The 144,179-nt window shown below is 35.9% G+C and overlaps 1 protein-coding gene across 1 annotated transcript; it reads right to left on the reverse strand.

Moving 5' to 3' along the window:
• Positions 1-8,796: 8,796 nt before the first annotated feature.
• LOC113111021 (succinate--CoA ligase [GDP-forming] subunit beta, mitochondrial-like) lies at positions 8,797-107,428 on the reverse strand. The gene is made up of 11 exons (XM_026275392.1): positions 107,281-107,428; positions 89,331-89,472; positions 71,195-71,294; positions 66,588-66,678; positions 63,548-63,700; positions 62,671-62,760; positions 57,671-57,767; positions 54,991-55,152; positions 52,896-53,038; positions 16,425-16,545; positions 8,797-9,539 (listed from the first exon to the last, which is right to left on the reverse strand). Exons 1-11 carry the CDS (start codon positions 107,362-107,364, stop codon positions 9,424-9,426), a joined length of 1,299 nt encoding a protein of 432 aa, XP_026131177.1. The 5' UTR covers positions 107,365-107,428; the 3' UTR covers positions 8,797-9,423.
• Between the last annotated feature and the right edge of the window lie 36,751 nt (positions 107,429-144,179).

Genomic DNA, 144,179 nt, shown 5'->3' on the forward strand with positions numbered 1-144,179 from the left:
CATTAAAAGTGAGAAACTCACAGAATGCAGTTTTAAATAGAAAAACAGACATGACCCTCGGAGATCAAGTCCAACTTGAAAGGACTTTTCCTCACCCGTTTTAAAAGAGAAGAAAGTGCCTTTTCATGATGGGTAGTTTGAACTGCATTAGCTTGCATAATTTAAGGTTAATGAGACAACAACCCAGCATGAATATAGAATCTCATCTCGTCTCTCATCTCTGCTATACTCAGTGACTGTGGGCGTTCATTAAAAAGGGATCGGGCAGAATGTTTTAATGATTTGTGAAACCATTAGAATTTCAGAGCGCTATTACATCACATTCGCATCCATTCCCCAGTGTTTGCCTCTCAAAGAGAAGCTGCAGACTCATTTAACATCCTCTCAAACGTTGGGGGAGATAATTTGCTCTAACCGGGCAAGTAACCCCCCTGAAAGCTAAATCATCACTGACTCAGGACCAGTTCTTTGCATTTATAAGATGAACCTCACAAAATAGGGAGAGAAGTCAAGACTTAAGTGACTGTACTATTCCAAGATGCCCTTAATGATTCAATTGGATTCAAAAAGCATTACTGTAATAGCAATTCACAGGATTGTCCAACAGATGTATGATGGGATGTCGCATTTTTGTACACCAAAACCCAGCTTTGTTGTCCTGAAGTCAACAGGTTTTTTTTTTTGAACGGCTTTTTGGTAAAATACCTGAAAAAAGATTTGATGTTGACACAAGCTCAAGAGATTTTCTCGCTTTATTCTACAACATAAAATACACAAACAATACTCCCTTGTGTTTTTTTTTTCTTTTTAAAGATTTTACTTCTCTTTCAAAAGCTAAGAAGTGGCTCAATGGGACTACAGAGGTAGTAGGGGACATTAAACATTACGCCAAAAATATAAACCCATCTACTCACCAGTCCGCTTTCACAGTTTTATTGTGTTCATAATCATGCTTTTGCAAACTATTCTAACTCAATATTTCAGGGAAAATGTTTTAAACTGAAAGGGCACTCATTATGCAAAATCCACTTTTACATGGTTTTTGAACATAAATGTGTGCTGGCAGTGTGTGAACACAACCATCCTACAAAGATAAAATCCTCCCACTCCTCCTCATTAAACCAAATAAGTCTCACTAGGCATGCCGTTTTGACGCTCTAAGCAATATGACATCACAGTGCTAAGGCCCCGCCCACGGCAATGCATTTTGTTGTTTTCTGCAATAATCCAAAAGCCCTTTTTTATTCTTCTTTTTAGAGGAACCAGGGTGAAACTAATTTCGGGCTTGGCTTACAAAAATAAGTCATCATTGCAGCGCTCCATAGAAATTGCTTGTTTCGGTGGGTGGTGCTACGTCAAAAGCTGCAATAAACATTCACAATCAAACAGTGTCTGTTCAAGCACTTCTTAAATGCAATGCTTAATAAAATAAAATACTAAAAAACGAATTTTTTTCTAAGAATGTATAATGATGTGACAAAATGTTTGCTAAAGGTGTAAGTGACCCTCTGCTTGTACATAAACTGTGATAATGTTTATTCAGCAAAACAGTGATATTGGCAGGGCAGTATAAATTTGTGGTATGCGCCGACAGATTCCTGAATTTTTCATATGTAAGAGCACATCATCAGCATAATGTGATATGGATCTGCTTACTCAGGACTGTCAGACAGGAAACTAACTGTGCTTGTCAACCAGACTGACCTTCTCTAAACAGCAACCAACACACTGTTGATTGATTATCCAGAATTAAGTAAAATAATTAAAATGACATTTTCTGTTGAAATGAAACCAATATAGAGATTTAGATTTTTTATGTTAGCAGAGCATTTAAAAGCGTTTAAAAGCGTTTAAAAGTTCATCAATTAAAAAAAAAGTTGTCACCTTCATGTTTGATCTTAATTAAAATGACAAGTTTTGTAAATATTTTGTACATACACTAAGCTTATTGTTGTAAGTAAGTATATCTCTTAAGCTTTTGTTGTGGAATTATAATGAATGTGTATCCAGTGGCTAGTGTGTGGATGTGTATCCTGCTTTACTCTTTATTAAATCTTATGAAAGAGGATGGCATGTGCAGAGATGACAGTCGTGTAATTCTTCCACTCGCATTAGAGCCTGTATGTGAGGAAGGGCTTTCCGCTCTCCTCTTAATGATATGGGCGTGCAGACGGGGCGTCATCCCGTGCTACAGGCAGCTGTAATTGGACAGGGGAGACGAAGTGTCCTAACCCTCCGCTGTTCCACCATCCAAACACGACAACTAATCACATCGCAATTTGCATTGAGAGCTTCGCAAATCAGCCTAAATAACGCCGCACCGGTCTGAGAGATGAGTTTTTAATCTCTGCGAGATGAGATACTGACCCAAGTGTTTTCTCCCCCCTTCGTTATTCTTCTTTCAGGTTTTCATTTGCGCTCTCTTCTCATTTTTGCAGTGGACTGCTGAATGAATGTGCAGAGGCAGAAGTCTCATCCCCCTCAGACAGTAAAAAAAAAAAAAAAAAAACAGGCCTCTTAAAAAAAAATTGAAAAAGAAGACGCGCTTGTCCCTGTGAATAAGTCTCCTCTAAAACACAATCAAAGTGATGACAGATATTTTAGCAGGAAGGAAATATTCTAGTGGAGCCTTTCAGATGATCAGACAGTTATTCATCTCTCATTGCCCCTGCTTGACCCATGTAATGGGGAATTTTAAAACTGGAAGTGTCTAAAATATCTAGTGGATGTAAGTAATGAGAAAATTTTGGGGAAACGGCTGCTGTGAGGTCTGGCTGGGGGCCATGAATCAGGCACCTGTTTGACACAGGTGTTGGATTACAGTGGGAAAGTTTTCAATGGGAAGTTTCTGTTAAGAGTTCTCGAGGCTCTCCATATACTTTATTATAAGAAAAGCACTCTATATGCAAGTTCAAGTCCAGATTCAGTGGTTATCTCAAAGCCCACTTTTGAATCTGCTTTCTTTCTTCTTTCTTTTTTATTACAAATTTGCTTAAGTGAAAAGTAGAACTTTTTTTCTTAACGTACATCAGCAAAGATCAATAAATGCTGTTCAAATATATTGCCCGTAGATAGTTCATGTTAGCATGCATCAACGAATTAAAAAAAAAAAAAACAGTGTCATCAATTTTTATTGCAGAAAGTTGCCTTAAAATACTGCAGCAATTAATTTTTGCAAAGCTAAGTTCTTTACATTTGTCTGTAGTTGTTTTCCTTTGTTCGAAAAGCATGCCTCCTCACAGGATAAAGCTGGAGTGATGTGACTATTGCCCAATGCATAGTCCCAGTGTGCACCAGGTGCTAGCAAGTGAGCGAGTAGCTTAAAACAACATTCATTCTATTAGTGTAAACCCTATAGACTAAACAAAACAAACAAATTCACAAATGCTCTCCTTTTTTTCACTGCACATACACACGTATCAAAGTGCAAAGCAACAGGGAGTTCTCATCACAGGTGAGGATGCCAGCCCTCATCACCTTCAGAATTTGTGGAGTGGTGCCGAGCTGTATATGTAGCCTTCATCAGCTCATTACAGACCTGCTTCATCAGACGGTCCAAACCACTGCTGACAGCCCACTCTTCCTCCGTTCGCACCCAACACACTCGCTACGCCATGCCACATGCTCAGAGTTATTTTATCCCAACAACATTTGACATGCACAAGCTTTATATATTCACCTTGAGCAGAAGGGCAGGGAGGAGGAGATTAAAGAAACTGGGGAAATAGAGAAAGTCACCTCTTTCCTTTGATTCCACCTACCCGAGTGTGTTTGTGACATCTGGGTTTATGCACATCCATGATTATAGAAATCAATTTGGAATTGTACAATCTGCAAAAAAAAAAAGAAGGTTGATTATATAAAAAACTGTATTACAATATATAGAAAATGTATTTAAATTTAAACAGTAGTTCCAGAGTAAGAAATTACTTGTGCAAATTATATATAATGTCCATAAAACATTATTAAACACATACAAGATAACACAAAGTGAAAATAGCATGGTATTTTTGGTTATGAACATTGTTCTAAGCTCAGGGCTGCTGAAAAGGTATGTTGGAAATCAAAATATCCTTCTGAAATTAATATGTATCAGTCCTCCTCACTGATAATATGTATCCCTCCTTATCTGCTAATGTACCTGCATTCACTCACATCGTTAACACATCCCTTCACACTGGTGTTTTTCCCTTAGCATTTAGACAGGCTCGTATAACCCCACTACTTAAGAAACCCACCCTTAACCAATCTCTTTTAGAGAACTACGGACAGACTACAGTTTCCCTTCTCCTTTTCATTGCAAAAACACTCACACAGAACAACATCCTCGACACCAACCAGTCTGGTTTCAGAAGTGGACATTCAACCGAGAGTGCCTTGCTCTCAGTTCATGATGCCCTATGACTGGCAAGAGCAGATTCCAAATCTTCAATACTTATCTTGCTGGATCTGTCCACTGGTTTTGACATGGTTAAACACCAGATCCTCCTGTCAACCCTATTGGCAAAGGGCATCTCAGGAACCAGTCCATTGGTTTGAGTCTAACCTCTCAGATAGGTCCTTCTAGGTATCTTGGAGAGGTGAGGTGTTCAAGTTGCAGCATCTAACTACTGGGGTGCCTCAGGGCTCAGTTCTTGGACCACTTATCTTCTCTGTCTACACGGTATCACTAGTTTCTGTCATTCAGAAACACTGCTATGCTGATGACACTCAACTCACCCTGTAATTCCACCCTGATGATCCAACAATAGCTGCTTGCATCTCAGCTTCATTTCTTACTGGATGAAATGCCATCACCTTCAACTCAACCTTGCCAAGACAGAACTGCTTGTGGTTTCATCAAACCCATCACAATTTTACCATCCAGTTAGGCACATCAACCATAACTTCCTCAAATACAGTCAGAAGCCTTGGAGTTATGATTGATGATCAACTGACTTTCTCAGACCACATTGCTAAAACTATCCGGTCCTGCAGATTTGCTTTATTCAATATCTAGAAGATCATGCCCTTTCTTTCAGAATATCATTCACAACTCCTTGTTTGAGCTCTTGTTCTGTCCAGGCTGGACTTTTGCAATGCTTTCTTGAGCCAAAAAGAATGCACATCACACTTCTGTTTATCAATTTGCACTGGCTACCAATAGCTGCTCGCATAAAATTCCAGGCATTAATGTTTGCCTACAACCCTTATCTATATGGGAAAACTTCATTACATCTTGGTGCGCTCTAGAAGCTTGCATTCTGCAACTGAACGTTGCTTTATTGTGCCATCCCAAAGAGGCACTTTCACAGACTTTTAAATTAAGTGTTCCCTTCTGGTGGAATGACCCACCCAACTCAATCTGAGCAGCTGAGTACTTTGCCATCTTCAAGAATCGGTTAATAACACATATCTTGTATCTTTTTGTTGACCCCCTAACTCTAGCACTAACAAAATGTTCTATTCTAACCCAAAACATTTAAATTTAACAAACAGTGAGCAGATTATAACAGACTTTAACAGTTCATTTAAGTTGGTTAAACCAATGAATTTTGTTCTGAATGCATGAGCAGCATGTCTGCTGTTTTTCCAGTGTGTTTTTGTGTTGTGTGTGTGTTCATGTCATCCTCGCACCTGCTTCAAACTCCACCAGGACACTACAACATCTCATTATCAGGCCGTTTTAAACTAAACGCTCCTGCTTTCACTTCTGTTTAAATTAGAGAGGCTTTTTCAGAGGTCACATGAAATGAGCTTTTAATTAGTGTCAGCCATCAGTTGATTTCCTCTTTATTGAAGCCGTCTCTCTGGATACCTCTTTGTAGTTAATTGGATCAGAGAAGCACTCACAAATACACATACAAATCACTGTCAAAAGTTTGAAGCAGAAGAAAGTTTCTCAAACAAAAAGAAACTAACAAATATTTGAAAAGACGGCACGCTTGACTGCCAGCAGTGTATTCAGTCAGCACCTTTGTTGCATCCTCTTTTAATTAATAAAGGCCCATTAAGCGCTCGTTAACAAAGGGGGATAATATACAGCCCCAGCTGGCGAGATGGAGTGAATAAAATGAGAGCATGAGAAAGGAGAGAAGACCAATTGGTAGTGTTACTATATAAATGAGGATACAGAAAATCACAATCATGAAACTGTAAGAGCAGGAGGAGCTGAAAAGACTGACTCTAACTCAGTAAGACACAGGCAGGAGATGTTAGTCAAGCCTTAAGGTCCTTCTCAGAAAGTCTAGCCTTGGGTAACCTGACTAAATCATCCATAATAAGTTGAATATTGCATCACAGTGAGCCTTTTTTTTCTTCTTTAGTTTGAATATGGCACCAGAATGTCTTTGTGTTGTGGCTTATATCACTAGGCTTGGGAGCATAGATGGGAAATTACTTTTAAAATCTGGGCGATGCCACACTAGGGCTTCTATTTTTAAATATAATAAACAATTAAATAATTATACAATTATAATAAACAATTATAATCATAATAACAATTTCATACAATCACTTTATAATGAATTTGATAAACAACATACTATAAATATACTATAGTCATCATATTAATTTCTTAATTATAAAACAATATAAATGATAAAATATAAAATGTCAATATTATTATTGATAAATTACATTAACTCATATTTTATATAATGAATAAACAGACTAATTAATAATGAATGAATAAAATATATTATGCATAGTTTCCAAAAACATACGCAGGTCAGACTTGTTCAAATGTCTATTCACTCCTATATTCACTAAAGTATAGGAGTTGGAAAGCGATTTAATCAATTATTTTTTCCAAGTTCTCTCCACTTAATATTCTACATAAAGTAAAGGAATCAAATGTCTCGGTTCTTTATCCTTCTTTTTCATCCTCCGCCTTAAAACTCAACTCCTTGTTAAGGAGACGAAGAGAGTAATTTAAATCGATCTTAAAGTGCGGCAATTACAGAATCCCAGGCTGCAATTCTATAAGAGGGAAATGGATTTCTCTTCCCATCTGTGCTATATGACCAAACCATGAGACCTGAATATAAAGCACTGACTAGATAACAAAATCAACCACCTGAGAGCGCTTTCAGCCAACATTTTCCCTTCAGCTTTGTTGTAAAACATCTCCATCGTTGTCTTTTATGGCTCGCCTCAATAATGCCGCACAGACTCCAGGAAACGAGCCTCTTTGTGAAGTTTTACAGTGACAGAAGGCAATCCTTTAAACGACAGTACCTCCTAAAGCTCAAGGACGGCCAGAGGTCAGGAAACTGGAAGACTTATTTCTCAGCCAAGTTTTCAGGAAACCTCCAGCTGACCTTGAGAACTACTGAACGGTATTAGACTCACACAGAAGAGCTCTAGATGTCCATTTTAGACTCCCACCATAGCGTACTGAACAGGCAGCACGTAATGAGTGAATAGCCCAAGCATCTGACAACCTAAATACAATAGCAATGCGCCATCTACAAGCACATTGCTGGTTTATGAACTAATAAACTTGTGACTGTTACCACTAAACGACACAATAAACAACCAATATTCCTGAACGGATGACTTGACCTTACTGTCCAGGGAGGAAATTGCGCTTTTCATTTTCACGCTAAACTCAAAAGACAGATTCCCAAAGTGGCAATTACTGATTTGACATCCGTTCCGAAGGAAAAAAAAGTGACTGTAATTCTTTCAAAAGTCCAAGTGAACAATTACAAGGGTGTATGAAAGAAGATAGCTTTTTAAAATGCAGTTTATGTAACAAGACCAGCATACAGACTAGCTTTCGAACCACTATATGACAGCTAGCTGACTCAGTCAGCATCATCTTAAGGGTTTTCAGCTCATCTATATTTATACAAGCAAGCGGCGCTAATTTCGGTCATTACATTTACTCTCTCCGACACACGCATTCGGTGACCTCTGAATTATACAATGACGCCACAAAAGCATATTCTAAAACGACTCCAACTCCACAGTCTAATCCATCAACACACTTGTATCTGACACGGTGAAGGAAGAGCTTGAAATAGGCAATTATTGAACCATCTCCTCGATTTACACCTATCCGCGTTTCACCTTCACATGTAACTTGGTGGATACGTGTGGCACGCCATGGCATCACTTGGTCAAAAATCAGCACTTAAATTTGGGATTCTTGTTGCAGATTCAGGCTGAAGAGTGAGAAGCGAGGTATACGTAAGGCAGAATGAAAAGTGCAAGAAGACAAGGAGAAAGTGAGACAGAGGGCTGTTGCTCGAGGCACTTGATCCGGTCCGGGTGTCCTCTCGGATCGCCTGACAGATAATCCATTAAATGTTGCAACCCGCTGACAGGGATGGATTTCAGAAAACGCCTGGGAACACACACACACTCACTCACACACAGTCTAATGCTGTAATTACTACTAGTCGCTTAAAAACACATTTTTCTTTTTATACTGTAATAATTATAATGATAAATTAAAAATAGAGCAAAAGACGAAATAAAGAGAAACAAAAATTAAGCTTTATTTTCAACATTGTTGACTCATTTTTAAACCCACCTTAACTTTGAAAATACAATCAAGATTACAAAAAGCTAATTACATTTATTGTGGACTTTTAAAACATCTTCATGACAGGCACAGTATATAAACTGTACCACTTTATGACAGATAAGCTGAATGCAATTGAATATACATTATGAACATGTAATAGGAAAACTCTTCCAATATTGAATTGACTGTTCAATAACACATTTTCATTAAGGCAGAAATATTGAAGACAAACCATGCTTAATCTCTAGTTTTAAATGTTATATCCATAAAAAAAAAAAAAAAAAAGTCTTGTCTCACTTTTACAAACAAAATAAAACTTGGACGGTGATATCATATGGAGATCAAGAAATCAATATCAGATTTGGGATGTATTTCACAGTTTAATCATATAAAAACGAAGCTATTCCACCATATGACACTCTCATATTTCATGGTTTACTTAAGGCGATTTACCATTGGGATTAATATGGAATGCAATTAACTATTTAAGGTTAATTTGAAAATATAAATTCATACTTATAATCAGTAAAGGAAACTTTTCCATAAAAAGACTTAAGAGTAAGGCAATGAAAATAACAGAGTTATTGATTAAGCTATAGAAATGACTGCTTTCAGATAATAAAAAGGTTAACTCCAGGCAAAGTCACGTTTCCCAAGACTGCCTCGCATTTGAGACCCTTTGAGAAGTTGGGGCTTGAGAAGAGGCTCTCAAATACAGTGTGTCCCTGGAAAAACTGGACAAGATGCCCAGTGACTCTAGCAGGCTGGTACTGTGTGTAGCTGTGGTTCAGCGGGCAGATGAGAAAGGCATGTGTGTGTGAATGAAGTGTGTAAGGCTCTGTTTGTTTCTGGCCACAGCTCTATTGGTTTGCGTATACTCTAATAATGGTGTGTATGCATATATGCATTTAATTCTTGCCAATGGCGGCAACAGCTTTCTTGGCGGCATCATCGAGGTCGGTGGCAGAGGTGATGGGCAGCCCGCTCTCAGACAGGATACGCTTTGCCTCCTGAACATTGGTTCCTGAACATCAACACATAAAACAATAGGAAAAAAACTTTGGTTAATGGGAGTTTATAAGCCTTCACTTTTATTCTGACACACATACCAGGGATGCATTATATACTCTTCTGGCTATTTTTTATTTTTTTTTGGCATGTGTTAATATTATAATGTCAACTGTTGGATATTTAACATTGGACTCTCACTTCCCATCGCAGGTTCACAAATAATAATTGTAGTAAACAAAAAAATGTTTTATGCATAATCATTTTTATCCGATTCAAAGACAAACTTATTAAAATTTTAAAAAATTATAATACCACACTTAAAGCTGCTTATATCCAGGCACAAACTATATTAAATAATATTAAACAATAAAAACTGTGTGTGTGTCTCTGTGTGTGTGTGTGATATTGTTTTTAGAAAAACTAAGTTTAGCTCTAAAATATCACCTACAACATAAATGTAAAATATAAATATGATTATATAAAAGAGAAATAAATAAAAAGAAATATTATAAATAATATAGCATAACAGAATAGCAAAATATAATTCCAAACCAATCATTAAAATAACTTTATTGTTTAGACCAGCAGATTGTAAAATAATACATAATATATATTTTTTTGTTTAGTTCCATAATAACATCCGTAAAAAAGAAAAAAGAAAAAAAATGTTTCATATAATGGAGTAAAAATGCAGAATATGATGCAGAAATAATGCAGGTTACACACAAAAGTATAACTAATATTATTTAACCCCTGATGTCACATGGACTATTTTACAGATGTCCTTGCTACGGTTCTGTGCGTTGATCGTGGTAACATCATTGCTGTCTATGGAGGGTCAGAGAGCTCTCAGATTCCATAAAAAATATCTTAATTTGTGTTCCGAAGATGAACAAAGGTCTTACAGGTTTGGTACGACATGAGTGCGAGTAATGACAGAATTTTCATTTTTGGGTGAACTACCCTGTTAAGCATAATTGAATAATGCTTATCAGTATCCATCCTACAACAAGGCCTAGAAAACAAATCTGGCTGGAGTATTAAAAAATAAAAAAAAAAAAAAAAAAAAAAAAAAATCACGTTCTCAAAATGCTGTGAGTGGCAGGGCAGAGTTTGGGGAGTGTGTCTCTGCTGGTTTGAAGGAGCAGTAGTGTTGAAAATGATTTGGGATCGCTCCATTGGCTAAAAAGGACAGGAAATGTTCCATTGGCTGAATGGCAATGAGGATGTTCGTTCCATTGGCTGAAAATGCGAGTGCTGCGCTCACAGGCCAGAGGGACTTGTTGGTGCCAGATGCAGGCGTCCCGACTGAGCACGCACTCCTTTGCTTGGGCTGCCCTTGCGGTAAAACAGTGACCCTGAATGTCACTGAACTCTGGCCCCCTGACAACAGGGCCAGGGCCCGGGGCCAATACAATAAAACAAATCAGAGAACTACTCCACAGGGGTCAAAGGAATGAAGACAGATTGAGAAGAAAAGGCAGGGTAGCAAGAAGTACAGGGAATGGAAGTTGTGAGATGTAAGTGAAGGAATAACAGATATGTGAGATGTGTGTGACTCTGTTGAGGAGAGGTGAGCAGCTGTGGATGACAGACGTGCTGATTTCACAGGTGAACCTGGATCTCTCACTCACAGAAAATGTGTCAAAAACAAGTCTATTAAAAAGATGGATTTCTTTTTTTTTTACTTACATTTTTTAAATGGTATTTTTAAACTACTGAAGGAATATGAGCAAAATATTTAATAATGATTTGCAAACTACAAAATTGTGCATGACATTTTCATTTGTTTTTACATAAAAAAAAATAAAAAATAAAATCCACTACATTTTCCCCAATTATATTCATTCTATTAAATTCTGCATTTGTACTTTTATATATATATATATATATATATATATATATATATATATATATATATATATATATATATTTTTTTTTTTTATTTTTTTATTTTTTTTTATTATGTCAGCTTGAACTGAATTGCACTCTATTTTATATTTTAATCATTCATATGTATTTTTTTGTTTTATTTAATAATCTATAACTTTTCATCATACATTTAAATTTGATTATCTAAAAACTTACTTAAATATAAACTTTTATTTAACAATTTGATAATTGATCTAATAATGTATTACTTCATTTTCATAAGCTAAATAAAAATGTTACTCTTATATTATTATTATCAAACTTATTTTGTTTTATTAAGTTACTCACACTAATTTAATCATTAACTATCATACGTATAAAAAAAGTTTTAATTTTACACATTTAAATTTACATTATACAGTCAACATAAAGAGTGTCTAGGAAATAAAAGAAAAGGGGAATGAGATGAGATCAGAACAGGACTCGAGTCAAACTTGAACTTGCATCACCTACATGAGCACCTCAGCACCATGGATCTACATGCAAGCTGCTAAGCCACGACTCCAAATCCTCTTCATTTTATACGCAGCAGAAAATAAAAGTGTTTACCTCAATGCATTATCCTGCATTTTGGTCTGCATATAAATTTGAACATTATCAGATTGGATCGGCAATCTTATATACATTTATGCAACATATTTATAACTAAAATATCTCTATGTTAACGTACAAGTATCTGTATACACGTGTGTGTGTGTGTTGTTGTTGTCCAGCAGTGTAATTATGATAATACTCGCGCTCTCAGGAGAGAGGATGTTCTAATCAATAGCAGTTTCACGAGGAATTCAATTACCAGCATCACTTAACTACTGATATTTCAGCGCTTTTGTCCGCTCGCACAATAACTCATTTCTAACACGTCTCCCACATTTGGCAGCACAAAACAATCAATTGTATAATTTCATTAGCAGAGGACGAGGGCGAGCAGGGCCGTGCGCTGGGAGTATAGAATATCCACTGTCCGCCGCTGCTTGACAGTGCCGAGTCGTCTGAGGGCAACGAGAGCAAACTTCAACGAAAGCCATGAAAAATACTCCTATATATACAGTACACACACTTAAAGAGATTTTTGGACTGCTCTGACAAGAGGCTTTCAGATGGCACTGTGCGAGTCAAATCTCTTCATGTGTTATGTAAGTGGTAATATCTCACACATATATTGATCTGAGCATCTAAGAGCTGACAGACACACAGGTCTGTACTCCCTCACTGCCACCAGGTGCTGCTAGAGACCAACTTAACACCAAAACCAAGCAGAATGATCCAGTATGTCTCTGAATGAAGCTTACTTTAGAGTATCTTATGTTTAGACATGCATATCTATTATGGAACTGACAGAATATGATTATGAATAAGTATGCACAGATAATAATAATTAGAAGCTTCGAAAGGAGTTCTATCAGAAAACTAATTGACTGGAGCATTCTCTTGGCACAACTGTATAAAAGTATGGGGTCAGGCAGATGAGCAGTGCAAATGTTTCCAACATTGATAATAGTAAGAGATGTTTCTTGAGCATCAAATTTCTGAAGGATCACATGACACTGAAGACTGGAGTAATGATGCTGAAAATTCAGCTTTGATATCACAGGAAATCAATTACATTTTAAAATGTATTCAAATTGCAGTTAAATTGTAATAATATTCCACAATATTACTGTTCTACTGTGTTTTAAACAAAGAAATTCAGCTTTCAAAATAAAAAAATATATAAAAACAACACACACATATCAACATATATACATATATATATATATATATATATATATATATATATATATATATATATATAATCTTACCAAAAACATTTGAACAGCAATCTACATAAATATCACTAAAATACACAATATTGTGAAGACTAAATGAATGCATCTACTCTGGCATGATTGGTATGAGGCCCTCTCTCTCTCTCTCTCTCTCTCTCTCTCTCTCTCTATATATATATATATTTATATAATTTCCTTTTTTTTCTCTCTCTAGTCATATACACCTCACAACTCAGTGTACATGATACTACTGCTGGTAACCAAAATAGTGTTTTGGAACATCTAGTACCCAAGTTATCTAGTACTCGCAGCTCCATTTAACACATTTTACCAAATTTAAATTTTTACTGAAATTTATATTTCTTTTTTAAACGAATATGACATTATTTTAGGATAGTGTTATACAGAAATCATTATTTTTCATACTTTTCCCTTGCAACAGGAATTTTATGATATTTTTGGTACAATATTTTGTTATATATCTTATCATGTCTGAATACAATTTCAATATATGTAATATATGACATACATATCCCGTACAGTAGATTTAAAAAAGATGACAAAAAGAATACCAGTATTAAAGTACATTCATTTTTTGAGTGAACAACTTGTTTGTACTTTTGGTCCCAATGATCCAGCATGTTGAAGAACAAAATCTTAATGGTCTTAGGTACCTGTACATGAAGGAGCTGATAGTGAAAAAGCTTGAAGAAGAGATTATAGGTCCATACACAAACACACACACACACACACTCATATGCATCTGAAGTCTTTCTTGGAAAGGTGGGGCATACGGAGAGGCTGGGGTAAGAAATGGGCCTGAATCAATAGGCAGCTAATACAACTAAACTCTAAGCTGGGAACCATCTTATAGCGATCTGTCAGACATGATAAGCCACAGACAGAGAGACAGAATAGACGATCGATCTGTAAGCAGCATGCTGCCTCTTACACCCATTACTGAGGGCTTTCAGGCCACTGTGTCTAATTCACTTTTCCAGAGAGGGCAGGCGAATCTGAGCCACTATTGCTTCAAGGCATTTTCATTTGGATGGAAAATGCTTTGTGAAAATTGTGTGTCAGTAATCACTTTTGCACTATGTATGATATAAAGGCTTTTAGCCATTTAATTTAAAGGGCTAGTTCAAAATAAAAATGACTGAATTATTTTTAATAAGTAAATTTAAATGCATTCCAATTTTTGGAATGCATTATTAAAGGTATAGTTCACCCAAAAATTACAATTCTGTTGTTAATTACTCAACCTCATGTCGTTCCAATCCAGTAAGGCATTCAACGTTCATCTCCAGAACACAAATTAAGAAATTTTGATGAAATCCGAGAGTTTTCTGACCCTGCATAGGCAGCAATGCAACTGACATGTACAAGACCCAGAAATTATTAAGGACATCTTTGAAATAGTCCATGTGACATCAGTGGTTCAACCTTAATTTTTGAAGCTACGAGAATATTTCTGTGTGAAAAGAAAAGAAAAATAACCTATTTATTCAGCAATTCTTCTTTTCCGTGACAGACTTCGACGCACATTCACGAGTACCATGACGCATGTATGTGGTGCTGCTGACACAGGAACCGGTGTTTTGATGTAGTAGAACCTGGATGCTCTTTGGCTTGTTTGCAAGATTTGTAGCTTCATAAAATTAAGATTGAACCACTAATGTCATAATGACTAACAATGTCCTTACTAGGACTGTCACTTTTAGTTCGAAAATCAATTGCACAATCGATCGGACCTACCAAAAAAAGTTTCGAAAATGAAAATAGGGAATCAATTTTAACCAAATATGTACACTATTCATTTTAAAAGAATTAAAAAATGAAAAATGTATATGTAACAAAAGTCACAAACAAGCAGAAAAAGAAAATAAACAATTCTGAAAGTGCAGTATGCGTTGCAAAAGGTAGACAGAAAATACCAGCAATTTTACGCAATTAAAAGAATTAAACAATTACAAAATATATATGTAACAAAACTCACAAACAAGCAGAAAAAGAAAATAAACAATTCCGAAAGTGCAGCATGCGTTGCGAAAGCTAGACAGAAAATACCAGCAATTATACGCACTGAAACCTGCACTGATGTTTTTCTTTTGTTATGGCAGCCGTCCCCTCTGCACATGTATTTTTAGCTGTTTGCTGTTTGTTATTCTGCACGAAACTTCATGCCAATAAATAAGAAATATTGCTGACTTGTGCGTTTCCAGCGCTCTCTTTACTTCTTTTTTTTAGACATGGAAAATTGATTTTTCAATCGATTCAATGAACACTTATGTCTTAAAAATCGGAAAAGATTTTTTCACAAAAGTGAAAGCCCTTGTCCTTACTACCTTTTTGGGGTTTGAATGTGGTAGTTGCATAGCTGTCTATGCATGGTAAGAAAGCTCTTGTATTTCATAAAAAAAAAAAAAACGGGGGTAAATTTTGGCAGAATTATTATATATACCATTTTTAGGTGACTATCCCTTAACCATTTTACCTGTATTCAATGACGTATGGCAGTATTTGGCTAATTGCCAACATTTTGTGTAAATATTATCAGAAAATTAAATATGATGTGCATTTAATACTTCAAAATATCTGCATGCTGCTCTTGTCCTATATAAAGGGTGTCCTCAGAAGGACAGGGTATGGCATGGACAAACGAGGGGCAGAAAACTAATGGAGTGGAGTATATGTCTCTCTCCGGGCAAAACGACTCAGCTGTTTTCTGCCAATTATCCTAATGGCCAGATGGGAGCAGGCTGAGGCCCAGTGTCACACGAGCGCATAGCGTTAGCATACACAGGTGAGAGGTCCAGCAATCAACGCCTGGCCCCTCTGCTGCTCTCACTGCCACCAACAAATGCTGCGGCGTGACACGCTTGCCAACCAACACCAACAATCTCTACACTTGACAGACAAAGGGTTGCTTACAGGTAAAGGTTTTACAGAACACGTTTTAAAAATTAGAAGTTAAAACTGGCATTTTTGCCTTTATTATGATTGGACAGAACAGCAAAGTGTGGGAGAGATGGGGGAAAGGTCCCGAAGACAGGATTCGAAACTCGGGACGCCCTTAGCGTAACAGCACTGCATGTTGGCGCTCTGCCCACAAGACTATAGGTGCCAACATTAAACTGGAACCTTTGATTCAGAAACTGCATATTTTGATAAAATTGAGATTAATTGGCCACACCCACCTTCGAGCCTAACCACCAGGGGAACCTTGAGCTCCAGTTCTCTGCAGGCCTTGGTGATTCCGTTAGCAATGATGGCACAGTTAACAATCCCCCCAAAGATGTTTACCAAGATGGCCTCGACCTGAATGCAGAAAAAAGAAGAAAAACTGGGTGAAAAAAGCTTTGTTATGACATTGCATCACATGCATCTTTAAGAAGATGAAAAGGCAAATAAGCAAAACCTTTAGGGTTCTCACACATTTCAACCAACATTTTTTCATTTATTTAATTTTATTATTATTAAAGTGGGTATACTTTAGTATAAGGAACAATTCTTACTATTAACTAGTTGTTTATTAGCATGCCTATTATTAAACATTGACTGTTAATCAGTTCTTATAAAGCATATATTCTGCATGACCATATTCTACATCTCAAATCCTCCTACCCAATACCTAAACTTAACAACTACCTTACTAATATTATTAGTTTATTGAGGAAAAAGTCTCAGTTAATGGTTTATTAATAGTGAGAATTGGACATTTAAATAAAGTCTGACCATTGAAATTAATCAATTTCAAAGCAGTTAAACATTTTAGAGTTGAGGATAAGAAGAAACGTTTATATTCATAATGGACGATCATGAAAATGTGTATTATTTATAACATTGTATAACAGTTCTAATATTTCCAGGCTTTCAACAACTGGAGAAAACCCTGAACATCACATGAAAAAAGACCAGTTGTTAAATAGACTATTAGCATTAGCATGCTAAAAACCCTCATGTGGCTAGAAAAGAGATTTGAGTTGCTTAAGTCCTGATATGAGCAGTTCACCTGAGAAGAAACTAGATATTTGAGCCTAGTGCAGTACAATGCTATGTGATGACCATAATTCCTCAACAACCCCCCCACCCCCAAATTACACTTCACATAATCCACCGATCATTTGCATAAATGTTTAGCAGCAATCAAAGGGGCATCAATATGTGTAAACATGCATACACACACAGAATTGTTAACAGCTCATGAATGTGTTACTCTTACAAGGTAAGAATTTAAATTACTCAATGTCAATTCATTTCTGTCAAATTAGCAAGTCAACAGATCAAATTAATTTGGCATGTTTACTCATAATCTATGCTAATCTGTGGCAGTGACTGCTGGCTGCATTCGGTGGTAATGATGTTTACACGGTTAGAGAGGAACTCAGAGGATCAGAGAGATATTGGCAGGTTCATCCACAAATGCTGTTACTCGCCTTACCGGCTAGAAACTAGAGCTCTAGAGTTCTGTGAATATGTGTAGTGTGAGCATGAGTTCAGACACTAGCGAGGTTTTCTAAACACTGGGATTCTGAGAACGCAATTATCTGTTACATGATTAAGAGATCACACATTACGTGTAGCTTGTACTTTTTAAATTGCATCTTCGTTGTGGCCCAGTGTCATTATTAAGTTTGTTTATAACAACAACAATAATATTTTACTGACTTTGTTTAATGCAGAATATAGACTGGTTAAAATGATTGCTTTTTATTTATAAATCATTATTATTAATTATTTAACATGAATACTTATTCTACACATTTAATTACTCAGTTAATAATGATTTGTTTTGTCAAAAAAAAAAAAAAAAACAGTTGGTATAATGGAATAACAACAACAATAACAATAATAATAAATATTTAGAATTATTGAATCCATAATTAATTAATGATTATCATTATTTACAAGTTACAATAGCAACCCATAATATCCAATAATTATACTAAAAATAATAATTATTATTATTATTATTATGGCTGTTATTGGTGATGGTAATATAAAATTATATTATTATTATTATTATTAAAAAAAAACACAAATTTGATAATGATACATAATAAAAAACAATTCGTTTTTTTATGCCTTCATAAAAAGCATTTTTAATAAATAAGTATAGCGAGTAGTTGATGCTCACTAGTTTTATAGCGTATTCTGGAAATGTTTAGGCAGTTGTAATGCAATGCAACCATCTTGACGGCCCTCACAATGGCTGACACCCTAGACAGTGCACTTACTGACTGAGATACACCCAGACACACATAGGGGGGAAAAAAATCCATACAAGATTTTTTTTTACATTTAAAAGGGGAAAAGAATCAAATATATATCCACAGTAGAGGTGAAAAGACTGAGACAGAAATAGATACAGGCCGAGGACCCATGCACAGACAGGCAAGACAATGCCTCCACCAACAGGTACACCCCCACCTGTCTGAGCTGCCAGATGGCACATCCACATCTTTACATCCTGAGATATCGCGGACAGCTAGTGTTTCATTGTCAACTTGTGATATAAATAAATCCACACCAAAACTGACAGACTAAAGGGTGCCCAATGCCAGAGTTTCCAGCCTGTGACCCTGAAACAGCACACGGCAGATGAGTGCGGGGTCTGTTAGTGGATCTGACAGACTGGATGGAGACAGAACAGGGAAACTGTCTGGAATGTCCAGCTGTTGATACTGGAACTGGCAGACATTTGCCATGACTGCAGAATGTCTACATCTGCTGTGTCTTCCCATCAACGGTAACGTCTGAGTTACTACAGTTTACACATTAATGTACAACTCCAGCAAGATACAGACAGGAAAAAGCATGATAAGTAGAGACACAGTCACAGCTCAGCAAAAAGGGAGTAAAACTTGACCCAGACCTTTCAATTCAGAGCTCTGCTCAAACTGAGAAGCCTATAGTCACAACCATACTGAAGCATGTCACACTGACAGGACTAAAACTAGCTCAGAATTCAAATCAAAAGGCTGGAAATGTCTGAGACCATTATATATATATATATATATATATATATATATATATATATATATATATATATATAATTCCATTGTATTATATTATTAATAAAAGGAAATATTTAAAATGAACTATTTATTAGATTAGATTTTTAATCCCAGAATTTCAAGGTGGCCTTAGAATTATGGGTCCCAATACACCTAAAATATCTGACTGAAATACAGGTGAATAATTAATAATAATTAAAAATCAAGGTAACAATACATTTTTAAATATAAAATAATATTGTGAAAAAAGTGATTACATTTGTGATTGAAATTATTAAAATTAATGTGAATAAAAACAGATTTTATGCATGATTTAAATAGTAATTAGGATATATACATATATATTATTTTTCCTATGGTTTTCTGGAAAAAGAAAAACATTGTGATGTCATTTCCTGTCACATTAAAGAATATATGGGGAAAAAAATATATATTTTATTGAAATACAGGAAATTAAAGCAGGATCTAAGGTGAACAATGTGTGTGTTTTGTGTGTGTGTGTGTTTTGTGTGTGTGTGATAGATAGATAGATAGATAGATAGATAGATAGATAGATAGATAGATAGAGAGATAGAGAGATAGATAGAGAGATAGATAGATAGATAGATAGATAGATAGATAGATAGATAGATAGATAGATAGATAGATAGATAGATAGATAGATAGATAGATAGATAGATAGATAGATAGATAGATAGATAGATAGATAGATAGATAAAAATATATGGAAAAATTCACATTTGGGTCTTATAAGAAATAATTTGTCACATTTTGGTCTTATAATTGTGGTATATTTTAAGAAAAATGTCAGGTGATTATAATGTTATACTATATATATATATATATATATATATATATATATATATGAAATGATAAAATATTTGATTCACCTGATTTGATTTGACCTGACTTGTGATGTAATTTCCTGCCACATTTTCTTTGCTGTTCCCAGCTGTGCTCCTCAGGTTTTCTTCCACTGACACTAGAGGGCAGCACAGATCCAGGAGCAACAGCACAAAGCCTCATTCTCCACACAACAGTGTCTTCACCAGCAGCACATTTTTCAAACCGGCCTTTATTGTGCACAGTCATATTTCTTCCAGTCATGCGTTTCCTATTGACATCTATGTATATTAATGATACAGTAGGCATGATTTATGCTTTCTCCTACATGAGTAAATGCTACTTCGTAAAAAACATAGTGCACTTCGCTCAAACTGCCAGTGGGATTTAAAATGAAAAAGAACAAATGCGATAGAAACTTTCAGAGGTGCAGGATCATGTTTTTCTATTTTTCACAAAACAAAACTCGTTCTGCTGTTGGAATGTGGGACTGCTCCTCCAGGCTTGAACATTCTGAAGCACATTTCTGGAATATTGCATTAATGGTGAAGTAGAGCATGTGCAACGGAGAGCAGGCTTTGCTTATGACAGTGACATGAAAAAGAGGGCTGAATACACTACAGGTAATAAGACAAAGTAGCAGTCAACAGATTGATCCTGAAAATAACTTTTTGTGTATATGTTAAACATGAAGCTGTCTTAGATATTATTTTGCTAATTACAGCGGTCCACTTGTCAACAAGTCAGCTCTTGCTTTTCATAGCTGCAGTAATCCAATTCATCTACTCTTTGTTGAGTGCAAGCTCAAGTTAGATCAACTTATAACTGATTAAAATAGTTAATGCTCTTCTGAATCATTCATACATGTCTGGTCAGTAAAAATAAGCGTACAGGACAGCAGCAAAAACGGTGCTTCACAGCAAAGAGATCTGTACTCCTTAAAGTTGTCAAAATAAATGAATTAATAAATTAATTTGGGAAGCCTGTTTCTGTCATGGAATAAATTTTTTTTTTTTTTGTGAGAAATATAAACTTTGAAGAAAGATGTCTTAATTGTGAGCTAAAAAACGTCGCAATTACCCGTTTTATTCTTTTAAGATGCCATGGCAGAAATGGGCTTTGATAATGATACAAATAAGAGTGCTCTTCCTCCAAAGCCATCTGCAACATAATTACTCTATTGGCTATATATACTGTATATATATATAGCATCATTACTCCAGCCTTCAGTGTCACATGTAACATCCAGTCTATCAAATGATCATTTAGAAATCATTCTAATATTCTGATTTATTATGAGTGTTGGAAACAGTTCTGCTGTCTAATATATTTGATGAATAAAAGGTTAAAAAGAACTTCATTTCTTCAAAATAGTTGTTTTTTCTAATAATATATATAATAATAATATATTTTCTTTACTATCACTTTTTATCAATTTAACACATCCCTGCTGAATAAAAGTATTGATTTTATTTTAAAAAAAGAAAGAAAGAAAATTGCTGACACCAAATTACTGACCAGTAGAGTATTTATATTTTAAAAACACAGCTTCTTTTTTTTTTACTTTTTATTCATCAAAGTATCCTAAAAAAGTATCACATGTTCTGAAAAAATATTAAGCAGCAGAACGGTTTCCAACTTTAATAATGAATCATCATATTAGAATGATTTCTAAAGGATCATGTGATAATGATCCTAAAAATTCAGCTTTGCATCACATAAATAAAATATAATTTAAAGTATAATCAATTTAAAAACAATTATTATATATATCACAATATTAAAAAAAAAGTCTGTATTTTTGATCAAATAAATGCAGGCTTGATGAGCAAAAGAAACTTCTTTCAAAAACATAAAAAATAGTAATGTTTCCAAACTTTTGGTCTGTACTGTGTATATATGTATATGTGTCTGTGTGTGTGTGTGTGTGTGTGTGTCTATACATTTTAAAGTCCTTCGATATGTTAAAGCCAAGCGTCCTGTAGAGGAAGTATGTCAATACAGGAAAGAAAACAACGAATGGGATCTTGAATGCAATTTTGCAACATTTTCTATATCTGCAAACAGTATCAAAGCCCTCTTAAACAAAGAAAAGCATCTCTCAGAGTTGCTGTTTGTCTGCATTAGCCGCCAGTGGGTCTAGCATCACATGCTCGTTCTAGATTCATGACTTCTAAGAAAGCTGTGAGTAACGACATCAATATTGTCCCTGTTGGTTTTCACTTTTAAGAAAGCAGCCTACTTTTGATTAGGCCTTTTCATCTTTATTTGCTTTGGAGTATCTTTTGTTTCAGGGAATGTTCTCTGCGACATGAGACGTCTCTGGTGTTGGTAGCGGGTTCGTGCCAATAACTCGTACGCTGTACCCACTGGTCAATCATTCGTTTTCTCTGTGATGTGATTTAAAGCCTTAGAACAAAAATCTCAAAAACAAGATGAAACAAAAGCTGTTTGATTTAAAAAAGGAGGCAAATCTCCATTAATGCAGTGCTCATTAGAAATACCGTTGTGCTGCTATCAGCGCCGGGACATGCCTGTGATGTGGTCGGGGAGCGCTGGCATTATCATCCTACCACACATTGGCAGCTGTGCTCCTAGAGAATGGGGGGTCTACTCCGTTGACCAGTGCTAATCAATCTGTGGAAGTGCATCTGTCTTTTGTTAATGCCTAAAAGAGTGAAAACCTTCGTCTCGCCGTACCCTATTAGCACCATTGTTCTGGTTTATCTGCGCAACGCAGGTTTCGTACACTAGCTTTCGGATTCTTTTGCACCTTAAGTCTCTTAGTGGATGTGGAATACCTTAATAAGCTAGAAGTCAAAGGTTAAAACCCAACATTTTCAAATGAAGAGGGGCGGCTGACAGCAGTCATCCGTCTGAAAGGAAGAGCGAAAGGGGGACTGTTTGTTTTGCACATTAGAAAGGTGAAATAATGGCATTTCTGTAGGTGTGAAGATGGATATCAGGCGAATTGCTTCCTTACAGTTTAAAATATTAACAGTCTGAGCATGAATACACGAGACACTTTTCAGGAAAAAAGGCACGTTATCAGAGCTGGGAAACACTTCTGATGGACAGAATGCTCCAATGTGCCATTTGAACAGACTGGGCTTCACATCTCATATCAGTCACCCAAACTTGGCATAGTCGTAGAGATATGAAAATAATATTCAAATATTTTGGCAGAGTGTAAGCTTAGTGACAGCAAAGCCAGTTCCGACGATAAGAAAGTTTAATATGCTTTCTCCTTTTTTGATATCTCCGTCTTTTGGCTCTCTTTATTTGGCACAATCTTATCAAATCTAGAGGCTATTTTTCCCCTTCTGCTAATCCATTTGCTAGTGGTTCTGCCATTCCTCTGGAGCAAAGAGAAAGAAAAAAAGGGACGGGGGGAGAGAAAGATGTGGTTTGGTCCCAGGCTGTTATTGGGGGCTCAGATTGGGCCTGGCACAGGGGATAAGAGAGAAATAATTATCCAGCTTGCTGAAGCATGACAGCTTCTCTCTTCACCCAGAGTGAAGGAGATGAAGCATTGTGTCAAAAAATCAGCTCGCAAAACACAGACACATCTTGACACCGCCATTCCGAGTATCACTTCGTGTTAGGAGACACTGGAGAACCATCGGTCGATTGACAGTTTTGACGGGATCTCTGTTCCGTCTTGTTGCTGGAGCTGAATGTATCAAATGCATCTTGGTCAACATGAGCTAAAGGGAACCTGATCTCATGATGAAAATGTACCTTTGAGGACTTTTTCGCAAGACGCGAAATACATACCATTTTAATTTCGTGAAATATTCGATATGAAATGTCCACTGAGTGGCGCTAAAATAGTGGTCGTTTTTCCCCCGGAACAGATGTACGTACATATGTTACGTTTTATGTGACGTTGGTTTTGAATGCGTCATTGCAGTTCTGACTTGAAACATTCGTTAAGTGGCAATATAACTCTAACGCTCTCTGATGTTTTAAAATAACGTACCACCTGCACTACACCTAAACCAACCTGATAGTATGAATAAAAATGAATGTGCAATAGCAATCACAACGTTTTAACTTGTTTTTTAATCCTTCATCTCTTTCATCGTGAGTCATGTTTTTCACAGGATTTGTACCCAAGGATTCCACATCCTAAGTCCAGAGCTACAGAGCAAGCTCATTACTCCCGGAAAGTGAAACATATGGAGCTGTAATCATGACTGTGTACAAAAAACTATTACAAGTGCTTGAAGTTTCTGTTGGAAACTGCAGTGACATGAACTTATTGGTACCTATTCCGCATCTAGTGGAAAAAGTTCCCACGGGTATGTTTTCGTCAGTAGATCAGGTAGGCTCCAGGATCTACCGATGCATAAAAAAGGGAGAAATGGTCCATCTTTCCCCAAAACTCAGATACATGATGGTACCACAGTGATCCTATTATTTTCACGATGCACTGGAAATTTTGAGTCCAAGTTAATCCTCAAGGTCCCTCAATCTATCTGGTTCTGAGAATCTCTCTTCTCCATAGAGACATCAATGGCTTGCTCTTGAAACTAAATTCATTATTTTACCCTCTCAAAACATGTGCATTTTCTACCGTAAGATCCAGGCAAATCAACAGCGACTATAGGTTCACATTGTGCTGACGCCTTTCATCTCTCTGTACCACGTGAAGTCGTGGTCAGACGTGTGTGCCTGCTCTCTCTATCTCCAGGAAAGAAAGGAAAGCAATCAAAGCAGAAATGGATTTGCAGCCAGACTACAGGCATTGACGGACGTGGGTGCGGTGTGTCCTAGTGAATTGAAACCTGGCGTCGGCCATATCCGCTTCAAGGTCTGTTTCTCTTGTGCCATAGTGGTAGGGTTGTGAACTATGACAGCTACCGTTTCAGGTTGAAGCATATCAGAGATGAGCTAGACCATCCTTTCAGACGACATGTCATTGAATTCTCTCTCAACACATAAGACTCAATACTGTCATCGGAGAAAAGGACAGACTGAGCTTCATGAGGATGAAAAGACTCACAAACACACTTGCATAAATAATGTCAGCAGCAAGTAAAAAGTTGAATTACGGAGATTTGAATCAAACTGTCCTTCAGCAGTGCATGTGTTCCTCAAACCAGTAAAATTCCAGCTTTTATACCTTTCTTAAGTTGCTAGGGGTGCACAATAAATATCGGCCGATAATGAAGGATTTGCACAGCTTGTCAGTTAACAACGACTCTGTGTAGTAACAGCTGCTCTATGTGAAATCACGCACGTGATGGAATTTACAGCTGATTAGTGAACCGGCTTTACTGATGAGATGCGCATTAATTATCGGCCGATATTAATTGTGTACCTCTAAAAGTTGCCTTCACCTGGTGATATGGTTTTCTGGTGTATATCCATTTTGTTTTTTGTTATATGTTCACCCAAAAGAAAGGCTTTTAATTAAAGAGATGAAAATATTGTCATCCTTTATCATGTTGTTGTTGGCATAATTTATTTGCAAACCTGTTTGACTTTATGTGAAACACAAAAAAATGATATTTTAAAGAATTTTTCATTTTTTTTTGTGAAAAAACAATTTTCATTTGAAGGACAGAAAAAGTTGAAAAATGAAAGCTAGGTTTGGAACAATATGAGTTTAATGCAAATAAAAATCTTTATCATTTTTGGGCAAAGAATTCTAATATAACTTGCCATTTTAGACTTTTTATTAATAGCGTAGTATTCGCACTGGGTAGCTCTGTCCATTTTTAAATCATTTTGGTTTCTGCTCCAAGTACCTGTATATTAAACACCAAATATTTTCTGCTACTTTTCGCTTGGACAGAAAGAAGACTGGAGAGAACCTGTCATGTCACACCTGGTTAGGACACCATGGCTTGTGCTGTCTGGCATGAAGGGGCTATAAAAGCACACTGCAATCTAAATGTTTGTGTGTGTGTGTATGTTTGCAAGTTGCTCTATGCTTTTAAGTCTCTTTATGTTTCTTCCTGCATTTTCTAATCAGACCTCCTAAAAAAAAATACAGATGCAGGAAGCCAAGTAAATGCCCATCACAGCTCAATTTAAAATCTGAACTTGGATGCAGGCTCATTTATGAGAGAAATCTGCAGGTCTCAAAGGTCTCGGAAGACAATGTGCTGCAGATATGAAAGAGGAAATGGAAAACTGATTCGAAAATTATACACTACTGCTCTGTTCCAAAATCCAGTGAGCTGCCTAGTGAGAAGGCATCTTGAGATATCAAGGGCATGACGAAGCAAAGGCTCTTAAGACACCTAATTTTGGTTCAGTTTTGAACCAAAACAAGAATCATTTGTGTGGGAGACAATCAAGTTCTGCAAAAAAAATTAATACAAAAATAAATCCTGATGGTGAATCTGTTAGCTGTTAGCTTAGCAAGGTGTTAAAAACAAAAACTACTGAATATTAGACATTTAAGTGATCCTGTTGCCCCAAGTTTTGAGAACCACTAATGTCCAAATCCCTGACTTATAAGGGTTCCATGAAAAAGCAGCTGCCTATGTAGTCACTAGGCAGCTCACTATAACTTGGCACAGAACATCTTTCATACAAAAGCTGTCCTGATATTCCATCAATGAAAAAATGAGTGGAAAAATTGTGACACATGCAGTGACACTGTAAAATATGCAGAAATGATAAAATGACGGGATAAAATATGAGCGCGAGCAAGCAAGCATGGTGAGAAAGCTGACACATGTCAGTCAAGACGGCAGATTTCATTTCCTCTCATGAAGCCTTTCGCTCATGCGTGCACACACACACACACACACACACGCAGAGCTGCTGTGTTGAGCGGCTGACATCAGCAGACAGCGGCAGGAATATTATTCATCCAGAAGAGAGATGTGTCGTCAGTGACAGACAGACATAAATATCCCATAACACCCTCAGAGGGGTTAATGTGTGTCGATCAGAGAGCACTGAGACAGGGAACAGAGATGTTTAACAGACAGCAAATATATCACACATGAACAAGAGCACAGGAACACATGCAACACTCACACAGCCATCACTACACGCTGAATACAGAAGTGCGGAGAAGCACCGTGGAGCGGAAATCCTGCTAAATATAGGAAGACGCTCGACAGAATCAACTGACACATTCACAAATGCATGAAGTACTTCTTGCCTTGGGATTTCGCTAAATTTGAAATGACTTGAATTTTACTTCATATCAAAACAGCTATGGTATCTGACTCGTTGTCATTTCTTTAATATAGGAACTTGTTGATGGTATTATACAAATGCTGTCTTAGTGTTTTGTGGATGAACACTAGAGTTTCATGGCACAAGTACACAAAACGGTTATTTCACCACATGGATATATTTCAAGAGAACACTAATAAATAAAGAATCACCCAAACACAACACGACTTTTCCTTTATGCCTGACATCACCTAGCCCAGTTATAACCAGAGATGGGAATTGTAAAAAATTTAACAGTTTTGGTTCCATAATTGTTTCACTGACAGATAATTTCGATGATAAATACATGTGTACAAAAAACACCTGAAAAAGCCTTCAGTCTTTTTAAAGGAGGCATAAATCCAATCCAATAAGTGGATTATTAATATATTAAACCACAATATAAAAAAAGAAAAAAAAGATATGTGAAACAAACCTCTTAGCCTCAACAAGGCAGCATTCATTTGATTAAAAAAAAAAAATACAGAAAAACTGATATAATGTGAAAAATTATTGCAATTTAAAATCACTGTTTTCAATATTAATGTATTTTAAAATATTATTTATATCTGTGATTTTTTAGATGAATTTTCAACCTTATTTAGTGTCATTTGATCCTTCAGAAATCATTCTATTATGCTGATTTATTGCTCAAGATACAATTATTATTATCAATGTTCAAGAAAATTGTGCTGTTGACTAATATTTTTGTGGAGGATTCTTTGATGAAAGGGAAAAAAAAAACATTGAAATAGATATATTTTGTCAAATAAAAGTCTTTACTGTCACAATTGAATATTGAAGTGAAAATGTCTAAGAATAAACCTTACTGACCCCAAACCCATAAAAATAAACCCAACTTAACTGGTGCCATTGGTTATAGCTAAAGTATTAAATAAAAAATAAAAAATGTAGCTACTACTCAATAATCAATGTCCTGCAACCAATGTAAACTCTATTATAGAATACCTGCTGGTTACATTCCTGGTACATAAAATGAAGTCACATTATGAAAATAAAGTGAATCACAAATGCAGTTGAAATGGACATACGTGCACCTAAGTGACATTTATCATCCACTACACCACTTGGAATCTGCACCAGCTCGTGATAAGGCAGAAGTGTCAGACAACCAAACTCAATGCAGACAGACTTAACTGAGTCCATACAACCCTCGCACACAATGCACACTGCCGGTTTACCTCCAGTCAGACTGTGTGCATATACAGTTTTTCACTTGACAGACCTGGGTAGAAAAATGTATAGTAGTGCATTTCTGCACAAGACGTTCCCAACATCTTCTTCAATTATGGAGTTCTGCCACAAGTAGACTTCGGCACTATGCTTTGCTGAGAGCCAGAATTCCTTTATTAAATTGAAGAAATGCATAATACACACAGAATGGCATACATAATCACCTCTGAGACTCGTTGCAACAAACCAACACTGCATATAAAAGACCGACCCTCCTACTTTGTCCGTGACGCTCCGTGGCCAATCAAAATTAATTTATTCTAATGTATTCACGCAGAAGGTCAATTATCCAAATGATTCAGATTCCGATTGCTCCGGACCTTAGAAGCCAATGAGGCATCTAAAGGGCAGCTGTGCGCTTTTTTTGCAAGGCAAATCGTCCTCTTTTAGTTACAGTTTAGAGACTTGTCTCAGCCTTTGTAAAAACGACACTTGCTAATGGCCACAGAACCCATCTTTAACAACAGCTGTTAAAGTGAGCCTATTAAACATCAGCTAGCAGTGGTAACGATTACCGGACAAGGACAGTGAAAGATGATACATTAAAAACATATTAAATTACTTTTTAAAGTTGCAAATAGTTTAAGATAATTTGTAGTTATTAATTCTACATAGTTCTTCTCATCTATAGTTATATATGGACCATATATTTTACAAGGTGCACAAAATAACCTTTCCCTCAGAAATTTTATATATACATTTATTTCTTAAATATATACAGTAAGTGCATGTGTGTGTGTGTGTGTATTTATATAAACATAATAAATATACACAGTACACACGTGTATTATGCAAACAAAATCTAATTTTGTATGCGATTAATCACGATTAATCGTTTGACAGCACTAGAATAAATTAATAACTATAAAAATTTGTCATCATAAACATTTTCGCCATTAAAAAGGTAAAACTAAAAATTAATTAATATTTATTAACATATTTGGCATTGTAACTGAAAACAGCTGTATGATGAGTCAACATCAGTTTCAAAGTTACTGATTGTAAATGCAAATCATTCATTCCTATATAGAGGTGCTTCTAGAAATGAATCTGAATATATATATTGCATAAATCTGTGTGTTTGTATCTGCCATATGCGTTTATAGCCACGATGATAAAGCAAAGAAAGAAAGTGTGCACAGAAACTGAATAATTCACTTTTCTGCCACTGTTTAGCATGCAAGGCAATTTAGCCAGGATGATATAACCCCAGAGCATTTTAATCCAAAGAGATGGAATACTATTTTGATATTGCGCTTTGGCCCTCAGCAGAGCCCAATCTAAAAATAGGGCCTTTTAAGACCGCTAATTTGTTATTCATCCATGTGAATCACTGTATCACTGCACTTATTGAAATGCAATGACTGGTTTCTGCTGCCTCTCCACCCAAACTAAATGAGTAATTTAAAATTGGATAGAATTTTCTCTCTTTCGTTCAGCATCCCCCCTTTCTTTTTTTTCCCTACCCCTTTCCTTATCACTCCCTTATTCTCAGGCTCCTCAAGGCCACCTACAGGGTCCATCAACATCAAACCTGTAAAATAATGGACACACTGACTGACTGCATGTGAACACTTTCAGTGCATCAAACTAAATCATGTCAACACACATTCTGACATTTTCCCACACCTCTAAATTCTGTGAAACCTTATAGATCCTCTAAACTTCATTTGAAGCCTCCAGTTGACTTACATTTTAAATGCATATTTATTTTGTTTATAAATGGATATTGCAATCAAAAATGATTGTGTAGATTCAAATTAATCACAAACTTATGTAATTCATACAGAAAAAATAAAGTGATTGGATGTTTTGGTGGTCTACCAATGAACACCACTGTGCAAAACATACCAGGTGAGACTAGGCGAGATAGGTATAAACGGAGGTCGGAGCCAGCTCCAAATGGGCGGGTAAGCTCCAAATGGGTGTGACTTCAGCTCCAAGTGGGCTGTACAAACCTCCAGAGCCTTTTGATTGGTTTATTTAATGTCATGGGGTTAATGCACGCTGCGAATCCCCCCCCCCCCCCCCCCACCAAAAAAAAAGAAGAAGAAGACGTCAACTTCCCAAGGCTTTTCAGCGTCAAGAAAGAGGAGTCTGAAGGGGTAAGTTTAGACTTGTACAACATATTACAAGTTGCGAAAAAGTGCAGTTGATGTTTTAGTCTTGACGTAGTTAAATCATGATTACAAGATCATTGCATTCAAGTTTGAAAATGGGAGGACGTTCATGTGCAATTTTTACCTTCAAAACTCATATTTACGATTATTCCGAGATCACGTTAAGACAGCATTGGCAGCACAGATAAATTACATCTTTATTGTGTCTGTTACCCTTTTGTGCTAAATATTTCTGCAATACATATTTTGGATTTACGCTGCAGATTATGGACACTGAAGACTATAAGCAGGTATTGTTACTAACGTTATGTAAAATATGCAGGCCTATGTATTATAACTGCACTGATATTTAAGTGATCAATAACTATTAATAGATTTAGTACAGTGTTCCATAAGAATGAGTCTTAGTTAAAACTCCTAACTGATAATGCTTGGCTTTAACAAAGCTGGTCATTGTTTCAAAACAATTTTAAAATGTTATCTATTTTTACGTGTAACGTTAATCCATATAATGTAATGCAATTGAAATATTTGGTTTAATTACCAAATTCATTTTTCAATTTAATAATCATAACAGAGTGGATATATGAGGATAACTGCAGTGTCCACTACCATGCATTACATATCAACAGGTGTAGAATTAATTTTGTCATTGTAGGAAACACAAACAAACAAAAACATTATGTGTAAACTTTGTGTTACAGAAAGTTCAAATCTGGGTGGCCAGAAGTTACATTTCAGTGACCTGGTTACCGTCTCTCTCTGCAAACCCAAAGGATCACTTTCCTGTAAACTTGTTTTTGTTCTTTCTATGCATTTTTGACTAATATGTGTGTGTATGTGGGTCTTTGTGTGGATAAATTATGTTCATACTTTAAAGGTGGACATTTGCAACAGTGCTTGTCCCTAAAATTGCTCCAGGGGTATGGTCAGAGACTGTCCTAAAGGACAAATGTTGGAATGTAAATGACATTACATTCTGTGGACGTCCCACATAAATGTGCATTGTACTTTAGTTAATGTTAACTTGTCAACAGTGAATTATTTTAGGATGTCATTGGACTGAATGTTTAGTGACTAATGACACTTCATTCCAGTAAAAATATAATCCATAGCATTGGAGTAAAAGCAGCAGCAAAGTGTTCCAATGCTGATAAAAATCAAGCAGGTTAAAACCTCAGGTTCCTTAAATATCTGTTCTACAGGACTGTTTGGGGTTGGACAGATTTTGTTATGGTTTTGAAGTCTGATGCTCACCAGCCCTTCATTTATTTCTTCAGAAATGCAGAAGAAACAGTCCTATTGTAAATTGTAATAATATTTTACAATAACTCTTTTCTATTTGAGGCAGCAGCGGATCTACCCCAATCATCATTAACGGGACCACAGTGGAGAGAGTGAGCAGCTTCAAATACCTTCAAATGTCCTGCAAAGAGTAGCTGAGCACATGTCCAGAACATCTCTCCCCTCTCTGCAAGACATCCAAACCAGGAGATGTAAATCTAAGGCTTAGATCCTTAAAGACCCCACCAACCCATCTGCTACAGTCAGGCAGACCCTTCTGCACTCTGATGGCAAAGACGGAGAGGCTCAGGAGGAGTTTCTTCCCTCATGTTATCAGACTACTAAACATGGACATTAAACACACTGAACTTTATAGACTGGTTGTTTAGGGCTACCCAATAACTCTCTGCACACTGCGCTTTTTTGACAACCTAACTATGAAGCTCATCCTCACTGCACATTGTTTACATCTCTGCACATCATCTGTTTAGCAGTTTCTGTGTATCATCTCTACAAATCATATGTGTAGAAGTTTAATACAGTGTATTGTGTATATTTCATTATTTGTATTTAATTATCTCCAAAAAAAAAAACTTTGTATTTTTTCCCTATTGTTTCATTATTTGTATTTAATTTTCTCTTATTTTATTTTTTTGCACAGTCTAAAAAGAGTATGCCAGACCTACATTTCACTGCTTTTTGCATGTCATATAACAAATAAAACTTGAATTTTTAATGGTTTGGAGTGTTACCTGTGATTGATTTGGTGATTAAAAGGATATTGGGAAATGAGTGTCTTAAATTGGACTTTGGTACCAATAATATTTTCCAAGTCTTGGAATGTTTTTTTTTATTATTATTATTATTATTATTATTATTATTATTATTAACTCTTGTATTACTATTTAGATTTTTTTTCTTTTTTTAAATTAAATGTTTATTTGTAAAATGTACTTCCACGTGTGGCCTTTTGTAATGTTGTTTTACCTAGAGCCAAGGGGATTGTAACAATCTAAACAATATAATTCTCCCTCAGATTTCAAACTTGCATTAAAGAAAAACATTCACATGCAGTAAACATTTTATTGCTCTAAATTACTAATTCATTTTCTTGATACTGATATAATTATACAATTAATATCATTTAATATACTTGAATGTTTGCAGTTGTCACAAAATTATATAACCTCTTGTTATTAAAATTTAAACTACAATGAAAAACAATAAATCAGTTTTTCATTAGTATCGCTAATTATGCCATCCTCATTCGCGCGCACCCCGGCAATGACGCAATATGAAATTTCCGCCTAAACCCCGCCCATTTGTAAAGTCCCGCCCACTAGCGGCAAAAGTTCCTCCCACTTGGAGCTCTCCGTGAAGTCCAGCCCACTTGCGGCAAAAGCTCCTCCCACTTGGAGGTCTCCGGGCTGCAGCGATACCTACTTGGACTAGGCCGGTCTTGTGCACACTTGTCACTATTTGTTCACTAAAAATTAATGTGTAAAGAGCACAAGACTGAGAGACAGTTGTGTGTTAAAATGGGTAAGAGTCTCTCCATGGCAGGATCAAATGCCCCTTGACAGACACTTAAGATCTGCAGACTTCAATCTGCATAGCTCAGAAGCCCATCAATTAGCCATTGCAGCTTTGCTCAGGTATTAAAGGGATCAAATCAGCTAGCTCTGGTTCCATGAGTCACTGAGGTTTAAACACCGAGCACAATCCCCTGTCAAACAGCCATTAAAGTCAAGCATGGAGGACACACTCTCCACTGGTGGGGTCCACTGCTCATGTAACTAAGGCTGGTTAATGAGACAGCAAGAATAAAAAAATAAACAGAAAAGAAGGACACAAAGATATAGTTTTAAGCAGAGACTGTAAAAGGAGGTAAAACCACAACTTTCCTTCTGCACAGCAGTACTGGTGTCTGTGAATAAGTTTTAGCCATTGAAGTTCTTTCATGGATGTTGGCTTTGTGAAGTTCTCTATAGATGGTTTTTGCAGAAACAGGTGAATGACTAACTCAAACCCTATAATAATGGGTGTTTTTTTATACAACCTCTGAGTAAACATTGAACATAATGCCTGTTTCACGCATACTCTTTTTGCACTGCACATGCAGTCTGTGTGCAGTTTGTAAAGTGGAGCAGAAGCAGCACAGGTTCATTGTGCTTTTGCATACACTAAAAAAAAAAAAAAAAAAACCTTTGTGGTGTTGGAAAATATGTTAAATTAACCATCATAAATTCTACTTTTAAAATAAAAAATCAAGGAGAACAACAATTTTCTAAGTGAAATGTACACATGTAATGCATGTAATTAATGAACTGTGTGAGAAGAGTAACTCTTATTAATATTTACATGTTTTATAGTCATTGCACATAAATCTAGAAATATTGAGAAAAGTTTAATCTAAAAGGACAGTGCGAATGCATGGTTGGACCCGCGCTGTATTCAGAGGGGCTTGACATGGAAGAGTTGCATGGCTGGATTTTCCTGTGTTTAAGGTAAGTTTGCCTTTCTGTTTTAGATTTCTGATTAGTAATACATCGGTCCGTGTGCATTTTGATAGTTTGATTCTTGTTAACCTTACTTAACTCATTATATATTATGTTCATACTGATCACATAACCTCATTAAAAGTTATCTTGCACGCATCATAGTGATATTTCAGCAAAAAAGGTTTTCAATAGTTAAGAGACTCACAAAGTGCATTTCAACTTTTGGATCTCACTGAATGCGACTGAAACACAGGCTGAGCAAACAGTTTTTGTCTTTCTTAATTCAAGTAAACAATAGCTGAACTTGTGTGATTGGGAATCGCTGCCCAGAAGCATTACCAAAAAGGCCCGAACTGCTTTAAAAAAGACCAGAATTCACGTTCACTCCCATCCAGTTTAAAAAAAAAAGATTTTCCTTGTCAGTATTACCCACACACCTACACACAAACAACAGGTAACCTTCCTATCATCCTTTGATGCAGGCCTTTGAAAGCCTTCCTAAAAGATGAGCTTCAGTGATTACGGGAGTGACAGTTTTCTAATTATTCTGTCAAACATCAATCCGGCCGGCTGATGCGGACATCCTAGCTGCTGATGGACAATGTAATCACTTCTGTACTTCCAAACACAGGAGCTGGAGCACAGACAGCTCCTGACAGAAGTGGCGAAAAATAGGAAATGTGAAAGCTTCAATCAACTGATTCAGTCTCCAAAAAAAGAGAAAATAACATAAAATGTAGCAGAATTCAAGGGGAAGATAAAAAAAAAAAAAGGAATTTCCATTCGCAACAAGTTAAGGATGTAAGAATGCATTGAACAAATGCAAGAAAGGTTTGATTAATTTATCAACCAAAATGTTGAATACCGAATACATGGATGTTACGACCCTCTTAAGAATCCCAGAGTGCTGATGTTGAGGGGTCTGCACTGGTTTAACACCAGTGGATGCGTGAGGTGCTGCTCGTTTCTAAAACTGTAGAGCCTTCTTAAACAGACGTAACAGATGCCATGGGGCACATTCAGTTTCTATTTTTCTTCATCAGACTGTAAAACTCCTACACCTCCAAACATAACAACTGCAGAACATTGCCACTTGCCTCTCTGAGGATTGGAAATCCCTGCTGTCAACAAAGTATTTGCAATTCTAGAGACAGAAGATATTTTCAGATTGCAATTTTTGCTGGCTGGTTACTGTGCAATAGTGCCAAACAAAGTTTTGAACGCTGTATTACTTAACTGCAAACCACCCTTGAGCTTTGTGAGAAAACCAAGAAGCAGGTACACTATTGGGTACTGGCCAAAACATTCATCATCTCCACAAAATGTGAATGCAGAACAACAACAACAACAACTAGAAATGTATGATATCATAACGGTGAATCCTCATAGCAGCTTGAATGTGTTCCCACTTTGATTTGAAAGAAGAAAAAATAAATAAATACTGCATGCACTTTCTGGTCTTATTGTGCAAAATACATCAGAGCACATTATTTATAAAATCCTAATCTTTCATCGAAATGTAATAACTTACCACTAAAATTACTTTCCATATTGCCTGCACACGCTGTGATATGGGAACAATGAAGTCTCAAACATCTCGCCAAAAGATAATGCATTAAATGCTGTTAATGTTATACAGTATGCGACGAAGGTTATACCAGTAATAGCAAATAATGTTAGATGCGAGAAAGCAGCATTATAATGAGATGTCAAATTGCTCTAGAGGGTAAACCTGAACTTTATGCTTACATATCCTTGTCGGAAAGCCTCAAAAGTCTAAGTTAGCCTCGTTTTAGGTGTAGTACACCATGGTTCCATTGTGGAAAGCCCAATTTTCACAATTCAAGTCTCACCCAGCTTCAGATCTCATTAAATATGCGGTTTCAGTCAAAAAATTTCACATTATTGTAATAACCTATTATGGAATGCCCACTTTTCACAATCCAATCAATTCTAAATTCTCAATACTCAATCAAGCCCCACTTTAATGCATTAATTAAATATTCCGTTTCAGTCAGAAAATAGAAGAAACATGGGTTTTAAATGCTTTCTCATGTTGATTTTGTTGATTTTTGTTGAACATAGGAGCTGCTGAACTACAACAATTGGGGTTAATGTCCAGCACATGGTTTTGTTTCATTGGAAATCATCTCTGTTGAGATGGAAACAGGCCAGTGTGGGAGTCTAGACAGACAGAGAGTGAGAGGTTGACCTGAGCTATGAGAGACTGTCTGCTTCAGCAGCCACGTAATGAAAGAAACATTTAATACGATTCTCAGCATCTTTCCATTACAAGGCAAAAGAGGTGTGCTGATCAGGCACAAGCTTGATATCAAACCAAGCCCCTGCAAGCCAAATTACGCTGACAGTAATCTCAGTGAACACCTCTCAGCATGCTTCATCATATCAGAGAGAGAGAGAGAGAGAGAGAGAGGGATAGCAGGAAGCTAAAAGTACTCAAACGCATATAAAACCCACACCAAATTCAATTAATAGGGTTGCAAAACTCAGTGCAGAGATTTACAGTGATGCAAAATATGATTTGACGCAAGGATTGAGGAGACTTGGGTGAGGGTGACAGGTCTGTCCGGTTGCATCAGTTTTATCATACATCATTAGCTTAATTATGGCACAGGCCCAGGCCCTCAGAGGAGTCACTTCAGGACCAGGGTCGCCACACGGCCCCATACTAATAATAAGTACAGAAACTGTAGCAAAAAGTATCAGCCTACAGGCAAATCAAGTTCTAGACTGAGATGATGATGCGAAGTGAAGGAGACTTGGAAGATTATAGTTTATTGATGTAAACAACTAAAAAAAAAAAAAAAAGAAAAAAAATGGCATGTCTCTAAGCAGATACTGGCAGAGAAATAAAGTGCTTAAACTGAACAGAAAGAGGATTGTGCACACGCTAGAGGCGTAAAGACACACAAAGCACAACTATTTTAACAAATGTCACCTTTTTGAATATCTGAATACAGGAATGGGCACAAAGTAATCCATGTGGAAAAAAGAAAGAAAAAAGAGTGCATCGGAAACAAGTTGGCATTTGTATTGTGATACATAATTTGTAACATATTTGCATGAGTAAAAAGCTATTTATTTATATATCCATATACGACTAATATTTTATATGCACCATAATTTTTCCTCTCTAAATTGTTTCTCAAGCAAAAGATGACAGTTAAACTAACCATGTAAGTTGTCAAACCAGTGAATCACAAATCGAAACAAATTAAAGTCTTATCTCTACAGATTTCAACATTAACAGGTTCTATGACATGCCCCATCTCCAAAACATGAACACAATTTGTGATGACCAGTGTAAAGCTTGAGTCATGAAGTAAAACATGTTGAAAACCACTGCAGTAGGCAATAGATTTTTATTATTATTATGCATAAGTGATACTAGATGATGTGTTGTGGGTTGTGATAGGATAGCTTGTATCTGAATAAATTAGGACTCTATGCTTTCCATTCTCAAATATTCTCTGCCTCTTTGGACTCACAAATAAAACAACTAGCTGACTATTAAATTACTGAGGCAAAATTTACATTCCACTGCAGTTCACTTTAACTTTAAGGCATATTGCACACTTTAGTGAGCCGTAACTGGCAATGGAAAGCTTTTTTGGCGGACATTCAGATATCAGGCATACTTGGGTTCATTTTAAACACACAGTAGTTGCTTGAGAATGCACACACAGCCTGTGACATGAGCTAACCCTTGTGGCTAGTGCACAGTGACGGGTCATTAGAGTAAATCTGAAGTTGTATCAGTAATGGAGGATTGAAGAACTTCAGTCAACTTTCTGCTTCACAAAGCACAACTGAAAGCAGCGTAATGCCTTGGCTGTAGAGCTGTCAGCAATGAGAGAGATCTTCTGAACTTATTCATCAATGTAACCCTCATGCTGTGGGCTTCGAGGTTACTGGCAACAAGGAATGCAAACATCTGGTTCATTGATTCTGAACAAGCAATAAACCGCAAGTGTTCATGCCCTAAGATGGTAGGAGTGGATGAGCGGTGAGGGCTGATTTTCAAGGATGGACTGGACATGCTAATGATGCAACTGGAGGGTGTTGGATGACATTGCCTTTATTAATTGATCTAAGACCATAATCAGTGGAAATGACTAAACAGAACAGATTCTGCTGAACACAGCAAACTGGATTCAGCATGAATATAGGGAAAATGCTCTATAAACCTGGTTTTCTGCACAAGAGTTTGCAAAATAAGCTTTTATAAAATAGAGTATTATTATAATATAGAGTATAACATTATGGTGTCAAATTATCATTAGTTTATAACTTGCTGACTTGGCAATGGTCTAGAAGACAATCATTTGACACCCTACACAAAAAGGTACGTTTTTTAGATACACCTGTATATACACACATATATAGAAGACAATCATTTTCACCCTTCACGAGGAGGGAAAGCAACAAACATTAATTGCCAAATAAGCTGGCTGTTCACAGAGTGCTGTATCCAAGCATGTTAACAGAAGTTGAATGGAAGGAAAAAGTGTGGAAGAAAAAAAGATGCATAACCAACCGAGAGAACCACAGCCTTATGAGGATTGTCAAGCAAAATCAATTCAAGAATTTGAGTGAATTTCATAAGGAATGGACTGAGGCTGGGGTCAAGGCATACAGACATGTCAAGGAATTTGGCTACAGTTGTCATATTCCTTGTGTTAAGGCACTCCTAGACCACAGACAACATCAGAGGTGTCTTACCTGGGCTAAGGAGAAGAAGAACTGGATTGTTTCCCAGTGGTCCAAAGTCCTCTTTTCAGATGAGAGCGAGTATTGTATTTCATTTGGAAGCCAAGGTCCTAGAGTCTGGAGGAAGGGTGGAGAAACTCATAGCCCAAGTTGCTTGAAGTCCATTGTTAAGTTTTGACAGTCTGTGATGATTTGGGGTGCAATGTCATCTGCTGGTGTTGGTCCATTTTGTTTTTTGGAAACCAAAGTCACTGCACCTTTTTACCAATAAATTTGGGAGCACTTCACACTTCCTTCTGCTGATCAGCTTTTTGAAGATTCTGATTTCATTTTACAGCAGGATCTGGTACTTGCCCACTCTACCAAAAGCACCAAAAGTTGATTAAATGACCATGGTGTTGGTGTGCTTGACTTTCCAGCAAACTCACCAGACCGGAACCACATAGAGAATCTATGGAGTATTGTCAAGAGGAAAATGAGAAACAAGAGACCAAAAAATGCAGATGAGCTGAAGGCAGTGCAACAAACTGATCACCTCCATACCAAACTGAACTGAGGCAGTAATTAAAGCGAACAGAGCCCCTACCAAGTATTGAGTAAAAGCACAGTAAATGAACATACTTTCCAGAAGGCCAACAATTCACTAAACATTTTTTTTATTGGTCTTATGAAGTAGTCTAATTTGTTGAAATATAAATGTGTTAAATGTGAGCCCAAATCATCACAAGTAAAGAAACTAAAGACTTAAACTACTTCAGTCTGTGTGCACTGAAATAATTTAATTCACAAGTTTCACAATTTGAGTTGAATTACTGAAATAAATGAACTTTTCCTTGACATTGTAACTTATTGAGATGCACCTGTACTTCAGTATATCTTTAGTTGGACTTTAGCACTACTTCCACACAAATACAGTGGATTAATTACAAAATTGATTTAGTATTAATTTAGTATACTAAAAGTACATTTCCAGGGTATTTTTATTAAGTAAATATGCTAAATAAGTAAAGATTTTTGTAGTATTATTAGTATGAAATAAATTTCAAAATACATTTTAGTATATTGCTTTTTCACTAGGGTAGTTACTGTTTCCAGTTAAAAAATGTCATAACAAAGTCTTTATAGTGCCAAACTCATTATGATTAGAGTAATGATATATAAAGAAAGAGACCAGAAGAGTCTCCAGCTGTCTACCTCCATACGTTGTGTTGCAGTGTTAGCCTTGCACTGAACTTAATCAACAGGGAGCTAAACCGACAGCAGTGAATTTACCAGGATTATAACTGGAAACTCTTTGATATGATGAGCTACTTCAGGAAAACTGCACATCATAACCTTGCTAATGTTCCATTTAACAACTGAGGTAATATTCACCAACTAAATAGTCATGCTCCAAATTGTCAACCGTAGGTGTTCATATAATGACGGAGGTGCAATGCTAGCTGGTGGAATAAAGATTGGACAAATTAGATCTCATCTTTACGCACCCCAGGATCCACACTCTGTCCATTATTATTGTTATGCTGGTAGGGAAGGATTGGACACAATCCACGCTAATGAGCAGAATGAAAAACCAATCAATGCACTCCTCAGTCTGAGAGTATATAATTCACTTACTAGTAGGAATCTTTAGCTACGTTCACATGCAGCCTAATAATCCGACTGACAGCTCCCTCAGAATGAAAACACCTCAATCAGAAAATAATTATTCTATCCCATTAAAAGCGATGGTGCAGATGTTAAATAATCCATTAACCAGAACAATAATTGTCAAGTAAACTACCTTCATAAGTGGATTCAAAAATATCCTGTGTGCACATGAAAATGACTTTTTCCCACCGAATTCTGCTCCAGACTATCACTCAAATATTGCAGGTTTATTAAGTTAATTTGGGAACATAATAAGAAAGCTTGCTTAGCATATTTTTAGATATGTTAGCAAGGCAAATACGCCAATTACGCACTGTGGTGCGATGCTGAGTTGTCTAGCGTCTTTATTCAGCAGACTTGGTGTTTTTTTTTTTTTTACAGGACTCACAATCTTCTTGCTGTTATGGTGACAATGAAAATACATGCTGCTTTTCGAATGCATGCATACAATCTACACAGAGTTCATGGAACATAAACATCAAAACCTGTTGATTTAGAATCTGCAGGCAGACTGCATTGTGAAATGTAAATAAATTACACAAGGTGATAATCAAAATTGACTTGGCTCAAAAGAATTGAGGGAATCTGAATGGCCATGACGCTTCTGACAATAGAAGGACATTGAATGTAATGCTAAATTTATATAAATGCATTGTTACCTAATTGCTAAAAGGTGTAAATATTAATGGCGATAATGTAATGCAGGCATCGCTGAAGGTCAGGTAACCCTCAGTAAGCGACACATTCATAAAGCTGAAGCTTCTTTATGAGGCATGAGACAGACCGGAGTTACTAATCGAGAGACATTTAAAGGGGGAGAAAATGTCACATAATTGAATTATGACACAGTGAATTGAGTTTTAACACAGTAAAATTCAATAAAAGGCCATAGAGGATTAGAGACGTGACCAAATAAATCTTTAAAAGTAAAATAATTAAAAACAAAACTATACATTTGTCACTTCCTGTCGACAAATGATTTATAAAATGATTTGTTTACACTGTCCTTTAAACTGTAACATTATGTTGCTTGGGAAACCAAAATTAGAAGTTTAATATCCAAATAAAAGCATTCAAGAATCGCTTTTCCAAGTGGAAAACTCTCAGCCTTCCCAGTTAAAGTCGTCTACGCCTGCCAGTGATATGCATAGCATATATGTGAATGACATGAGTACACTAAATTATAACAGAATTTCCATTTCTGCTGAACTACTTAATGTAAATATGGTTGTTACAATATCAGATTGATTATTAATGCAAGACAGGAATAGATAAGAAAATAGAAAAGCTGCAGAAGAAAAGTTTTTTTTACCAACAGCGCTTTGTAGTCAAAATATGACCATCCCTTCTGGAACATCTGGAGAGGAACTTTGTCCAGAAAATTGTAAACTTCAAGCTAACTACACAAGCATGGTTTTCAATTATTAATGTTATCATGTTTCTGAAAAAATAATAAAAAATTGGTCCACATTTTGCTGGTGGGAGCGAGAAGTGCTGGGCTTTGACACTCACTTCATTATGGACTTAACTTCCCTTGGTCCCTGTGAGCGGGAGCGGAAGATGAGAAAGGCTCAGAGATAGAAAGGGAAAGAGGATGAAAAAAAGAGAGAGCACTGCTGTATCTGGGACAACCGGTGACATGACAAAACGGTTCTCTACGCAATAACAGTAAAAGAACGACTCAATTAGTGTGGCTCCTATCTCGGCTCCTTTATCGATCTTCTCCAGATGAAGAACAGCAGACAAGAGAGTTTTCAATCAACCGCTACTTTCTGAAGAAGGACAGTGGCGAGGTTCATGCCGGGTGAAAATCCATGGCTGGAAATATAAATAAATATGCAAAGCGTACATTCCAAAGATTGGTAGGCGGGGTGTAGGTTCGTCTGTCCCAATTTGGCGCGACTGAAATGCCACTTCTTTCATGATTGTGTCGAATACGATTGCCGGGCCCAAGTCAAACATGAACGGATAGTGTCCCTGCGGATAGATCAATCGGACAACTCATCAGAGGCAGGGGGCACTCAGGACAATTCAATCCCTTTCAAAATGAATGTTCAAGAGAAAAAGGGAAAAAGCTGCGACGCCCCCAGCGGGAATGTTTTTGTGGATGGCACGCTGAGCTTAAATGCTACAGCAATCTTTTTAAACGAAGTGGAAAACAGCATGTAATGAACGTAACTGAATTTGTGCCCATTCTCACGACGTAATTTCAACGTCATTTAAGAAACCAGAGGACAGATGGTTTCTTGGTCTCAGCGGTAATACGGACATTTTCATGCATTTTTCAATTTGAAGACTACGCGTGCTTCCTGTAATTCATGTCGCCCTCTTGGTTAAGGAAGTAATGGAGGTGCACAATTTTAAGAGATGTGCGGATGAGAATTTATGTTTCCATTGTTACAGATGTATATTTGTGAGTGTGTATTGCTGTGGTATCACCATCTGTCCTCGGCACTGTGTGAGTGATTAGGTGTGTGTGTTTCTGGAGGAGCTCCAGGCGAGGACTCATCTGCTTCATCAGGCCTTCATCAGTCCTTTGACACCGACAAAGAACAGCGACAAGCACCCGAAAGCCCAACAAGGCCCCCTACAGCTGAGCACCCCGTCAACATCGCCTTGTGTGTGACGGACATGAGATAAAGGAAAATGTCTAACATCATTAGATGAACATCTTGTACCTCTCTTAGGTATTTGTAATTATATTTCATTCCATCTTATATTTGATTTACTATTAATAGTGGAATGACTCAGAACACAACGGTTTTTATTTCTGTTATGAAACACTCAGGAATGTGAGGAACTGCAGTGCATTCCTGATGCATACATGATGAAGAACACTATGAATATTACCTTCAGATTCACAAAAGTCTGCGGTTCAATGATGTACAGTAAGAGAAAACGAGGTAGAGAAATGTAAATGTTTAAATAGTTTCAAAACACTGGAATGGAATGATTTACACATTTATTAAGGAGAAAATATATATGCATGTGTGTGTATATATATATACACACACACACACACACACACACACACATATATATATATATATATATATATATATATATATATATATACACACACATATACATACATATATATTTAGCATGGATATATTACACTGATTAAAAGTGACCGTAAAGTAAAAATTTTTAAAATGCTTTTCTTTTGAACTTTGTATTAAAAGAATCCTGAAAAAGGGGGTTATTAATATTTTGTAATAATATGTTTTAGTCCTCATATTTTTATCAAAATGATGCCTTGGTAAGCATAAGAGACTTCTTTCAAAAACATTTTACAGAAAAACCTTAGGCTTATCAATCATTTAGATAAAATATCAAACTAAGCAATAACATTTTGTTAAAAATATTTATAACTAAGCCTAAACAATTTTGATTAATTAATTTATTTGCTTGAACTGTGAGCTATTGTGATATTTTCTGAAATAAATGAGAAGTAAATGCCACTTAGTTTGATGTTTTGTTATGTTATAGAATGAAATTCATATCTTTTTAGGAGTCGCATAAATTTGTAGATAAATGTCATTTAAAAAAAAAAAAAAAAAGTAGTTTCCCTGAAAGTACTTCAAGAAGAGATGAAATCATGGGAAAACCAGACTAGTTCAATTCCACAACAGTACATAATTTGGTGACACGTTCCATAAACATTACTAAGCACCCCAACAATGAAATAAATCATGTAACTGATATAAAATTATCAGTTGAGGAATTTATGTAAATGTAATTCGGCTGTGCTTCATCAATCCTGGTTCTCACATCTGGTTCATCATGCCTTTTGGTTACATTTTAAGTAATTTGCACACTTAAACAACTGAAACACAATACTAGGATGTTTCATCATTCATGAAACCCATCTTCGCCATAACTAAATCCTTTCTTACCATTTTTTTCCCCCTCACAACCTCTTTATCTTCTTCGCTATGCTCTCTCGGGTTCTGGCACACCATTATCAGACAGCAATTGATAAATGAAGTAAAGATAAAGGAAAGAGGAGCTAATTAATATTGAGAAGAGTTTCAGGTTGCTCATCGATACAGTGCTTTAAAACACCAACTTAGGAGAGAGAGAGAAAGAGAGAGAGACAGGGACAGATAACGATGAGCTCAGGCAATGCAGGCCTCCTTAGAGCCACGATTGTAATGATCGCAGGAATAATTTGGAGGAGATAGCAGGGAAATATCAGATCAACATTGCACAAGAGAGTGCGAAGTGAAATGTATGCGACCAGATCAGATTTAGCATTTGTATTGGACAGCAGTACACTTAGGAGTACAACAACAGACCTTATCTGGCCGAGATTTGTGTCGAAAGGGGAAAATAAAGAGGCCCAAAGGAAAAACTTCATACACTGCAATCAATACCGAAACCAAATTAGACAAGGATATAAAACGCTTAATGAATAAAATGTAACCTATGGTAAAGGACGGAGTGATAGTAAGGTTAACAAATGAAAATTTCACAGGGATGGTCGAGCAAGATAAAGCTAGTATCATTCATTATTTCAAAAGCTTATTACAGAGATAATTTGAGTTAGGGACAGATCCCACAAGTGTCTTTATAGATGAAAGTAGAGTTGAAACGCTACCAAAAGTGTTGCCAATTCCAGTCAAGTTTCAAAATTCTCCATACCAAAATTAATATAAGAAATACACTGTTTTAAAAACATAAACAAATATCTATAACATACAGTATATACTGCATATACAAGTGTACCTGTACTTTCTGATATTCAAACATCTATAAATCTATATAGAAACTCATCCTTGTCTCTGAAAACAGCTCAGTTATTGGTCGAATGGTCTTTTTTCATTGCATAAATGGACAGTACATCTTATTTGCCTTTAACAGCCCTGCCTGCCTATCAAACACTGTATTTATGCTCAATGTTATTACAAGCTCTCATGCATGGAGCGAGAGTGTGTGGACGCCTGTAAACTTGTCTGTGTGTGTGTTTCTGATGAGTATTAATTAACATTTCAGCAAAGGAATATGACAAGGAGATAATTATTAGACCACAATTTTTTGACTCCAGTGCAGATGATTCAAACTTGAGATCAACTCTTGATCCCTTTTTCACCCAATCATATTGTATCTCTTCTGGGAAGAGGCCAAAATAGCCAAACAACCACTTGTAAATTTCAATGAGCATCTTCTTGCACATGGTCCTATGCACACATCATTTAAGCTCGACCAACAAGTCTGCTGTACCGTTGAAGCGAGATCAAAGTAAAAGACTAGATTGAGGCACACAACAACCTTTCTGACTAACAAAAAAAACTAGATGGCATATTGTAAGCCAATTATCAAAAGCATCTGTTGAGTGCCTCTTCTACTGAGGTCTTGCATTAGTCAATGAAATTGAAGCTCTCATACTAATTGGACATATAGTCCTCAATGAGGTTTCTCAGAAAAAGATCACAGGCCCAGTTTAAAAAAGTAATATCAAAAGCTGACATTTATGCAGAAAACCCTCTTTTATTAGATACTGACTATACACCACAGATATCATACTGCATGGGGGTTATTTATTCATTCTTTGCTTAAATTCAGGCATTCAAAAAGAGATCAGTGCTCACTGGATGACGTGTTTGTACATGAACATGGACGTTTCAGTGGGGGTTGATGGTGATTTTTATCATATGTTCATAAATGAGATTAAAGAAGATTGTAGACTTTGCTTGATTGCTTCCTTTTCATTATATACTGATTCCACTTTCCTCCTACATTTGTCTCTGTGTTCTCGGATTAGAATTGAATAGAATAGAATAGATATAAGCTAACATTCAAAAGTTTGACCAGCACACTTTTCTTTCTTTTTTTTAAGGTATTAATAATTTTATTCAGTGAGGTTGGATTAAAATGGACAAATGTCTGAAGGCAAAGTCATTTATAATGTTACAAAAGTTTTATATTCCCAATAAATGCATATAAATGTTCTTTTGAACTTTCTATTCATCAAAGAATTCTGAGAAATTGGATCAAGGTTTCCACAGAAAATGTTAAGAAGCCAAAGGGTTTTCAAATGTTAATAATAAGAAACGTTTCTTGAGCAGCAAATCAGTATATCAGAATGATTTCTGAAGGATCATGTAACACTGAAGACTGGAGTAATGGCTGTAGAAAATTCAGTTTTGTCATTATAGAAATGATTAACATTTTAAAATATTTTAAATAGAATATATTTTTAAATGTATTAAGCAAAATGTACATGCTAGAAGGCTCAGTTCCTTTATATATATATATATATATATATATATATATATATATATATATATATATACACTAATATACAGTTGTTCCCTATGTTGTTCGCAATGCCCTTCAGACTGAACATATACACTTAATATGGTCAAATATCCTGTACTGTCCACTTCACAGGGCACTACTGGGCAATGAGAACATTTATAGCTCCCATTAAAAACCATCTGCAGACGAACAGTCTTTTTAAATGTGCTCCAACAAACTTTAAAGTGAACAGTATACATTCTGTCCCACTAAAAGAACCAAATTGAAGTACAAAATGGCTCAACCAACAACAGTTTGGAGTGGGACTACCTGTGGGAGTGTCTGAAACTATGTTTGGAACCATTCATTAGTTCTGTTTGTGGCACACAAATGATACAGGTTTGCTTTAAATTTAACATTACAAAGTGTTATTTATTGTGTCAGCAATAGAAGGTCATATTCCCATTTCTGGTTGTAATTGGCCAATGACTCGAATTATAGTTTATTTTCATCTCATCACTGGTTCAATATAGCAGAAGGTGGACACAACAGGAAGGTTGCGATCTCACCACGTTACTTTTTCACAATAAATCACTTTAATCTTCAGCCCTAAGACTCGGACCACTGCAGTGCAAATAGGCCCCAGAGATAAAACGACTAATTAAAGAGTCATGAGTCATTTTGCAGTTTGCATCCCCTCTAAAACTTCTGCTGTGAAATTTAATTAATGACCTGGACTAAAATATACAAACTCTTGACTACCTCCAAGAGATCTTACTGAAAATCTAATAGATGTTACCTCATACTGAAAAAAAAATAAATGCAGGATTTGCATTTCTGAGCACATTTTTCTATCCCGAATTTGCATAACAAGCTCTCAAACCCTTTTTTTGAGAAACACCTTACGTGAAGAACAGTTTCAAAACAAACAAGCATACTCCAGAGACCTCATGCACGCAAGGTAATACTGAAAGCAGCTTCTTTAATGCTCGCTTGCTAGCACATCAGAAAGAACAGCGCTTAGTTTTATTGGTTTTTGTAAAGCATCATCCATCATACTCATGGGTGGGAAAGAAAGTTTTGAGACAAGTGTTGGCAAAATCGAAAAACTCCCGACTGCTTAGGAGCTAACTTGTTTTGTGGGACTACCTAACCAGGTGGAATGATTACTAGCGAGTAATTACATAACAGAAAACATAACCTACGTGTTCCCGTTCAGGGATCAAAGTGATGCAGGACTGTGGACACCATGCGAATACAGCCCTTGTGGAAAGATTAGTTATAGTTTGCTTATGTATTCTTCAGTGTTCCTTGAGCTTCAGCAGCCCGAACATAAAATAAATGTGTCTCCTGCCAGCGAGACATCGTTCTATCAGTCAGCATTAATGGACTGAGTACAGGGGCCGAGAATCTGGTGAAGCAGGCCTCCGTCGAGCGCGGGCCGGGGCCAGACAGCCAGACGCAGGGGAAATGAGCTCCATTACGGAGGTGGCCATGTTGGGGCTGGGAGATTGGGCTGGCTCTTATTGCCTGTGTTTGGTACAAATGGGGAAATGTGATTCCCTCAGGCCTGAGACAGCCGAGAAGGGACGACTGATCATTATACACTAACATCACCAGCACAAAGGAGATGACAGGGGCATGGAGGCCCTAAAGGATAAAAATGATGGAGTATGTGCGAGGTGGGAGCCAGAGTATATTTGTGTGTTTGTACTCGTATATAAAGGCAGGGTCATGCTTAATGTTGAGCAGACAGTGACACAGACAATGAGGAGAGCAGAAAGAGGGCTTCTCATCCTTCAGGTGTTAACCTCTCTTTCCCTTTTTCATCACCCTACTGCATCTTTCCATCCTGCTTTATTCACTAGCATGCTCTCCCCATGCTCCTGCGAGAGACTCTGGCCGTGAAGCAGGACACTACGAGCCAACAGGATTTTGCAGCTCATCTGCTAAAGATGCTGGATAAGATATGAGTGATTGTGGAAACGACAGAAATGACAGATTTCTTTAGATTTCTACAAATGCATATTTAATACGGTCAGGTGCAAAAATAATTGTCCACACTTTTTTTTAGCGCTAATTCTTCACTGTGTTTTGAATGGTCGTATATAAAATATATTAATTGCATGCTAATTTTAATTTTATTCAGATTTGTATTTATTTTTAATATCATAATATACAATAGCTGTCAGTTTTATTTGTAATACTGTATAAAATATGTATGTTTATAAATCTCATAACTCCCATTTATTTTTCCTGTTGGTCTAAAATACAATTATTTATTTCATTTTATTTAAAATGAGTTATGATTTAAACACATCATAATTATCAAATTGAAAAAAAAAAAAACTATTTTAAAACTAAATGTTAAAATAAGTATCCTATGCTTTCAAACTTCAATTTACCATATTTTAAGTATTGTACTTGCAACATATAACACACTTGCACACTAAGGTGACATATGTTCCAAGTTCCAAAAAAATAAAAATAAAAATAAAAATAAAAAATAAATATGGACACCATGCAATCAGTTACATCATTGTTTGGCTTTCAAAACTAACTAGTTCTGAGAGAGGCTGGCAGATTCCCCGGTCGAGCACCAGCCCCATTTCAGTGTAAGAGAGGCATATTCAATCCCATGATGCCTTGAGCAAACATGTGTCATCTCCAAGACAGAATGAGTGAGTTGCTTCTCCAAGATAACACATTATTGTGCTGTACAGGACCTCAAACATTCATGTTCACAGCAGTACTACCAAAAGAACTGACACAACAACATTTGTTTCAGATTTACCTTGCAGCAGCCAGCAAATAGTATCAAGCTCCAGCGCTGGCTCCTAGTTAACCTCAAATACACATCATACAACCCGGTGCTGCAGCCTTCTCTACCCAGGGCAGGTGAAATCCCCACCGGTCACAATTACCCAGCCAAGCACCTTCATCAAACACCCAGTGCCTGGGAGCCCGTCTGACGTGCCACAGCCCTAATTCACTCCCACTCCAAACTACACTGCATAGGGACCAAATAGCCACGAGCAAAAACATCTATCCATCCACGTCTCCCACATCTAACTTTGAAAGGAGGGGGTGGGATAATGGCGTTGTTTAGCCGTTGCCATTTGGATTCGACTAGCAGGTGCTTTCGGCTTTTTCTAAAACCGTGGCAAATGTGTAATGTTTTATTCATGTTCCGTGATAAAACTTTGCAATGTGCCATGTGTGGTGTGTGTTGACTAAGTTCAAGAGTAAAGAAGTCTCCATTGCTCTTTATCCACATTTCTGTGTCATAAATAAAGAACTGGAACAATGCCTACTGACGGAGACTTACTGTATGTAATCCAGGTGTTACAAAATGTGTCCACTCTCCACGTAATTCTATGGTACTGCCTTCATCTATCAACCTAACTATTATAAAAATAAAAAGAGAGGCTGTTTTAATAGGGTTGGAATAGGAGGAAAAGTATCTGGGAGCAAATGCCCCATGTCCGAGGGAAAAAGAAGTAGAGAAACTAAGAAAGTGAGAGTGGGAGAGAGTTCAAGAGTGCCTCTCCTTTGAGCTGTCAGTAAAGGTAGCTTTGGTGAGTAAGAATAAAATAAATTTTGTATATCAAAGGAGTGCATATATACAAAGCATTTGCTTCCCTGCAGACTCTAAAGAAAGGGTTACACAGTCTGGCGGTTCATCATCTTGAACTCGCCATGCTTCAGTTTCAAAGTCCTCAACTGTACAACATGTTCAAAAATGTTCAGAGTGGAAAAAAAAATCTTAGCTTGACAGCATTATTTCACATAATGTCAATTATTCAGACAATTTCAACCAACCCTTGGTTCCAAATTTAAAATTGTCACAACTGTAGGGTGTAAAGGAAAAACAAGCTCACATTTGTGTTAAATTACTAACGTTAATTTCTTTCTCACAAAATGTGTATTTTTGACTTGTAATTTTTTTTAATCATTAGTACAGTAGGAACACTCTGGAGGTGGACGGACTAGTTATTCATCACCAACATAATATCTTCAAGTTACTTTATGTACTTCAACAAGGAAGTTACATAACCTCCCTTCTTGGTATCCTTGCACAAACATTTTGGAAAAGATATTAGTTTAAAGTTAGCAAAAACTTTACACAAGTTATTATGTTATTCTGTTCGTCTCATGTTAACATGTATAATATTTAAGTCTAGTGGCTATAAACAGTGTATTTGGTTGCTTTCATTGAAAGTGTATTTTTGCTTAAAGTCAAAAATATTTTTGGAGGTAATCAACATCATGGAAAAGATTCCCGGTTGATTCCCCGGCACATTGCTGTCAGCTAAGCTTCATTTGAATTGAATCTCAGAACATTACTTAGATACATTTCTATACTAGAAGAGTGGTGTACCTCAGGTGTCAGTTTTAGGACCATTTGAATTATTTGTTTTCCAGTTAATTTTTTCTAATACGTGCGGATGGGCTGATTCCGACCACTAATCAGTTGGTAAATTAATGAGAATTATGTGAAGGAGGCAAGGGAAAAGATTCCCGAAACAAACAAATCAAACATTTCCGATGGAAGATACAAGGCAACTGCGTATTTCATCTTGCCAGAGGATCCAATAATTAACATTCCCATTAATATTCCTTCCACAGAGCCTGGGTGGCAGTGAACGCTTCTGTGAAATGCAAATCGCTGTACACAGAGGCTCCAGAATTGGGAACTGTGTGACTGCAGGGGAGGGCCACCACTCTACCCCAATAGACCTTAGAAAATTTCATGTACCTCGCTGATGACAGGAGGGCTGGAGAGACAGGAGGAGACTGGAACTATACACTTCAGCTGTATACACTTTGAAAATATTCAACACAATCTTTCCGCCTCCATCTAATCAAGTTTGATTCAGTGAGCAAAATAATGTAGCATAAATGCATATTTTTGTGTTGTTTGGCAACAATGAATGTTGCCCATTGCATTTCATGGTTTTCTTCACTGTTTTCCTTTGCTGATAAATTCATAGAAAACAAAAGTGTGTCTTTCATCTGAGAACAATATGAATATGAAGTGATTCAATCTTTAGATGAAATCATTTCCTGCATGTGAGTAGTGTTGCTGCTCCAAGCTAGAATACTCGAAAAGCAAGATGTGCTATTAAATCCCAGGACTCCTGTTTTCTGACACACAATGAACATGATACTAGATGAATTCTGTTTCACATTATTATAAACAGTTCTGTTATGAAGATGTCAGTGTGCATCCTGAATACAAACACACCTAGCTGAAACCAAATCAGGTGCATACTGACGTGTGCTTACAACAAATACAAGCAAATTATCAGAAATGTGCCAAGAATTCTAGTCTGCTTCGGAAAAGGATCATTATCTGAGAAACAACTCCTTGGCTCGTAAAAGCTGCAAGAAAAAGGATCTTGCGCTCCAGAGCGAGTAATCAACAGGAGGAGGACAGCAAGTGTGTGTCTGGGGGAGAAAAGAATTGTTGAAAAGATGAGATATGAGGTGTGTGTGTGTGTGTCTTGGTGTGTTTACAATCACAGAGCAGAAAAGTGGGACTGTAGCGAAGATATTGACCAGAGCACAAGCTGGTAATGATGGTAAAAAGAACTGGGTTCGGCCACAAGCCCACAGTCCTTTGTGGTGCCTTAGGACTCAACAAAATCTCACAGAGGAAACTTCAAAGAGCAGAAAAGTAATAATAAATTGAGAATTGTAATGACGTTAAAGGAGAGCAACTTTAACTTTTATATCTTATTATACTTTCAAAACACCTTTATATTAATCTTTTATGGTTGAAGTAAACTTATTTTGGGTATTTACATTTTGTTTCGGATGATTAAAATCATTCCTACCTTGGGATCGGCAGTGAGAAGCTTGAAGGCTGCATACACCTGGTTCTCCTTTACACCTCCACCCAGGTCCAAGAAGTTAGCAGGCTTTCCACCATGCAAGTCGATAATATCACATGTTGCCATTGCAAGGCCAGCACCATTAACTGTGGATACAGACCATATTTTGGACATTAAAATATTAGCTCAACTAAAAATGATCATTGTGTCATTATTTACTGACCCTCATGTCATTATAAACCTGTACGACTTTCTATCTTCTATGAAAGGCAAAAGGAGAAATGTGTTAAAGGATAAGTTCACTTACAGAATAAAAATGTCCTGATAATTTACTCACCACCATGTCATCCAAGATGTTCATGTTTTTCTTAAGTCGAAAATAAATTTATGTTTTTGAGGAAAACATCCCAGAGGACTTCACTGGGACCCAACAGGTTGAAGGTCCAACGTGTGGTTTCAAGCAATGCAGTTTCAGTTATGTCCATAATTATCAGGACATTTTTATCCCAGAAGTGAACTAATCCTTTAATAATGTGCCAGTTGCTTAATAGTATGAAATTAAAATGTATAGGGACAGGAACCTCCGGGTTTCAAAAATGACACAAGTCCATGAATAAAAGTGTAAAATATATCATAAAAAATACAACTATATTTATACAACTATATGGCAAGCCTTCTGAAGCTATTTGACAAGTTTGCCAGTTAAACAGAGGAAATTTAAGTCTTTATTCACATATAACTAAAAACAAAAATCACAAAGTTAATAAGTTGAAATCGTTAATCAGGTAAGTGAGATTTGTATAAGAATCATTGGGTCAAAATGGATAAACTGGTTTATCAAAAGATTGGTTTATAATCAGACATTGCTAACTCACTCTGTCACAGCTTCAATTTCAATCTGCTCTTCATTCAAAACTACTGTATGGACTGTTATGGCACTTTTAGCATTTCACAGCCCCAGCCTTAAATGACCTTCATTATATTGAAAAGAATATTCACTATAATGATCCGCAATATAATTAGAAAATATTCAATACAACGGACAGATTTTCTTAATAACTTTTTTAAATTAATTTCTTGTGCTCCATGGAAGGAAAAAAGTTTGTAATGCGAGTAAATAACTGCACGATTTTCCAAACTGATGGCTTTTAGTTGGTTCCAAATGAGGAATTACAGTATATACACGGTTATATATACAATAGCCTCATGAGTACAGCACATTTACAAGAAAAGCACAGACAAAAGCAAATAAAAAAAGTCATTTTACATCCCACCCCAAATGAAAACACAGCTCAGCCTGAAATCTGCTGCCCACTGCTTTCCAAGGAAAGCAAATTGTGTTTGACTAAAAGTATACAGGGTGTCAAGAGTGGTTGTAGTATCTGTGTTAGCCGGCCTGGTGAGTCCCATCTCGTCGTGCTTTGAGCTGTAAGGCAGCCAACTGATTCAGCCATTTCCTGCACATCCCAGCTCTCTCTCTTACTCTGTTCTTCAGCGCTGAGCTAACGTGTTGGCACAGGCTCTGACACTCAATTCAATAAAGTGAAATTCAGCTGAACAGCTGTCGCTTTGCCGGTTTACAAAGCTTTTAAGGTGTAAACTAACGGCAAGTAAATTGTGCGCAAGTGTGTCTGTGTCTACACGACAAGGTCAGTTAGAGTCACTTCTGCGCTCGTCTTGTCGACACGCTTCTTTCTTGGCGCTCCGCTGTGAGAGCCGGGATTTATAATGAGGGACCACTTAAATGTGTAGACTAACAATCATCTTGGTTGAGTCGTTTTTCCGGAAGATTCCTGCTAATTAGAGCCTATCGGTTCAGGCAGGTCCCTTATGGAGCTGTTAGAGAGCTGCTGGAGATGATGACTGGATCTGTGCCCGTTTGCTAACACTTTCACAAAATCCCGTTCTCAAGACTAAAATAAACATGTCGGAAACTACTAAGAAGAGCATTTCTAAAGCTGGATTTGAAATATCCCTCGAGAGACGAGCTTGAACAGGTTTTTGAAAGCTTCGAAATCTCAAGTTCATTTGGTACGTAGTTCATTATTTCATGTAGAAGTTCATCTGGTATTTTAGTGTATGAAAGATTAAAACAAACCAAAACAGGCTATGTTTCCATCCAGGCCGATGTACTTGAGATCATATCTGGCTGCTTCGGTCTCCAGGGGGTCGCTCTCCGCGGTGTCGTCCATGGCGAACACAGCTTTCTGTCTGAACTCCGCATTGTCGTCGAAGTTGATTTTAGCATCAAAGCAAACCACTGTGGACAGGCAGCAGAAAAGTGTCGGAAAATATTGTCATATACTGGATTTCAAAACACTTTTGTGTCGCACTCATACAAAAGTGCACAGGGAAATATAAACAAACAGCATATGAAAGTAAGATTAAATTTAAAAGTTTACAGGGCAGGTTACGCTAAAAGATGTACAAATAGCTGTACATCTGTACTTTTCTCAAATCTCTTTAATTTTGTAAAAATGTCTAGATTAAAATAAGGAGAGGAGTTCTCTACTGTTCAAATATTTTGGGTTCAGTAATTTTTTAATTATTATTAATTGATTTTTTAATTATTATTATTATTATTATTATTATTATATTTTTTATTAAATTGTATTATTATTATTTAAAAAATACTCTTTTTCAGCAAGCACATATTAAATTGATTAAAAGTGACTTTTTATTTATTAAAAAATACATTAGACACAACAATAAAAATCATCTCATAAGAATGATTTCTGAGAGATCATGTGACACTGAAGACATGAATGATGACAGCTTCACAGGAATAAATTACATTTTAAAATACATTTAATAGAAAATAGTTATTTTAAGTTTCACTACATTTTACAATATTACTGTATTTTGACCAAAACTAAAGGCAGCTTTATTTAAATGCGGTTCACAAATATGATATCATTGGCTAATTTGGTGTTCAGTTAAGAAAGCTGATTTTGAGTATTAATGATTATTTGATGACTTTATAAAACAGAAATCCATATGACACCACTGGAATTGCAGAAAGTGGATGACGTTCACTGGTTTAGGAGGGCGTTGTAATGGTCAATGTTTCTATTTTACAAGTTGGGCAAGATTCAGACACGTTCAATTTGTTCAATATGAGTTTTTCAAAGCATCTGTTATTATTCAAACATGTATCTAGTGCATGTGGCAAATCGGTGAATGGCAGTTCCAAATGCAATGATTTACAGCGAGTGAAAGGGAGCTGCAGATAAACTAAACACAGTCATACAGCGCTGATGACAAAAGCCCATCTTTACTGACACTGTGTTATAACTTATTTTGTGCAGTGCGAGCATCTTATACAACAAACAGCCACACAAACACAGAAAATTAGCCTGGGAATAGAGTTTTCTGTGACTGTCTTGGCCGTATGTGACCAGACCCAGCAACTCTCTCATTTGTAGTGTTTCGAAGTCTCTCGAGCCTGCAGGGACTCGGCGCTCGCTAACAAAGCTAATCTGTGTAGGGAAGTACACTGGGTTCACTGAGCTATTATCAAACTCTACTTTACACTGTTACAAGGAGAGTTTTAACAACTTTTGCAGGAAAACATTGGTAAAGAACAGATAAAGACAGAAGCTGAAAGCAAAACAGAGACGGTAAAAAAAAATAAAATAAATAGAACTAGAGTTGTACCACCGCAGGCCGACAAAACAGCGTTTTTTGATGTTTAATGAAAACATGCAGTTTGAGAATACATTTGAAAGTGCTTTAAATAGGAGACCAAGACAGTTATTGTCATTTGACGAACAAAATAAAGCAAACAATGTATCTAAAGACAGCCAAACCCATTTGATGACTTTTGTTTTGATGCTGCTGTCAAAGAAATATTAACGTCAGTGTTTCCTGAAAAGATCTATTCTGATTTTCAGAGAGAAAACAAACAAACCTAAAGAATAAATGAAAGCCTGAAATAAAGACAAATATGTAGAGCAATATAAAGGGTTAAGAAGAATAGAGAAAGGTGAAAAAAAGAAGTTCAAAATGAAACAAAAAAATATAATTAGAAAAGACAATAATAACAAAAGGAAAAAAAGAACAGAAAAAAATACAACAAAAGTAAAATAAAACTTAAAAACAGAAAAAAATAAACTAATTAAAATCTATTTATTATATTTAATTTTATATATATACTAAAAAATACATGAATTTAAAAAATAAAAAAAGTAAAATAAGATGAGAAAAGACAAATAAAAATGAAAAAATAATTAAAAGAACAAAAACACAGCACAAAAGCAAGGAAAAAAGAAATGAAAAAAGCAGAGAAAATGTGGTGGCACTTTTGTGACGGCCCCTATGAGGACTAAATCATTTTGCCACTCTGGAGCGGGGCCGAGATGATTTCTCTCCCCTTCTTTAATTTGACAGGCTAATACTGCAGGCATTACCCTCTCTGGACCTACTGTATGTAATTTCATACCAATAAACGTTACAACATCCTACATCATTTCCTAACAGGTAGCTATAAAAAAAAAACAAAAAAACAAAAAAAAAACAAGTGGAAATGGTACTGGGAGTAGTATTTGGTCATATTACGAATATATTTGTGGCCTTGTTACGTGGGAGAAGCCATGCAAAGTTTTGCTGAGGCAGCACTCTCCATATCCACGAGTTTGATAAAAAACACTAGTGTGAAATGACATTTATCCTTGGAAGCTGCAAGGTCCTATTTGGATCTTTGCAGAAGCTCTTATGCAATCCGTGAGCAAGCGTTTTTATCATTCATGCATGAAAACACATACACACGCACGTCTTACCTTGTCCCTCAGGTGTTTCTCCAAGCGGATTGACTTCGACTTGAGTGGCGTCGACTTTGAGGAACAGATCATAGAGTCGCTTAATCTGATCTGCAGCCTGTGACAGAAGCACAGAGAGGACTAATTACCCAGCTGCACAGCTCTGAGAGCTTATATAAGCCTTTCAGACTACCTTGACATCTCTCAAGCACATCTGAAGACATATATTTATACATTCTGGGTTATATACTGTACACTGTGCAATAATGAGGATGCATCTTTGATCGGACACCTGCTCCACTGGTCTGAACGGTCACTGGCAAGACAATGAGAAGTTGCCGTGGAAAACTTCAAATGGGACAGAAATTGATTTGGAGTCGGGAGGCCAATAACTCATCAGAGTCACGCTGGCAGTTAATGTGTCCCTGCTGAGAGACACAACAACGTCCAGCAGCTCTCTCCAATTCCCAGAAGCTACGCAAATCAGGTTTACAGCAGGAACCCGTCTGGAAACTGGATAGTGAGATTTGCTAGTTATATCAGAATTTAGAATACACTGATTTGTTGATGATTTTGTAATTTCTGCTTTTTATAACAACTTCTAAACAACTTTTAATCCATAGGTTCTGTAACTTTTCATACTTTCATAAGATTTGTGCTTTAAATGTTTTTTTTTTGTTTGTTTTTAAATATTATTTGAATATAATATTGAAATATTATTGATGTAATTGTATTGGATATTTTAATGTTTAATATTTCATCCCTTTTGTACATTTTACAATACTTTTATATTTAATATATATTTTTGATACTTTTATGTGATAATTTTATACTTCTGTAACATGGTTGCGAAAGATTTTATAATAATTAATATTTCCATAAAAACTTCTAATTTTTCTTTTTTTTTATTTTGTTCTGCGAGATGTCCTAATACTTTCATAATTTCACAGTATTTTGTCTTGGTTACATTTTCTTGTATATTTCACAATACCGTCATATTTCATATATTTGTAATATTTCTGCATATATTGATATATATATAATGTCTCATATTTTTATAACACTTTCATGAATCAATACTTTGTAAGCATAACACTTTTATACTTTGACTTTATGTACCATTTTGCAAACATTTCATTCTTTTTTGTCTTACATTTCCTAAAACTTACATGAATGATTTAACTGTTTTTTTTATTTTACCTTTAAGTAACACATTTGTTGATTTTCTAATATTTTTTGTATGTCTTGTTTTTAATACTTCTGTGGATTATAATTAATATTTTATAGGACTGAATTTAAATTTCATTAATGCTTTTACACTTGGTAACAAAATTCAAGCATTTTGGCTTTCTTAACTAAATTTTGCAGTGCCATCATATGTTATATTTGTAATAGTTTTGTAGATTCTGAATATTTAATAATTTTGCAACACTTTTATGGAAGATTATATAATGATTTATTCAGTACTTTGTAACACGTCTTACATTCTGTAACAATTCTAAATTTTAATAAAATTTGATTTTTCAAAATACATATTTGCTATATTTTCAGGTCTATTTCTTTGAACAACATTTATTGTTGTTGTTCAAATTACTTTTTTAAATCTGTGGTTTACTTATAGCGATGGACATGGTGGCTTTTATGCAATCAATCAACCAATCAAACAAACAATCAATCAATCAATCAATCTCTCTCTATCTCTCTCTCCCCAAAATATAAAAAGTAAAAGGTAAATGTTATTATTTGTAAAGCGTCAAATCAATTTATTTTTGTCCATTCATTTCATTACTGAAGGTGGCATCTGGATCGGTTTACCACAGCTAAGGTTTGACGAGAGCTGAAGACAGGAAAGATAATCGACTGCTTATTGCTCGACACTTTGCTATATCATGTGCTTTCTGAAAGCATGTCATCCTAACAAATTCTACTTTCAAAGCGCTTAAGAGCTCAAATGACATCTCCCTTTCCCGTAGCCAATGGAAGCGCTTTTGATAATGAGCGCATGCTGACAGAAAACATTGTAGCGCTGCTCTCATCAGCACGCAGAGGCGAGCGCCGGCTCTTTGTCATATCGCTGCACTTCAAAGTGCTGAAGCTGAGTTAACGCTATACTGCATCCCAAACATTCTAATTAGCATTGACTCAAATAGATGCTCGCAAAAGATGCGCTGTGAAAGCATGACTTTAGAAGAGCCAAACTGACAAGCCAGACATTTAATAGTCATTTCCATAATGCCAAGCTTCTCCAGTGTCTGTACAGACAAAATCCTACATTTGTATACACAGATAAACAATGTTGAGAGATTCTATAAGTTAACATGATTTAATAATGACATGAACTACTGCAGATCCCTTTAAACTGCTTTCATAACACTTACGAATCCTTTCATTAGATTCTTTTTAACAAGAACTGTCAAACAATTAATTGTGATTAATCACATCCAAAATAAAAGTTTATATTAAAATAATATGTGTGTTTACTGTATATATTTGTTATGAATAATATATAAATACACACAAATTAATGTGTATATTTAAGAAAAATGTAATGTCTATATATTAAATACATGTATATGTATATATGTATATATATATATATATTAGGGGTGTAACGGCTCACAAAATTCACGGTTCGGTTCGATACGATACACTGATGTCACGGTTCGGTTCGGTTCGGTTCGATACGTTTTAGATACAGCAAAATGTAAAAACATCTCAACTTTTCAGAATGCCGCAAGCGCACCGCGGGTCATGTGACAAGAACCAACCAATCAGCTTCATCCTTTCCCGTAACAACGTTGAGAGCTCAGCCAAGATGAAGGATCAGCTGATCATAGTTGTATATGGATTGCAATTTTGAAATAAATTCAGTAGCAGAGCTACTGCAAGCGATTTTTAGAGCTGCAAATCCATTTATCCTTCGCTGAAATTTCCGCGTCTCATGGAGAGAGCACGTCATTGTTGCTTAGCAAAGACAGACACCTCATGAGCGCTTCTGCCCGAGCGCTTTGGAAAGGAGGAGAAAGACGTGCTTAGCGTTTTCCATGCGTTTTTAGGAGCGATATGTGAACGGCCCCTAAGGCGCTCGCTCACTCAGCACGCGCTGAAGGCTCGTTGCAAAATGTCTAATGCATTTAACAGACCAGAAATATAAGATCCTAAAATAACCAACAGGTCTGGTGTTTGGGTTGGATTCCCTGTAAGCTATAGTGTCTAAATGCTGCAGGGATAGTTTGCTGCGTGCATGTTTCTCCTTTTTTTCGTCTTTTCCCAGATAGTACTGACGCATATATCCCAGATATTCCCGCTGTTTTTTTTTTTTTTTTTTTTTTTGTAATCCCGCTGGTGTACCCTGTCATGTTGCAGATGCGACATACCGTTGTTTTTTTATCCACCACTCTCTTGCCATCACCATTATAGCTTAAAGGGAATCCAAAGTGCACCCAAACACCAGACCTGTTGGTTATTGGAGGATCTTCTCATTTCTAGTCTGTTAAACGCATTAGCTATTTTGCAACGAGCCTTCAGCGCGTACTGAGTGAGCGAGCGCCTGCTGAGTAGCCTAACATAAACATATAAGATGGTGTTTTTTTCTTCTTCGGGAGTGTCAGGGGCGTTGCCTGTTACGTTGTTTGGGTTATTGGGCTACCTTGTTGAACGCATATCATTATATTTCTTTCTCTCTCTTTTTTTTTTTTTTCAAATATAATTAATTACTCCAACGAACCGTTCGGTATACATAATGCGTACCGCGTACCGAACCGAAAGCGTCGTACCGAACGGTTCAATACGAATACGCGTATCGTTACACCCCTAATATATATATATATATATATATATATATATATATATATATATATATATATATACACACAAATGAAAATACAAATGATAATGAATATAACTATATACATTTAAATATTTTCAAAATATATACTGTATGTGTTTGTATTTATATACAGCTAATAACTATAGCTAAAATACGCACACACATACATTATGTAAACAAAAACTTTAATAGTGATTCATCGTTTAATAGCACTATTTTAACATGTAATCATATTTTAATTTTCTGTAAAAAAGGTATAATAGTTGTCTTTTTGTAATACCTAGAATATAATTTTTGATACTTTAGTATTTCATAGTTTTGCAACACTTATGTGAAAGACTTGTAATACAGTCATATTTCATAAATTTCATATTCTCGCAAAACCTTTGTAGATTAGGAAAAACGGTCTTTCATTAACGTTTTGTAGATTTCTCAGATATTTCATGTGTTTGTAATACTTCTGTATATTGTAATATTTTTTATGATTTCTTAATGCTGTCACAAAAAAATCTAAATATTTCGACCTCCTGGAACAATTTAGTAGAGTTTGTAATGCTTTCATATTTCATACATTGGTAATACAAAAAATTTGTAATTCATACTTTTGTAACACTTATAGAAGACTAGATAATGATTTATACAGTATTCATATTTTGACTTTCCGAATCATTTCCATAGATTTGCATGTTCTTAAATTCCCTCCTAAATTCCCAAAATATAAAGAGCAATAGGTAAATGTTAAGTGTCCATAAAAATTTGTACCCTCCATTTATAAATAAGAAAAAATGCACATTTTGTGAAAATGAGGAAGCAGGAGTCACTCAGAGACCCTGTATGAGGCCTTGGTATAAATGTCATTAAATCTTACAGATTCAAACTTGTGCTTATCGTTTACGGTGAAGGTAGTCACAGAAAATCTGCGACCGGTTTATAGGTGGCAGTTTATGTGAACGATGTACAAGCACGAACTGTTGACGACCGGTGATGTCTGCTGAGGCCTAAACGATACAAGAAATGTTTAATGACTGTATTGGCAGAGTCATCATGTCCATTACTCTCGCTTTGTCCATGAGGAAAAATGGAGACATGGAGGACGGTTGGGGGAGGTGATGTAAGTTGGGGGCCACTGTGCTTAACGACACCACTCTAATGGCAAAATCTCTTTGGCAGCGATTCAGTCCAAACCCATTACCTGTCTCTCCAACGGTCCTTTGAATCCCAAATTAGCTGCCATACGTAGTGCCTGGTCGTCTCGGACCCCCTCACAAATATCTATGACTTCCTGAGGCAAAAGACGGGAGAGAGAAAGCAAGAGAAAAGCAACCATCAGCTAAAATTTGACACAAAGTGGATGATGTCTGTATTAAAATCAAGAGAGCTGCAACTAAGCGCTGGCATGCAGCCAGACTGAAACGAGGAAAAAAAACCGAGAGCTGGAAAACAACGGCTTTGCAATTATAAGGCCATCTCGAAAAGATCACTCATATAACGAGATAGACACACGAGAGCGATAATGCATGAAACCAACATCAAAAAGAGCTCCAAGAATGAGAAGCATCTGTTACACGTCTTAATATGAGTTTATCTGTAAAAGAAGTCCATCAAAGGGAAAAAAAACAGAATTGTGGTTCACTTTTAATGGTGGACAAGGCTACATTGTGAATATCTGTGTTTGCAATGTGTATTTCTTTTTTGAAAATGTATTGTAATGTGTTGAATATTATGTATTTATGATGCAGCGGGTCTCTAATCTAAGAACATTTCTCCCAAAATCTTAACCTACCTGTATATCAGAGACATTTATTATTGACATTAGCACAACTTTTAATATATGGCATTTCCATGCATTTTCCAGCTCAATTTAGCCATTCTTATATGCTGACTTTTTAAACTGTACTAAAAAAAATAAGTAAATACATAATTCTGCTTCTATATTTTGTTTGTAACAACTTATACATCTTATATTTATTGCTAGTTCATATCGAAAAATAACAAAAAGAGACCCCTTTAACAGAAAATCACAAAGTAACTCACTCCTACACCTTTTCAATCAGAAACAACTGAGATACCTTGAAGATGAGCTCTGGCGTGGTGGCAGCCACTTCTTCTATGTCCACACCGCCCTGAGGACTGCCCACTATCACGGGTCCATTACAGGAACGGTCCATCAGGATGGCAAAATATGTTTCCCTGGAGATATCCAGAGCTTCAGCAACCATCACCTGCTCAGCACAAACACCAGGTGAGACGGGATTCATCATTACGTGTTATCTATTCATTATGGTGTATTAACAGACTTATTTCTGAAGCACAGGTTTACTGGCTGCAGGTCCTACAGCTACTTCTAAGACTGGATAATCAACCATCATGAAGCTCAATGAGACATGGCAAGTGGATAAAGACAGAACAACCAATAACTGGGCTGAAATAACAACTAATAAAAAGGTGATGGAAGAGAAGTCACACAAAAGAGGATGAGGGAAGGAACCAGGAAGAAAAGCAAGGGGAGACTAAGGTTTGGTGCCAGTGTTTGTGTACTTGACATGTTCCATAACACTCAATAGAGCCATAACAATTAACTGGATTGTGTAGGTTTGAATCTCGCCTGCAACATATCTCGACTCTATTTCTCTCCATTAGGTGTTAGTGTTCCATTTTCACTGACAAAAAAAAATGATACAAAGGCTACAAAACAAAACAAAACACACAAATAAGAAAAAAGAAAACAAAAATAAATATAAAAAAATAAAATAAAATAAAATAAAACAAAACAAAAAAAACAAAACAAAACAAAAATAAAGGCTAGGCCTATTTGTAAATTTTTTAACATTCAATAACAGACTACTCTCCTCTCTTCAATGTAAACGAAAAACCTCAAAGCAAAATAAAACAAACAACACACACAAAAATAAGTCATAAATAAAATACCTCAAACAAAACACACAAACACAAATAAATCAATCAATACATAAAACAAAAACAATGAATATAAACACACACAAATACAATAAAATAAAAAGTAGGGGAGACCAGGTGTATCAGTAACATTTTTACATTCAATAACAGACTACTGTCCCCTCTTCACTGTTAAATAACACTCATGCATGCATACACACACACTCACAGATATATATGTACTACACACATGGATGGACGGATGGATAGAGCTATCAATTAGTAACAGTCTACATGAATCTGAAGTGTCATTCATATCTGTCATTCATGGTAACATTTAACCAACAAACTAGAAAATAAAATCATCATCAAAACTTATATTTTGGCCAATTTTATATAAAATATATTTTTAGTTGAACATTTCACACCAAAAGGGGGAATCGCACCCAGGATGGAAAAGAATGCTACTGAACATGTGTTAAATAAGTGTCATCACTCTTGTTTAAGACAATGAAATGTAGAGTGTTTCAATTGCCCTGGTCTCACCTACACTCCAATCTCCAGCACCCGAGTCCATTCTTATCCCTTTCAGCTTGTGAAGAAAGCCAAACGTTTGCACCCCTGTTCATTCAATTTCCAGCATTGTCCTTCCATCTATTTTATCCTTTCCTCTATCTCCTCACTTCACAGTCTATTACAGCAGAAAAGAAAGAGAGAAGGCCAACGAGACAGACTGCGCTAACATAGTTGGGTAAAAAACGGCACATTAACGGCACACTGACAGCTCACAAGCAGCATTCCTCTCCGAGACTGACAACACAATTACATCCTTTTAACACCACTCATATTCAAACCCTCATCCATATTCAATCCCCTCTAGGGTTGAGGGCTATAAAGAGTACAAAATCAAATCTATTCAATACATATTTATGTATTTATTTCAACCGAACAGCCAACAGCCATTGACCTACATATAATTTTTACTTATAAAAAAAAACAACAACAACAACAAAACAATTATTCATACACACGCTACCATTCTGAAGTTAGGAGGTGGTAAGATTTTATAATGTTTTTGAAGGATGACTCTCATATGTTCACTTAGGATGCATTTATTTGCATACTGTTACACTGTACAGAAATATTCTTTTTTTACATTTATTTTAAATCGCAATTTGGTAAAGCTTAAGTTTTAGCATCATTCTATGTAAATTTTTCCACATGAACAATTTTTTGCTCATATATTATATGCATCATATATCCAGGTCAACATCTTCTGAAGGCTTAAAGGAGGACACGATTCCACAAAACATACTTTTCTTTTTCCTCTCAATAAACCGATACTACTGTATATTCTGAATTCATGAGGAAAACCTCATTATACAATAACGCATCCATGTGCGAAGGAAACCAGAGGGCTCTTGAATAGCAAATGTGACACTCTCTCAAATGCAGCGTGAGAAGTTTGTGGGGAGATGCCACACGCTCGAGTTGGCATTTCTAAGCATTTATTTATTTCGCTTATATCCCACCACTGTTCCTCCTCACCACCTCCCTTTATGAAACCTTTATGAATATGCCCCCCCCCCCAACCACCTCTCCCCGTAGCGGTTTCTCGAGCAGGAAAAAATGACAAAAATCGGATGGCGTCATCTTGCAAAAAGTTTCGGGGCAGTCGCGTGAGGGGAAGCTGGCGGGAATAAAAGCGGATGATAATGTGGAGCTCTAGGCCGCATTTAAAGATGAGAGGACAAAACACGAGCTAAGTGCAGGAAGCCATCATTACCTCCTGAGGGGGAGAGAGATAAACAGTGATAAACATACGGGGTGGATGTATGAGAATGCCGGTCTGTGTGGGAGTCAGACACAGAGAGAAGCACAGAAAGAGGGAGGAAAACCATATTCGGCTTGTTAGTGACACATGGAAATGGCTGTTTACCAACATTCCCTGCACAATGAGGTCTGACTCACACGATGTATTCATCTCAATGACCTACGACACCTAACTCAGCTAACAGCAAAAGAATATTTCTTTAAAAAAAATGACAAAGGAAAAAAAAAAAACAGCTTTCTCCTGCAGCCAGGAAGATCGGGAGAATGGAGAGATAGAGAGAATGTCATTTCCAAGTGCGAAAGCGATTATTTATTCAAAGGAACAACATTAAAAAAAGAGAGATGATATGCCAGAGATAAACAAAGTGCTCTATTTAATACCGTTTTCACTTTCACTCCTTCCTTAGGGGTCTGTTTGGTGGTCAGACTGAAGCCGAGCATCTTTCCAGCCAACTCTCCAACAACAGCAGGACTGAAAGAGAAACATATTTTTATGCTTTTCATTTACGGTGACTTTCAAATAACCAATTGCTTTACTAATATAGAAATGAATGTATGTCCTCCCAAACTAAGATTCACTTAACAGTTGATCCAGTTGGATCATGATTTTTGTATAGAGTGTTTCTGCATTTTTTTATTAATTATAGAATACTATTCATTTATACATCAAAACTCTGTTGTAAAGTATGTATCTTTATTACAGTAGCTTTAGTTGTCATATGAACAACTAACCTGTAACAAACTCACACGAACCTAAAATATACATCACAGTAAACAATCTCAGTTCATTTTTAAATTGACTCGCGCTCAGTGAGGCAGTCAGTTGTGAACTCAAAGGAATGAAAGAGGAATGATTTTAGTATACACTACATGACTTCATGCCTGATCTTTGCTCACTGACAGTTTTTCTGGAGATGCGCAGACACATAACTGATGATACGTGGTGTGAATTATCAAAGACAGGTAATTGATGCCCGGAGAAATATTCCCCAGGCTTAAACATCTGAAACGTGTCTGTGATGAGTTTTGACTGGAAACGACATCGGTGATGACATACAGCCAATGAGAGAGAACCATAGAAGATGGGAAATTTCAGGTGGAGGACTCGTAGTTTCACGAGTGTACCTTCATGATTTCTCGCGCATGCATTTTGTAAATGAAAAAATGTCAGGGATTCTTCCAAGGTAAATATTGTGCAATGTGACCCCACAGTCACCGATCCATCCTGTAATGTGCAAACCACAGAAACTTCAAGATACCCAAACAATCATTTAGTGTAATAGCGCAAGGGTTGCATAAATGAGTGAGTTTGTTTCTAATCGCTAACTCATGAACAAGCTTTACTGTTTTTGTGAATTCTTTTCGACCAGAAGTATCAATTCGTTGGAGTCATTTTTTTTTCCAGATCAGACAATGCGGCTCACGCTGTATATACTTTGTTGTGTACAGATAGGGCTGGGTGATAATATTATAGTTATTGCAATATAATTCTTTGATAAAATGATACCTTGAGTTTTATAAATGTGAAAAAAAAAGCGTTACGAAGAAGCACTACTCATTTGAACCACGCCACTAGGACCTATTTATCGACTCAATTCAAAGTTTAAATGGCAGCGCAGCACGAGTTTACTAGAGCAGATGCGTTTTACTTGCTGATAAGTAAATGCACTCGCTGTAAAATCCAGGTGTGAAGCACTTGAATTAGTGAACAACTCCCAAATGTAACAAACTCACACGAACCTAAAATATACATCACAGTAAACAATCTCAGTTCATTTTAAATTGACTCGGCTCAGTGAGGCAGTCAGTTGTGAACTCAAAGGAATGATTTTAGTATACACTACATGACTTCATGCCTGATCTTTGCTCACTGACAGTTTTCTGGAGATCGCAGACACATAACTGATGATACGTGGTGTGAATTATCAAAGACAGGTACTGATGCCGGAGAAATATTCCCCAGGCTAAACATCTGAACGTGTCTGTGATGAGTTTTGACTGGAAACGACATCGGTGATGACATACAGCCAATGAGAGAGAACCACAGAAGATGGGAATTTCAGGTGGAGGACTCGTAGTTTCACGAGTGTACCTTCATGATTTCTCGCGCATGCATTTTGTAAATTAAAAAATGTCAGGGATTCTTCCAAGGTAAATATTGTGTAATGTGACCCCCAATCACTGTCCATCCTGTAATGTGCAAACACAGAAACTTCAAGATACCCAAACAATCATTTAGTGTAATAGCGCATGGGGTTGCATAAATGAGTGAGTTTGTTTCTAATCGCTAACTCATGAACAAGCTTGACTTTTTTTTGTGAATTCTTTTCGACCAGAAGTATCAATTCGTTAGAGTAATTTTTTTTCCAGATCAGACAATGCGGCTCACGCTGTATATACTTTGTTGTGTACAGATAGGGCTGGGTGATAATATTATAATTATGCAATATAATTCTTTTGATAAAATGATCCCTACCACTCAATTCAAAGTTTAAACGGCAGCGTAGCGCGAGTTTACTAGAGCAGATGCGTTTACTTGCTGATAAGTAAATGCACTCGCTGTAAAATCCAGTGTGAAGCACTTGAATTTAGTGAACAACTCCCAAATGGCTCGATAATTTCAACTAATTTGAAGTCAGATGAAAACGCACTGACAAACAAGAGAAACACTGTGTGCAACGAAGAAGTCAGAAAACTTTTCAATCAAATCACCATCATTTACCATGAATTTACTGTAGTAACACTAACTGCACCATGGTATTATTGCAAAAATCTAGAATATTCATATATATAGAAATGTATTATATTATTAATGTAGACATGTATTAAAGGAGTAATGGAATATAGTTTTTTTTGTGGATTTACACTAAGTGTACTAGGACTACTGGATTTCATACAAATAACTAGAAGCCATACAGTTGCATATTTAACATGGTATTGAGATGCTATATGTGTGCATTGCTAACATCGGTTATCGTGATCTAAATGATGTATGTTATTGTGAAAGACTAATAGTTTTATTTTAATAAACCTTAAACAGTCCAAATAATAATATAAAAAAATTAGGTTGTTAAATCTTTTATAGATGTTGCTGTTTTTGACAATGGGCATACATTTACACTTTTACATTTCTACTACTACTGTAGAGTTTTTTTAATATGATTAATATTGCAGCTTGCACTGCAAACTGTGCTGAAAATGCATGTCATCAAAGTCTGTTTCTTGATTTGACAATATTACCCATTGGAACACGCAGAAATTAATAAATACATTTTTCTATTTAAGTGCCCATATTATGTGTAATGAAAGGTTCATATTTTGGTTTTGGGAGTCCCCAACAACAGGTTGACAGGCATGCAAGGTCAAATTTTCATTGTCTTATAATATGCATTTATTTTTACTCAACGACTCTCAAACAATTCATTTAAAGATTCATTTTTCCAAACCCCTCCTTTGCGTGACTGTAATCTGCTGTGATTGGTCTGATTGGTCGAATAATGCCTAATAAACCAGCGTTTGTGAGCAGAGTGCTGCTTTGTGTACAGTGTTACTGGGTAAATCGCTATTTTTACTACTCCAAAAGTGGCATATAAGTGGCAGAAAACAAATGAGCATTTTCATTCAGGCCATCGCAAAAAGACCAACAAGTTGCTCGGCAATATGCTAATGTTTCATGTTGATGTCAACATGAAACAGCTTGGGATTCATTTTAAAAATAACTAACGTCAATGATTCCGTGTCAACTCTTTCTTTTTAGAGGCAATAACTTTATACACGGTGCACTTTCAGATTTTAAACTTTTCAGTTATTTTTTCCTTCACTTAAATCTGTGTTACACACTGAATGAAAGGTATGATCAAAAATCCATAATAGGGGCACTTTAAGATATTTATTTTGTTTAAGAAATAATGACTGGAAAAGTGTAAAGAATTCAAAAATATGAAGTGTTTGTCATGTTCTAATCATAAAGAGTAGTTTAAAACCATAAATAATTGTTTGGTGTCTACAACTTACACTTTGGAGCAAAAATTCTGCCTTTAAACTTGAAAGAAATAAAGATTTGAAATGTATCAGGATAATTATCGATATCAACTGATATGAACATTTTTATCGTGATATTTGTTTGGCCATATCACCCAGCCCTACGTGCAGGAAACACTGATGCAAGATGATATCTGATCAAACCATATGTAGACACAAGTTTTCCCAGACTATTGTGTATTTTTCACAACATGATTATTTTATTAATTTAATGCATGTGTGCTATAAAGAGCTGTGGAGCTAATACTAGTAATGCATGTTTAAATTGGGCAAATTTACTGATCACTTATTCCTCTCTCTCTCCCTTCCTCTATCTTACAAATAACAAGGCTGCAGGCAAACAACAACAAAAAAGAAGTTTTAGTTTAAGAAACACATACTAGCAAACTCTCAGTTTTCTCTGGCCGATTCTCTTCATCCCAAATGCCAAAGTACACTACGTGACAGTGATACAAGACGCAGGCATTCAGTCATAAATCAGCCCCTACTTGAGGAAAACTCATGGGTTTTCTAGTAAAGTTTTCAGAGATTGCTATATTTGAAAGTGTTATAACTATATATAGTTTCTGTAACACTTATAATTTGTTCATCTAATCCACCTTCAATACCACGACTGAGGTGCCCTTGAGTAAAAATGGCTGCTCCGGGTGTATGTGTGAGTTCACGGTGTGTGTGGATGGGTTAAATGCAGAGCACGAATTCCAGGTATGGGTCACCGTAGTCAGCTGTATGTCACGTCACTTTCAATTTCACTTAAGGAATCCATCATTCCTTATTACAAATGAGTTTTAAGGACATCACAAATGCTGAGGGGTAGAGAGATATTCTGCTCTATTTTCTTAGTGAGAAATACAAGGTGTCAATAATGACAGGGGTTTAAAGAGGAATGAAGGAATGGAAAACAGTCTCTATTCTTTCTCAGAAAATGGGTCTAGACAGGTACTCACTCTTTTGTTAAATGCACCCCTCCTTTCAGGCCGCTGTCGAACACTCCTTTGCCTCTTCCTCCCGCTAAAATCTGAGCTTTCAGGACAATCTCCTTCGCTTCTAAAGTGACAAAAAAATAAAAAATTAGTACCCCAAAACGCCAAGAAAAGAAGGTGCTCCAATGTAGCGCTTGGTGGGTGAGGCAGGTTCGAATCTGGCTTTAAGAGGCTCACACAGTACATAACCTCAACAAACACACAGATAAACAAGCCAGAGATCGGAAGAGGAGTTGGTGTTTTCAGCTGTAATTTGATTTTAAATATTATGCCGATCTCCACAGGCATGTTTCGTTGATGCGTCTTCCAAAGCGGTCGGCAATTTTGTCATTATTTCTTCCATCACGAAAACATCACTGAGATGGAAGCACAAGGCTGAGGAAATAATAGCTTGTCATGAGACACTGTGCTGAAACATTTGATCAATATTGGTGGTGTATGAATCATTTTATCCAATTTTGTGAAAAGGACCATATACTGCGACTGTAGACTGACTGACATTAAAAGAACGTCAGAAATTTTGCTTTATTACTCTACCAGGGTGTGCAATTTATATACTGTATTCTCTATACTTGACATTTTTTACACACATTTTCCAAAAAGCAAGCCAGAATAACTTAACCGAAAAAAGTGCTGTTCCATATACCTAAAAAAATAAAAATAAAAATAAATCCGGAATATTTTTTTTATTTCTAAAAACAAACAAATAACGGAATTAATTAATTAATAATTAAATAAATTAAATTATGAGATTTTAATAAATTCAAAGTATCAAAAAAACCGAAAGAACGAAAGAAATAACTTTTTGTCTAGTGTCACCAATATAAACCCATAAGCACTCAGTTTGTTTAAATCATGTCTCATTTCCATGGCATCCAGCTTGACTAGGGGTTTGAACCACAACAATGAATTGGAACATGGAATAATGACTTCAAGTGATCATAAAAGTCTGAGAACTAAAAATGTATTCAAAGATGAACATTTTTTAGTGTCCTGCAGGCATCTGGGAAATAAACAGGAAAGTCAGAAGTGACTGACAGGTGCTCTAAACCAATTGAAGCACCTGGAAGACGAAAGAAGAGCGCTGTGATAAATTCACAAGATGATGAAGTACTCAGCTCCCACATAAGTCATTCCTAAAGAGCCACGCCGCTCTTCATGACCCCCGGGGTGGACGTTAAGAGTTCTCACACTTTAGGTGCTGATTAAGACTCGCTATCACCGCTGTGTCTCAACCAAACCACAACTCAGCCATTGACTGGAGCGCATGCATAATTTATCACTGCTACACAGAGCTGATAGCATTGATCATGTGTGCGACCGTAAGGGAGAAGAACACAGAAGCAGCAAAAACAGAGATACGGAAGCCGCTGGATCACTTCATCTAAATTAAGAGAGATATAACAACTGAGGAGAGGCAGGCGAGGATGAAGATTTAGCAGAACACCTCTGTCCCGATAAGAGATCTGATAGTGTTAGACAGGGAACTCCTCCACACCGGAATGTGATGAGCGCTACAGAGAGCCAGAGATGAGAGCGATATGGAATAAGTGAAAGAGATGGAAAAATTACAGACAGATTACACACGAGTGTTTAGCAAAACAGACTCAGAGTGAATAAATGATGACTGACTTCTCATTTTAAATAAACTATCTCTTTTATTACCTGAAAAGTTACGCATTGATGGTCTACTGTATGTGGAGAACAACTTTGCATTAAGCGTTCAGGCATGTACAGTACAAGGCTAGAAAAATGCAATGCAAAATGACAAAAGAAATGGAAATTACATAATTAGTTCACTGTATTTTAGACACGTGTGACTTTATGAACAGTCAAATAAATACATTGTTAGCAGGAAAATGCAGAAATCATAAACACCCCTGTGGATGTTGTGAATTTAGCTGCTAAGCTACTAGGCTAAGCTGTTAACTAGAGAAGCTCTTTTTTGGAGGTGAAATAGGAATTTTCATAAGCAATATTCATAAACACACACACACACACACACACAGTTTGTGTGAACAACAGATGTGCTTTAACAGAAGGGTTTATCCAGCCATTTTACATCATTTAATGGATTTTTGTGAGAAGACTTGAGATTAATAAACTAGCTCATTTAAATTCCCCCCATTACAACACCGTTATAGTTGCTAACATATTTTGTGAGAACAGTACAGCTTTTTCTGCTTATTTTATTTTAAATTATTTGATCAAAAATATAGTAAAAACAGTAATATTGTGAAGTGCATTTATGAACTGTTTTCTATTTGAATATATTTAAAAAAGTAATTTACTCCTGTGACAGAAAGCTACATTTTCAGCATCATCACCCCAGTCTTCAGTGTCCAAAAATCACTCTAATATGCTGATTTAGAGGTTGGTATTTATTATTATTATCTTAAAAATGGCTGTTTTGTTATATTATGTTAAAAACTGTTGTGCTGCTTGATATTTTTTTGTGGAAACAGTGAATTTTTTTTTCCGGATTCCTTAGTGAATAAAAAGTAAAGGATTTTCTTTAAATAGTAACATTTACTGACATTTTTAAATATTCATTTCTAGTAGAAATATTAATTTCTTTAAATAAATAAATGAATACTGAGCTCAAACTTTTGACCGGTAGTATAATTTGCAGATTGTAAGTACTGTACAGTCCTCTATGTCTGCATGCATATCAATGAAATATATACATGTATATCATCATTATCAAATCAAGTACTGGATGGTATCCAGAATCTCAATACATTACGTGCAATCCATCACTTCATGTCAATTATCTCTAATTAGCGAGTTCAGGAGTAATGCCCATGCCAAATGGTGTACTTTAACTCACAGCATCCTTATTTCTCATAGATTAATGATGTGAGCAGCAAATTAAAAAGTGGAGGAAGTACATGGCCCATGGCTTTATGGTTTTAAAATGAGTTTATATACATCATACAATTTATTTATTTATTTTTGCACCACAGTTCAACACTCATGCTGACAATTTAATTCAACCGTCACAAAATGACACTTCAAATGCCTTCAAGAAAGAAAGCTGCCTTTTTGATTGTTTAACCTGAAGCTACACATCACGTTACATCTTAAGATGATATATGAAGTTAATGCAGACATTTGTCTCTCAAGGAACAGCCTGGAGCTCCAGGTGCGAGACCTACATTGTCTTCTCAAGATCAACAGACCACAAAAGCCTTAAAGGCAGGTTATTATTATTTGTTTCCACACAACAGTATTTATGTGAATTTTTTTGTGTATGCCTGATTTTGCTACTTTTGTGTACAATAGCATTTATATCAAAAGCTCTGTGAACGTTCTGTGGGCTGCGTGTCTGAGGCAGAGACGGGCCGAGTGATAACTAAGAGAAAACACATTTTGTCACCTATTTTTAGGAAAGTGTGGGTTGGTGTATATACTCACACTTTGTTGCAAAAATAAGACAGTTGGCAAAGTGTTCTGTATTGCAATGGCATTCTCATGTCTGAAAAAAAACTAAACGGAGCTGTAAAATGTTTTTATCACATTATTTAAATTTTAAGGTATTTATTTTTGAACACACAATGATAGCTGCATGTTTAACCGAATTAAGACCTTACGTGATATTTGTTATAATTTACTGTGCAACATTTATTTAATACAATAGAATAAAAGGGTTATTTATTAAATAGAAATTAATTAGTGAGGTTTATCAGGGAAACAGTGTAATTGCCTTGTCAATGTCATGCTCATGTTATTTTAGTATCATCGGGATACTATTATAGTTTTAATTCATATACTGAATCAGGTTTATTTTCAGAATATCTTTGTTTTTTAGTCATTTTGTGTGTTCTTGTCTCTCTCTCACACACACAGACACACACACACACACACACACACGCACGTTCTAATTATTTTTCATTTCAGTTTTAATTACATTTTAGTTATTTCAGTACATAAATTAAACTCAGTTCGATTATTCTCTAGGCAAATAGCTGAAATGTATGGTTTTAGCTGTAGTTTCAGTTCTGCTTAGCTATAAGAACAATGTAATATCTAATCTCATTCAGATACACAACACAAAGTTTAAGAGTAAGACCTCAGAAAATTAATGCTTTACGACTTGCCTTGTAACAATAATATATCTATATATTTAGTCCATATCCTTACTAGTCCACAGTTTATTAGAACTTATTTAATTATATATTTCATGAAGTTATCTTGTATCGTTACTAACATGTCATTGCGCCATACAGTACATCTAATGACATGAAAATACATTTTCTTGAAAGCCAGCATCATCTTTAAGTCTGCCAAATTATCAGAGGTCGACTTCACAAACAAAACGTCCAAGAGTGTGTTTGTTCAGTACACTGTTTGATTATCTCATTAATTAACTGAACTGAAGCTAAATTAACATACACTGTTAATTCAGGGTATAATTTGCATTACTGTCATTTCATAATTTGAGGGCAAAAATTGCCCAGGAGCAAGAGTTTAAAATAAACAAACGACTGCCTACTGAAGCTAATATTTTCTTGTCCTAACATACTATTAAGGAAAACAAAATTACATGTAGAAGCAAATATGTATGTACAGTTCACATGGCATGAGAAGTAACAGAAGTAACACAGACCCCCTCCCAGTTTCTCATTAATGAGTTCAAATGAACTTGAAGCTCGTGTACCAAAGACAGCAATAAGTAGCTGCTTCTGCTTCACTGTTTCTTATTTTCTGAGGCCCTAATGTCTCTATGGCTGTGGACATGACTGCAGGGTACAAGACACAGAGGTGTCCCGTTGTTTGATATTCAGCGAGAGCAATGGGGCTGTGGTAATGGGGTGTGGAGCAGGGTTCAGGGGAAACAGTGCGGTTTCAGACAGCTGAGAGAAAACAAGGGGAAGTCAAGATCCCTCATGTGTGTTTAAGGCCATAAAATGGGTCGAGAAAAAAAAAAAAAAAAAACATTCTAAACAGGAGGACTGAGTTAGGAGATGTACTGTTTACTGAAGATAATGTTTAACTATAGGGCAAATATAAGTAAATGAAACATCCCAAGATAATAGGGTCACAGGATCTGCCTTCTGTGTACATCACAGTCACTGCGATTACAGCAAATTACTGTATTACTTTTACACATGCAATGGGAAACATAATTAGCTCAGCAAAACCATCATCAAGAACATCAATATCACTATTTGGACAGAATTTGTTTTCTTAATGACGGTTTAAAAATCAAACCAACAACTATTATTTTGCCCCCAAAAAAGCTTGCAAAAGGCTTTAAGTATACATATTGAGGGTTCACTAGATAGATAGATTAACTATTTATTTAACTTTGTATTTATGTTATGTGTTGAATTGCTGAAACAGCAAAGTGAGCACAACCCAACTACACAAAATGACACCCAAAATGAGAGAAAGCTGAACCCTACTGCCCACCTCGACCTGCCCCGCGTGAGCCCCTCTTCACACGGGATGCAGCGGTACCGAGGCAGCACCCATGCCACGGTCCCGCAGTGAGTGGATGTTACCACAAAAGCCCAAATGACGGCACACTTCAGCTTTGTACACCGAACCAGGAAAAGGGACAATTCTTTCATCCTCCATTACTAGCAGTGACTAGCGATAATAATAATGCTAGTATTTTCTGTTACTCTCACTGTCGTTCAGAGATGAAGACCATTTAGTGGTCGGGATGTAAACTCAAAAAGAAACAACTGCCATGAAATTTTTATTTTTTTTATTTTTTTGATATTCCGTTTTTGAGAATCAAATACAGTATCGCCAAACAAAATATTGGGATTCTCACGTGATAGATAGATAGATAGATAGATAGATAGATAGATAGATAGATAGATAGATAGATAGATAGATAGATAGATAGAAATTGTAATAATAATCACAATATAAAATGTTTACTGTATTGTTGTTCAAATATAATAATACAGTTGTAACAACATGGAATGAAAACCTTGAGAGTCAGAATCGATTCCCAGGCCTACTTTAGAAACTACTAAAAACTTAAAGCAACATTTATTTATACCATAATGCATAAGTACTCTCTTTCTCCATCCTAATTTGTTGTTGGATGATAAACAGATCACAGCTCAGACTCGAGTGCTTGACCTGTGTGTGTCGTCGTGCTGCAGTGTTTTCCATCTCTAGACATCAGCATCTGCTCCTGCCTGCACAGGAACAATGATCTGGCGCTAACTCCTGTCTAATGATGCCTGTCTGCTTGGAAACAGAGCAGAGGTTGTACGAGAGGGCCACTTCTTCTGTCTCAAGTTTCATGTGTGTTATTTCAACTTCAGCTGTCACCACGTCACTGACAGCTGAGTTCTTGTTAAATTCATCCAGCTGCTCCTCATCACAATCCTTCATAATGATCTCCCACCTCCATTAGAGAGATGCAGCAAAGTAAAGAACCTGCCACAAAACCTTGCGTACCACCAGAACAGGCTGAAGAACAGGACAACTAGGTTACCTCAAGTTCCAAATTTTTTCAAATTTTCAGATGATCACATTACAGAAAGTCACACAGTGCACAAGAAACTGAACACTTATGTGAATTTGTTTTATTTCACTATAGACTCATATACAGTAAATGTAGCCGTAATTTGTCGTACACTAAATGGAAAATTAAGAAACCAAATTAAGAAAAACTTTGCTGTGCTCTTGCGCTGCAGCTAAAAAATCAAGCTTTTAAGATTTAAAAAAACAGCATATTAAAGATTAATTTCCTGGAGTAAATACTAGGGCTTGGAAGGCTGCTAAGAAATACATATTAAGTTTAAGGTAATCTTAAGTTTTTAGGCTTTAAAGACTTAGCATGTGTCAGACATCTGTACAAGAATTAAAAGCACAGCACCACCATTACAGGGTAAAGGCTTAAAAAAATGAGAGAAATGTAAAAACATTTATTTAGTAGAGGACTAAAATTCTGTCAGTAAGACAGAGTTTAAAGGAAGTTACATTTAAATAAACATAAGTATATTTTTACTTAAATCTAAAGTTTAAGAAAAAAGGCTGAAATTACAAAAGAAATTCACCGTTGACTGATTTTGCAGAACATTTAGACTGATAACTTCCATGCCCATGATGCGGCATATTTGTCACAGGACGCGCGATAAGACAGTTGCGTCCGACAATATGTGAACAAGCTGTTTTAAAAAAAGGAATTTTTATATTTAACATTAGTTTATCAGTATGTTTGAAAATACATATTTTTAAATTTTTGGTAATTCCATATGCTCTCTCTTGCGCACCTGCGCGGTTTAAAACACTAAATAGTTATGCTATGATAAGAACAAAGAGTCTCTCTCTTGCTCCACCCATGCACGATAATAACGTGTCTCGTCTATCTCTCGGGCTGACGATATGATGATTTGAAAAATTACCATATAGCCCAACACTAGTGTGGAGTATATAAATATATATACAAAAAATATATTTAAAAAAAATATGCTATAGGCTTTAATTACATCACAGCCATCAACTATGATGTGCTACTTACTAGTCATTGCTTTCTCATTCTAGACTGCATTTGATTGGATAAAAATCTGCATTGCAGGATGAGTCTTCAATTATTTTGGTCAGTTTTGGTCAGTAAGAAAAGACTAAATGTTATGCATATCGCATGTACAAAGCAGAAGAAAACATCTAAAGCCCTATTCGGACGGGACTAGTTTTACAGGGGGTCATTAGAGAAATCTGCGTTTCACAGACGTACTTGGTGATTTTAATCCCGTCCGAATCTGCCACGTCTGTGTTTTTCTCACACAACGATAATTCCAGAGCAAATTACCTACCGTTTTTTTTTAAGCAAACTCAGAGATCCTCTGAGAAAATTAATCCCGTCCGAATGTGAATGTCTGTGATTGCCGGTAATATTTTATTTCACAACGCGTTTCCATGTGTGTTTTGGCCTACGTGTATTACGGTAGATGCTCTTACCGCGCGGATGTTTGATATATTTGCTTAGCGGCAAATAAATAATAATTAAAAAAAAATAATACAAATAATAAAATCAAGAGCAAGATCCCGTAAACTGTTAATACCGGCTATTGTAATATCAGCATCAGGTAAGATTACTCACGTTCATTTATGTACTCAGTTACATGTTTTAATTACATTTAATAAAAAATAAAAATAAAAAAGGAAAACAAGTTAAACTAAAGGAACCACACATTAACATGGTTTTGCTATACTAGCCATTTAGTAATTATTGTGTAATAATATTAAGGCAATCATTCTGAATGAATGGAATGCACGCATACAGAGCGCGTGATCTCTGTGACGCCCAGATGCACAAATCAGACCCTCCCACCTCTGTAATAAACATGGAGATGTTAGTCCCGTCCGAATTGGTACATGAAAATCACAGACGTCAGGTGGTAAGAATCGAAACTCAAACGTAGTTTAGAAAACTAGTCCCGTCCGAATAGTGCTTAAGTATTTGCAGGAAAATCAATACAGTGCCGCTTTGCAAGCACTATAATAAATAGTTCAGAATAATTTGGATGAAAAGAACTTTACGGTTAAAGTTTCAGAAGAAACAGGAGCTCTGGACCCATTAAAATTCCACCTTTTATCATATCCATTGGTCCACACAAATCCAGCAAGCACAGAATTGCAATTCTGCTTTCACAATTATCTCACACAGCCTCTAAAGAAAAATCTATATTTAGAATTCCAGACTCTATCTGTAAGCATTTTTTATACATTTTCAATATCTTCTCTCTTCTTATAGCCATCTCGTCCTCCATTCTCCGCATGTCTGCAACAACATCTGGCAGCGAGAACATTCTGCTGCTACAGGAAATGGCAAATCTGTTCACCATGCCCTTGAGAGCGGCACATTAACCTTACTTCAAATCTCACCCACCTACATCAGACATGGTGAATGGAAACACACCGGGTATGTGGCGTGCAAATAGTATTAAAGCTTTTCAGCATGCTTTTCTGTGAGGATAAGAGGTGAAATGAAATGAAAATTACACGTGACTTGATGTTGCATGGTGAAAATAATGAACTAGCATAAGAATGGTTGTTTTCCTCAGGGTTCCAGTTAGGCAATGATGGTAAGAACATTCCACACATCATCCATCTTTCGTGTATGACAGCATTGTGTGCTGAAATCCTGTCAGTCCTGATGCATTCTGGGAACTTATGCAGCGGTACAGCTTCATAGAATGATACCGCTGACTCGCCAAAATGTCAGCGACTTTGCTGAAGCTCATATTCACTCATATAACTTTAGCTGACTGACATTTTATTTCCAAAGTAGTTACCTCCAAAGCTTAGGTGATTTTTCACGTCTAGACGAACCAAACGGAAGCCTAATTAGTTTTTAGTACACTGCATAAACACCAACCGAACTAATTTAAGCACCAAAACTTTATAAAATCTTTGCCTTGAATGTAATGTTTTGAGTTAATTCTACAGATGATCAACTGCCAGTTTCACAAGCGCTAACAAGATACAGATTGGTTATACTCGGTTTGCTTGCATGGTAAACATCAATTTTGTGAGGGATTAATCCAAGAGAGATTGCACTGGCTCCAAAAAAGCATTTTTCAAGCTCACCAGAGGAGGATGAAGTAATTAAGTGAGGAAAGTTTCCTCAGGGAAGCTGAGAGGCTTTCATTAGCCTTTCTGATTCATTGTCCAAGCACAATATCAAACAGAGGGGAAGAAGGGAGTGCAAGAGATTGCCGCCTTGCTTCTGAGGCAGGCAGGCTGGATGTGATTGAGTCCGAGCGAGTGTGTAAATCAGGGTGTGGTATCTGACCCCTGGCTGGCTCGCCGCTTTATTCCACTCGGGAACACTCCACAAGCTGTCAACATCCATGTTAATGTCAGTCAACATTGCTGTCTCGTCCCCAGTCTCTCTTCAGTTCCTTGTGAAAAGCAGAGCTACTGCTCAGATTTTACAGGCTCACGAAGTACGAGATATTGGCAAGAGACTGGGTGGATAACAGACACCCGGTCAAAACAAAATCAGAAAATTCAGCATCCAGAAGCACTATGGTAGACATTAAGAGTTATTTGGAAGGCTAGGGTGTAGAGATGGTTCATGATGGCTGACTAGTAATCCAACAACTGATATATATATATCCAACAACTGATATATATATATAAGGTGGCAGTGTTAATTAGCATGCTAATTAAAGCACATATGCTACAAAGAAAGAAAGCCGGTTGACAAGCCAATTTTTATTTATTTTTTACTTAAAAAAAAAAAAAAAAAAATCTCTATTAAACAATAACAAGAGTTTGATGCATGTTTGATAAAATGCATATAAACCAAAAGTGGAATGAAATAGAGCTACTCATTGGAACCGTGCCATATGGACCATTTATCCACTCATGAAAATGTGAAATGTGAAATGTTTGTCAGGTTCTGACCATAAAGAGTAGAACAAACCAAGAATTAACACTGCGCACCGGGGGCATGCTTCACACTTAATTTAAAGATATTTGATTTACATGCTCATTTGTAGTTACTTTAGGTTTATTATTATTATTATTATTATTATTATTATTATTATTATAACATTATATGTTCAAAACTACATTATTATTTTCATAATGTTTTATTATTATATTATTTTCAAATTTTTAAACATCTTGTTGAAACTTTTTACAAAAATCAAGATTAAATATATTTGGTCAAAACCAAATATTATAAAAGATTAAGTACTATGCAATGCTAAGTGTATTAAAGACAATATGGGATGATTAGATGGCAAGGCTGACCTAAAAGGCAAAAATATTTGCCCTCTCTCTTCAACATTACAAAATCTCAGACTCTAATACATAAAATAGACAAAGTTTTTGAATTAAAGTTTTGAAGTAAAGAATACTTTTCTAACTGAATAAAAAAATTATTGAATAAAAGAATTTGAAGACTACATTTTTAAGACTAGTCTACCAGTTTATGCAATATACTTTTGCAATATTTTGATAATAACTTTTGTGCTCAACAAAGAAAATAATAATAATAATAATTGCACAAGTTAATTCCAGTGTGTTTTGTCCGTATAAGAAAGGGCTGGTTTCCTGTTATCACACCTTTTAATTTCCCTTTTCACAGCAGTTCCACATGATCTCTACTTACACATTATAACATCATTTTTCAAAATACTTAAAAGATCATGATTTTACCTCAGCATCCAGATAACTGACAGAAAAATTAAACCTACAGCATACAGTCAGACAGAAAGGGAACGAAAAAAACTGCATTTCTTCTTCTAAATTTGGTGCTCAATGGACCACAGAATTCCTCTAATAAAACATGCAATTTAGAGTCCACATAACCAAAATAATGGTGTCGCACCTTCTGCTTGTAGAACGCTGGCAGCACTGTGAGGTCTGGAGGCGTGAGGTATGATAATGTGCCATGTGTAATATCAACGCAGCCGAGCCGTCAACAAAGCGAAATTACATTTTGATTTGTGAGCTCCCTCAAACGCAGCTTGTATTCCCTTTGTGTGTATTTGTGCAATCATTTGAAAGGCATTTCTAACAGCCACTTCACAAATCATTTCTCCAATTACTATTCTTTATGATCCATATATGTTGAGCTTTCTGTATTATGGGAAGACTTTTTATTTCTTGGAAAATTGTGCAAAAAGTGGAAATATATGTAGCTGTATACAACAATCTAGTTGTGTTGCTGTTATTGAAAAGGTAGCATGCAAAAACTGGGCGCCCTTAGCACTGAATCTTTTTTAAAAAGGGGGAAAAAAAACTACAAATCTCTTTTATCTCAGATCAGAGAAAACAACAAGACCAGCTGACCAACAGCTCTGTGCCAGAGACAGCCTATCAAAGTGAATGACAATCAGAAAAAGTTAAGGAAAAAGCTATCGTATGATAAAAAGAAACAAGAGGTAATCAACATGCAATTTTACCAATTTATCTATTATCATTAGGTTCAGCCCATACACATTATATTTATAGAATATATGTTATTATATTTACTTTACATACATTATATTTTGATTTGTAAAGTAATATGTTGCCCTGGACTACAAAACCAGTCATAAGGATATTTATTTTTTTAAAGATCTTAAATTAAGATGCATCATCTGAAAGCTGAAACAATAAGCTTTCCATTGATGTACAGTATGGTTTGTTAGGACATATTTGGCTGAGATACAATTATTTGAATATATATATATATATATATATATAGTGGCAGAAATTGACAAAATTCTCTTGGGGGACTCTTGCTTGGAAAGGGGGAGGGGATGATAATTTTAGAGGACCTTTCAGGATGTATTTAATTATAAAACCCTTTACAATGTATAATCACATTTAACATTAATTCTTGGATATTAAGACTAGGGATGCTCATTTCGATTAATTTTAATTTAATTTTAATTTAATTTTAATCGATTATTAACCGTTAACTGATAAGATTATAATATTGAATTGGCATTAAATAAAAAATAAAAAAATTGACGCGTATCTGTGACCCTTTAAAAAAATACAAACAATTTTTTTTTCATCAAAGGGTTTATTTTAACGTGCAAAGTGCAAACAGCAGCATACAGAACAGAACAACAACAGAACCTGGATTCCGTTTAAATTTCCACGCACCTGCAGCATTTCTGACAGTGAGAGAAAAATAGAATAAAATAATACAAATTAAATACAAAATAGGCCTACACTAAATATATATATATTTTTAACTTAAATAATTAACAAATTAAGTTGACAAAAAGAAAACACTGAATCCGTTTGAACGAAGCTTTCAAACCGGATTTTTTTCCCGTTAGATTAAGATTTTTCGTTACATAAAAATAGCAGCCCTACCTCAAAACCTTGTCTAATTTTTATGTAAAAAAGCAACATATCAACGTGATGTGGGGTCAGTCTGGAGCGCAACCTGTTGACAGTTAGACCCACGGCAGAAAACACCCTCTCCAATGGGACAGATGTTTCGGGAATACACAGGTAACGTCTCGCTAGAGTGGCCAGTTTCGGGAAGCGCCTTTCATTTGTTTTCCACCAGTCAAGCGGATTAATATCCAGAGAAGGAGGATCGTCTCTCATGTAGATGTCAACATCTGCTTCTGGATAATCAGTGCGTTATCTCCTCAGATCGCCGTGCATCGCATCTTCTCCCTGATAACATGGCCCTTTATCACTCGAAGCTTGTGGGTGTTTGCTTCGTAAATGGTACTGCATCGTACTTGTGCTACTGCTGTATTTTAATACGGCGCCGCATAAATTACAGGTAACTTCGTCGCCCTTTCTGTTAAAATAATCCCACACAGTGCTTCTTTTCGCTCGCTTCATTTTGCTTCCCTTGCTCAGAAAAAAAAAAAATCTGCAGGCATGTGTCACGGGTGTGGTTGAGTGAGTTAATAAATAAGCTATATAGTAGCCTAGGCTATTCTATTTTCTAAACCATGCAGCAAACTAAACAAAAATAACCTAAAAAAAAAAAAAAAAAACGTTTAAACCGTTTAACTGATAGTATTAATCGGTCAAAATTTTTACTTTCGGTTAACGGTTAAACGGTCAATATGAGCATCCCTAATTAAGACAGGCACCTGCAATTCTGGCCATATTAAAGATACATTGTGTGTGAATTTGCACATCATAAATGTAAGCATCATGAACCCTTGTGTTTAATAATAAAATAAAATAAAAAATTCAGTGAAATAAAATAATTCATTTAATTAAAAAATTAGAATGATTATTAATGGTCTACAATTGGCCTGTTTAGCTAAGCCCTCAAAATGCTTCTTATTTAGTGGTACAGTATTACATGATTTGTAGATAATTAATAGTTTATTTTATTTTATTTGTATTCTTTTTTTTATTAATAATGAACACAGTTTTTAAAAGGTAAATTTACATTCTTAAGGACTCTATGCCACTTACATTTTTTTTTTAGGGGCACTTGCGATCTGATCATAGACAGAAATCATTCTGAATCATTCATTCAATCAATTTGTTCAAATGGCTAATTCATTAGAAACGAAGCAAATGACTCTTTATATATGGGTCATTGAATTATTGACTCATTAGATTTGTTCGAGAACTCAGATTCATTCATAAACGAAACAGCGCTGTGTCTGTTCGGAACAGCTCAGCTGTGACTTTGGAACTATTATATACACACACACACACACACATTTACATTTATATTTAGCAGACACTATTATTCAAAGCGACTTACAAATGAGGACAATGGAAGCAATCAAAAACAACAAAAGAGCAATGATATACAAGTGCTATAACAAGTGCTATATAGAAGTCTCACTTAGCTTAACGCAGTACACATGGCAAGGGCTTTTAAATAATATAATAAATAAAAACACAACTTTTTTTTGTATCAAACATAAATTAAAAATTGGTGCATCCCTAAAAATTTTGGACAACATTTTGGACAGAACAAATATGTAAACACAAAGAGATATCCATTTAAAATCCTTTTTTTTCTCTCATTATACCTTGACACACACACACACACACACACACACACACAGAGAGAGAGTCTTTATACCTCAAATATGGAGATATATCACATTATGGGATACTAGTCGGTTTCTAGTCAACACAAGCTGCGAGTGAAAAGGCTTTCGGAACGAGGGAAGACTCGGCAGATGGCGCGTATGTAGCAGAGTAGTGGGTCGGCAGAGAGACATATGGTGCGATGCCACTGATGAAGAGCCTGGAGAAGAGAAGTGTGAAAGCATCGATGCTCTGAGACCCACTGAGATCCAAAGCTGCTGATCTCACCACAACTGGACACAATTAAATGTATTCATTTTTTTTAAATAATATTTAATCATTTATTTACAATAACTAATTTAACAATAAAAAGTGAATACTATTTACAGCTGTAAAATAATCCATATCCACTACTGAGAGGAACGTTTTATAACCTCATGTCTGCATGCAATAGTGTGCTGATAGAAAATGGAGCATAGGTGCAACAACCTTGAGCTTTCGTTTTATGATGTTAATAATTTCCATACTAAGATCAAAAGCAGTGGTCTTGATTGATAATGGCCTCACTCCAGATGATGTAAAAAGCTGTTAAGAAAATACAATTAGTGGCAAAACCTCAGCTAAATGAATAGCTTGAAAGTAACTTATGTCACCTTCATTAAATTTTCCTATAAGGCTACAATCAAAACCTTTTAGTCCAAAGCAGCCTTAACTAGTCAAATCAAGCTATATATGTGAAAGGACGCTGCATTATGCCATATACCTCTGCCTCTCTTCTCAGGGTTGTTGAATGTCAGGGTAATTCACCATACTGCTGTAGGTTGACATATGAAAGTCGCTGCCTCTCTAATAAGGACACATGAGATTTGACTGCCATGCATAAACCATTGCTGTTTACTTTGAATATTCATACCTCTGTCAAATGTATTAATACAACCCTCTCCTGTTAATTGTCAATCTAACGCTCCCTTTCATTTAAAACAAGCAAGAAAAGAAAAGTTAATGCAAGGAAAGAAAACATTTGCTTGGTTTTGTTGAACAAAAGTCTGTCTACGAATAAACCTTTCTCCATCTATGTTTCAGCTTGGGTCTGAATAATGCCGACAGTGAGAAAACCATTCTGGAATAGGCCTATTCTAGCGGACAAATCCATCAACATTTACCCAGCAGATGCATCTGTCAACAGGACCTGCGGCAAAAACAAAACAGGCCAATATGATTCTGCGTTCTCATTGGCTGAGAAATATCTGTTTGTGAGTACCAGGATGGAAAGGCGGCAAAAGTAATGATTAACATTTATTTTCCTTTCATGTCAGAAGATGGTGTTCTGGGAAAAGGGGTTATACCAGTGTGATTCTGCGTATTCATTTTTACCTATAAGAAGGCGGATTCACTTTTGATTACAGGTATCTGCTCGTTTTCCAGCTAAAAATGAGGAACCGCTCCAATTCCCCAACCCTTCAATCTTGAGCAGATCTCTCCCTCTTAAATAGGACAAGAGCATGGTGGAGATAGTCTGAGAGAGTCTTTCTATGGTTGAGCTGTGCAACCGTTCTCACTTTGATTTATTGCTCCGTCTCAATTCGGCAGCAAAAAGTTCCCACCTTATCGTCCAATCAGAAGTCAGCGGAGGCATATTTTAGCTATGCTGTGTGACCCCGCTCTCAGTCTCTCTCTATCTACTACTGCTATATCTTTCTCACCCTCTTTCCACACACTTTATCTTTCGTCTTCTGTCGCACCGTGTGTGTGTTAATGTGCACATGTGTGTGTTTTGGCAGCAAGCAGAGCTGCATTATCGAGTGACGGTTGGTAACTGATGAAGGCAGCTTCAGACTTGCCTCTGTGACAGTCAGATTACTTAACGGCACAGGGGGTTATTTAAAATGGGCAGCCCCCCTGCCTCTGTGCCAAACACAGGCCCAACTTTAGAGACAGGTGTGGGATCATTAGTACCACGGCCTGCAGTCAGTCAACAAACAAAGCAAGAACGTCAACAAAGAATCTCACCACTCACCAAGCCCAGTCACTTGTCACTTGGATGAAACGGTATTATTCCATCATTCTTCCACAGAAGCTAGTATAATGAATTCTTCCTACTGTTTTTAAGGGATAGGTTACACAAAATTTGAAATTCCAATCATTGTTTCCTCAAAATAAGATGTTTAGCAGCGTGTCCAAGCTGCTTTGGGATGCGGTGAATGAGTCATGTGGACTACTTTAACTATATTTTGTTGTGCTTGACAACTTTTGGTCCCCATTGTAATATCATTTTATGAAAGAAAGCAGGTTTAACATTCTGCTAGACATTTAGTTTTGTGTTTAAAAGGTAAAATATAGCCAAATGGGTTGTGGAACAACACAAATGTGATTAGATGAAAAATGTAAGATTTTTGTTTTTAAAGGAAACAAATTCAATTTGAAATGCTACTTTGGCAAATAACAAAATAAAGTTAAAATTGATGTACTAGTATAAAAAACTAAAAAGAAGGCTAAGTAAAAAAAATAAAAAAATAAACTGAATTCAAATAAAAAAATTAAATTGTAAAATATAAAAATAAAAGTTAATTCAAATTCACATATATATATATTAGATCTGTATATAAATACAATTAATTTAATATAATAAAATATTTTAAATATAAAAATATATTAAAAAAACGTTGATGGTAAACAAGCCAAAACAGGAACTGTAGATGTTTTTTTTTCAACATTTTAGTGAATTCGAAACAACAAAATAAATAAATAAATAACATTACTTCTTTTAAAGCATTGTTTTCTGTGGTTGAGGCGCAGCAAACAGCAGAACTCGAATTGAGCTGTCAGCTGAATTGCCGCATGGGCCCAAGTGTGTGGCATCTCTGCACTGGGGAACAGCTCACTGAACTATCGCAGTCACTGAAATCCTTCACGTCTCGCTTGGTCGCCTTGTACATGTCGCCCGGGCCCAGGCGCAGGCCCTGCCCTATCCCACAGGAACCAGGCTAAAACACTCAATGTGCTGGACTGGAAATGCCATCTCGAAAGCACCTGGACAGCAGAATCAAACTCAAATGAACAACAAACCCCATCTGAAAGTAAATATTTAGTCACATTCAGTAAGGGCGGAAGAGCTCGGAATGGAACGCTAAAGCCTGTTCTGTAGAGTAAGATAAGAAGATTACAGCTGTGAGCCTCTGAAAAACATCCATAGTCTCTCACACATATGAAACCGAATGAGGTTTGAAAACTGGCACTAACAGACATTAGTCCAACAAGAATGAGCCAGCATGGATAAAAACAGTGAAGGAGCAGCAACCCATGTAAACATAAGAGAAGCAGAAGAAATAAGAGACGATCTTCAGTCCTGTTGACCCTTGAAGGCATGTCCACCAGAATAAAAGCAAAAACATCAGCGCAATTTATGTGCTTCGTTCTCATTGGCTAATACTATCCCTCATGGCCCAGCTTGCTGCGTGGGAGGCCAGATCTCACCATACAAGCTCCAATCGAGTTAACAACTAAACATCACCTCATTAGCATGCTATCAATGAAGTGTTATTCATGTAAGCACACTGTCGACTCTTAAAGCTATTAGATCGACTTGAAAACAACGTCAAAGCATTTAAACACTTAACAGCGAGCAGTTTAAAATGAGAAGGACACTTACTGAGTCTCTTGGCAGCCTCCAGGGCTTCAGAGGCAGTGTCAGCCACAAAGAAGCGCTGGACTGTCACGCCGCTGTCCTGCATCAGCTTCTTGCTCTGGTACTCCTGCAGGTTCAGCCATCTTCTGGGACTTACCCTTGCTAACTAAAAACATAAAGATAAAAACAAAACGGTTTACTTAATAAATGTCATCAATCAAATACCGTATTTTCCGGACTATAAGTCACACTTTTTTTTCATAGTTTGGCTGGTCCTGCGACTTATAGTCAGGTGCGACTTATTTATCAAAAATAATTTGCCATGAACCAAGAGTAATGAACTAAGAGAAATGGACCAAAAGAAAACATTACCGTCTACAGCCACAAGAGGGCGCTCAGTGCTATGCTATGCTACTCCTGTAGTCTACACTGAAGACATAGAGCGCCCTCTCGCGGCTGTAGACGGTAATGTTTTCTCTTGGTTCTTGGTTCTAAATAAATGCGACTTATAGTCCAGTGCGACTTATATATGCTTTTTTCCTCATCATTACGTATTTTTGGACTGATGCGACTTATGCTCAGTTGCGACTTATAGTCCGAAAGATACGGTATATGATATGAACCTCTCTCATGCCTGCTCCAGTCTGTAGCCAGGAAGCAAATGTATGAAGGTTCAACAGAGAAAAGGTTTTGCAAAAATATTGCATAACTGTGTATATTTGTCAATTTGTCATCCGGTAGAGATTCTGGACTATCGTCTTTATCACAGATATATGCTCACGTAACGTTGCTGTGCTGCGTGGTCATGAAAACATGTTTTTAAGCATCGCGGTTTAAAAACAAGTGATTTGACAATCAGCAGCGAAAAAGAGATCTCGTTTTGCTATATGCTCACGCACATGAAGACAGTGCTCATAGAGTGCAGGAGTAATTTTTGCAGCTTCACAGGCCTTGAACGGTTAAATACACACATTTGCATGCGTCAAAATGCCCGTTTTTTGCAAGGTTCCTTGTAAACACAGTAATTTAGGTCTTGAGGGAAAGCAAACAGCTGAGAAAGAAAACTTGTAACAGTATATTGGATCTGGGAAGCTCTTAATGTGACAGCAGTTAAATATTCCTGCTGTCTGTCGTTCATGTTAATCAACAAAAAAAGAGAGAAAATCTCCCACTGGTCTTGACTAAATCACTTTTGTAACTTTAATTAGAAGAAATATATCATATATCATTATGTAAGTGACAGTTCGGAGACTAGACCACATTTCAATTGTCACATTGACGCATCTCTAGTGTCATGACCGTCTGACATGCCGTAACACTGTTATGTCCTACCTACCATGAATACACAATGAGTTGGATTCATTTTTTCAGGCAGCTCTCTGAAGTCATTTCACAACAGACATCAACTGTAAAAACGTGATTTCAAGACCATTCACGTCTTGCCTTGCATTCAGGCTAAGATTCAAATCGTTGCAGCTCTTCACAAGGCTAATATTCACACACATTCATGATCACGTCATTTGATGAGCATTGAATGTGATAGTTAACAACCCATAAGACACTCATTAAATAGACATTCTCCTATTATTCACCACTATAGAATAAGAGTGAAACAGGTTATCAGAGCAGCACAGTACTAAATGAAGTTAAGCACCTTATTAAGTCATGCTTTTGAACAACTCTCTATGGCTTCTGCTAATTGAGTGTCTACGCGTCTCCATGGAGAATAATGAGTGCGACCACCAAAGTTGGCAGGCTGTGGAAGAGCACTGTGGAAGTGTATACTCAGAAGTGCATACTACCGAAGTGCACACATAATGAGGCGCATTTGATGCAGAACTGAACTGTGCCCAGTATGGTGACATTCAGTGAAATACATATATACATAAAAAAAGGTATTCCTCAAAACTCTTTACTCAGAAATGCACTCGATTATAGATTGCAAGATGTGTACACTGTAGAAGTATACACTCAAAAGTCAATACTACAGAAGTGTATATACATGTAAAAGTGTATATTATGGGGACATACTATAAGACTTGTCTTAAATGATTCAACTGATGTGGAACTGAAGACCCTAAAAGTTTGCAGTGCCAAAATATTTACTCAAAAGTGTACACAGTTGTAGTGTACGCTTTTAGCAGTGCATTCTACACTCAGAATTGCCAGTATGGAAAAGTGCAAGTCCACATGAGGTGCTTAAAAGCACACTTTTTAATCTACAATGACAATCTGGACACTTCATTGCCTTGAGTTCACAAATGTGTGTATGAGCAAAGAGCACAAGACTTCAAGTCCACATAAAGCGTGCCAATTAGAACAGAACCAGAGAGCCAGAAACAGATAGTACAACAAAGAAAGGTGTGTATGTCTCCAATCTTCTCACTAACTTTATCATTTGCTCTTTGATGAGAGTCAGATGATGCACTATTCTCATTCTTGGCAATGTCCTTCTCTATGTCTGTGTTTTGACTGTGCTTGGCTACAGAGAATTAAATAAAATATGATTCATCATATCATTGAATTTGGTCCTCACAGCACATTTCTCATAAGAGAAAACCGATCACGAAAGGATTCGGTTGGTAAATTTAGCCAAAACTTTAATATTGCAATAACAATTTCCTGACATAGTATGCGTTGTGCAATAAATGTTCACTCTCTCACTAAGCTCAGAATATGACATCTGTAATAGACTTCAGATTATAAGGATAATGTGGAACCAATTTTCCAACTAATCACTTCTGTCTAGAAATGTGTACACTCAGAATTGCCTGGCTTGGAAAAGTACAGTCCATGTGGCCTTTGCTCATTCAAGTCCATGAAGTCCATAGGGGACACTTAAGAGCACACTTTCAAGTCTTAAATGACAATATGGACACTCCATCATCTTGTGGATTCAACAAATGTGTGTAAGCAAAGAGCTCGAGATATCAAGTCCACATGAAGTGTGCCATTTGGAACAGAATCTATCTATCTATCTAATCTATAAACATACATGCATAATATTTAACTTACATATATAATAAATAATTATACATGCATGACATATAACAATATATACTGTAGGCTACAGTTATACATAATTATTGTATATACATATTTTTATATACATTATGTACATATTTATATTTAACTTAACATAATTGACATTTTATATTAACTAATAACAATTTAATTTAAATATTTAATCACTGACTAATTACTGTTAATCTTGGTTGACATACTTTACTATATCTCACATATTAACAATGAAAAACAATTATTGAATTTATTATCTATGCTTAGGTGCTATATATAAATATACAAGGCATCAACAATCAGCATAGCACCTATTAAGTACACAATACCATTGTCAGCTATTAAACACAGAAAGGTATTATTTTCATGGTTAGCATCTGCTGAGCTCTCTGAGGGTCATTCCTAATGGCCGTGGTGTAACATTCGATGTATATTTTTACCTCTGTATGGGGGTGGATACTGTCATATTTAATACTGAAAACAGCTCCCTGTTGTTCAAGCTAGCTGTTGTTATCATAGCTACTTATGAAAGGTTCAAAGGAAGAACACTAGCTAATAAAGCTGCCTCAAACATCAAACTAAGCATGCCATGTGTTTTAGTACTTATATATATAAAGTTGCCGATAACCTTAAAAGTTCTGATACTCTGCAACATGCGTGCACGGACAGACTCCAGAACAACATTTACCTTCAGTCAGCCACACAGCTGAAGGTTTTTATTTAGATTTCACATAGGAGGGTTTATTTTCTGACTGTCTTGGGCACAATGGGCTTACGGTTCATAGATTTTTATTAATTCATATGGGAAATAAGTGCTCTTTTCTCAACAGATTATGCTTCAGTGCATCAGGCAATAAACATAAAGTGTGCTTTACATGAATAAACTTCCCAAAACAAATATTAATAAAGAGATATGCGAGACGAAGAGCGAGACAATCCTAGAAGGGTGGATTGTTCTTTCAGGAGAAAAAGAAAACATGTGAGGGGAAACACAAATAACTTGAAACTTGAAAACTGAATTAGCGATACTATGCATTCAATAAAAAAGTGTGTTTTAATTATGAAGCATGTAACCTTTTAGCATTATGTTAAGTTAATAAACCAAGCTGTTTCCCGCCTCATGTCATGCGTGATTTGCGATCACAAATCAGTCTGAATGAACAATATAATAGCATTAGTGGGAAGATTCATTTAATGGAGCAAACAACTCACACTTAAACATAAGAAGACAATAGAAGCCATCAAAACCAGTGGTGGACAGTAACGGAGTAGCTTTACTTCATTACTGTACTTAAGTAAATTTTTCAAGTATCTGTACTTTACTGGAGTAGTTTTATTTTGAGTAACGTTTACTTTTACTTCACTACATTCCAAAGCATAAGATCGTACTTTTAACTTCACTACATTTCATAAAACATATCGTTACTCCCTCTAATATATCACATGCTCTGAGACGCAGAAGTGGTGTCTGATTCATCAAGAACGAACTGAGTCTTTTCAAAATAAACTTTTAAATCGGATCGCAAATCGCACCAAATGATTAGTTTACGAATTAGAATTATCCTATTGCAGCTGTTCTGGAGTCGACCACTCACTGATTCAAATGAACCTAACAAACGCTAACAAACTTTAAACAAACGCTAACAAACTTTAAAATACTTTTTTCTTACTGGTGAAAATCAGATGGTCAACTCTGCTTGGGTAAATCACAGTGTAAGCTTCACACTGTGAACATTACTCTCGTCAACGTAGTCCATATACACAACAAAAATATATCTTGACTCCATAGTGGTAATACTTGGAAGAAAAAAAAACAAGTGTTTTGAGCAGCAGGATTATAAAAAAATATATGTGCTAATATAAAATTAAATTAAGTAGCCTATATACAATTGCAAACATATATCTTTCAGTACTTTTTTACTTAAGTACATAATAAATTGAGTACTTTTACTTTTACTGGAGTAATATTTTACTATACGTATCTGTACTTTTACTCAAGTACTTGATTTGTGTACTTCGTCCACCACTGATCAAAACCGACAAAACTGCAATAATATGCAAGTGTTATAATAGTACAAAGAAAACGTACAGCATTTTGTCCAATCAATAATAAAATGACACATCTAATTTATAATTTGTCATAAATCTCAGTTTGTAAAAAAATAATAATAAATAAATAAAAGTGAATCTAATCGAATTGTGATTTGAGTGAATCATTACATCCCTACTGATAAACAATAACAACTTTGACAGCCAATCAAAATGCCCAAATATTTAAGGCGGCCACAAATTTCTAGAATTTTCTAATTGGGCATAAAAAAAAAAAGCAACCACCAAAAGATGCCTCCTAAACCATCCTCAGATTCACGACCCTGTCATCCAGTCATCCAAACCAGCAACCAGGAAAGCAAAACCAGCATCAGATAGCAGGTGTCAGGTGTATGAACCTCTAAATGGAAGTTTAAAAATATCAACATAAGTCTTGATCTGAGGTGATGATATATGCCTAACAGTTATATTTTTGTGTTTCTGCCTGTCAGGTGTTATCGGCATTCCTAGTTCCGGCTCCGCTTGATTAACCGGACTGTGAAAGTGCTAAAAGAGCTCCTTGGCAACCTCTTTGCAAATCTTAGTGGTAATTGTTTCCTTTTCCCCCTTCTCGCTAAATTTAGCGGGAGCCCACTTTGTAGCTGTACAGGTTATTAGTTCACTCAAGGGCAAAGAGAGGTAGAGGTGCATATGAAGCAGGAGGTGGGCGTCAGGGGCGCGAGTGCTGGTGAGAGGGGGACGGCAGGTGTCTGATCTCCCCTGAGACTCAACAGTAATTATCTTCATCAGCACTCTGGAGACACCACCAGTTAAATACCAACACACACACACACACAGCTGTTGAAAGCTCAAAAAAAAAAAAAAAAAACATGCATATACATACAAACAGAGTTAAAGCAAATAGATAAACTGATGCACTCACATAAAAAACTAATAAACAAACTAATAATAGTAAATAAGTAAGTAAAGGAGTAAATAAATAGTTTGTGGATACTCAACAATAATGTCTACAGATGCGTAAAAAAAAAAAAAAACTCAAATTGTAATTATACGACAAAATGTCAAAATCATTAGACAAACTGTTGAAATTATGACAGTGAAAATATAGATTAAAAAGTCATAATATAGACTTTTTTATACTCTAATTATGACGTATCTAAACACAATTATAACTTACGATAATTGTTTTTATATCATAGATTTTTTCTCATTTCATGTCATGATTATGACTTTTTATGTCAATTAAAGCATTATTTTTTTTTCTTATGTAGCGGAAATAGGCTTCCACATTATAATGTGACTAAGTTATTGTACGTGTGATATTCAACATTTTTAAACATCAACTGACAGCAAAATCAAAATGATATATACCCTTATCCACCTTATTTTTCAACGTAAGCCTTTTTTTTTGGGGGGGGGGGGTGAAAGTGCAAGACTTTGTGGCTTGGCTCGGTGTTCATCTTCAGTTCTCTCTTCACAGCAGTTCAATCAGTGTACTGTTTGAGTGCATGCATTACTCCGGGATATTGGTTTGTTTGAACTCAGAGGGAGTGTCAGCCACATTAAAAAAAAAGAGTCAACAGCTTAAGTCATTTTTGGATTAATGCTTATTAGAGATGCGAACCGTTTAAAACGATTCAGTTCGATTTGGTGAACTAAATGATTCGTTCGCGAACCGGATATCCAGACTGCTTTGTTTTGAACTCTCTCTCACAACAGACCCGGAAGAGAAGACAATGCTGAATAAAGTTGTTGTTTTTGCTATTTTTGGACCAAAATGTATTTTCAATGCTTCAAAAAATTCGAACTGACCCTCTGATGTCACATGGACTACTTTGATGATGTTTTTCTTACCTTTCTGGACATGGACAGTATACTGTACACACAGCTTCAATGGAGGGACTGAGAGCTCTCGGACTAAAGCTAAAATATCTTAAACTGTGTTCCGAAGATAAACGGAGGTCTCACGGGTTTGAAACAATATGAGGGTAAGTTATTAACTACATAAATTTGTTATCTGGGTGAACTAACCCTTTAATATCTTGCCTGGTTTTATTTTATGGTCTTCTTTTCAGGCTGCTTCCCAAACCCAAAAAAGGACATGCTCTTGTTATGTACCACGTTCAGTTTGTACCTGGCACAAGCAGTTCTGCAATGCTTTTACCATGACCTGAAGGGGAAAAAAAGTAATATATGTATTACGCCCTTATGAATTGTGAAATTACATTGTGATTTTTCAGATCAACAACTAGGTCAACAAACAAGATAGATTGCAGTCTCCTCATAAAAGCTGGGAAGTGCGTAAAGAGCCCTAAACATTGATTGAATGATTCAGAGTCGAGACACTTAACAATCCATCAGTTAGCCTAGTAAGTCTACTAAGCAATTTCTACACAGTCATTGGTTTCAGAAGCAACCAATGGGAAAACAGACATGAACCCTCACCCCAAAATTAAATTTTTTTTTAAAACATGTCCACAAAGTAGAGGTCAACTGGTTCCAATGGATAAAAAACACTTCAAAATATCTTCTTTTGTGTTCCACAGAAGAATTAAGCAACAACAGTTTCATAATTATATTAAGGTGAGTAAATGATGGCAGAGTTTTCATTTATGGGTGTACTAACACTTTAAGCTTTATCCAGTAGGTCGCACTACTTGGAGAACATCTGAGCCACATAAACGTGGACTAACTCCACAGTCCTAAAACGACCTTATTCTCACTTGACCTAAACAGATACATTTGCTTTTCTTTCAAGTTTGTACCCTTTATTAGCATTGAAAGAAACAGCTTCTCTGGATCCTCTGGGAGGCCAGATGTCTCTTAAGGACATGGTGGCCCACAGCAGATCTTGACTTATTGTTGTTCTCTCACAAAGGTGAAAGGACGAAGAAAAGCTGTGGCAGCAGTTGCATCAAATTCCACAAGATAGCAGATGCTCTGTAAGGCCCCCACATCAACTTTAGAAAGTCAGGCATATAAAGTTAAGGTTGTAGAGCCTCGTCTGCATCATTTATTTGATAAAAATGATGAAGAGTATGGTATGCAATCAGAGATCTGACTTTGTTTTGATGCATTTTTTTAATTAGCTCCTAGTGAAAAGTGTGATGAAATTACGTTTGTGCATTTGTCTTGGTGCGTTTTCCATGTGCATGAGGAACACAGATCGACTTTACTCTACGGGCCACTGCACTGCAGCGATGACGAGGTCTATGCTAATCCAGCTGGATATATGAAGGTAATACGCACACACTTCAAACAGAGGGGAAAAAACACTCCAAGGTGCTGGAGAGGGTCTGCTGCTCTTGAATGTAATAGACTCCTGGCTCAGTCATTGCTCTTATAACCCTATTCTGATACCTTCACTGCTTCTCATTAACTGTGACATAAGAAAAAAAATAGCATTTTGAATTGTTTGGGTGGTGTGTCTGCATAAAATGTGGAAAGGGGAGAAAGTAAACAGTGAGTTTGAAATGCCACCGTATGTTAATGACAAACAACATTTGCAACATTTAACTTCAATAATGTAACATTTTCAAGTTAAACAAGATGTTTAGTGTGAAACCAAAATTATTATTTAATATTTAGGGATGCATATACCAAATATTAAAATTCTAGTTGGGCGTGTCAGTACTTATTGTCCGATAACCAACAAATGGTCAATATATTACAATTATAAACGGTTTTAAATTAAAAACAAAACACTTAAATTAAAAATCTAAATTTTAAGAAATAGTACAGCCATAAAATGAAGATTTGTTATAAAGCACTCACCCTCAAGCCATCTAAGATACAGGGGAGTTGAACAGATTTGGGGAAATTTAGCATTACAGCACTTTCTTACCATGGATCTTCTGCAGTGGATGGGTGCCGTCAGAAAAGAATCTAACCATCTGATAAAAACATCACAATAATCCAAATCACAACTCCATCAGAAAACATCTTGTGAAGAGAAAAGCTGTGTTTGTAATAAACAAATCATTAGTTAAAACACCTTACAAATACAAACACAGTTTTTCCACTTAAAAAAGGTTTTCAACTATATATTAATGTTGTCTGTCTGGACTATAATTCTTACGGCACCCATTCACTGCAAAATCAATATTTTGAATCCCTAATAATTTTACATTTTCTCCACCTGCATGGACTTACATCAAAAGTAAAACTGTTTCAGATGTAGAAAAAGTTGATTAGTTTAGTTTGACAGTAAAGAAACTATGCTTTATAAGCCTGAACATGGATCATGGAAGTTAATATGATCCATTTTGATTAAATGTCATCTTTTACTAACATGATTAGTTTGCCTGACCATATGCACCATTATAAAAGCACAACAAACTAAAAGCAAGCAACTGCTTAGAGATCCGATCTCATAGCTTCTTGCCAGGCAGACAGGAAGTGATAGAGTAACTCAGGAGGACATGCTTAAGCATCTAGCTGATGGATGAGACACAATCACTATGCAAAAGAAAACAAGAAGGAAATAAATCAACATTCGACCTTACAAAACCACAAGGGAGAGTCACATGTGCTCACTCATCCGTTAAAAATGAAATCTGGGGGTTTTGCAGATTTTACAAACTGATTCAGATATTACAGAATTACTCAATGTGCCAAAGACCCAGACTGTGCAGGCAAGTAAATGGAGACTACATTTAGTACACTGTTAGTCTGCCCACAACATTAGCATGACTTGAACATTAGACTGCTCCATCAGCCAGACAGAGAGAATGGAAATCTCAAGTCGATGAAGAATTGATTCCTGAAAGAGTTCTTGCAGGAAGACAAAAAGCAAAGAAAATTACACAACACAACTGCTGTCCTCACTGGGGGAAATGGGTTTTTACATTTACATATTCATGAGGGGGTATTTACAAATCTGTATTGACCAATCCGATTCTTCCGAGAGAAGGAAGAGGAGCTTAAAAGCTCAAACAAGGAAATATTCTGGGGACATCCTTACGAGAGCTTTTCTTGAGGTCTTTCAGAGGGCAATGCTGTTTCATTGTGCATAATAATAAAAAAAAAAAAAACATTAACCCAAAGATCATTTTTCACACACTTCCATGTAAAAAATTTAAAATGCATACATCGTTTGTATAATCACCCCAAAATTTACATTTACTGTATTCCCATTTTTCCCTGGGTAAAAGAAACTCCTGCATAAGTACATAGAAATAAAAATTGTAAATATAAGATAAACATCAGTGAACAGTAAATATCCGTGCTGTTGCTAATGAATACTAATGAATACTATAAAAAAAATATTTGTAATAATAATTTCAAAAACACATAAAATATATAATAAAATAAATAAAAGCACATAATAAAATAAATAATAAATAACTGAAAATATCAAAAAACAAAAGGTCATTTAGAATAACATCATAATGCTAAAATAACACTGATAAATATCAGACAATTATCAGACAATTCTCTTTTACGATAATTCAGTGACTTTAAAAACAGAACAGGAGTTTCAAAACTATTCAAAGAATGCATGAGAAACCTGCACACACACACACACAAAAAAGTACAAATACACATTAAAATGCTTCAAATTATTACCTCTACATGCTTCTCGATCTCTACCTGTCTCTTACACATTTCTAGTCACACAGCAATCCACATGAACCGGCTGCATTTTATGTGAAATATTTCCTTGATTATCAACATCTAATACTTCCAAACAGAAAGGAAGTCTGAAAAAGTATAAAATATACAATAAAGTTACAAAAAGAATAAAAAAACTATAATAAGTTGGTAGAAAAAATAAGATATCAGAATATAACCAGGTTCCTACCTCTTACACATTTCTAGTCACGGAGTAAACCACCGCACCTACTCTGTTATATGTTAATTCTTTCCCTAATTATCAGCATCCGATTCTTCGACAAACAGTGTTTAAGGAGCGGCCCAGTCAGCTGTATCAGATCCTTCATAGTGCAGTCACAGGCCAGCAGTCTCCAGGGGTTAAAATCCTCATTACTAGTCACAGCTCTGCCCTAAACCCTTTGAAATGACTCTTCCTAATTAGCACCTCCAAATGGCCTCACATTTAATTAACTTGCGGAATCCTTGAGGGGCGTTTTGATTTAAGAAATTAACACATTTCCCCATTCCTGATTGTAACTAATTGGTTTACTTTATTCAGAAATGATAGCTGCCATTTATCATGAATAATACAATACCAATGTTAAAACAATGGAGCTAATAAAGTGCTGTTGAAAGTTCAGGGCTCATTACGATAAGACTATAGAGACACTTTAAAGATTTAATAAGTTGTGTTTACACAGTTTTAGCATTTGCACACGCTAATTAGAGATCAAATGGTGAAACTATTTTAATTTGGAACATCAATATTCCTTCGAAGTCACAATGTTGGATAACGAAGCAATGAGTTAATTAGCTTGTGCTGGGGGGAAAAAACAAATAAAGTCATTTGTGGCATCTGAATGCACTCTTTTTTCATAGTCTGATTTTAACTATGACTTCCGTTGAGCGAGGTCAGGTGGGCATTGGATGAGCAGAAGCCTTTGACAAGTTGACAAGAGAGCTCCGTTAGGCCGTGACGCGTGTGAGTTAGCGGAGTTGAGTTATGGGGAGTCAGCAGAGCATGCCAAAGGATTTAGATCGCAGAGATTTGCATCATGGGATACGCTTTTGCCTTAATCTCCTAAAGACAGACACGGGCTGAAGGTGAAGGCAACTCTCTGCAGATATGAATTTAGCAATTAGCATAGTTAATAAGGAACATCATTCAGAGGAGAGAGGTCTGGAGGAGTGAGGTCAAGTCTGAACAAAATGGAAGTGGGCGAAGAAACTGAATAGTTCAGAAAAAGAGATTTCACTCATGGACCAGCTTCACTTTGGTTCCAAACCCATTTTTACAGCTCTGGAACATGCTCTTTCTAAGCAGTTAGTAAACGTTCAAAGATCTGCAGATTTCAAGCTTCATAAAGGATGCAGAAGTTCTATAAAAGTGGTTTTATTACCCAAGTGCTACAAGCACACTATTGGTTAAAACATTTCTTGTAAAAAGAACTCTCTCACCAAGGCTGTATTTATTTGATCAACAATACAGTTAATAATAATAATAATAATAATAATAATAATAATAATAATAATAATGATATAACTGGTTTCCATTTTAATATATTTACATTTGAACATTTTCAGTATCATTACTTCAGTTACAGTGTCACATGATCTTTCAGAAATCATTCTAATATGCTGATCTGCTGTTTAAGGAACATTTTTATTATCAACACTAAAAACTGCTGTGCTCCTTAATATTGTGTGGACACTGTGATCCCCAAAACTTTGAATAGTAAAGTAAGATTATATATAAAAAAAAAGGGGAAAGCAAAGAAAGACAAAGAAATACTTTTATGTAGCAAGAAAATTTATCAGAAGTGACCTTTAAAATATATATATTTTTTAAGTCAGTTTAAAATATATGGTGTTCATTGAACTTTACATGGTTCATATTACACAGCAAAATGTTTTTAACTCTGATTATAAGAATAAGAAGATGAAGAAGAAACATTATTAATATTGGAGCACCAAATCACCATATTAAAATGATTTCTGAAGGATCATGTGCTACAGTTTTGTGTGTGAGAAGCAAGCTGCAATTAAAATTATTTACTGATAAATCATGAAATTAACTCTAAGCAGAATTCATTGGAAACTTGCATAGAATCTTTTTTTTTCTTTTTCTCTCAGTGCATCTGCTGATTTGGTAGATAAAAACGGTTTGAATTATTCCGTTTTGACTAACCGGGTTCGCAATAATACTTTTATGGTGGTTGCTTGACTTTTTTGAAGCTTGAAAGTTCCCACTGTTACCATTCCTAGTAACTGCATAAAGTAGAGCGACCCACACAGTTTAAGAATTTCTCCTTTTCTGTTCAATAGAAGAAGAAAGTGATACAAGTTTGGAACAACATAAGAGTTTTGACGGAACTGTGATATTCAGTGAACTATTCCTTTAATAAGCAATGTTTAAAATGCTCCTCTGCATTTAACAACGAGCCTTTGGACATCCATGAGAACACAAACCAACCGAGCAAATATCAAGATAAACAGACTTTCAAAGTTTTTCACAACTTTCAATGGCACAGCAGTTAAGTTTTTAACAACTTTTAATTTGCTATAACACGAAATACCGCCTCATCACAAAAAAAATTATTCCAAATGGACTGCAATACAAGTCCCACAGGAGCGTTCAAAAGAGGCACCTCTCCTTCAAAAGACAGACTGCCAACAGAACTCTAAATGATTGCCGCCTTCCTGAATTATTGAAAAAGCCTAAACAGCCCTCATGAGCAACAGAAATGGCTATTAACCTTGGCGAAACGATATTCAAATCCGGTTACAGCAAACTTGCTCTACTGTATCCCTGGCGGCCAGGAAATGTAAATGTGTTCTCGCTGTGGACAGATGGGAGAGACGCCTGCTGTTTGAAGTTCTTGCACCAGAGGAGTCACACCCTCCCACCCCTCGTTTAAAATATTCAGCACGCAGCCTCATCCAGCAGACTCCCCTGGTCCTGTTTCAACACTCCAGTCGAGCTTTTCAAGCTGCTGCAGCCTTGTGAGGCGAATTAGCTTTGACGTCTTCAATCTTTGCTTAAAGATTTTTCACCACCCGAAAGAACGATCGCAGCGGCAAATGTTCCCTTATGTTTGGAGATGCGGCCGTGGGTTGTGCTGGGGACAACAGCTCTGGGATTATCTCTAGGTCCAGACAGGAATTTCTGAGGCGGCGTTGGCGTTATCAGCCACCGCCTGTCTTCAATCCATCGCTCTTTTTGGGGGCATTGTCATTGACAAGCCATCTCTAATTTTCGAGCTGTCATAAAAGATGGGAGTGAATTGCTGTGATACATACCTGGCAGACATGGCTCCTGAGCGCCACTACAGCGGACTGGCAGCTGGCTAATCACTGCCTCTTATCTCAGTGCTAAAAGTCCAAAATAACAGATTCTGTAAAACCTCAGGCACTCAGCTCGGGGGTTGGGGGACTTGAGTGCGCAGTTTGTGCATTATGCGACGAATGAGGGCTGGGTATTGATACGCATTTATCAATCCAATCTGATTCTAGTTGAACAGATTCTGAATAATCTGGGTATAGTTCATGTCTACTATGATTACCTATGAAAAGTATGTAAAAGTAATTGGGTCATTCTGTCAAATAAACCAAATTTCAAAAACTCCCCCGGCTCAAATGTTTGATTATGTTGCGCATATATATATATATATATATATATTAGGGCCAGGATTTTAACGCGTTAATTGAGATTAATTAATTACACAAAAAAATTACTCGTTAACTAAGTATAATTAATTACAGAAAAAAAATTCCCGCATTTTGAATAACTTATTTTTGCACCGAGGAACGTTTCTCACTGGATGAGTTTCGGCGGTCCGATTATACTGGAGCACCAACTAGCGTTCACATTTCACTGCAGCACATCGAGCCTCAAGTATCACCTCAACCCAAAACATATAGCAGCTAGTGTGGACTTTACACTTTATGTTGAACTATGTATTATTTTGTTGGTGCAACAGTTTATGTTGAGCTCTTTATTGTTTTGGCCAAGGTTATTGAGAGTTGGACTTAGTATGTTATGGCCTCTGAAGCAACAGAGAGATGTTTTCTAATAGTCAGTGTTTCCAATGTTCTGAATGTAATTGACAGTATTGTGTTTTACTTAAAAAAAAAAAAAAAAAAACACTTTACAGAAGGTTCCAACACCTATAAGCTTCCTGAATTTCTGAAATGTACTATTTCTAAATTGTTTCTAAATATGCTATTGCTACACTTCATGGCAAAAATTGCACTGGTGTGCTAGACTTGGTTGAACAAAGATAAACAATATTTTGTTGCTTAAGCTTATGTATTCAGTCATTATTCAATGGTATACTATAAATAAAAAAATTACTTCTCACTGTTCTCAGGTCAAATATTTATATGTGATTAAAATTACAAAGCCTCTAATTAATTAGATTAAATTTTGGCAGCACATGTTCTTTTTTTTTTATCTAATCACTTTTAATTCTGATTGCAAACTGTACTGTATATTTGCTGACACTGAAAAGCGGTAACACTGGCATAGTAAAAAAGATTTCCACAATCGATTTTGTGATCGCTAAAACAAAGATCACGATTAATCGGGAAATGGATATTTTTACCCAGCACTAGTGCAAACGTCAAAGTATGCAGCCACTGATGAATAAAAACTGGTCATTGATCGTCGTCAGGAACTGGCTGACAGCCAGATCCCTAAGGAGATGGTGAAACATGGATTTGATCCAAACATGAGAAGTCCAAACTGAGAGAAAAATGGAAAAAGCTGCTCTAATCTGCATCTTGTTAGTGTCTGCATCAAATCTTGATATTAGTGCTTTTAAAATCTAACACTGATCCTCATACACAATCTATATTTCTTTATCATTTTTACATATAGCTGATATAAACCTAGGCATTAAAGTCTATTACCATAAAAATGTCAGTTCTCTCTTATACCAAACAAGACTTAAATAACTAATTTCATTAAAAATACTATAACTGCAGTCGGCACTATGTAATTTCTCATTAGAGCAGGACCTCTCTCAGATGGATGAGGCTTGTACCCTGTTGCAGCGGGTTGCATCTCATTATACGACAGAAATGAAAATATATGCTAGCTTAGCACTTTGCATGCACTACTAAACCACATCTTATGGCAGCAGAGTGGACTGCACAGAGTAATGAAGTGATGCCTTATACACTAAATTGGTGTTGATCCAATGCCATTTTCCAGCACAGAACCTCTCTATATAACTTTGAAACTCCAGCTCAGGGACAAAATAATAATATTAAGGTCGAAAAAGCAGCAAATATAAGAAAAATGTGTTTATTTAATGATTTAGTCACTTAATTAAAAATGAATTTAAACTGAAAAGCAGATTTCATGATGACTTCAATGCTGCATTCTGCGAGCTGAATCAATAAATCGACTGCATCAAGAAGCAAAATCAGGTCAGACTTTGCTTACTAAAGTCACTGAAAGATGCTTTTTTAGGCAGAACGTCCAATGTTTAACGTCCTTGCTCTGTGTACAAACCGGCATAAAGATTTATGAGATGCCGTGCCTTTCGTGTGAAGCAATTTCAGAATAAAATTGTTTTAAGACAATATTGATGTCTGAAGGAAGCAGACGCGACATCTGTAGTGTTCAAAGGGGTTTATTGTGAAGCCAATAATGCGTTAACAGAATTTTGCTATTAAATTATGGCTGCTGTTATTATCAGATGCCTGTAGGTGGGTGATATTTTAGTATGAACGCATTACAACATACCTGATAATTTATGGCGGTTTGAATAAACTACATTTCCAGGGCTCTATAAAACAGCTCTTTACAGGGAAACTATATTTGTGCATGGCTTATTCCACTGATTCCAGTGTAGTTATGGGACAAAAACAACCATTCTTAAAGAAATAGTTCACCCAAATGTGAAAAAAATGACTAAAAATCTACTCCCAGTCCATATAAGTTGGTTTCTTTATCAAAGAAGATGTGTAGAAATGTAGCATTACATCAGTTGCTCACCAATAGATCCTCTGCAGTTAATGGGTGCCGTCAGAACGAGATTTCAAAAACCTAAAAAAAAGTAACTAATATATATATATATATATATATATATATATATATATATATATATATATATATATATATATATATATATATAAACTGAAGGTGTTGGTAACTTTTCAGCAAATTTCATTTTTGTGTGAACTGTTCCTTTAAAGACAGCAAACCTCTTTCCTCTGACAACCAACACATTTGTTTTATGTGCCAACAGCCACTGAACTATTTAGGGATATCAGTCAGGATTAAAACAGAATGGAAGGCATAGCTCAGATCTATTCAATGACCTACTTGAAACTTTTCTTCCAAGTTTTGTTCTATAACATCAAAATATAGCCTCTCACTTTCCATAAGACTGAATATCCATTGAAACTGGCACTGTCGATCTACTTAGTATACACCCAAAATAAGGAAACATTAAAAATGTCTTTATGTTGCAAGACCAAAAAAGGAACAAAAGTCAATCGCCCCAAAATTCAAGAATTATGAAAGCAGGGAAATCTGCTATACCTAAAAAATGACCTTTAAACTGCTGCCGAAGACTGACAGCAAATTGCTATTGGCCAGCTCAGCAGAAAAGGTTTCATCACTGATGGGTCAAAGGTTGATATAGATGGACCTGATTCTGCCCTATTGCTCACTGTCTGAATGAATAGAGGACAAACCTGAAGGTGAAACGATCATTTCTAGCCTTATGGAAGTAGGAAAAAAAAGAGCAAAAAAGCCATCAAAACACTCAAACATTATTAAAAAGTATCACCTTTAGGAATCAGTATTCCGGGAAACATAAACATAACTTAGCTAATGTTTAAACTCTCTTATTTAAGACTCTACTTCTTGGTTAGAATCCTTAAAACAACATTTTCATACTAGATTTTCAGATTTTGAAACCATAATCTTTCGTAAAGAATCTCTGTCTAAATTAATTGCAAATCATCAGACCGCATGATCTGCTCATGCAATGTGTTTTTTGAACATTTATATGCTGACGTCAGTTACAGTATCAAGCACCTTATATACCTACAGTTTGAACAGTAAATTAATAATAAGACCGTCTATGTGTCATTCTAGAAAAACATATGTTCAAATCGCTAGTTAAATGAACAAGCAAGGCCAGGTTAAATTAGAATTTGTACATGTATTCATAACTTTGTGCAGAATAAATGCATCATTATCAGGCGCTGTAAGCAGCTGCGTCACGCACACTACGCTCATCTGCTGATCACATCACGCACTGGAGGAGAAACGTAGAGATCTGCGATCTGTTACCTGGTTTCGGCTCCCAAGCAGTTGTTTACTGCTGGCTGCTCGGAGTCCTCTCAAAGCTGCCTGACATGCCATGGATGCCGCCATGTTGAACCGGAAGTGAGTCCTGTAGCGCTGACACGTGTGTGAGGAGTGACAGTGAGCGTTGGCTGAGGTCTTCAGAAACCCGTAAGTAAACCAAAGAACGGGATTGGACTATTCGCACTGCAACATTAGATTATTAACCTCCCCTGAGGGACAAAAGTTCAAAAATCTGATTGTATACAGACGTGTTCTTAAAATATGATACAGTAATATTGTATTATATAAATACAGATAATTACGTAAATGCAGACATGAAAACGACAATATATGTAAATATTGTTACAGATGTGTATTTGAATAGCTGTTGAATAATTTATTTTGTGTGTAATATATAATGTATTACAATAATAAAAATACGTCCCCTCCCATCAAAGGAAAGCCTATAAATATCGGCCAGTAATTCTAAAAAATAATAAAATAATAGTTTGTCATATTTTTTTCATAAATAGTTAGTTTGTCATATTTTTTTTTCTGTTTACTAATTAAGGACAAAAATACTTTTTTCTTTTATTGCCAAAAGTCTACATTATTTTGATGGATGAACATTTGAAAAGCTTTAATAGATTTATATTAAGTTTAAAAAAAAACTATTAAATATATTATGATTTACATATATTATATCTAAAAGTGTGCTCTTTTAGTTTGTTTTTGTTCATTTAATATAAACATAAAGATAACATACTTTTGCAAGTTATTTAGGCTATTTCTTTACGTATTTTGAGTAGCTTTGAATACTATTCAGACTTTTTGTGTGTTTAGGTTATTTGTATACTGTTTAATCATGTCAGCACTGATTTCATCATATCAGCACTAATCAAATGATATTTCAAACAATAGAGCAGATAAAGAAGATCAACATAAAGGCAGGATCATTTTGTAGATGCCATGATGTTTGATGGGTTGGATCGGCTGCATAGCAGTTTCCCAAACTTGGTGGTGTTTTTCTTTAACATTGATCGAAGGGAGGAGGTTTGATCCTCTCTCACACATACACAGAACCTATCTATCTTTTCTCACTCTCTTTTCTACTCTCTAAAAGCACTCATTACTCTCTGACATTGTGAAAGGGCAGAAAGGGCAAAATGATCATAAAAAGCTGTGATTATGACAGAGAGACATTTGCTTCTAACTGATGTGTGTCAGCAGAAACCTATTCAGAGAGGATGATGAACCACCCTCGGAGAACATGCGAGCGTCTCTCCTTTTTTTTCACAATATGGTCACATAAACAAGCCTCTGCCCCTTTAATGCATTAAACCAAAACATGCAGATTAGCACATACTGACATTTTGCAATGGCAGAAGACACACTATTGTGTGCTTCCAAGCAAGTTTACTAAACCAGAAAAGCAGTACATATGCAGCTCAAAAATCTAAATGTATTAATTTAGAAATGTTAAAACCACTTTAATTTGGAACTGAACAAGAAACCATATTTTAGTATCTTTTTGTGAAAAGGTATGAACGTTTCAGCTGGAAAATGCAGGGAATTGGACAAGTGGGTATGTTTTTGTACTTTTTCAAAGATTCAGGTATAGGCACGTTTTCCAATGAGCTTGGGTTGATTTATTACACAAAATACCTGGATTTATTTTTATTTTATTTTTTATTTTGTACTGGCCTATTCTTTTCCAGCTAGTTTTTAATGGGAAGAGATCCATATTTTCATCGTGGGGTGTATTCTTTACCTCTCTCACCTTTTTTAAATCCAGCCGTCATTCACAAACAAATCTTGCACACTACGCACAATATTCTCAATCTGTTGACCAAGCTGTCTTTTTGAGGGAGGATGTTTGTTTCATGGTATAAGAGCTCTGTATTATGATAATGAAGCTGACCTGAACTTAGATGTTTAATAAAAGACGAGGATTCTCCTCAGCCCACTGAACAAAGCTTTTTGCTTCTCATACCACATTGATATGCAGCGCTTATTCAAACATTTATGCTGCGGTCACATTTTCCACTGAAGCATTTTGTATTTAAATTTGAAAGTGTTTCGACTGCAAACTTTTCCAATACAGCGGTCGGACCTCATGAATGCCATTTATCATTTCAGGCTATCATTCCCGATCCCATGCCGTTGTTAGACTGCGGTGGAACACCACAGTTCCTGTTTCAAATATCCCCCAGTCTTTTTCATGTTTCCAAAGCCATCCAAGAATCACCCAGCTTCTTTCTTTCTGTAGAGAAAGTGTTTCATGGCCAACTTCCTGCAGTGAAAACCCCAGATGTTGCGCTGCAGTGATAACACCTCCTCTGCTTTCAACGCTGTGAGGGTGCAAGAGCTTGTGAATTCGTTCATAAGTAATAGATTCTGCTTTAATGTCTTCTCAGTGTCTCCTCGGCTGGGCCTAAGAGCTTCAGATATCCAAAGCCAATGCCTGTCTGAGGACGGTGTGGCCCGTTCCATCCTTTCTCATACAAGCATCCCAGTTGGAGGCTATGAAGCTTTCCTGCGTGAGCTTTAGATCTCAAAGCTGCCTCTCTGTATGATCAATGTGTTTAACCCCTGCATGCAGGTAGCTTTATGGATCCGCACTGTGAAAGCAAAAACATCTGGCCCCCTCATTGGACGTCAGTGTGACTCTAGGACAGCTAGGATCTATTGGCCTCATTAGCTAAAGAAGAAAGAGGGAAAGAGCGAGAGACGCCTAATTTCCCTTTCTTTCACAGTCTGGTTCTCCAAACACTGAAGCCCTGAAGCACGCTAAGCCTCTTACCTCTCTCCGTCTCTCTCTTTTTCCTTCTCAAACCGGTTCTGAAGTCTTTTCTGCTCCCCTTCACCCTAACCCACTTTAAAAGCTATTCTCCTCCAGCTCAATGCAAATAAGGCCATTTCATTTTACTATGCTGGCAGTACGTCTCCCACTAAAAGGAATGGGAAGCGGTGGCACACTCCATCTGTGCGCGGGATGTGGTACCTTTTAATGCCGTGGCTATTTTTCTTTTTGAGTATTACCACACTGAGCACTGAGGACTGTGAATATTTCCGAGGTACCGCTAGTGTATAAAACGTAGTTATAATCTGCAAATGGCCTTGAGTTCACATTCAATTTCATCTCCAGTTTGTGTGGCTTTAGAGGGTCGTAAGAAAGTCTTGGTTTTTTTACCAGTGAAAAGAAAATACGATGCAAAGAACCGAATGAGTGCATGAAACTGCTGAGTCGACAGCTGAGTACTAGAAAGCATCTGAGGGAAAAAATCGAATCCATCCCCTGTCCTTATATTTGTTCAATATTCTATCACAAATTAATTTTAGTAATGTAATCATTTTTAATATGAGGTAGTATGATATAATTCAGTTTTTTTGTGTGTGTGTATTTAGTAGATGCTTTTATCCAAAGCAACTTAAAGTGCATTCAGGCTAACATTTTTGTTTTACCTTACATGTGCTCCCTGGGAATCGAACCCACAACCTTGCGCTGCTAACGCAATGCTCTACCACTTGAGCCAAATATTATAGGCATATATTAATGCCTTATTCTGTCTAGATCCCTTGACCCAATACCTAAACTTAACAACTACCTTAATCACTATTAATAAGCAGCAAATTAGGAGATTAATTAATGAAAACTTTTAATTAATAATGAATACCTGTTCACTGCGTTCTAAAGTATTACCATGATTTTTTAAATTGTACATATTTTTATGAATATGATATAAATTGTAATCCATTTTAAATGCTATACATTTTACTCAGATAAGAATAAATAACAAATTTAAAATAATGGGCAAAATGATGACAACCCGTGATAGACTAATTTGAAAATAAATTAGAACTTTTTAAACATTTCAGACATTAAAAAGTTGAGTAAACATTTATTAATTTAAATGTGTATCAAGCTTATAAAATATTAACTAACATATCCTTGGTGTGAAAATCTGAGCACCTGCAATAATAATATCATATAATGAGTATACTAAATTTGTTGAGAATTCAGCATGCTTTAGAAATTAATAATTTATGCAGCCCAATCTCATGAGAGGATTTTAATTTAAAAACAAGATGAAAAAAAAATTATATTTCATTGCTTTTGCATTCACTAACAAAACTTTAGCTTTCTCGCAAAAGAGTGTGTTTTTTTCCTAATAAAAACTATGCATTTGCTTGCAAAAAGTTTTGTGTTTTTAGAATCAAATAAGATGGCAAATCCACCCATAAACCCAAATGTCAGTGGACCGTAAACAGATCTCGTGCATCTAAAGTTCTGCACCAATTTGCTAAACTGAAAAACAGTTCTGAGCTGCTTTAGAGAATGTTAAGAGTATTGCATTCCACACCTGACTATAAATCTGATCAAGTGATCCGATCACAGAAAACACAGGTTTAAATGGGCCCTTTGCCAAAAGACATTAGATCAGTAGTTCCGTTGACATGATCAACACTGATTTGAGATTCCAAGCATGGATAAAAGTCCTTTAATTCCGCTTCCTCTGAGTGACAGGTGATGTACATTCCGAAAGGACAAAAAGAATGTGAGCCACTGATGTTGAATGCAGTGACGATGTCACACCTTCATTAATCTCCAGTGCCAGATCTTTGAGAAGTGCATGCTAAATCACTCTCATTGCCACCAGGGCATTGATTTCAAACTCATGTTCAGCCACTAGATGTGATTTAATATGGCAGTGTACACGTATGCAAGAGCAGCGTGCATTTATATTCATCACCGATGGTTCAACCAGCTGCATAGCCCTATTATAGCCCTGCCAATCCATGTAAACAAATTCAAGCTTTACCATGGCAGAGCTGCTAAACACAAATCCACAGGAGAATTCAAAAGGCACAGTGTGCAGAATGGGTATATTGCTTTTTGTTGATGTGTCTCAGACATGCTGCTCAACATCCAATTTCTTGTATCCATTTAGTCTTGCATAGCCTTTTGACTACAAAAAAAGTATGGGTCAAATACGAAAATAAGTTTTCAAGCATCAAGCATTTTAAACATACATTAGAATGTGTCCTGTTTAATATTATTTTTCAGAGCAAAAATGCTGGGCTAAATACAGCCCAGCACTAGACAAACCCAGCAGCTGGGTTACTGCCCAGAAGGTTGGGTTAAACGTTTAACCCAACTGTTGATTGAAAATAACACAATGCTGGGTTTGTCTGTATTTTACTGGGTTTGTTTGTATTTGTATTCAACCCATCATTTCTTAGAGTGAAAATGACTACAGTATCATACATTTTTACAGTGATCTACAGAAGATATCCAAAATGTCATTCATTGTAACAGTTTAAATCAAAAAATCTTATTAGGCTCATATTTAGAACAAGGATCGTTAGATGACATTAAAAGACGTTATTTAAGGATCATCGTTTAGCCACCAAAAATAATTTAACTCATTATTTTAAACATGAAAACCATGGTAACTTAGGATTCTTTGATGAATAAAAAGTTCATTGAATGGAATTTACTTGAAATGGCTATCTTTTGTAACATTATAAATGTATTTACTGACACATTTGATCAGTTTGAAATAAAAGTAATAATTTATTTCAAAATAATAACAAAAAAGCTTACTTATCCCAAACGTTTGAATAGTAGTGAGATGATAATTAAATGGCTTTTTATATTTAAGGATGAGTAATGTAGATGAGTAATGTAGCCATGGTCACACTTTTCAAAATTGCTTTATGTCTGAATCAAATGAATTCCATCAACATCTCTGTAGCTGCAGTAAACACAATCATTTCATTTATTGGAACAATACTAAAATCATAGACTTCAAAGCGGCTACAGAGCAAATCACCTGCTGGCTTGGTACATTCCCCTGCATTCAAGCACAAAAGAAGGCTTAGAAGTGTATATGAGGGATCCAACAATATACCTGCTTTTCCACACTTTTCCACACTTACCTGCTTTTATCTTTAAGTGACAGGTCACACTTGAAAATTCTGCCCCTTTCTCCTCTCCTCCTTCCATCTTTCCTTCACCTGTTAGTAGTTCACTATCAGTTTAGCAGCAGCACATCAGCATGTGACAGTGAATGATCATCTTAGATTTTTTTTTTTGTAGCACCCAGAATCTTTGGTTAAATTCAAACACTAATCTTGAATCTTAAAGAGGAAGAGGAGTATCTGGGCATGTTGTTTACTCAAGGCTCCTGTGCTGTACATGCATAATAAACATTTATTTTTATAAGAACTACACTAAATGACAGACTGGTAATATACACATATATATATATATATAAACCTTTTCATTTTGACACTCAAATCATTATAAGGTACAAGTGGGTACCTAAAAACTACATAATAACGGCTTTTTTCTTCATTATGATATATACATTTTTATTTCATAAATAGCAAGATAGAAGAGGTATATTCAAGTCCTTGCAGTTTTGTCTTGTATTACTGTAGACTTGAAACGAACGTCACATCACTGACCCAAATGAATAATCTTTTGTTTTCTTTGTTCTGAGCATATAATTCACCTTGCTTAGTCGAAGAACAGCTGCTTGAGGAACAGACTGCACATTGAGTAAAAGAACATTGAGAAAATCATCTGTTTCAAAAACAGATGTGGCTCTCGCTATAGAGTAGAACCTGCTGCTTTAGTGTTTGAGAACGAAGCAAAAGAGCATGATTATTTATGATCGTACATCTCAAAGTAACTTAATGGCTGGTGTGGCATTGGGAAATAATTGCATGGAGTTCCCAGGCTCAGCAGGCTGACAAAGTGGGCAGTTTTGCAGATTGGCATGGATGAAAGATATGAGAGACCCATTAACCTTGTTATGTCGCTATGAGCCGAGGAACCTCTTTCACTATCTTAAGCTCTCATCACTTACAGGCCCTCGGGGAACCTGCAACTAATTAACCTTGTGGAGACAGGCTCTGTTGTAGTGGGCTAAGGAGAGAATATTAAGAAATCTTTCAGAGGGCCATTAGCAATGAGATTAACATATCCAACTTTCAAGTGGATTTTTGACACAAAACCAATATTTGTTCGAACACACAACACAAGCGATCCCCCTTCTCTGAATTCAAAGTGACACAACGGTTTAGAGAAAAGCAGCACTCTTGGGGGCAGCTGTTTGGAAAGCTCCGCCACAGTATATATATATATAACTTAATATGAAATATTTTAGCTTAGACACCAATGTGTGATCATTTATTTTTAAATCATGAATTTCTGAAGGCAGTGTTTAGTATTTGAATAAATTACAAATGTGAAGGCTGGCCAGTTATTGAATAAAATTGTGGATAGTTTGATGACTGCTCTCTATAAATCCTGATAACAGACTGAAAGCAGTTACGTTTGTCAAGTAAAAGTTGCTGCTTTAAACGTTTGTTAGAAACACAACAAACCATTTTTTTGGTTTTTAGACATGGTTTTAGGGTTTATTTTAGTGTCCTGGTTACACATATCTTCTTAAAGAGGTAATAACAGTGAACTATGCATAATAACGTGCAACTAAACCTAAAGCAAACCCAAATCCTTTTTTAAATGTGCATCGGTAATATGGTGTATTAGTGGTTATATAGACATACAACTATAGATTGTGTACATATTTATTTATATGTAATGTAAATTAGTCTTGTATTTTTATGTACTTTTTCATTCTAATACTGTTATTGATATAGTAAATACTTTTTTTTCTGAGTCTGAGTTAACCAAGTAAATTGCTTCACTATGATGAGAATGGTGGTGGTGGGTAACAAATCTTTTTTTAAGGGACAGCTGTGACATTGTGTGAAGGTTGGGCAGAGGGGTGACAGGATGGAGCATGTTCACAGACCTTCTGGGGCTCATGCATAATGCTCTTTGTGTTTAAGGCACAGGTTGGCCAGGCGGAGGAGAGCGGCGGAAAGATGGAGGTGATGGCAGGGGCGACTCCTCCAGAATCTCAAGCAGCTTCCTCTTCCCCTTCCCTCTCTTTTTGGAAACGGCCAAGTTCGTAAATGTACCCTGTTTTCTGTGGCAGCAGAACAGAGGCGAACGAACGTTTCCCCTGGGCGCTATTTTAGCTCATGTTCATTTCGCTGTCTTTTCCCTCCGCTCACTGTTGTCGAGTCTGATGCATTAACTCGCAATCTTCTGAAAGCGAGGCTGAAAAAAAAATGACTGTTTTGACACAATCTTAATAGTCATTTTCACGCAAGATTACATTCTCTGCGTATTGTGAGTCGCTGTGTCAAAAGAGCAGACTATAAAATAGGAAAACTAATAAATCTGTGTACGATTCAGCAAATTCTAATTCATTTTTGCTCATCTAGACCCAAAAACAATTATATTCTAATTATGGTTTCGTACAGTACATTTTTTCCGCAATGATTATATAGAGCCAGGACAGACGGAAATAAAGAAATTCATGTGGTGCAATCATTCTGAAATTCATCATCGGTTTCTGGCATGTATAATGGACTATAAAATATTCTTAAAACATAATTATAGTATTTTATTATATAATGTCACGTAGGCCATTAGCCTGTGCTCCTACATTTATAACCACATGAATAATTAATTATCAGCCCTTTTATCCCAGCTGAAGTTGTTTTTCCCCGGCGAGCAAATTATACTAGATTTCAACAAAAGGACCCAAACAGAGGCTAGGTTGATCTTATATGTCTAGATCTCATGCAAATGGCCAAAACTGAATCTTGCAAGGGATGCAGTTAACAGACCTACAGGCCTACAGGTGCACCCTGGGCTGAGAGCTCCTATCATGAGGAGGGAGATCGGACATGCCCAGGGCTGTGTTGCGAAGGACTCATCTTTGGAGGTAAGTATCCAGCACTGCAGCCCAGTCATGACCCATGAATGCATGATGAGCATTCTCCAAGAAGAGTGGCGGAAGATAAATTAAAGGAGTAGGAGACTATGCAGTCCTTGATGTAAATCAGAGGCCATTAGGAATTCATTAAACACTCTCCAGAATATAGAACTGAAATATGACTCCATGCATGAGAGGGTATTAAAAGAAAGTTCATGGGTGGTATAAAAGACGGCAGCAGGTAAAAGGTCAGGCTGTTAAACTAGATAGAAAGATGGACGGCTGCATAGATGTGATAAAATCAAGTTGTAGTGTAAATGCTGTCAGTGTTCAATATATTGGATTCCTCAACAATCGTATTGGTCCTGTTTGATTGAGTTAGTAAATAATTAATTCAGACTAAAAAGGTACATTCTATATATGTGTAGTATGAATGTAATCCCATGGCCTCATGGGATAGTAAAGTATCCATTAGATGTGCACTCAAGAATCCCCCTGGAAATAAAGTCATCTGGGTACTTTTTGCTGTTTTGTGAATACTATGAATGTTTTACACCTACTGTATCCACCTTTTTTTCTGAGTAACTGAAGAGGATTATGATGGATTCTAACTTCTGTTTGGAAGCTGTCGCATATTAGTCTCCATAGAAATCGATGTTAAACTGAATAAATCAAACTACTTAATTAAATATAACTTTTAAATAAAGAGGGTTAAGCTGTGCTGCTGAAGTTAAAATACTATGTTTGAAATTATAAAATAGCGTGTGCTCTTATCGTTTTGTGGGCAAAATCCCTAGAATTTCATCCCGATTGGGAGATACAGTATTGTTCAAAATAATAGCAGTACAATGTGACTAACCAGAATAATCAAGGTTTTTAGTATATTTTTTATTGCTACGTGGCAAACAAGTTACCAGTAGGTTCAGTAGATTGTCAGAAAACAAACAAGACCCAGCATTCATGATATGCACGCTCTTAAGGCTGTGCAATTGGGCAATTAGTTGAAAGGGGTGTGTTCAAAAAAATAGCAGTGTCTACCTTTGACTGTACAAACTCAAAACTATTTTGTACAAACATTTTTTTTTTCTGGGATTTAGCAATCCTGTGAATCACTAAACTAATATTTAGTTGTATGACCACAGTTTTTTAAAACTGCTTGACATCTGTGTGGCATGGAGTCAACCAACTTGTGGCACCTCTCAGCTGATATTCCACTCCATGATTCTTTAACAACATTCCACAATTCATTCACATTTCTTGGTTTTGCTTCAGAAACAGCATTTTTGATATCACCCCACAAGTTCTCAATTGGATTAAGGTCTGGAGATTGGGCTGGCCACTCCATAACATTAATTTTGTTGGTTTGGAACCAAGACTTTGCCCGTTTACTAGTGTGTTTTGGGTCATTGTCTTGTTGAAACAACCATTTCAAGGGCATGTCCTCTTCAGCATAGGGCAACATGACCTCTTTAAGTATTTTAACATATGCAAACTGATCCATGATCCCTGGTATGCGATAAATAGGCCCAACACCATAGTAGGAGAAACATGCCCATATCATGATGCTTGCACCTCCATGCTTCACTGTCTTCACTGTGTACTGTGGCTTGAATTCAGAGTTTGGGGGTCGTCTCACAAACTGCCTGTGGCCCTTGGACCCAAAAAGAACAATTTTACTCTCATCAGTCCACAAAATGTTCCTCCATTTCTCTTTAGGCCAGTTGATGTGTTCTTTGGCAAATTGTAACCTCTTCTGCACATGCCTTTTTTTTAACAGAGGGACTTTGCGGGGGATTCTTGAAAATAGATTAGCTTCACACAGACGTCTTCTAACTGTCACAGTACTTACAGGTAACTCCAGACTGTCTTTGATCATCCTGGAGGTGATCATTGGCTGAGCCTTTGCCATTCTGGTTATTCTTCTATCCATTTTGATGGTTGTCTTCCGTTTTCTTCCACGTCTCTCTGGTTTTGCTCTCCATTTTAAGGCATTGGAGATCATTTTAGCTGAACAGCCTATCATTTTTTGCACCTCTTTATAGGTTTTCCCCTCTCTAATCAACTTTTTAATCAAAGTACGCTGTTCTTCTGAACAATGTCTTGAACGACCCATTTTCCTCAGCTTTCAAATGCATGTTCAACAAGTGTTGGCTTCATCCTTAAATAGGGGCCACCTGATTCACACCTGTTTCTTCACAAAATTGATGACCTCAGTGATTGAATGCCACACTGCTATTTTTTTGAACACACCCCTTTCAACTAATTCAACTAATTGCCCAATTGCACAGCCTTAAGAGCGTGCATATCATGAATGCTGGGTCTCATTTGTTTTCTGAGAATCTACTGAACCTACTGGTAACTTGTTTGCCACGTAGCAATAAAAAAATATACAAAAAACCTTGATTATTCTGGTTAGTCACATTGTACTGCTATTATTTTGAACAATACTGTATATGTAGGATTTATTTTTTTTATAGGTCTAACTTTATATTATTGGCCTGGAAAAGATGTTAAATTGACTAGAAACACAAAAGACCGGAAATGTAAAGCATCATTCCAGTATGAGTCAAGCAAAAAAAGGTGGATGGTATGTGATTTAGAGGCAACTATTGTCTTTATTAGCATGTCATTGAAACACTCAATTAACTGTTTCATTTTGTTTCATGCAATAACGAAACAAGGTTTATTTTGTTTGTATGACACTCAAATAGAAATAATATTGCTTATTGACAATATTGAATTCTCATTTTTGATTCTTACTGTGTCCCCTCCTCTGCTCTGCTGGTACTATTTCAGACAGGCTTTCTTCCAGTTGCACCATACAGCACAGTCTGAATTCTGCAAATTAAATTCCATTGCAGCTCCATTATTTTGAGCCGTTTGTTTGTGCATGTCCGCATGTCGAAGCACTGTCTGAGCTGCATTCATATAGATATCAACATCACCATTAAGCTCAATGTGCTTCTGCAAGTATGACCACAGTTACTTTCATTCTCTCTCTTTGTTCACTGTGGTCCGTGTCTTAGAATCTTCTCATCCAAGCTTTCGCTAAAATCAAACTATTAACTGAAACCACTCTAAAAACCCAACCCGATCTCACAGCAATTTGTACATTTTTCACAAGGTGGATTATTCGTACGAATTCGTACGACCACACTCGTACATATTCATACGATTGTTGCCAAATCGTACGTATTTTACGAGTTGCACAATTCGTATGAGTTTGCATGAATGACATACACCTAACCTCGCCCCTAAACCTAACCGTCACTGGGGTTTAAGGTTAACTTGGGAGTAAGGTCGTACCAATTCGTTCAAATAAGCCTCCTCGTAAAATACGTACGAATTGGCCGTGAGATAGCGTTTCTTTTTGACTCACCAATTTTAGCTCATGTTTTGAATATATGATTCTGTACTGTATTTGCATGACTGATGTTGGTTAATGGCAAATATTAGGCCTTTCTGTCCCATGGACGCCATCATTTGCATATTTTGCATAAACATAACTTAAATAATTTTTTGTGACTTATTTAATACTTATTTAATATTTATTTAATAGTATTATTTTTTTTTTGACAAAGTTTTTAATTTTATTATTAAAGATAAGCTTAATAAAGCACTCTTGAAAACACTTGTAGAAAAAAATGATTCCCTCAAACGCAAAGGTAGTCGAATGGTAGGCTACTGAAAATAAATAAATGCAAAAAAAAAATCTCCTTTGACTTTTATCTTTGGATGCTCATATGAACCAACGGCTTCATTTTACTTACACAGCATTTAATGAGCTGTGGCTTTGGTATTCTGAGCAGTCCCAGAGTGGATGCACTTTTGTGTGTTTTGATGATTAGAAAGGTTCTAGAAATAGCTCCACTATATCAAACGGGAGAATAAAGCCACCGCTGCCTTCTTGGCAGAGAGGTCTGCTGCTTTCGGAAGAAAACTGCGGAGGTGATTGTGAATGGGCCTATTGTTTTTCGAAATGAAAGCGGACACATCCAACGCTCCGGTACTCAGGCAAAAACAAGCCTTCTTCACCTTCGACTCTCCCCCTCAGATGTGCGGCAGCGTGTGTCCCTTGCGCCCCTTCACCTAAGAAAACACAGAGAGATGTCACAACCTGAAAAAAACAAGTACGGAAGAGAGAAGTAGAGAGAAAAGGCCTTGATAATTAAGACACCAGCTGTCACGGTTTGTTCTGGAACCCACCAAGGTGGTGTTTAATGTGACAGAGGATTGACGGTGAGCCCACAGCGGCCGCTGAGCGCTGAGTGGTAAGTGGGTGTATATGCGCAGAGATCCAGCTGAGTATATGTTCTTGATGCTGTCATTATATTACCAAAGAACATTCTTGTACATGTTGGTGTTATTAAACAAAAAACCTGTGGGGGAAAAAAAAAATCTTTTTTTTTATTATTATTATTTTTTTTACCTTCGAGATAACAAGCGCATTAGTAGAGGAGCAACGCACTTCTCTCAGCCAACATCCCATACGTATAATTTCTTGAAATATAGCATCTGCATTTCTCCAAAGCAGATTTTCCTCATTGAAATTCTCCAAGTGTCACACAGCATTTAATGGGCGTCTTGATGATTACAGATTGGAGGCTGGGAGTTCCCCAGGTGTGTAATTGCATTTCTTCTTTTCTTTGCTCTATACTGTGGAGGAGTTTGAATTAAAACAGAATCCATTAAAAAAATAAGGGCGAAAGCCTCTTTGTTTAATCATTTTTTTTATTATTTCTAGCCCACTCTCCTATACAGCCTTCTGTTTTTCCAAGTCATATTTTTTTATTTGTTTATATTTTTGTAGATTTAAGAGGTTTGGGTGAACTGGTCTGAAGAATATGGTACTGTTCCCTCCCACTGTTTATGACAGTTATTCCCAGAGGAACGCAACTCATTTTTGGAAGCATGTAGTGTAGAGATGGGGCCATCTCATCTCAGTCTGCAGAAACTCCTCTGGGGCTAAATACATTGTCATGTACCCTCCAGCTGACCTTCCCCAGGTCTCTGTCTACTCTTCTCTTCTCTTTTAGCACGGCAAGCGTGAACTTCCATCGGGAATCCTAAGTGCAGGCTAGAATATTCAGTCAGGTTCCGACCCCTGTGACAAAATAGAGTTCAGGCCATAGTTTATATTAAATAGACAATAACAAGAGATAAATAAAAACTAAAAGAAAAGAGCTGAAAAAAAAATATGAAGAACAAACTGAATTTGAACATTTGAACCTTAACGTCACTTCAGTGCATTAAGACACTTAAGATATATTTAAAATGTATACATATCTATCAAAACCTATGATTAAAACCTAGAATAGGTTAAAACCTATAGGTTATATTAGGTTTGAACCTGTATACTCTTAAAAATAAAGGTGTTTCATTATTCAATAGAAAAACCTTTTTGTCTAAATGGTTCCATAATGAACCTTTTAACATCAGAAGGTTCTTTGTGGTGAAAGAAAGTTCTTCAGATTATACAAGGAAGAGATGGTTCTTTAAAGAACCATTGACTTATTGGTTCTTTGTGGAACCAAAAATGGTTATTTTATGGCATCGCTGTGAAGAACCTTTGAAGCACCTTGATTTTTAATAGTGTATTCAATAATAAGATATATTGTTCAAAATCAGAAAAAAAAAAAAAAAGTATTTGGAAATCTGGTGAAAGTGAATGTGATGAATTGCAGCCGTGGTTACTCTGATAAAATACTTGTGACCTTGGGACCAGTTGTACAATTAATAATAAGTGAAGAAAAGGCCATCAGCTTTTGTTTGATATTTTTTTATCTTATGCAATGATAGACATGCATTTGCAGTGCATCAGTATTAGTGACAGATCTTTTATTTCTCTAGCCCATCATTTTTGTATGTAGATTTTGTAAGTAGCTTTCTTGAAGCATCTTGGAGACATTTCCACAGTTCTTCTGGATTGAGATTCTGGATTGAGTCTGTCTCAGTTTGTTCAGTTTCTTCATGTTATTCCAGACGGCAAGTGTGATTTCACCCAAGTACAACATGTTCCTGGATCAACATCCTTGTTAGTCCTGGAACAACATTCCAATCAACCAATCAGAATCGAGATAAAACTTTTAAAAAAATATGTGTTTTAGGCTTACAATCAGGGGTAGGTGCTTCTACACCCTAGTTAATCAGCCATCATTTCCCACTGATTTTTAGGATTAAATTATGGGTAGGGTTAGGTTTAGGGGTAGGGATAGGGTTAAGTCTATATAATGTTAATCTAAAATAATGTTGATCCAGGATCATCAAATCATGTTGATCCAGAAACATGTCTTGGCAAAATCACAAAGACCTATTCCAGATAGACTGGATGATGATAATTATAGATAATCTCTGTGTGGATCACTGGCTGTTGTCAAACTCCTTGTGCAAGCAACAATCTCACAGGATTATTACAATTAATGGCAAAAGGACAAACTAAAGCAAGAAAGATAGAAATAAAGTCTGTTACAAACTTAAATCTAAGAGTTTTCTTTTTAGAGAACAGCTGAAGCCAAGAACATCTGTGCTTATCTGTGCTATTCACCCTGCAGATAAGAGACTCCTTTGCAGTGGTGGACTCAGGTGCACAGGAACAGTACACTCTAGATTTTCATCATCTCTGTAGGCAGACCTCAGGCCGTGCCCATTTAAAGGGCATTCTGGTATGCAGACATTCTGGAGGAAACTAGTAACAGCATGTGTCATCAGTTTTGTTGTTGTTTGCCACAAAAAGACTGTTTGATCATCTCCAAATGGCACAATTACTCGAGGGAATTTGAATTTTGAGTCATCTTGAGTTATAAAATTTTAATAACAAAAGCATTATTTTCTTTTATACCTATTATACCTTATACCTACTCTGGTTCCTACCTTAATCTCCATTTTCCTTTTAAAAAATGTCTAATAGAAAAGAGACTAGTTCCTTGCAGGGAATAGAATGACCACTTCAGGATAGACCTCATCTCATATCTCTTGGATTAGCACAGTAGCAAGCGTCAGGAATCCTTTAGTACATGGATTAGCCTAGTCTTTACAGGCAGACGTTAACTTGCTATCAACAAAGATTTGTCATTTTATGTACATGGGGAAATCTATGTGGAATCACATGCAGTACTAAGACCTGGGATAAGCTGCTAAGCTAAGTGAGATAAGCAAGCAGTAGTTCACTGAAGCTCATTTAATTTATATCATATTGCCTGATTCTTTACTTTCTGTCTTTTGTCTTTGACAAGAAAAGTTTGCAGGTGATGTAGTCATCAAAGAACATGTCTGAATATTAGGCCTTTAAATTACAAACTGCATAATGGCTAGTCAAATGTAGCCACTTACATTTTTCAACACAACAGTAAACACAGACCTGCTTTTTTAAGACTGGTGCTGTTGACAGCATGAAAAGTCATTTAATCAGAACGGTTGGACTTCTTTCTTCTGTGGAACTCAAATGGAGTTATTTATAGCACTCCAAGCTACTTTTTTTGAATACAATGAAAGTGAATGGGGACCGTGGTTGTCAAGCAATATTAAAAATAAGTAATTACATATCGTGCTGTTCCACTTCTTTAAACAAAAATATTATATGGCATCATAAGACTCTGAATATAGAAACATTTTAATTCTTATATTTTCAAGCTCTACAGCCTCTGATCTCCATTTTCAGTGCATGGAAAAGAGCAGAAACAACAACAACAACAACTAAAACCTAGGTTATTGGTTTGGAATGGCATGAAGATGAGGAAATAATGACAGAATAGTTATTTCTGAGTGCTGACTGTACAGACTATTATTGCTGTACAGTATATCCCAGCTGAGGAATAAAAAACATTTTAAACCAGCCTATGCTGGTTTGTTTGTCTTATAGTTGGTCTCCCAGTCCGGTTATACTGGTCTTTTAATTGGTTTTAGAAAAGTTTTGGGCACTTTTCAGCAGGCTGGCCTAAGAGACCAGCTTTAGTTGATGAATTTGTAATGTTTAACCACATTAAATGGGATTGCATTAGTTTTAAAACACACCTGCTGTTTCTTCTGGTCTGCTTTTGTGCACAATAAAACAATTAACCGACCACTATTTCTCAGAATGATTACCGTGCATGCAGAAAAATTGTATATAATGAAAATGTACTCTCATACATTCCTAAAGGGATATGGTGATGGTAAAAAAAGATGGGAGAAAAAAATCTATTTCAGAGCATTTACATTCTGTTGCAAAAGAATTGTGTTTCCCGAGAAACTTTGTGGAAAACTTTTTCAATGGCAATAATAAATAATACAACTATTATTGATTTATGTTTTTAAATACTTTTAAAATAGTTATTACTACAAAAAAAGATAACAAATCATGTTTAATTCAGTGTGTTACCTGCCCTTTCTTTGCAATTATTTGTGAAATTTATTAGCAATTTCTGAATGAAAAAAGTTTCATCACCATTTCTTTTTTTCAGTATGGGAGGAAAAACCTTCATGAGCAAATGGAAACTTTTTTAGAGAATGCAATACTTTTGTGGTAACACCCAAATGTTTTGCAAGAGAATGCAAATTGTCTTGGGAAATTGCAATACCACCCCTAGTAAAAAAATAAAAATAAAAAAAAATAAAATGTATTTGAAATATATTTATTTCATGCTAAAAACATTTACTTAATACAACTACCCTGCAATTGTACTAAGCTGGTATACTTAAAGTCTTTGTGTAATTGTGCAAACGTGGTGCTGAATTCCAACTAAAGATATTTTGAACTACTGGATGAGTAGTGGAACTACTGCTCATTACAGTTATATTAAAACGCATTTTAGGCCTAATATTAAGAATGTGCACAAGTACAATACTCTTAATAAAGTTTAATTATTTTTATAAAGTATCATTAAGTCTTGAGCAATATGTCGGTAAACATGTTGAAAATATTTGAATTATATGAAATAAATGTATTTTGAATATATTACTTTTTTACTAGGGTCTGCAAGAGACTCCAACTGTTTTATGAGCTAACGCAAATGTTTAGCAAAAGTTGCTCAGGTGAATGCAATACTTCTGCAAGAGAATGCAAATGTTTTACAAGAGAAATGCAGTTTCTTGGGATAATGCTATACTTTTGCGAGAGTATGCAAAAGCTCTGTAGGTGAACGCAAAAGCATTGAAATATATTTTCTCCTCCAATCTCAAATTTTTTCCCCTTAGGGACTCAGTACCCTCCTGACTCCAATAAAAGGCATCCGATAAATGCATAGTCAGACTTGTATACACTGTATTCTAACCACATGCTGTTTTAAAAAAAGATTTAAGCCATTTTTCTATGAAGTAAGATCCAACAGGCATTGTGCTTGTGTTTTTGGAGGGCTATAACACATCCAGACACAGTGTTGATAGTCACTGAGGGACACTGCTAAATGAATCTGGAGTCGATGGCAGAAGCTCCATAATGCTGCCAAATGTGAGCGTGGACGTTGAGAGACTGGCCTTTCAGACCTGAGCCACATGTGTGGATGCTTGTAGCTATTCGCCTTCAGTCTGTCTGTGCCGAAAATGGCTTCTGACCTGGTCATGGGGAAAAGTGTGAGTGAATCTTTGCAATAGCTGTAACGGTGAATAGAGGTGAACCACAACTCTTTATTCGGCTAACCTGATTACACCGTTTCCTCGCGCCAACAGACACTCTATGTAATCTAAAAGAAACACCTGTGCCTTGCTGCGATGCAAATAAATGGAGCACTAAAGAGCTGGAGATGGACCAATAGGATTTGAGGAGGCTACTTGCTCAAAGATGACCTCTAGGGATTCCAGAACCCAGTTCTGCTCGGCCAACAATGGCTTCAAAGGCTCTTTCGCCACCGGGTTCTCTCGGAATGTAGACGTTGTCTTAATCAGTGTGCTGTGAAGGTGATGAAGACAAGGATGAATTTTGTAGACATAAAAGAAAGAACAACAAAGCAAAACATCACACAGGCGCGACGATCAGTACTCACAGTCTTCCTATGCATCTTAAAACCCTGTTATTGAGTGAGAGGAGCCTGCTTCCTCCAGAGAGACTCTTAGATCAGGTAACGGGAGTCTTGGTCATGGCCATTTGATCCTGTCTAGTCTAGTCTAATGTAGCCCTGGGTAGCGAGACAAAGATCTATGGTAGTCCCGATGAGTTTAAAGAGCCCTGCCCTACCTGATCATAGTCCTCTGAGCTGTCTGAGCACAAGATTAACACTCTGTCTCGGCTAAGTGCACTTTGTCACCGTGCTGAAAAGAGGAAAAGGAAGGCAGGCAGCAGTACGCCATAAACATGTTTTATTGCATTGCACAGAGGCACATCTACAGACTGCATGGTTTTAATCAATGGCCTCTGTGCCGGCACCCATACAAAGTATTAGGAATAAGACGGTTGCATTGTAGGCTAGTTTGAAATTTATAAAGATTTTGAGTTTCAGTTGCAATGTTGCATTTGGTTTGTTTTTGAAAGAAGTCTCACCAAAGGCTGCCATTACTCCAGTCTTCAGATTGTTCAGAAATCATCCTAATACTCTGATCTGGTGCTCAAGAGACATATCTAATTATCATTTCTAATATCTAATTATGTTAATGTTTTGATACATTGTATACTTTATATATTGACTGTGGCAGAGAAACAGTGTGATAAACGGCTGTAGCAGAGGACAGGAAACAGTGAGATGATATAATGGAAACGCATCTGTAAAAGTTAGGGTTTAGGATACAATGAAAAATACATATAAGTCAGGTAGAGGATACACTTCAAAGTCTCCTCAAAGACAGGAAGATCGCAGCACATAAAACTTTCATAAGCACTTTAAAACTTCGATTAAAAAAGGCCAGCAAAACAAAAAAGAAGCTCTTAGATGGATAGCGTGTCATATGTAACTTAAACAACATTTTTCCAGCAAATACCTGAAATATGTATAGTTGGATCAGAGTCCACCGATGCCGTCCTATGTCCATCTCTCTCCGAGGCTGGCACATTTCGATAGCATCTCATGAATTATAAACACAGTGGAACGAAGGCAATAGTTTTTCTCTGTGTTTTATTAATTCTCAAATCTCTGACCATGTTCAATAACCCGGGATCTATTCCGGAGGCGCGACTTTGAGAGAGAGAGAGAGAGAGAAAAAAAAAAAAAGCTTTTGAAACCTGCTTGAGGGGTGCAGGAATACATTGGGGATGTTTGTGTGGCTGTCCTGTCAAAGGCAATAGATTTGCACCTGTAACTTCTGGTACAAGAGCCACTGGAACAATTAGAGCACAGCAACATTGATTGAGATTTAGGGAGCCTGGGAGTCTGTTGATCACACCTGTAATTGCTGCAAGGGGGATTTTATTAAGCTGTTCAGACATTTCGGAGCCAAGATTCAAAACTGTTAGTTTGCAATGAAACTTACACTCTTCCGAAGAAAAAAACGACAACAGCAACCAAGCACCAAGGCTTCACATTTGAGTGGCTCAGCATGTAGAAGAATGAAAGGTGGTTTATTGTGCAAAGTGCAAGGAAATGAATTCAAATTTGTGCATATTTGGACTCAGGATTATGGATGTTTCCAATGCACAATTTATTCAATTGCAAATTGAGGCTCCGATTGAAAAGTAGAAAGTCTGAGCATAATAAATATCCAATTAGACTGAGTTTGTGTAAAATATCCAATATCTTATGTATATGCAAATCCTGTCAGTGGAAAGCTTATTTCTGTTGATGACAGCATATTTAAATGTATTTGTGGGAAAAATAAATAAATAAGTATCAGAGAGGGTCAGCTTTCTATAACTCTAAAGCCCAGGATCGTATCATGCATTTTTAACGGGTTAGTGATACGGTTAGAATTTCACAGGGCTGAACACCTCACACACGTTTTATTTTGATTGAGAGTTACAAATGTACCAAACGACTGACTCAAGTGGTGAGGAAAACAAACTTGAGATTGTACTCTCTGTTCCTAGTAGAACTGTAGTAGGAGTGTGTCTGTAAAAAAATTAATAAATGCATAAATAAATAATACCCATATTTACTGCCTAGAATTAATTTTTAAAGGCACTTTTTGTGTATCATTAAAACTAATAAAATCAACTCTGCAAGAATACATTTTAATACAATTATTGTCTTATAACAAATAAATACATCCACATAAACACATTTATATATATAAATTATATATATATATATATATATATATATATATATATATATATATATATATATATATATATATATATATATATATATATATATATATTGTGTGTGTGTGTGTGTGTGTGTGTATATATATCTGGAACATCAAATGCTTTATATGTTGTGTTTAAATTAGAGATGCTGTCTCAGTAATATAATGGTCTAAAATTAACGTTTTTATTTTTTATTTTTATGTATCATATCAGTTACTATTATGCATTTAACTGTGCATGTTTATATCCCTGATTTTTATTTTTACTTTTAATATTGTTTCATAATATTTAATATAATGTTAATATTTAAAGACACTAATAATTTAATAACAATGTAAGTAAACACAGAAGTTCAAAAGTGTGTCCCAAATGGCTGGTCGAGAACCCTGCCCTGCATTTCCTTGCTATTAATGATTGCTTCTTGGACAAGAAAACAATGATTCTCTAAGGGAACGGAGAGGATTGCGAGCGGCTGAGATCAAAGCGGGATGGGCGGAGTATGGTTCGGATAGCTGCGAGTCACTGATGGAGATGTTGAGTGTTGTCCATTTCCAAGAGATTTATGAAAAGCAATATGTCTAATAGTCTGCTCCACGCTCGTCCTCTCTCCAAAACTCGCTTTCATCTTGTTCTATGATTAATCCGTATGGAGTGAGGGTCATTGCGAGTGTGTGTTTGTGTGTGGTATATTCTCTAAACACATAAAGACAAAGCACACATCTATGAGTGTGTATGTCCATGTGTCTCTCAGTAAGGGGTGACTATAACAAGCATCCAACAGTCTTTCCACTCTTGTGAAGCCAAGATCAGAGACGTGTGTGTAGCCACTGGTGGCCCCTTAATCCAGGAGAGTCTCTGCAGATGGGCCTGAAAACACTGTTTACCTGTGCTCTCTGTCCCTCAGGTCCGACATGTACCTCATTGTGTTTATGTATAGAACATTCAAAAAGGATGCTCTTTTTGCCTGCTCTTTTGAAAATAGTCCAAAGTACAGTTTGCTAAAACAGTACAATGAGACCTTCACGCTCTCGAACAGAAGTAGATGTTTTCATTCGTAACAGTCCTGCTCCTGTTTTCGAATCGGCCCATTTCTCAACGTGTGTTTGATATTAATCTCGTGCACAAAATCTACTCTGCGTATAACATGGATTAATCATTTTTTAATTAAAAGAAATACAGCAAAACCTGTGTTAATCAATACAAGTCATCTTATATATCTCTCCCAGGACTAATAATTGTCCATTCTTTGCTCTGGCAATGGCGAAGTTAAGAGGAACGGAGTACACCAGACAAACTCGCAATGCCCCAGGCAACAGCTGCGAGCCTAATTGGGTTTAATTTGTCGTTCGCTCAATGGAGTGAAACCAGTGCAAAGCTCTGTTTTTGAAAGAACTGAGGAAAACGAACACATTGACGTGCTCTTTGACTGGCAGGTTCACTGGGACTGATCACACGTTTCTGACGCCTGCAAAACACATTTACACTACAAAGAATGCTGAATATTTGTTTACGATATTTCACTTGTTTTCTTCCTCTTTTGTATGCATTTCTGGAAATAAACCCCAAATCATTGAAATCTGAGAGAATTTCGCTGAGACGGGTGCAAGCAGAGAAGAGTAAAAAACCCTTCTTCTCTCAGACCGAACCTTTGCAAAGCCCTCCGCTCGCATTTGCACAATAACACCACTTAGATTTTCAGATAGACTGAAGAGCGTTGTGGGAAGCCATTCTATTTTTTTATTTATTTTATTACCATTGAATTAGAGACAATTCTGCATGGTACTCTAGAGTAAAAAGACTCTCAAAACTATTTTAGAAAATGACCAAATCCCAAGAACTATAAACCAAACATGCCTACGAATACTTCTCAAGCCATATTCTTTATTTTTCTGAGTCCAGATAAACATCTCGGCTCCACAAAAGCTTTTCTATCTATTTCTATTGAATCTCTTCACTGTGCTAGTCAGCAGAAAAAATGCCAGTCACATCCATCCTTCGGCAGTCTTCACATTGGCCTCCTAAAGAGCCAAGGCTGACGTTATACGGCATCCCATAATATCCTAGTCACGCATCGATAGGTTGTGTAAGACGGGGGAAAATCGTTATGATTAACTTCTTATTTCTTCAAGTTATTTATGCATGCCCATTACAGGAAAACACACCTAGAGACTAGAGAGACTCATTGATCCCATCCTTCCGGAGTAAAAATGTCTTTATTGTATTTCAGCTAAGCAGCTCCTTTATCTTGCTTACAGTATCGACATCAAAGTGAAGCTGTTTGCAGGATGAGAGCTGGTCAGCATTGATGACTTTGATGGGACATGGTGCTGTGAGGGTTTTCTTGTGATCTGAATGCATGTCCAGGCCCTGCTATCTTTCTTCCTCTTTTTTTTTTTTATTTAAATGTGTTCACTGCAGTATTATTCATTGAAAAAAGAATAAAACAGATATGACAAATAAACCTGCATTTTAAGTGCAAAGTTCACCCAAAAATGAAAATTCTGTCATCATTTATTCACCCTCAAGTTGTTTCAAACCTGTATGACTTTCTTTCTTCTGCTGAACACAAATATTTTGAAGAATATTGATAACCAAACAGTTGCTGGTCCCCATTGACTTCCATAGTATTGAAAATATTATGGAAAGATGAACTGTTTTCAGTTTACTGCGAGTCAGAGCTCTTTACATGCTCTTGATGGAAATTAAATAGCTGTTTATTGACACAGTAAAGAGGTTAATAATAAACCTTGAGAACAGTTTCTGTTAGCAAAACATAGCTACCTATCTGCAAATGTTATATGTGCAAAAATGTCCTTTAAAGTTGCCCAGATGAAGTTCTTAGCAATGCATATTGCTTGTCAAAAATTAAGTTTTGATATACTGATGGTAAGAAATTTACAAAATATCTTCATGAAACATAGTCTTTATTTAATATCCTAATCATTTTTGGCATAAAAGAAAAATCTATTATTTGACCCATGCAATGTATTGTTGGCTATTGCAACAAATATACCTGTGTGTTTTTTGCTCCAGTGTCAAATACATGTAAATATATTACATTTCCATGTATGACATAAAAACATTCATCCTATTAGAAATTGGAAAAAACTGTATATATAAACGTATATGTGAAAAATAATATTAGAATGTTTCCTAAAGGATGATGGGACACTGCAGACTGCAGAAGACTGCTTTGCCATTACAGGAATAAATTACATTTTAAAATATTTTAATAATAGTTCACTATTTTCAGTTTTCAACCTAATACATTTTGCCTTTGTGAGCTGAGACTTTCCGACAATTTCTGTTGCTCACCAAAGATGCATTTTTTATTTGTAAGTTTTCATTTTGAACCATGGATGGAACAGCAAGTCTATAATCAGGATAATCACACTGCTGCTGTTCCATTCCCACAAAGTCAAATATAACTCAGTTTTTGCTTTGTCAAACAATAGTTAAGGTGCGCCTCCTACTTATTAAAGAAAGAATGACCAGAATCTACACTTCTAAAACAGCTTTCATCTTGCAATCAGCCACCCGACATGCTCTGCCAAACAAACTCATCAATACACACATCACACACACATTTTACCTGGTTAATGCTCTGACACACACTTTACATGAACACCATATTATCTCTCTGCTCTTTCATGTGGATAGCTTGACATGTGGCTAACTGGACTTATTGCTCAACTCATAGTGGAAGAAAATAGCTAATAGGGTCTCTGGTATGATTTACGGCACATCCGAAATGTTGTGTGATAAAGGATGTTTAATATCACTGGTCATCCATCTTCAGTTTTGTGATGCAGTGGTGCAACATATAACTATAACAGCACATACTGTACAGTATCAAAGCATGATTTCACTGGAACAGATTAAATTATATCTTACAATGAGCCCTTCTTCCCTTAGTAAACCTAAAACCTAATATGATTCACATAGAGCCCAAGGCTGTATATTTTGCTGACAGATACTGGATAACAGGAATTGCAGTGCTAAAATTCCACTGACTGATTTTATTCTATTTAAATATCCTGTATCATTTTAGGTTATCATATATATTTCCTGTCCATGTTGGCCTAAATCTTCAACGTGATTTAGGGAGAGAATATAAAGACAACATTTTCTAAGAACATCGGACAGAGACAGGAAAACAGAGGATCTGGGAGTTGACATCTTCTTGGCATTATTTATTTAAAATTATATTGTCAGTATGACATACTACAACTACCGGCTCTGCGACATAAAGCAGCCACTAAATGAGATTGATGCAGATGAGTCCTCAGAGCTCTTACTTATATATATTGGAAAATCAGTGTCTGCTGTGAATTTCTTAAAAAGCATGTGCTGTTAATGATATTCCATCAGTCAAATGAATGCTGTTAAATGTAGCGATATGATATACTGTAAGGTTATGGATATACTACCATTGGTGATACCGATATGGCTAATGACAATATAATGGCAAGACATACATAATATAATTTAATGTAAACAAAAAAAATACAAATGCTGAAATTAAATGCATATATGTGAATTCAATTTAGATATTTTATATTTAATATATATGTCCATCATTTTTGTTCAATAAATATAATGTCTTTAAAATATGTTAATATAAAACATATTTTAAAATACAGAAACAAAATAATTTTAAAAGTAAAGACTTTGAAAGCATTAAATGAGTTCACATAATTTAATATAGATTTATATTAAATCTAGTAACAACAAATATTTTATTATAAATTATTAATATGATGTTTTAAAATATGATGGTTTCATTCCAAACATGACAATTATTTATATTTACCATCTATATCTAACCATGCCAACAAATCAAAGTCAGCCAACTATTAAAGGGTTAGTTCACCCCAAATAGCAAAATTATGTCATTAATAACTGACCCTCATGTTGTTCCAAACCTGTAAGACCTCCGTTTATCTTCGGAACACAGTTTAAGATATTTTAGATTTAGTCCGAGAGCTCTCAGTCCCTCCATTGAAGCTGTGTGTACGGTATACTGTCCATGTCCAGAAAGGTAAGAAAAACATCATCAAAGTAGTCCATGTGACATCAGAGGGTCGATTAGTATTTTTTGAAGCATCGAAAATACATTTTGGTACAAAAATAGCAAAAACTATGACTTTATTCAGCATTGTCTTCTTTTCTTGTCTGTTGTGAGAGAGAGTTCAAAACAAAGCAGTTTGTCATATCCGGTTCGCGAACAAATCACTCGAGTAACCGGATCTTTTTGAACCAGTTCACCAAATCGAACTGAATCGTTTTAAATGGTTCGCATCTCCAATAAGCATCAATCCACAAATGACTTAAGCTGTAAAAAATGTTTAATGTGGCTGACTCACTCGGAGTGCAACCGGTTGCATCTGAAGATGTTTTGAAAAGTGCTACGTCAAGTTTTCCCACCATCTAGTGGCTTAGATGAAAATAATATCAGAGGTGCCTTTCACCACAGGACACCTTTAGCCCAGTTGTGTACCCTATATATATATATATATATATATATATATATATATATATATATATATAAATTTATATATATATATACACACAACTATATACACAGAAATAAAAAAATAAAAAATAAATAAAAAACCTTTTCAAAAAATATTGGCTTAGATATGCTGTAATTCTGCCATATTCCTCAGTCTGTGAAAAACACCAAGATCCAGCTGAGATGAGTCTGAATGCATTCTATTGATTCACCATGTCAAAAGGTCAAAACAAGAAGTCCAATGTCTCCTCACATGGAGAGAGAGCTGAGAAACCCCGCTGTGAGATTTGGCTCTGGTGTTTGTGCCATTGTGTACGCAAGACCAAACAAGCCCTTACAAATGTCATCTCTCCTTTATCCCAATAAAAGACCAAATGCTCACACACAAGAGGGCCACCAGGGAAAGCCACACATTCTCTTACTTATATGAAGATGATGACAGATCTTCATCTCTAGAGATTTACACATATTAACTATACATCAATAAACTTTCTCTTAAAATGTTTCGGAATTAATATTGTAATACAATGTTGCTGCTCACATGGAGTCTAAATCTGATATTAATCACAGATGTTAAAATAATAGTACATCAAAAAATTCCATTAACTTGTCATACAAAATTGATTATGACATTTTGAATGCAAATTACACTTAATGCTGTTTAAGTTTGGGACCTTTGGCGGCTGAATACGTAAAAGCCTCATCACGCTTTCATTTGGATAATGCGAACAGCCCTTTTTGCCCATTTATGTGTTTCTATAACAAAACAAATGCTGCATAAATACTATGCAAATACATACATAATAAGCAATCATTTACATAAATACAATAGTACATAATGGTACAAAATACATTCATCCTGTCACTGGCGACAAGAGTCAACATCTCTTTTGACTGAGGTATTGTTCTTCTACATTCAAATTGAAATGTACTAACAGGACAAATGAGAATATGAAGAAAATCAGGCAAAATAGACAAACTAGAGAGAGAAAAAAAGAGAAGAGGGAAGAGAGGTTCAACTAGCATTTCAATTACATTATGGCAATTGTTTTTATCTTTGATGCAGGTTAATGAAACTAATTAGTCTTCACTGCGCAGAAGCTTCTGGCGCCTCAGATAATTGCTATTCGCTGAGATAGCAAAAGTCAATTTTGCCTCATGCGGCGTCTGGGAAAATAAACATTGAAGCTTATCACTTCTGAAGCCACTACATGAGAGGTTTTACGTCAGCTCTTTCAGTCTCGTTGATGACTCCAAAGAGCCCTGTAGCCCTAAAGTATGCACTTGATAGGGATACTTGCAGGTTCACAAACAGCAACGAAAAGTTGTAGTTTAAAAAAAAACAGAATCTAATTAAACAAATAACAGAAAAAAAATCAAGCTCTTTAATGTCTTTATTTCAAACAGCAGTCCTACTACTTTCATTTTATTCATTTATGAATATATGAAATGTTTTAATTTATTTAATTTTAATTCACTTGCTTATTTATCATCCATTCATTATCTTATTTTACATAAATTGAAAGTAGATTCAAAACCAACATCTCAGGAGGACAGGTTTGAAGTGGCATCAAACACTATTACATTTCTAATGTTTTACCATTTTTTCACCTTGTCCCTAATAAAAGCAAATAATAATAACAATACAAATAATACTAATTATTAATTATTTGGCTGTTTCATTCTGTAAAATTTCTATATTGTTGTGTAGAAATAAATAAAAAATATTTTAGACTTCAACTCACTTTTGTGTTTAATACATTGGTGAAAACTATTTAAAATCATATGAAAATGTCATATTTTGAATGTATGTCATATAAAATTGTCTGTAGTATAGTTGATCATGATCCAAACTTACAAGAAGAGACTTCTTTTTACATTTTATTTTACAATTTATCATTGATGGGAAAAGTCACAAACACCCCCTCCCTCCAAAATGCAACCCCTCCACCCACTTTTCAAATCACTAATTATACTGACATCATCCATCATTAGCCAATGTTCAATTAATAAAATCATTAAATCATTTCCATTTAAATACTGGACGATTTTCATGTATATACACAACATAGATAATCACATCCACTAGTACACCACACAATATATCTGTGACTAAAATTAGAACGATCTAGAATCTCATATTTACCACTGTAATACAAACCTGCAGTTTAAATACATCATTAAAGACAATCATCAGTATTTACTCCACTAACCGACTTTAAATTGTAAACAATGGAAAATTCAATTATTAAAGACATCAAATATAAATCGTCATAAACAATCATTGTTTTCCACACTGTTAATATTAAAGATCATTTTAACCAATTATATAGTTCATTAAAGGAAAACAGAAAGATCTCATTCATGCCATTTGTGTTCAGTGATTTAAGTGTATGAATACAAAATGCTTCTCGTTTCAATAGTTCTTTATTTATATAACCTCTTCTACATTACCTAAAAACTTCCTCTATTCCTAAACATTCCAATAGCTTGATGTTGTGTCCCAATTCAATAAAATGTCTCAATACTGAAGAGGTTATGTCTTTCTGTCATATAGATTTATGTTCATTCGCTATGATTTTCCTATATATATATATATATGTTCCAACGCTATCTCACGACCAATTCGTACGTATTTTACGAGGTGGCTTATTCGTACGAATTTGTACAACCTCTCTCGTATGATTTTATACGATTTGTCTAAACCCCAGTGACGGTTAGGTTTAGGGGCGGGGTTAGGTGTAGGTAATTCGTACAAATTCATACGAATTGTTACACTCGTAAAATACGTACGATTTGGCAACAATCTTATGAATTTGTACGAGTGTGGTCATACGAATTCGTACGAAAAAACCACCTTGTGAAAAATGTATGAATTGCCGTGAGATCGAGTTGATATGTTCTGACAGGGATATTTAGACAAATAGATATTTCTGGGCCACCTTGATTGAACTTATTTCAGTTCATAGAACTATGTTTTATAAAACCGGAGTTATATTATTTATCAATTGATTGAGTGAGTGATTGAAATATAATTAAAAAAATATGCAAATTATGAATATTAATATCATTAATAATAAAAATGCCACAAACTAATATTGCCCAAATTTAAAACAACTTTTTTGTAGAGGCTTTGAAAACCAGATTTGAAAAGGTCCACAGCCTGATGGCTTTAGGAATGAAAAGCTTGTCTCTAAATGGCTGCTGTTGTTCAGGATTCAGGATTTAGATTGTTAACATATTGATCTAAAAGTGCCTCACCTTGCTTTGCCTGTTTTTTAATGGCATCCATCGATAGTGTGACCTTCATGTATACAAATGGCTCAGGTTTGTAGAGGGCAGAGAATGGATTATTTCCACTTATAACTATAAATCCAACCTAACCTCGGCCTTTAGGTGTCAATCAATGCACCAAAACTCAAGCTAAGACTCTTCGATCCACATCTGAAATAATAAGCTATACAGAACGACTGGGCTAGAAGAACTGAAACGAAATTAGCAGGAAAATTAAAACAGCGGAAGATATTAAATCATTTTCATTCCATAGTGCAATGGTAGATTTCTGCATTAGTGTCTATGGAAGTTTCTTACACTTTGAAAGAGCTGAGAGTTCAATTTTTATTTGCATTGCAACAATGCAACTGTTTCATAAGCCAGCTCTGATAAGGAAGTGGAGTGTTTTAAGCAAATGCCTTAACTGCACACTATGAAAAATGAGTGCAGGTCGAAAGATGTCAGTAAGTGATGTAGTGTGTAAAGTTTAAGAGAGTGCCGCATCCAGATCGGAACCAGGAAGAGGAGTGAGTCAGGAGATGTTGGTGAGCTGCAATGCTGCAAGTAGGTCAGGACTATTCCTGGTCTCCCACCATATGTTAAGAGATATGCTGAGAAATAGAAAGAGAGAGAGACTGATAAACAGACAGAGAACTAAGGAGAAGAAAGAAAGTCTGCATAAGACAGACAGTGAGACAGGTACAGAAAGAGAGAACTTTGAAGTAAATGTTTGCAGGGAATCAGTCTGTAAATGCACCAGCTGGCATTGAACACCAGCCAGACTCCTGCCGGGAAGTTTGACCAGAATGGACCGAAATCTTTGGCCCACCTACAAAATATTTTCCACTCAAAAAAAAAAAAAAAAAAAAAAAAACGATTTTTGTGCTTACTCAGTATACTTAATTAAAATGAGTTGATGCAACTTTATAAACTTACTAAACTGTGTGCATCCATGCAAATGTTACAAGCCAATCTGTTGTGCTTATGCAAGGAATTTAATTAAATTTATAAAAAAAAAATCGGTGGTGTCTTTTAAAGGGGGTGTGAAATGCTCGGTTTCACTCAATATCATGTTAATCTTGAGTACGTATAGAGTAGTACTGCATCCTTCATAAATCCAAAAAGTCGCAGCAGCAACGACTCGCTCCGAGCGGGGCTCGAACCCGGGTCTCCGGCATGGGAGGGGACGCACTAACAAGGAGGCAGAGATATTTGAAGCAGTTTTACTCACCGCCTGCGGTTCCAACACACGATCGTGACCCTTTTTCGTTGGGACTGCACTATCCTTAAGAAATAAACGATACGCAAATCCGTCGTCAAACTGGGCCTTGTGAACAAGCATCTTCGAAATGCAGGGAACAAACAAAAACACTTGCACAACTCCGTTGATGCTCTGTAAAAATAAACTCCATTCACTGGTCCCTTAATGCTGTATTTTTTTGGTAATCTGTGCAGGGTTGTCTTGCCCTGGCAACCAAAAACACACTTCTTTTGTGACTTTTCGCGACGCTCTCGCTCTGATCAGTGAATCGCTCTGATCAGTAAAATGTTTGTGCTCAGCCTCGCTATACGGGAGCGCGCGCTCTTCCGGCAGACATGCCTTAGGACCCATATAAGGAAATTCCGCTCTAACGTCACACAGAGCCATACTCGAAAAAAGCTTTCCGAAACTTGTGACAAAGCGGAAGGAGTATTTTGGGAACAAAAATACTCCTTCAAACGTACAACTTAATTTTTGAAACTTTGTCCATGTGTAGCATGGGAATCCAACTCTTTAACAGTGTAAAAAACTCAGTATGCATGAAATAGCATTTCACCCCCCCCTTTAAATAGGATATAAAACTGGCCTGACACATTAATTTATGCATTAATGCAGTTTGACCAAGTTTGACAAAAATATCTTCAGGTGATCAATATTTCTGGTTCACCTTGGTTGAACTTATTTCAGGTCATATCACTATGTTTATTATTGATCATTGATCGATTGAGTGAACGATCTACCAGAATGGACCGAAATCTTTGGCCCACCTGCAAAATACTTTCCACTCAAAATGCTTGCTCAGTATACTTAATTAAAATGAGTTTATGCAACTTTATAAACTGAAACTGTGTGCAAATGAGTAAACATTATAAATTATATTTATAATATTCTACAATTCAATTAATAATATAATATAATAATAAATTAATCAATTTCTGTTGACACTATAAATCAGTAAGTCTGTGTTGGAACTATCTATTAAATAAAACAAGTTATTAATTACAGTATTAACATGAATAATTATTATAATATAAGAATCTTATTTACATCACTTAACTAATATTACAATTTATAGTTAAAATATTTATATAATTCGATCAATAATAATAAAAAAGACAATAATAAACTGTCCATTTTGTAAAAAATAATACAATATATTACTATATTAACATTAATATGAATTATTGTAAGTTGAGAATATTATTTATATAATTTGATAATATATTTATGATTGCAAAATGAACATTAATATTAATTATCATAATATACAAATGCTTTTGACAATTTGACTAAATATATTTTATATTTTATATTTTCATATAATCTTTTTGGCATGGAACTGTCCATTTAATTTTGTAAAAATGAAACCAATTGTTTACAATATTAACATAAATAGAATTAATTTTTTTAATAATATAAGAATTGAATTGAACTAATAATATATATTTATTATAATAACAATAAATCGATTGATTTGTGTTGGAACTACTTAATAAACATTTTCACAATATTTTGGTTTATCTTAATGGCATTTGCTAAGCTGCCACAGGACCTCATAGAAATATAATTTAATAAACAAACAATTGAATTTATTGATCTATATTTGAGTACTTGAAGAATTATTTTGTCCGTTTTACGTCGTGCCTTGGGATTTCACTTGGGATAGTGCTTAAATTGGGAAGATTGTACTAGATCAGCTTAAACGTCCCACTAGGAACAAGTATGAGAGGAAAGCATTAATGTATGTGGCCCTCTTCCTGTAAACCACCTACTGTTCTGGTCACCTCTAGTAGTAATTGAATGTAGGGGATTTAAAAATCCAATAAAGAATGACAAGAAACTGTGTGATCACTTTAAAGGGGAAAGTTGAGACCAGTGGGGATACTGAGAATAGGTGTGCATGGGCGGTTCACCCACTGTTAATCCACCGCCAGAGATAGAGAGTTATTCAATTAAACAGCACACTCATAGGCATCTGTGTGGGGAAAACCACTTGAGGGATGCCGCTGAAAACAAATGAAATATCGATGGCTACAATGACTTTGGCATTATTTGATAGAGTGGAGATGAAATATTGGCTTGATTGGATTTTTTAATCAAATCAGAGTTCAGATTTTGGACTTGCATGGTGCTCACAAGGGTGAGTCATGTTTGAAAGCCTTTCTAATGTGTCCACTGACAGCTCTCAGCATCTGCTGAAATCTGGGGGAACCGGAAATACATTTTTATTACCTTTTAAAGCTATAGTGACTGTGAGTCATTAGTGCGAGTTTCTCTGAAGAGGCAGGTAGGCAGTGCTTTCACAAAAGAATGGAGAGAAGGCAAGGCCTCCATCGTGCTGTGATCAGCTGATCATGTTATCTATGGGATAAAGACCGCCGCCTAGGAGGTTTGAAATGAATGGAAATGAGTCTAAATGAGTCAAACTGGTTAAAATAGATGAACTAATTACAAAGTTCAGAAGCATTCATTTTGGTTACATCAGAACTGAACTTAAATGGTGGATGTCAAATGATCACCCCCTCCCCCCAAAAGACTATTAATGTTTCACAATCAACAGTTTCTAGTTATAAGTTGAAGATATACGGCACAAAACATTTTATGTATTTTGTGTAATTTATAATTTTCAAGCAGTTTAAACACACTCAGTTTGTCTAATGTTTTAATAAAACAGTTTTTTTTTACTGTAAATACTTTTATTCAACAAAGATGTATAAGATAAAGACTTTTACATTGTTTAAAAAAGATTATATATTACTGTTTTATTAATATAGATTAATATTTTCATAATAGTACTTTACTGTTTGATCAAATAAAATGCAGTTTTGGTGAGCATAATAGACTTTAAAAAAAAGTGCTTTAGTAAAAAAATTGTAAAACGATTAATCGTGATTAATCGCATCCAAAATAAATGTTTTTGTTTACATAATATGTGTGTGTACTGTGTATATATAAATACACAGATATACAGTATATATTTTTGATATATTTACATTTATATTCATATAATTTATATATATCTATATATATCTATATATATATATATATATATATATATATATATATATATATATATATATATAAACATAACATATTATTCTTACATATATACATGCATGTGTGTGTGTATTTATATATACAGTACATAATAGATATACACAGTACACACAAATATGTTTTTTGGATGCGATTAATTGCAATTAATTGTTTTACAACACTAAACAAATCTTACTGTCTTTAAAGTTTGAACAGTAGTTTAAATATAGTAAATAAAAAATATAAATAATCAACAATATTATGTATTGTTTATTTGCTGATAATTTATGTTAACTGGTTTTTCACAAGTTTCACCCAGAAACCATACAAATTTACTGTATACTGAACAACAACAACAACAACAATAATAATAATAATAATGCAAAGTGGGTTGTCATTGTAAAAATGGGTGGGACTAGCAGAAAGTTTGGAAAACAACAACAACATTATACCTTTAAATTTTTAGTTGGTGTGTGAGGCAGAAATTCCAGACTGTACCTTTAAAAACAAAATACTTTGAGCTTTAGTTACAGTACTCCTCCATGTTTTTCTTAGTTACAACATAGCTATGTTTATGTTTGTATTTATGAACTGTTCACTGAACAAACACTCTAGTACTGCTCTGCATTAACAGCAGGTGAAGCATGTTTCTCCACAGGATTTTCCTTTCATTCCTCTCAGCTCACAGGGAGTAATTAAAGTTCCAGAGACAGGAGGTATATTAGTGTCATGACATTTTGGCTCAAATGATACAGAAATGAAAAGTGACCATATACACAGAATCCATTAGCAATGCAACATCAGGTCAAAGGAGGTTCTGGGGGCCCAAGGGATCTAGAAAGAGCTCTTTTTAAACATATTTTGCTTATAGTTGGTGAAGTCTTCCCATTAGGTTTGTTTTGGTGTGTAGACACCAGCAGGTTTTTTCAGTTTTTACAACTTATGTAATAAATGTATTTTGGCACTTTCTAACTACAGTTGTGCAAAATTAAAGGCAACTTGGGAAGAGTAAAATGTTCACATCAGAGTTGGATCAATATAAAAAATTTGGCTTCGGCCCGATACCAGCCTCTGGTACCTTGGTATCGCTTCCTATGCCAACCAAAACAGCCTCCGTAGGCCCAAGAAATGAAAATGATGCTGGAAATAGGTTTAATAATTCAATGTCAATGTGTTGGGTTCAACAAAATTGCATTTGTACAGCAGCGCTCACAAAAGTTTTATAGTTCTCAACACAAACTACATGCTTCAAAATGTAGTAAACTATATATATATATAATGCATGTATTTATGTATTTGACTTTTTATCTGTGAAATGTATTTAAAAAACATATTTAATAAATCATATGATTAACCATTTCTTTATTAGCTTGATCTGCTTCAAGCACATTGTTGCTGGATCATGGTACAAACATTTCCTTGACAATATTGTACTGTGGTAAATTTTTGAAACCAAAAAGTATAAACTGAAAAGTATATTTTAGTACCATTACCCAGCCGGCAACCATGTACACAGAACACAAGAACTCATTTTGTTGTAGAATTAAGATGATATGAGGGTAAACAATAAAAAAGGTGAAGAAGAAAAGAGAGGATAATTAATTTAATATAAGTGGTGGAATTTCATACATTCTTTAAGCAGCTAAAAACGTCCAGCAGCGTCTGCCTTAGAGAAACTTCACAGGTATAAATCAAAGTATAAGACATTTTCTTTGTTAGGTGACCTGTTTTTTTTTTTGCCTTATTTTATGCCTTATCCTGAGCCATACAGTGCATGCATTTAATAGGAGCCCCACTTGTGAAGGTGTAATCCTTAATGACACCGCTTGACTGCTTCTACAACAACCACTTCACCCTTCACAGTCCATATGGATGGATCCATGTGAAACATGAGTGCTGATTTTAATCTCTGCGTTTGAAGCAGACTCACAAATGTATTAACGAGAAAGAGCACGGATCACAGCTCTCATTAAAAACCCGAGGTGATTTGAGTCTATTATTGAGAGTAGCATTTGGATGAATATCTTTCCATTATCACCTACGGCACTGATTAAATCTAATTCAACTTTCAAATCTTTTTACTCAGAGGTTATTTGCTGCCAGATAAATTGTTATATAATAAAACAAATAGAGTATCTAAGATATAGATAGATAGATAGATAGATAGATAGATAGATAGATAGATAGATAGATAGATAGATAGATAGATAGACAGATAGACAGATAGATAGATAGACAGATAGATAGATAGATAGATAGATAGATAGATAGATAGATAGATAGATAGATAGATAGATAGATAGATAGATAAAATCAATACTGGAGTCCCACACTTATATAAAGGATGGCTGTTCTTTTATGAGAGAGAGAGAGAGAGAGAGAGAAAGCCTGAGGGGGAGATACAGGTATAGAAAGAGAGAGAACAGAAGCCATGCAGGATATCGTTAGTTATTTCCTCAGCAATTACTGCAGAAGATTTCACAGAAAGTTGCTGAAGTGTACAGTTCCAGCCAGGGTCCCCCATACTTTTCACCTTAACATCTGTTTAGCTGTAATTTGCTAGTTTGAGAAACTGGCAACAACAGTAATGTAATGCAAGTGCAAAAGATTGGCAGACAAGTGATTTTTTTTTAATCTCGCAATTCTAAATAGTGATTAAAAAGTTACAATTAACCTATGTTATTAATTTATTTATAGGCTATATTTTATTCTGAGGCAAATATTAATATAATAATAATTATTACCAATTGTGAACTCAGAATTCACATAAAATTTAGAATTGTGAGACGTAAACATTTTCAGAAATTTTCTTAATTTCTTTTTTCAGAAAGGAGTTTTTCAGAAATGAGATATTATATACTAGCA

Source organism: Carassius auratus, chromosome 11, assembly GCF_003368295.1.
Source record: "Carassius auratus strain Wakin chromosome 11, ASM336829v1, whole genome shotgun sequence".
In the NCBI taxonomy this organism is placed as follows: Eukaryota; Metazoa; Chordata; class Actinopteri; order Cypriniformes; family Cyprinidae; genus Carassius; species Carassius auratus.

What these genes read in the sequence shown, in the direction of transcription:
- LOC113111021 (XM_026275392.1), bottom strand. Translation starts at nt 107,364, where the DNA reads ATGGCGGCATCCATGGCATGTCAGGCAGCTTTGAGAGGACTCCGAGCA. An exon ending in GGAGGCTGCCAAGAGACTCA is followed by an intron (nt 71,295 to 89,330) that starts GTAAGTGTCCTT and finishes TTGTCACTTTAG; the next exon opens with AAGCGAAGGAGATTGTCCTG. An exon ending in TGGAAACATAGCCTGTTTTG is followed by an intron (nt 53,039 to 54,990) that starts GTTTGTTTTAAT and finishes CTGTATCCACAG; the next exon opens with TTAATGGTGCTGGCCTTGCA.